The following is a 110,561-nucleotide window of genomic DNA, read 5'->3' on the forward strand; positions in this document are numbered from 1 at the left end:
AGCGATGCTGGCTGAAGGTCATCTCACTCCCTTTCCTGTTCCTGGCCTTAAAAGCCATGGTTATTTTTTTCACTTTTATCCACTCTTCCATGTTGACACTGGATCTCCCACCCAGTGCAGGTATGGGTGGACTAGATGCTACACTTAAACCACACACCGTAATTGCCCACTAAAGTTGTCCAAATCCTATGTCACAGAAAGAATTCTACAAAGGATGCAAATGAACAGATGGGTAGGCTTGCTTGGCATAGTTTTCTGCCCTGAGATCTTTTGATGAAGGGTGGATATGAATATAATAAATAAAAATAAAATAGTTTATTATGCAGAGCTCTTTGTCCCATAACTTACTCGCCCACAGAAGGTCCCACCTCCATATCCCTGAAATCGGTCTGTTCATATAGCTGCGACTTCTGAAACTTCACCAGACATTCCTCGCATAAATCTCTGGCTCTACACCTGTCTCCAAGCAGCGAGTGCGAGTGGCGCCATGCTTTCGCCAGCAATTGCATTTTTGGGGTGGGTGGGAGGAGACACGTGTACATCTGGCAGACACTAAGGATATGCATCTTTTGCTCGCGCTTTACAAACACCCAGGTAAATGCAGGGGGGACCACAGGTGTTTCTGGGTGCTATTGCTTGTGCTTTTGTGGCGTTTGCTGCCGGAAACAGCTATTGTGGCAAACGATTGTGTAAAGCATGGAGCTGCCGTTACCCTGTGAAAAACCACCACTCTCGAGTGGCAACTGTGTCCACGTTTAACAAGGTAACATCCGCTAATAATAAAAATAAAAATTAATTTATTATTTATACCCCACCCACCTGACTGGGTTTCCCCAGCCACTCTGGGCGGCTATTAACAAAAAAATACAACAAAGCATCAAACATTAAAAACTTCCCTAAACAGGACTGCCTTCAGATGTCTTCTAAAAGTCAGATGGTTGCTTATTGCCTTGACATCTGATGGGAGGGCGTTCCATAGGGCGGGCGCCACTACCGAGAAGGCCCTCTGCCTGGTTCCCTGTAGCTTCACTTCTTGCAGTGAGGGAACTGCCAGAAGGCCCTTGGCGCTGGACCTCAGTGTCCGGGCTGAAGTGCCTCTGCTGCATTAACCCAGGGGTCAAGGCAGTCTAGCATTCTGTCTGCTGAGAAGCTCACAAAGGAGAGCAAGAGAGGCAAACACAACAAAGTTAGTGTGTGGGACGCGGGTGGCGCTGTGGGTAAAACCTCAGTGCCTAGGACTTGCTGATCGTAAGGTCGGCGGTTTGAATCCCCGCGGCGGGGTGAGCTCCCGTCATTCGGTCCCAGCTCCTGCCCACCTAGCAGTTCGAAAGCACCCCTAAGTGCAAGTAGATAAATAGGTACCGCTTTATAGCGGGAAGGTAAATGGCATTTCTGTGTGCGGCACTGGTGCTGGCTCGCCAGTTGCAGCTTCGTCACGCTGGCCACGTGACCCAGAAGTGTCTTCGGACGGCACCGGCTCCCGGCCTCTTGAGCGAGATGAGCGCGCAACCCTAGAGTCAGTCACGACTGGCCCATATGGGCAGGGGTACCTTTACCTTTACCTTTACCTTTACCTTTAGTGTGTGCAGACTTTTTTGTGGTTGGATATTTACCTGCACTTAATTCAGTGACCTGGTTCTTGGGATTAAGCGTGAGGGTGCTGGTGTAGAGCCTTTCCCCCCCAACCAGCTCCTTAGCTTCTTATCTCCCCCTCCCCAAGTGCACCTTATTCCTCAAGCCTGCTGGAGCAAGTCCCCCCCCCCCCTCCATATCCTGTGAACTCCTTAATCCCTGCAGCATGGCAGAAGGATGGAGTTAGGATCAAAGGGAGCTGGAGAGTAAAAGCTGTCTCCATGCATGCCTTGTTTTCCAGCATCAAACGGCTTTCCCTCTGTCCTGCCGGCTTTCTAGCATGAATGGGATTTGATTTTGCAGAGATTGGATATGGGTGTAACAGAACAGGAGAAGACGAGCAAGACGAGTAACAAAAACAAGAAGGAACGTAGCTGGGGTTCCTCCTTCAGCTATGAAAAAATGCCAGATGATGCTATAATTATGATGCTAAACAAAGTTTTATTTATTCTCTTCCTTATGAACCAGACATGTAAACACCTTAAAAAAAAGTAAGATTTCAAGGTCAGATGAAAGTGACGAAAGTATACCACAATTTTGCTAGCACATAGAAAAATCAGTGTCATACAGGAGTGCAGAATTCGGCTTAATACCAATCTCTGCTTTGACATAACAGCAAGCTGCCAACTCTTACGACTGCAGAGATGTGTGTGAAATGAAATGTCAGGAGCCAGACAGGTGACTCAATGAGATTTCAAAGGGTTGAGGGAGGGGTGCCCCACATTCTTTCTTAATTCCTTTCCAGCAGTAGCAGAACCAGCAAATTAGTGTGGATGCAGAATAAATTGCAGAATAAATTAGGCGACATTTTTAAGAAGTTACCCACTTCTTAAAAGTGGGTAGGTCGTTAATGCTGCAACCCAGTTGAAGGTGGGTTAACTCTCCAAGCTGGGTTTAAAATCCACACTTAAATAATCTTCCTGTCCTTGATTAATTGCTGGGCTAGCCAACAAGTAAAACTGGGACTGTGCAAAAGTCCCAGCTCTCCAGTGTTTTACATTTGATTTGATTTTATTTTTTAAAAGGAATGGCTTTTTCTTTCACCTTGTATCCCAAGCCAGTGGATGATAGCTTCACCTTGAAAGGAAAAGTAAGGGTGACATGGGCACATATCAATGTGCACTGTAAATCAAGACTGGCTTGTCCTCCAGATGTTACTAGACTATTTTCCATTATCCCTCACCATTGCCTTTGCAAGCTGGGGCTGATGGGAATTGGCATTGTGGCAAACATCTGGAGAGCCACAGATGCCTCGTTCCAGCTGTGCATGAGGTTCTGGCTTGAAGCTGACCTCATGAACCAACTGGTGAGAGGAGATACCCCATTCCTAATGTCAAAGCAAGATTCAACTCCATCCTGAGCTGGTCCCGCTGCCTGGGAGTCCCACATCCACTGCCTTGCGTTTGGGTGAAGAGTGGCAGAATGTGAAAGTGCTGGTAATAAATATATTTGCACAATGTTCTGGTTTTGAATTAGCGGGGATGTACCTAGACTACCTTGCTAACCTGAATCTGCAATAGCATCCTCTAGCATTGTGCAGGACTGCAGCTCATTGCCTTGGCTGTTCTGTTCTGCACTGGCCTGTCAGTTAATACATTCTTCTCCTCACCTGGGAGACAGGACCTGTCAGTTCCTGTTAATCAGGCTACAGCAAGGCAGAGAAGGAGAACTATTCCTGGCAGAACGAGCAACATGTTGTTCTGGTAGAAATAAGGTGCTGTGGATGAGAAACATTAAAATGGTGCATGAATGCGATGCTGGAATTCATGGGCCCAGATAAAACTCCCCGGCTGCTTGTGTTCCGCGGCCGATAAGGTGGTTGGAAATTAAACTTGCAGGGAGATCCCCTGGGGAAATGAGCTTTCGCTCCCCAACTTGGGCACGTACTCATTCTCCGGGGGCCTGCAGGTGCTGCCACCCACCTGAAGCAAGCATAAGTGTATGTGTTCGCATCACCTTGTTCTCTTTCCCTAGGTGAAATGAAGCAGTTTCCATTCTGCCTGCCAAAACATTGTGAATAGTACAAACCTCTTGTACGCCTTCCTGCCCACAGTCAACTCTGGCAGGCCTAGTTAAAGCAGAATTTTTAAAAGCAGAGTTTTTGGTGCTTTCATGCAGCACTTGGCACACTGAGAAGTTTATCTCCAGAATATATTTTTCCCCTCCCTGGAACAGAGACCCTCTGTAGGGTGCTCAGGAGCAGGCAGAAGCAACGCCCAGGACCGTAGGTGTGCATAGCACATTTCATGTGCACCTAGGGATTCTAAGGTGAACATTTACTGAAGGCAAACTCATACTCTGTCATAAATGACAATATTTTTATTCATCCTCACCAGAATCCCTGGTTTTTTGGGACATTGGGGTGTATGTGGGCACACCCAGGGCATCCTGTTAGGTCATCTATGCCCAGGATGATGAATAAGAATTGAGACTGTCCAGAGAAGAGGGGGGCAGGAAGAGAAGATAGGGCAATAGCCTAGAGTTTTATCCTTCTAGTGATGGAAAGAGAGTGGCTCTCCAAAAGCATGTTTGGGTTAAAGCAGTGTCCCAGGCTTGAAAGATTACAACTGGCCCTTAGCCCAGTATATTACATACCTTCCAGCATCTGGGGGATCCAAATTGGAATGCTCGCTTTTTTGGTCCTGATATCTTGCGGGAGCCAGCTGACTCATGCCGGACCAAAAAATGGGACATTCCAGGATCCAGTCAGAAACCGGAGTGTCTTCTGTAATAATAATAATACTAATAATTTATTACTTATACCCTGCCCATCTGACTGTGCCTCCCCAGCCACTCTGAGCAGCTCCCAACAGATTATTAAAAACTCGATAAAACATCAAACATTAACAACTTCCCTAAACAAGGCTGCCTTCAGATATCTTCTAAAAGTCAGGTAGTTGTTTATCTCCTTGACATCTGATGGGAGAGCGTTCCACAGGGAGGGCACCACTACTGAGAAGGCTGGTTCCACGATGTCCTGCTTAAATCAGTACGGTTGAGCAATGTGAATTAAAATCAATCTCACTGCACAGCTATCACTCTCACATAAGCCCAGTTGAAAGTGAGCAGGCTTCCTCCTGAGCGACCTCAGGCAAACTGGTATTCTTCCCAGCTAAGAATAATTTTTAATAATAATTTTATTATTTATACCCTGCCCATCTGGCTGGGTTTCCCCAGGCACTCTGGGTAGCTTCCAGAACATATAAAATAATAATAAATCATCAAATATTAAAAACTTACTGATACAGAGCTGCCTTCAGATGCCTTCTAAAAGTTGTGTACAGTGGTACCCCGCAAGACGAACGCCTCGTGAGACGAAAAACTCGCAAAACGAAAGGTTTTTTCGTTTTCGAGTTGCCTCGCAAGACGAATTTCCCTATGGGCTTGCTTCGCAAAACGAAGCTTGCCCCAGGGACAGCGGGTCTTCTCTTTTGAAGCAAGGGGCTGCGAGGAGATCGCTTCTCCCCACCGCCCCTTGCTTCAAAAGAGGTCCGGGGACAGCGGGAAGAGCTTCCCGCTGCCCCGACCTCTTTTGCAGCAAGGGGCTGCAGGGAGATCTCCCGGTGCTCCGAAGCCGGGCGGGGGGCAGGGGACACCTCCCGCCGCCGCGGGGACACCTTTTGAAGGCAGGACCTCTTCTGAAGGCTGGCGGGGGGCAAAAGTCTTTGTCCCCCCTGCCTGCCTTCCCAGGGGCTTTTAAATCGCCCCGGACAGCGGAGAAGTCCTCCGCTGTCCGGGGCGATTTTAAAATGCCGCCCGCCAGCATTTTAAGATCGCCCGGACAGCGGAGAAGTCCTCCGCTGTCCCGGGGTTTTGTAAAATGCTGGGGGTGGGAAGAAAAGCCCTTGTCCCCCCCCCCCCAGCCTTCAGTCTGTCCCCGGACCTGGTCTGAAGGCGGTTTCCCTAGGAACGCATTAATTGATTTTCAATGCATTCCTATGGGAAACCGTGCATCGCAAGACGAAAAAACCGCAAGACGAAGAGACTTGCGGAACGAATTAATTTCGTCTTGCGAGGCACCACTGTAGTTCTTTATCTCCTTTACATCTGGTGGGAAGGTGTTCCACAGGGAGGGTGCCAATGCCGAGAAGGCCCTCTGCCTTGTTCCTTGTAACTTCACTTCTTGCAGTGAGGGAACCACTAGAAGACCCCCGGAGGTAGACCTCAGTGATGGGGGTGGAGACACTCCTTCAGGTATACTGGGCCAAGGCCGTTCAGAGCTTTAAAGGTCAGCACCAACAGTTTGAATTGTGCTCGGAAATATACTGGGAGCCAGTGAAGATCCTTTAGGACCGGTGTTATGTGGTCTCAGCGGCCACCCCCAGTCACCAGTCTAGCTGCCGCATTCTAGATTAGTTGTAGTTTCCGGGTCACCTTCAAAGGAAGCCCCACGTAGAGCACATTTCAGTAGTCCAACGGGAGATAACCAGAGCATGCACCACTCTGGCGAGACAGTCCGTGGGCAGGTAGGGCAGGGGTTTGCAAGGTTTACCTCTCCTGGGCCAGTTCACTCCCACAGAGATAACTCTGTGGGCCGGATTGTGTCTGCGCAGACGCGATTTCTGGCGCCACAAAAGCGAGTCCCCACTCTGCACTGCGCCAGTTTAGTGCAGCGGGTGGGGACTCACTGAGCGGGCGGCTCAGTTCGGAGGCAGCTTGTGGGCCGTTTAAACGACCCCCACGGGCCGCTTGTGGCCCATAGGCCACAGGTTGCAGACCCCTGAGGTAGGGTATCAGCCTGCGTACCAGGTGGAGCTGGTAGACAGCTGCCCTGGACACAGAATTGACCTGCGCCTCCATGGACAGCTGTGAGCCCAAAAGGACTCCCAGGCTGCGCACCTAGTCCTTCAGGGCACAGTTGCCCCATTCAGGACTAGGGAGTCCCCCCTGCACACCCTGCTCCTGTCCCCCCCCCCAAATAGTACTTCTGTCTTGTCAGGATTCAACCTCAATCCGTTAGCCACCATCCATCCTCCTACCGCCTCCAGACACTCAGCTTCACCCCTCTGTGTTATAATGGCGATAATAATACTAGTCACCTAAATGCAGAAGCAGTGTGCTCTCCGTTTAGCTTCTTCTATGGAATGGAACCCCCATCTTCAGAGATGGCATGGCCTTTCTGGCAGATGCCAGGAGACCAACAGCAGGAGGAAAAGGGCAGGCAAGGTTGAAGATGAAACAGAGGATGCCATTTTTCCTGCTTCTGTATTGTTCAGAACAAACAACAGGCGAGGAAGGAGCCCATTAGGCATTGTGCAAAATACATAATTTTGCGGTTAGATATTGAAGGTTCTTAAAAACACACAAGCTTGTAAAAAAAAAAAAAAGGAGAAATACAGTAAGTAATCTGCTGGGAAAAGAACGAGATCTGGGTTAAATGTTAACAAAAACTTCATTTGTGAAAGAGACATGCTCGCATGAAGGGGGGAGGAAAAACGAGAGACAGCATTTTCTTCCGATAATCTGGTTGAGGCAAAGCTTGCTGTTGCCACACAGTGGGTCCTTTGGAACACAGCAACTGAACTAATCAAATAAGTGCTTTCCTTTTGAGGGTTTTATAGTAAGGAAATAGCACAGGGCAGAGTTGGGGGGGGGGTTTGCTCTTCTTGGTATACTTTTTCCCTCCCCAACCCCAGGGCACCAGGAATCAACTTGAATACATGTACTTTATGCCACTTCCAGAAGATGTACAGCAGGAATGGGTACATCTGTTTGTTCAAGGGTATAAAGGAGAATTTCCTGGATGTCAAGATGAAGGTTTGGGGCAAGTGCTTTTTGGTGAGAGGAGCCCAGCAGAGATTAAAAATCACAAAATACGCAGCCAATTAAAGCCTGAAAATATAGGCTGTTAGACCTTTAAAATATGCCCTTCCAACTTCCTTCCAAAGTTTCCCACTTCCCCTAGCACAGAGGAAAAAAGACCACACATTTGGTAAGTTAAAAAATGGTTTACTTAAAAACTCTTCAAAGGTCAGGTTCATGAGCTTCAGAAAAATTGCACAGGCAGTAAAACCTGGTTTCGTTACAAAGTGGTGAAAGTTCAGGACAGAAGGCTATTTGGAAAGGGAGAAGGGTGTGACAGGGGTTTATAACATTATGAATGATTGGCTATACAGTGGTACCCCGCAAGACGAACGCCTCGCGAGACGAAAAACTCGCAAAACGAAAGGTTTTTTCGTTTTCGAGTTGCCTCGCAAGACGAATTTCCCTATGGGCTTGCTTCGCAAAACGAAGCTTGCCCCGGGGACAGCGGGTCTTCTCTTTTGAAGCAAGGGGCTGCGGGGAGATCGCTATCTCCCCGCAGCCCCTTGCTTCAAAAGAGGTCCGGGGGCAGCGGGAAGCGAAGCGCTTCTTCCCCGCTTCCCCCGGACGTCTTTTGCAGCAAGGGGCTGCGGGGAGATAGCTATCTCCCCGCAGCCCCTTGCTTCAAAAGAGGTCCGGGGGCAGCGGGAAGCGAAGCGCTTCTTCCCCGCTTCCCCCGGACGTCTTTTGCAGCAAGGGGCTGCAGGGAGATAGCGATCTCCCCGCAGCCCCTTGCTTCAAAAGAGGTCCGGGGGCAGCGGGGAAGAAGCGCTTCGCTTCCCGCTGCCCCCGGACCTCTTTTGAAGCAAGGGGCTGCGGGGAGATCGCTTCTCCCGGTGCTCCGAAGCCGGGCGGGGGGCAGGGGACACCTCCCGCCGCCGCAGGGACACCTTTTGAAGGCAGGCGGGGGGAGCAAAGACTTTCGCCCCCCCCCCCGCCCGCCTTCAGAAGAGGTCCAGGACCTCTTCTGAAGGCTGGCGGGGGGCAAAAGTCTTTGATCCCCCTGCCTGCCTTCCCAGGGGCTTTTAAATCGCCCCGGACAGCGGAGAAGTCCTCCGCTGTCCCGGGGTTTTTTAAAATGCTGGGGGTGGGAAGAAAAGCCCTTGCCCCCCCAGCCTTCAGAAGAGGTCCGGGGACAGACTGTCCCCGGACCTGGTCTGAAGGCGGTTTCCCTAGGAACGCATTAATTGATTTTCAATGCATTCCTATGGGAAACCGTGCATCGCAAGACGAAAAAAACGCAAGACGAAGAGACTTGCGGAACGAATTAATTTCGTCTTGCGAGGCACCACTGTATATTAGATTTTTGTGGGGACACCCACCATAATTGACTGTCAGGATGGACAAAATAAAGTAGTTCTTCACAAAGCATATAAATACCAACTTATGGAGTCGTCAAGTGTGTTGATAGTCACTAGCTTAGATGGCTTCGAAAATGGATTAGGCAAATTCACTGAGAGCAAGTCTATGGCGGGCTTTTGAAAATATTTGGCTTTTGCCAACTGTTTCAGTAGATTCCAGATATTATTGCATTCCTTGAAAGCATCAGAACTCCTTCATGCAGCAGGAAGTAAGGGCACTTCTAGACAACCTGTTAATCAAGGCTTCATCCCTGTCCATTTGAGGGGAGACTAGATGATTTCTCGTCAAAGCAATTGTTGTCCCACACTTTCTGCTGCATTTCCCTGTCACTTTCCTTATTGCAAAATCCTTTGGGGAATCTTGCACGAGACCTCTCCATCCACTGCAACTGACAGCCCTGAATCTGCCACTATGTAACTGAATAGTGACAGCCTGGACTTGCCCCAAGTCCTGCGAAACTCAGTTCAGAGTACAGTGGTACCTCGGGTTAAGAACTTAATTCGTTCAGGAGGTCCGTTCTTAACCTGAAACTGTTCTTAACCTGAAGCACCACTTTAGCTAATGGGGCCTCCTGCTGCTGCCGTGCTGCCGGAGCACGATTTCTGTTCTCATCCTGAAGCAAAGTTCTTAACCTGAGGTACTATTTCTGGGTTAGCGGAGTCTGTAACCTGAAGCGTATGTAACCTGAAGTGTATGTAACCCGAGGTACCACTGTTGTCACGCTGGGGCTGTGAGTTGCACTGCCCGACCCACAGACACCTTCTCTCAACCCCCAAAGGGATGTCCCCCCCCATAAGTCAGGTGATGCTTAAAATGTTGGAAGCAAAGAACTAGAAAAAATAGAATATGCAGCAGTAATAGATAATTACTTAGTGAATTGGTTGATTATGTGTATTGTATTTTCCCCCCTTTTAAATGTATTGCATTTTTTATTTCTCTGTTTATGTTTATTTTGGATAAATAAACAAATACCCAAAATGTTGGAAGCAAGCTTTCAGTTTTGACAACACTCAGGATAGGTGTGAATGCTCAAAAGTAAGAAAAAGCACAACACATTGCTACATGCACAAACCAGCAGCACTGAATATTCTTTAAAATAAATATTATAAATACAGATATGGGAAATACTGGAGGTGGGGAGTTTGTATTAAAAATAATAATATGAAAGCATTCCCCTGCTTGACAGGATCACAAACTCTGTCACTTACCTGACCCTCCCGCCCAGCAAAGCCAGATATGCACACGAACAAATCAGAGGTTGGGGAATAAGGTTCCAGCTAGGAACTATAAATAACCTCGTTTGCTCCCGTCTGGACTACAATTCCCAGCAGGCAGTGTGGCCAGCCCTCTCTGCCTTCGCACCTGCTGGAGGAGAGGCTTTGTTCACCAGGCTGGAGGAAAGAGAAAGGAGAGGCGAAAGTTTTCAGCAGTTCATTCTGGGCTGTATCTGGCGCACGGAGGAGGACGAGGAGAGCTTCGGGCACAAGAAGTAAGTCAAATTTGCTTACGCTGTGTTTTTTTTTATTTTTTGCTAAAGCAACTAACTTGCAAGAGAAGAAGGGAAGAAGAAAAGGGATGGGTGGGTTGGTGGGTGTTTTCATAACGGCAGGAAGAGGGATGTGCATTGCTGCACACTGAATTTGCAAGCATCCCAAGGGCCTCGCCTAAGTTTTAGGCTGGAGGTGTGTGTGTGTGTGTTCAAGTGGGACCCTCTGCCTTGTGCCGCTGCAGGACGGACAGGAATTCAACAGGTGCAGCTTCCCCATAACTCCCCATCGCCATGACAGGGGACAGCGGTCGAGGAGCTGTCTTTCATGTTGGCTGTGAAAAGCACGGGCAATCTTCTCGCACAGAAATAAAAGAGGATAAACCCTCAACTTTTTCACAGCCTCCCCCCTCCACACCTTAGGATCTCATCACTCGACAAAAGTTCTGCAAACTTGTATAGGGAACACATAGGATAGAAACTCGTGGAAAGTGAGGATCTGTGAGCTGTAAGAGATCAGCAATATTTGGGTTGTTCAGACGTCAGCGCTATAACATTCCCAGATCCTCGCAGCCACCCCTCTACCCCAAATGCACACAAAGAGGTTTTTGCCTTTTCTTTCCATTTGTGCAAAGCAGCAATAGAAAAGAAGATAGTGGGAAATGTCCTGTTCCCCTTGGCTATCTCCTTCCTGCGAATTAGAAATGCTTCTCCTAATTTTCATTAATCTGACTTAACTTTTTGAAAGGGAGAGAGAGAGAGAAAGCAAGAAAGAACAAGTTTGCTTCCCTTTCCCTCTTGGCTAAAAAGTTTGATTAGCCGGGACGTAGTTAATAGCTTTTCACGGTTCATTAGTAGCATTCATAATAAGGCCCCGGGTGAAATATGAATAGGCTTGCGTGCCAGAGGATGTTTCTCCAATGGCGGGAGGGGAGGTGGGGGTTCACATTGGATGACTTTGGTGGGTGCTCAGCCTTAGCCAGCAGAAGTGGCTGCTGTGTCCCAGACAGCCCAGAACTGTGTGGCAGAATCGATCCTTCTGGATCTTTAGGAATGTTTGGAAACTGCCTTAATATCGAGTCAGAGCATTGGTCCATCTGGCTCAGTGTTTCCTACACTGGCTGGCAGCAGCTCTCTTTCAGGGTCTCCCCACCTGGAGATAACTGAACTTGGGAACTTTTCAGTGCACAGCTGAGATTGCAGCAGCGCATAGCTAAAAAGATGCCTCAAGTCCTTTATCAGATTGCCGTCAGTTTATGCTTGGATTCTGCAGTCCTATTGCTGCTCTGTGCATGGATAGAATGTCTTATTTGTTGAAACACTCGGCGTGATAAGAATCTCTGCTTTCATTTAAAACCGTGTATATCAAGTTGCTAGTCATTAGGATTATGGGGATCGACATAGAAGTATGTAGACAGGGCACTGTGCAGTCTGCAAAATAAGAATGGGGCCACGCAGGAATTCCAGGTGTCAGTTGTAGGACTTCAGCATTCTGTACAACTCATTGTCCCTGTTCCCCATTTCTTGTAATGGCTCCTAAATCAAACTGGGGGTTTTTTGTGTGTAACAGGAGGTATTTTCCTTTTCTCCTTTCACCCCCCCCCCGACTCCTTGTTTAGACAATGGCCAGGCATTTTATTCTGGGTGCAGTCAGCTTGGAGCTATTAAGCAGTTGATCTTTTTTCTGGCTGGCAGGGAGACTGCTATTTGGCAACAGGTACATTGGCTTAAGGGCAAGAAGGGTGGCACCTGGGGATGGCTCCACGGGCTGAGCGCAAACTGCTATGTTGACACCAAGAGCGTCAAAGATGTCTATCGCTTTGAATGCTGCTAAAGAACTATGCAAGCTTTGCTGCCGCACAGAATTATTCAGCAGACAGAATGGAAAGGCGTCTGCATCTTAGCTGTAGAGAAAGCTGATCTTTCCATTGTTTTCATTGGGCAAAAATACACATACACATTAGGATAGAAAACAAAGAAATGCCAGGCTTTGTTGTTGTTTAGTCGTTTAGTCGTGTCCGACTCTTCATGACCCCATGGACCAGAGCACGCCAGGCACTTCTGTCTTCCACTGCAGTTTGGTCAAACTCATGCTGGTAGCTTCAAGAACACTGTCCAGCCATCTTGTCCTCTGTCGTCCCCTTCTCCTTGTGCCCTCCATCTTTCCCAAAATCAGGGTCTCTTCCAGGGAGTCTTCTCTTCTCATGAGGTGGCCAAAGTATTGGAGCCTCAGCTTCAGGATCTGTCCTTCCAGTGAGCACTCAGGACTAATTTCCTTAAGAATGGTGGGTTTGATCTTCTTGCAGTCCATGGGACTCTCAAGAGTCTCTCCTCCAGCACCATAATTCAAAAGCATCAATTCTTCGGCAATCAGCCTTCTTTATAGTCCAGCTCTCACTCCCATACATCACTACTGGGAAAACCATAGCTTTTACTATACGGACCTTTGTTGGCAAGGTGATATCTCTGCCAGGCTACATGGGGGCTATTCGGGATTTTTTTGCCCCAGGTGAAGCCTCCAGAGGAGCACCACTGAGGTTCCCAGCCTGTGTGTGCGTGCGCAAATGTTTGGGGAGTGTGTGTGCCAAACTGGGTCTTTAACCTGGGTGAAATAAAGCCTGGTTTTGCCCCTGGTGCCAGGACAGTTCAGTGTTCACAGTCCCAGTTAAACCACAGCATTGGAGTCTCCTTAGTCCTCAGTGAGCCTGACGTGGAAGTTATTCTAGAGTAACTCTGGCCTCCTGTTCTTCAGATGCTTTCTTACAGGCCTCTTTGCAGCAGGGATGCAGAATCTGCAACCATCTAGACATTGTTGGACCACAACTCTCACCAACCCTAGCCAGCATGGTTTTGATAAGGGCTTTTTTAAAAAAAAAAAAAAACAAAAAAAAAAAAACAAAAAAAACCAACAACAACAAATTGCTGTAGAAATGTGGAGAACTGAATTTAAGTTTGGAAAAATGAAAGAAACCAAAACCAACATATTCATCCTTAACAATGGCCACTGGTCAGCATTTAGCCAGATCAGTCACCAGCTCAGAAGAGTAAATAACCTGACCAGACTGTGCCACCATTTACCACCCTCCTCTCTGGTACCCCAGATAGATAGCAGTGGTTGGGCATCAATGCAGGTTTCGGCTCCCTTCCACCATGGCTGCCCGTCATTTTAATTTACCCCAAATGTAGTGCTTTGGCCCACAGATATGCAAAAGTTGGTGTTGCTGCTTCTGCTGAGGCAGAATAAATGGGGCCCATGGGCAGCCCTGGCTGAAGGCTCCCCAGGAGTCTGGTGCCAGCCCTGAACGACCACGCTGGTCAGCCTCTGCACATGGATTGGGGGGGGTACCATCTTGTCCCCTGCCTCAGGCAGCAAAATGTCTTGGGCTCTCCCTGCAGGCTGAGCGAACATGCCAACAGGAACCAGGCCAAGCAAAGCTGCAAAGCCACACAACGCTGGCAGCCAAGGAATCTGAGAGCTGACTCACAGAAGACACCACCTCATTCCCAGGGGGAGACAGACACCGGAGCCTGCAGAAGCACAAGGAGCAGCACGGTCTGTGCCCTTCCTTCTCCTTGAGCAGTTAAGATGGGGGAAAGGGAGGCTGGGAGGGAAGAATGGACGGGTAGGATGGACAGAAGCGAAGGAAGGAGACCGGGGAGAGAGGGAGGGGAAGCTCTCCTCCTCTCTAATAGCCTTTCCTAGCAGCAAAAACAACTCTGCAAAGTTACAGAGACAACCACAGCTCAGGGGGCCGTGCAGCTGGGTTGCTCGCTATAATTTGGAACATCCAGCATGGCGGCCAGTCGGTGGGGAACCTTCGGCACTCTAGACATTGTTGGACTACAACTCCCAGACCGTTGGCCATACTGGCAGGAGCTAATGGGTTTTAGAGTCCGACGACATCTGAAGGGTTGCAGGCTGTGCATACCCCTGAGGTGTGGAGTCCTGGCTTGTCCTGTTATCCCACCTGACAGCAAACGTCCCTCACCGAGAGGCTGGTTGGCTGCCAAGATTCCCATTCCTGAGACTGCACAGTTTTCTCTGCCCGTGCAGCCCGTTTGCAGACAGGAAGCTCAGGAAGACTCCTGCCGGCTTGCTGTTTCGCACCGTTGGACGGGCTTTGCTGCAGCGTGCCCAGATCACGTAGCTGTCATTTTGCCCTTGTAAGCGAAGTCGCTGTGTAGCTTTCTAGGCCGCAGTATGAGGTGGGTCGGGGCAGAGTGGGGTGAAATAATTGATTCTTAAAGAAAAAGAATTGGAGAGGGGGGAAATGTTTTATTTTAAAAGGGGGCAAATGGTATCTTTCCCCACATACAGGGTAGTGGTTAGAGTGTTCCATTAGGACAGAGCAGGAGAGAATCTTTTGCCTGTGGGTCAAATTAAGCCCGTTAGGACTCCCCTGTTGGCCAATGAGGTCATTAGGGTGAATAGGTAAAGGTAAAGGGATCCCTGACCATTAGGTCCAGTCGTGGATGACTCTGGGGTTGCGGCACTCATCTCACTTTTTTGGCCGAGGGAGCCAGTGTACAGCTTCCGGGTAATGTCGAACCAGAGCAGCGCACGGAAACGCCGTTTACCCCCCCCCCCCGCCGGAGCGGTACCTATTTATCTACTTGCACTTGATGTGCTTTCGAACTGCTAGGTTGGCAGGAGCAGGGACCAAACAACGGGAGCTCACCCCATTGCGGGGATTCGAACCGCTGACCTTCTGATCGGCAAGTCCTAGACTCTGTGGTTTAACCCACAGCGCCACCTGTGTCCCTTAGGGTGAATATATGACATCAAAGGTGGGACAGGTAAAGGCGGGGTTTTGGATGAAAGACGCTTTGCAGGCACTGGACCTCCCAGGAGTCCACCAGCAGCTCATTCTCAATGCCTGGGTAGCGCTGCACACAAGACTTCTCCCAGGGCTGATAACCTGTAGAAATTTGGTGCTAGGAAGTAGTGCCTGCCTGATTTTATTTCAGAGCACATGGGGACGAAACAGGCCAACTGATGCCATTGTGACATCAGGTGATTGGCAGCTGGGTGGCCCCACCCAGATGCCAAAGAGGGCCCTGCGGAGGTGTGTGGAGATCAGGATCTGGTCCAGGGCTGGCCCAAGATATTTGGCCACCTGAGGCAAACCACAAAATAGTGACTCCCTTTCCTGGACTGGGAAGAAGGCATAAGTGAAGATCTACATTGGGAACAAAGTGGGAAGTAAATCACCCTTCCCTGAAGTTTGAAGTGGGAATCCAAGGCCACTGTGGGGAGAAAAAGGGCCTGCTCTGAATCACACCAGGTGGGTGCAGACCCCAGGAGTCCCTAGAGGGCAGTTCCTGCCATTTGCTCCCTAGGGGTGGGAGGAAACCACCAGCACCTTCTCTTTCCCAAGAGTTCGCTGTAGGGTCAGCATTGTGGGGGCTTCCAAGGAAAAGGAAGATCCAGGCTCCAAGGAATTTGCCACAGCTGTTGCTGCTACTGCAGCAGTGGGCAGTTCATTCCTTGGAAGCCAGATCTGCTGTCCCTGTGGCTCCTGCCGCCCGAGGCAACCACCTCACCTTGACTCATGGGTGGGCCGGCCCTGATTGAGTCTGCCAGCCAGATCCAATTCCTCACTCCTCGGACTGAGACCTGGGAGACCACCACTCGACCATGAAGCTCCCTGGGTCAGTTGTCATCTCTCAGCCTAACCTACCTCACAGGATTGTTGTTGAAGATGCAGTGGGAAGGTACAGCTCCTGTGAGGAAAGGTGGGGTAGGAAAGTGATACCTAAAGGACGGCTGTACCGTGCCTGCTATTGTGGACTCGACACAGAGGGATATACTCCCAGTAAAAGCACAATATCCCACCCAAGTGTGGAAGGAAGCCCATTGCAAACCCACTTGGTTCTGATGACAAAAGAGCAATTATTCAGTTTGCTCTGGGACCCTGGAAGCACACCAGGACTGCGGACTTAACAGTGTTCAGAATCTGTTGTTTAAGAACCTCGGCTTAGCTGATGGGAAGGCCACCTCTGCAACTGCGAGGGATAAAGGAAGAAGAAGGAATTGAAATTCAGCCGAAGTTCTAAGCGGGAGACAGCTGTCTGAGAGCACCTGATAATAACCTACCCTGCTGATGATGCCTTGTGGCTCCAAACGGCAGTCACAAGGCAGACGAGGAAGAGGAGCGGCCGTTGGCTCGGATAATAAACAAACATGATGGGTTGAGGCCTTCGTGCCCTAGGAGAGAGTTTCTGTCAGGGAGTTGCCCTTGTCGTAAAAGGCTCCTTTATTGCACTTCTCCAAATAAAAACAGAACACGTGAGTTCAGTTGAGTTCTGAGGAGAAAAACTTGGGTTCCCCTTTTGGTTGGCTAGCGGATCTCTTTGCCAGGGGCTTCAAGCTTTGAAATTGGGCCCAGAGGCAAATTGGCAGCCTGTCCAGCTGCTTCGAGACAGGTGAAAACAAATGGAAAGAAGGCCAAACCCCGACCAGAGAAGAATGGCAGATTAAGTTGATGGATTATGCCAAAATGGCAAAAATGACTGGAAGAATCAGGAAGACCAAAATTTTAATAAGGAATGGGGAAAATTGATAATTCACCTTAAAAACCATTGTAAACAGTTAAAATCTTTGGTAGAATTGGAATAACACTTGTAGTTTAATGGTGAATTTTGGACATAATGGAGATGTAAAAGATTTGGATTATTATAAAATATGAAGGAGGAAATGATTAATAATAGGACCCACAAAGGGGAGGAGAGAAGTCCAGCAGATTCTGTGGAATCTTGTTTTTATGTTGTATGTTGGATATGTGATTGTAAAATTCTAATTTGAAAAACCAAATAAATAAATGTATTAAAAAAATAAAAAGATAGGTAGAAACAAAAGATGGGTCTGCGTCATCCGAGGCCCTTCTTTGTGTGTTTCCCCCCTTATGGGAGGTTTGGAGGGGTGGGCAACACAAGAGCCTTTTCAGTGGTGGCCCCCTGCTTGTGGAGTGCTCTCTCCAGGGAGGCGTGTCTGATGGCATCTTTATTTTTAGGCACCTTTACCTGGGATTCTGGGCCTTTAATTTGAAGGGTGGCCTTGTGGCCTTTTATCTGCATAGCTGTGCTTTTGTTTAACCTCGCAAGTAGTTTAGTCCTCAAATCTGCTTGCTCAAGACCCCAGCAAGGAGAGAATGAACGGAATTGGGGGGAGGAAGTGCTAAGGTATGATTTAACTCAGTAGCTGACACCCCCCTTTAGTTCCTTATTTTGATCTGTATTGTGATGCCTAGCTCTCTGGAGCCTCGTGACCTAGGGAGGAAAGTCCACCTTCCTTCAACCTTGCCACCTGGTACGTGATGTTTTACGCATCTGCAACAACCCTCACTCCCACGTCACACCCACAGCTATTTGTGCTATAAATCCAGCGCAAGACCAGCAATAAATCTCCAATGTTGTGCCAGTGTCCAAGCGGGCACGTCCTAGCCAGAAAAGCAACCTCAAACAGCTCATTTCGTTTTGTTCCTATATAAAGAACTGCCAACCTAGTAGTTCGAAAGCATGCCAGTGCAAGTAGATAAATAGGTACCACTGCAGCGGGAAGGTAAACAACATTTCCGTACGCTCTGGTTTCAGTCATGGTGTTCTGTTGTGCCAGAAGCGGCTCAGTCATGCTGGCCACATGACCCGGAAGCTGTCTGTGGACAAACGCCGGCTCCCTTGGCCTGAAAGTGAGATGAGCGCCACAACCCCATAGTTGCCTTTGACTGGACTTACCGGTAGAAGAAGAAGAGGAAGAGTTTGGATTTGATATCCCGCCTTTCACTCCCCTTCAGGAGTCTCAAAGCGGCTAACATTCTCCTTTCCCTTCCTCCCCCACAACAAACACTCTGTGAGGTGAGTGGGGCTGAGAGACTTCACAGAAGTGTGACTGGCCCAAGGTCACCCAGCAGCTGCATGTGGAGGAGCGGAGACACGAACCCGGTTTCCCAGATTACGTGACTACCGCTCTTAACCACTACACCACACTGGCTCTCCAGGAGTCCTTTGCCTTATTTATATGTATATATATAGAGAGAGAGAGAGAGAGAGAGAGATACCAGGAGCACATTGGAAGAGGAAGAGCAGGATGCCCTGCCTTTGGGGCCTTGAAAGTTTAACTTGATGAAATGACAGGGAACCAAGTTGATGTCAAGCTCCCGGTTTATTATTTTTGTCTGTCTGTCTGTCTGTCTGTTCGCCTGTCTTCCATTTAAGGCATTCATTCACTCAAGGGATTCCCCAGGGATCAGTTCCCCGCTTTGGAGGATTCTCCCTGAGCATTGGAGAGGTCACTTTATTTTGTCTTTGCTAACCACATCAATCAGAGGCTGCGTACAGTCACACCATATATACAGTGCACATTTTCTCCACTCACTTCAAGACTCCTGGGAACTGTAGTTTGTTCAGTGTGCTGGGAATTGTAGCTCTGTGAGAGGCAAACGATAAGGGCCAGGTAAAACCTTTCCTCTACAACTAGGCCTTTAACTACTTGTGGCCTTTTGGAAGTGAGTGGGATGTTTTTAATGTATTTATCCCTCCTCCCATTGGTTTTAAAGTATCTATGTGAATTTTTTTGTTTGTTTGTTAGCTTGCTTGCTTGGTTGTAAGTCACTTTGGGTTGTTCTGGGCAAGGTAAAATGACTAATAAATTTAATAAATAATAATACTAATAAAACAACTAGGCAGTTGGTGCAAGAGCGTGGTGCTGACAACACCAAGGTTGCAGGTTTGATCCCCTTTAAGGGACAGCTGCATATTCCTTCATTGCAGGGGGTTGGACTAGATGACCCTCAGGGCCCCCTTCTAACTCTACAATTCTTTAATCTCTAAAAAATCTATGAACTACAGTTTCCAGAATTCTTTGGTTGGGGAGGGAGAAATGTGTTTTAAATGTAGGGTTGTCACCTGTACTGCATAGTACAGGATTGTCCCGTATTTCAATGTAAAATGCTACGTTCTGTATTGCAGTTTTGTCCTGTATTTCAGGTCTTCCCTCTCTGTCTCTCTCTCTCTCAGGCAAGTCAGGGGTCTTCTCCAAATGCATCTCTTTGAAAGGGTGTGTGAAAGGTCATGCATTTAAGCTCTGGGTAGCCAAGCACAGACAGATTTGCAGATTCGTGTGCGTTCATGTGCATGTGTATGGGTGACAGATTCCTGAGGGGCCATCCTGTTAGGCTGCAATAGACTGCAATGGGTTGCTCTGAAGTCACTTCGGTACATCGCCACTCAGAACGAGTGCCGGCTCATCCTTCTTGCAGAGCTAAGCGGCGATGAAAATAGGGACATTCCGGGTTCAAATCAGAAGCTGGGATGATAGCTTTCATAATTCTGGGACTGTCCCTGCAAAAACAGGACACTCGGAGGGTATGCTAATGCTGCTTCTTTTCCTTTCCCCAGGTGTGGAGCAGAGGTAGAGTCCCGCACCATTCTCCCTTACCCACGCCTGGTACTGTGTGGCGCATGTGACAGCTACATCCTGCCCCCCACCCCCCGTGACACCAGCCAAACTGGACACATCAGCTTTGGAGCAGGCACAGCCAGGCCGGAGCCTTCCTGATAGTAACCAGCCCGTTTTCCTCCTCAGCGAAGCACCAGCAGCTTCTGCCTCAACCCCGGATGGGCGACGGAAGCAGCATGATGCAACCACCCTCACTGGTGGGTACTGCCAGGGGAGCACACCTGTATTTTGACAGCCAACCTCTCTTCACAGGGAACTCTGGGAATTGCAGTTCTGTGAGGGGAACAGGGGTCTCCTCACAACGCTTAGCCCCCTTAACAAACTACAGATCCCAGCATTCTTTGTGGGAAGCCATGACTGCTTAAAGTGCTATCAGAGAGTGCTTTTCTTTCCTTAGGGAATTCAGGGAAATATAGTTCTGGAAGGAGGGCGGCGCTAGAGATGTACAGTAAAAGATTCTTAGAAGCCTCCTGCAATTCTTGGGGTGTGTGTGTGTGTGTGTGTTGGAAGAAGCCTTAGCTGTTAAATGAGTATAAATTCAATATACAGTGGAACCTTGGTTCTCGAAGGGCTTAGTTGATGAACAAATCAGCTCCCAAATGGCAAAAACCTGGAAGTGCTCCGGTTTTCAAACGTCTTTCGGAAGCCAAACATCCAATGCGGCTTCTGATTGAGTGCAGGAAGCTCCTGCAGCCATTTGGAAGCCATGCCTTGGTTTTCAAACGGGTTTGGGAGTCGAACAGACTTCCGAAATGGATTATATTCAAGAATCAAGGTACTACTGTAAAGTTGTATATTCCCTTTAAAAAAGTTCTCAGAATAATTCCTATTTTCCTCAGAAGTAATTGAACTGGAATAGTTTATTTTGCATGTGTTCTTATTCAGCGCAATCTTATGCATGTCTACTCAGAAGTAAGTCTCCTTAGGGGTATTCATGTGAAATGTGTTAAGCCACTCCTGTTACATTTGGGGGGGGGGCATCCTGCTCATTCTTCTTAATGGGGCTCAGGACATTGCTGATGGTACCACTGCAGCCAGAAATATTATCTCACACATTATCTCACGCATAAAGAGGATGGTCCGTATTATTATCTTTGCATTGCAAGTTCAGGACTAAGGCTGAGATAACAGCAACTCACCTAAAGTTTATTCTCGGGGTGCAATTTGAGCCAGGGACTTCCTGGTTCACAGCTTGCCCACTTAAACTCTCCACTATTACACAAGCCCTCTTTGGGAATGGAAGGGCATTGCACTACCTTCAATTAAGGAAATGAAATGATGCTTTATGGAAATATGACCTTTCTGCCAACAGCAGAGACAGTCCCAAAGTTGGGGTCCTTATCCTATTTGGCCCATGCACCAACCCAGAAAACCTAGAATCTAACTTGATGCCCACTGGAGAGACCCGTTCCCCCATGGCAATTTCTATCCACTTGTAAATACGATGGCAACTAACTTAGAAAAAAGACCATCCTAGGCGGCTGCTTTGCCTTTTACAGTAGCTTTATTGACAGCAAGGATGGAGAACTGGAGGCACTCTGGATCCTGCTGGACTTTTGTCCAATGCTGACCGGCGTTCGTGCCAATTAGGGTTGATTGGAGTTCAACAAAACCTGTAGATGAACTTGCAACCTCCTCAACCCTGTTTTACAGCATGGAGATTGCATCATCGCCTTCTGCAGTTTGCAGATCATGACACAGGAGAAGTGGCTGGCTTAAAAGCAGCTGTAAAAAAAAAAAAGTTTGCAGCTGTAGATGTAATGCACCAGGATAGCAAAACAAGAACTGCAGCAAGCAAGAACTCCAGCTCTTATAAGCCACACCCATTTCATAGAATTGTAGAGTTGGAAGGGACCGTGAGCGTCATCTAGTCCTGCGATGCAGCAATCTTTTGCCCAGCATGGGGCTCAAACCCACAACCCTGAGATTAAGAGTCTTGTGCTCTGCTGACTGAGCCATCCCAGCTTTGAAAGGGACTTTAGAGTTGAGTAGGAATATGGCTTAGGACTGTTTGTAAGGGAGGCAGAATTTAGTGGATGCAACATTTCCCCTGCACAAAGTTGCAGCGATGGGAAGCCTGTTGAATTTCTACCCGTTGTGCAACTGTTAGAGATACAGGAACCTTCCTAGGGTGAAAAAAGAAAGTTGGCAGAGAGAGACAACCCTGCTTGTGGGCATGGGATTCACCAGAAAACTTTGCTCTGGTTCCAGCAGCTGTGGCCGTTCTCAATCTTTGCCACCTTAAAGAAGCCCTGAAGTTTCCTGTAGGGAAGGGAAACCAGATCCTGAGAACAGTCTTCACAAGTACAGGCCTGCAGTTCTCCAGGAGATCAGACTGCGCCACTCCCTGCCAACATAGCTGGTTTGGCTCCAATCATGCCTAAGTTGGCAACTTCTGATTAAAATGAAATCGAACCATCGTGCCTGGGTGGAGCCGATATGGAAAAAAGGATGTCTGTTTGCCATTGGGACTAGTGCTGGCAAGCACAATGGGCTGCGCTGAGTCTGTCTTTCAGTTCAAGCTGCCCTGCTTTCCTCAATGAATCATTCTCCACCGGCTGCCGCCTGTTACAATGAGGCTCCCAGGATATGGGACAACTGTGGATCTTCCTTCTGTGTGGATTTCTAAGGTCTCTGTGTAGCAGGAGGAGGTACATGTGGCCCTCCCGATGCTGATGGACTACTGCAGCTCTCATACCTGGGACCGGTTTGACCTACGAGATCGCCTTACCATCACGTGTGCCCACGCGACTGCTTCAATCAGCGGAATTGGCACTGCCACTGGTGCCGCATAATACCCGTGCTGCATTGGTAAGAACTTGATCATTTGGCATGGCAGCACCAGAAGTGTAGGTGGGTTCCCACGAGGCAAGACACAGTGATAACAGCAAGAACCTCTACTTGAACAGAACAGGACAACAGGGGCAAAGCAACTACTTATATACATTTCTGAAGGTCTGGGCTACTCCCACTCCCAACGTGATTGGCTGTCTAAACTTCCAAGCTGCGAATCATGACTCAGAGTTTAAGGGCCAATGGCAGATTCCCAAATCCTGAAATGTTCTGGGATTGGATATCATGTATCAAATCAGAACACAGGGGCTCAAATTCCTTAGTCCAGACACAAGCTCGGGCCACTGAATACATAAGAGCACCGACACTTTGGAACTCCCTGCCTATGGATATCAAGCAGGCATCTTCACTGCGTTCTTCTTAGCTGAAAGCATTCTTATTTAGACAAGTCTGCCTAAATGCTTAGAAAGCTGAGTCAATTTATAATCTGCTTTGCTATTTTAACTTTTGTATGTTTTACAGTGTTGTTGCAATTTTTAAAATTGAGTTTATTGTTTTTTTCTTTTTGCAAACCAATTTGAGGTTTTGTTTTGTTTTTGTTTTTTTGTTTTTGTTTTAACAATCAAGCAGTGTATAAATTTTATTAAATAAGTAAATGAGCCCTGAAGGTTGCTCATGCCAGCTAGGTTTGAACATTGGTTAAAATCCAATGGTTATTTGGCAGCACACGTGCCTGGTTCTGCCCAACTTTTTGTGGGCCTGCCGCAGCCTTGGGAAGGCCCAACAGGGCCCACTACAGCTGCAGAATATTGAGGGAGCTTGGCCCCCTCCTTGAATTTTTTGGGGGGACTCAGCCCCCCGCCTCCCCCCAATGGCACCCCTGTTTGGCAGGCCTCTGTGGTATAGCCACAGGCTCTTGTGGTCCTTCTGCCAAGTGTTAGAACATAGCTCTGCTTTCCGAAAACTGACGAGGAGTAAGGGCAAGGTACCATATATTTAAAGCGCTATGATACCATGGCTTCCCCCAAAGCATTCTGGGAGCTGTGGTTTGTTAAAGGGTCTGAGAGGGTTTTTTTGAGGGGAGATGCCTATTCCCCTCAGAGAGATACAATTCTCAGAGTGGTTTCACAGTCAATACGTCTTCTAAGGAAACTCTGGGAATTGTAGCTCTGAGGGGAATAGGGATCTTCTCACAGCCTCTCAGTACTCATAACAAGCTACACTTCCCAGGATGCTTTGGGGGAAGCCATGGCTGTTCAAAGTGGTATCATGGAGACATAACTCAGCAAGGCAATCCTGCTGTGTTTTACACCCACCCACACATCTATACCTGAATCCCATACTCCTTGAAGAAAGTTTGAAAACAGAGGCCACTGTTAATCAACTTTCTCTCATGAGCCGAGGAGCTTGGAGGCAGATAATGGCCTTTAAGGGAGCTGGAAGTTGTTCGAGAGAGGCTTGGCTTACCAGTGTGATCAGCAGCCTTCAACTGCGTGATGCCAAGCAGATGGAAGGCACCAGCTGGCATCTGTGGCGGCTGCTGCACAAGGCAGCCCTCTCATCCTGCTGCCTCTTGCTAAACCAGTTTTGCAGCTTTTCGGAACAGTTACAAAACCTTGCAGCTGCTGCTTGACTGAAAACAAGGCTGGATGAGTGTTCACACGCAGGAGCAGCAACTCCTCATTCAAACCAACTTCCGTCCCTCTGGAATAGTTGTTACCTGACTCCAGTTCTGTCCCTCTGAAAACCTCCAATTTCTTTCTCGCCACGTTATCTACCCACATCCGCCCACAAGGAGGCAGCAGTTCTCTTTCAGTAGGAGAGAAAGCAGCGGTTTATTGCTGGTTGAGGAGGCAAAGAAGAAGCAGAGCTGCTCTCTTTGCAATTGCTAGGCTTTAGACTCTCGAAAAAGGAGATCTGTGTGGCCCTTCTGCACACCCTCACGCTCCAGGTTTCGCAATTACAGAAAATGGGTCGGAATTAGTATTGTAGATTTATTACATTGCAGAAAATTTCCTATACCATGCTAATTATTCCAGATCTCGAGCACGTGAGTCAACTCACAAACTGCAAAGGAAGCCAGCTCCCCCACTCACAAACCCCCAAAAGTTCTTAAAAAGAAAAGACCTCCATATTTTTATGGAATGTATGTATGCATTGGGACGCGGGTGGTGCTGTGGGTTAAACCACAGAGCCTAGGGCTTGCCGATCAGAAGGTTGGCAGTTCGAATCCCCGTGACGGGGTGAGCTCCCGTTGCTCGGTCCCTGCTCCTGCCAACCTAGCAGTTCAAAAGCACATCAAAGTGCAAGTAGATCAATAGGTACCGCTCCAGCGGGAAGGTAAAAGGCGTTTCCGTGCACTGCTCTGGTTCACCAGAAGTGGCTTAGTCATGCTGGCCACGTGACCCGGAAGCTGTACGCCGGCTCCCTCGGCCAATAAAGCGAGATGAGCGCCGCAACCCCAGAGTCGGCCACGACTGGACCTAATGGTCAGGGGTCATGTATGCATTACGTTTATATCTCATCTTTCTTTTAAGGAGCTCAAAGTAGTATCTCTCTCCTTTCCCATTTTATCCTCTCACAACAACCCTGTGAGGTAGGTTAAGATAAGCACCTGTGACTGGCCCAAGGCCACCCAGGGAGTTGCACAGCTGAGCGGGGATTTGAACCCTGGTCACCCTAATCTGACACGCTAACCACACCACCACCACACTGGGCTAGATGATTCTGTGTGTTCCGCAGAGCCACGGGTGCCCCATACCTGCAGTATGGTGTTTCCCAGGTAGAATAGCCAGGTGACGGGGTTGGGTGGGGAAGGGCAGGGTTCCTGCACACCCCTTTATTTGTTGTGTAGAAAGGGGGGGTTAGCAAGTCCCCTTATCCTCTCCCCTCCATCCCTGGCTACCCTAATCCCAGGGCTGATATTTTAATGGAGATATGGGAGCAATCACTTTGGGAAGCAGCAGATTTTGTGGGGCCCTGTCTCATTCCTGCTCCTAATCTGCCTCTCTTTGTACTGGTGAGCTAGTCCAAAACAGGGGTGCATGTGGGAAACCTCACTTTGGGTGTGTAAACGCTTAAAGCTGGTACTGGGGCCACATATGGTGGTTCTATCTCTGGCAGTGGGAAACCTGTAGCTCTAGCATGTATCTTGACTACCATCACGCCTGTGACTGTTGGGATTGGGGAGACCAGCAGCATCTCAGAGAGTCAAAGGTTCTCCAGGCCTGATCTATCAGACTGGAGCTGATGAGAGTCAGAAACACCTGAACTGCACCAGGTTGGCAAAAGCTCAGAACCAAAGACCCCTTTTCTGTCCTTCCCAAATCCTTTTTAGCCGAAGCCATAATATTTCTTTACTCTTCCCCACAGAGCTCTGCAGTAGCACCAATGTCCCCGAGGTTGAAATCATCAGCCTCCTGGGAGAGCAGCTACCCCTGTACCAACTCCGGGCAGACACCGTGTTTGGGTACGACCACGGCGATTGGATTCACACGCCGCTCATCGCTCTCGACGCTGCCAGCAGCCTCACGCCGCAGCAGACTGAGGAGACCCTGGAGTATTTCTGTAAGTGACCTCCAGGCTATTTGTCAATCTAAGGCTCATTCTGCTGGAATGGCTATAATTTGTCTGGTGCTGAGAATGCCCTCACTGCCTCCATGTGTATGCAGAGTGCTTTCTCAGGTCACTTCCTGGTAGGGCAGACCTACTGGCTCTGCAGAGATGTGCCACTCTCCCTCACCATGTTTAACTTGTCTAAGAATCCAATAGGCAAAAGAGGAAGCAGGATGGTAACTTGGCCACCTCTGCAAAATACAGACATGGTATAGATATGAAGGTCTGTGTATACGTGCATTGAGGGGATAGGAACAGAGAACACGGTTGCACACTAGTCTGAAAACACACCTCCCCGTGTGTACAGACAACTCTTGAGAGCCTGTGTGATGCAGTGGTCAGAGGGTTGGACTAGGACATGGGTAGGCAAACTAAGGCTCGGGGACCAGATCCGGCCCAATCGCCTTCTAAATCTGGCCTGTGGACAGTCCGGGAATCAGCGTGCTTTTATATGAGTAGAATATGTGTTTTTATTTAAAATGCATCTCTGGGTTATTTGTGGGGCCTAGGAATGCTTTCATTGTTTTTCCCCCCCAAAAAATATAGTCTGGCCCGCCACAAGGTCTGAGGGACAGTGGACTGGCCCCCTGCTGAAATAGTTTGCTGACTAGGATCTGGGTAGGCCAGACTTCAAATCCCCACTTGGCTCAAAATTTGGAGAAATGTGCATTTCAAAAGATGGCTGCGTTTTGGTTTGCATATTCTTTTGGAAAACATGAATTTGGTTGGTTGGCCTTTAAATGTGAACTGAATCAAATTTCTCCCTGAGACACTTTTCAGTCTGGGTTTGGCACTGAAATGGCCTTGCTCACTCTGGCTGATTACCTTTACTGGGAGGGTGTGACCTTGTTGATTCTCCTTGATCCTTCTGTGGCTTAGGGTGCCATTGACCCATGACATCATCCTGGATCCACTCTGCCGGCTTCTACATATTTTCCACAGGCTTCCAGCTTGTGTCCAGGGCTTTTCGACATCTCTGTGTGTGCAGGCAGCTGTCATCCAGGGATATGGAGTTGAGCATTGGCAGTACGAAGATGATACCCAACCCTGTCTCTCAATTCCACCTGAGTTAGGAAAGGCCATTCAGATGCAGGACCAGTGTCTCAAGGCAGTCATGGGGGCCTGGAGACTGAATCCCAGTGGCTCCTGGATTCAGGAGTTGGGTAGGCAGCCTTCTGTGGATAGAGCTGCACTTCTCCTGAAGAGCAGGTGTGCAACTTGGGGGGGGGGGTTACTCCTTGAACAGGTTGGTGGTGAACCCCTTCTCAACCTGAGGGCCACATACCCTCATGGACAATCTTTTGGAGGCCACAAGCTAAAGGTAGGTGGGACCAGAGACAAGACTGGGCATGGCCAGATGAAAAAAACGAGCACAGCAATAGCTGTGGCTCTTAGCTTTGTACAGCAGGTGACATCCCAGCTATGAACAACTGAGAGGTTTCTCCCTCTACTTGCCAGCCCCTGCTTTGAGATCTGCAGGAGAGACACTGCTTGTAGTTCCACCAGTGGGAGCGATCCGTAGGGCGGTGGCACATGCCAGGGCCTTCTCTGTGGTGGCCCCTATATGTGGAACTCCCTCCCTGGGAAAGCCTGCTTCTTCCCTCTCCCTGATGGCTTTTCAGTGTCAATTAAAAGCATTGCAGTTTATTCAAGCCTCTGGCACGTAGTTTGAGGAATGCGAGTCTACCCAGGTCTGACTGCTAGATATTGTGCTTATGTTTACATGCAGTGGATTCTGCTATACAGTGGTACCTCAGGTTAAGTACTTAATTCGTTCCAGAGGTCCATTCTTAACCTGAAACTGTTCTTAACCTGAATCACCACTTTAGCTAATGGGGCCTCCTGCTGCTGCCGCACCGCCAGAGCACGATTTCTGTTCTCATCCTGAAGCAAAGTTCGTAACCCGAGGTACTATTTCTGGGTTAGCAGAGTCTGTAACCTGAAGCGTATGTAACCTGAGGTACCACTGTATAGGTTTTTAACTAATGCTTTATAGTTTTGTTGTGATGGCTGCTTAGGGGTGGGTGGGATAACTTTGTGGGTGGCTCTGAGTTTCCGCGGGAGGAGAGGTGAAAACAAGGAAGCCCAACAAATGAATGGATATTCAATAACATATGCCAGGTTAATTCCTGTAATTCCTTTGGCTGGCCTCTGGTTGGCAATTCTGAGAAGAGAACTCTGGGCTAAAATGTTGGTCCAGAAGGAGCTGTTCTTATGTCCTTGCCTGGGAAACTCGTTCTGAGGTGGAAGCGCCCCCTCCAGCTCAAATGAAAGCCAGCTGGACAGCTCTGCTGGTGGCCCTAAATCAGTATCCACCCTACTTACCCTCTGGACAAGGTCACCGAGAGCTAATCATGTCTTAACAAGGTTGGCCGGGGAGATTTCCGGACTCCTAGAACATCCCTGCTATTTCTGAGTCTGAGCTGCGGCATCTTCTTACTATCAGCTATTAAATACACACACCCCACCACCCTCCTGCTGCTCTGCCCTTCCTGATTCCACAAGGGACTAGGAAATTGCATTAAACGGGGGGGGGGGGGAGGTGCGCTCTGAAGGACAGTGAACAAGCAGTCCCCCCCTTCCCAGCTGTCTAAAGCACTCTCCCCATTCAACAAAGGTGGCCTTCCTTCCTATAAATGGAATCCCAGAAAAGCATATAACAGTAGGTGGGGTTTAGCAATGTGTGCCTGGACTCTGCCACTGTGCTCACATGAATTATAGAATTGAAGAGCTGGAAGGGACCTCAAGGGTCATCTAGCCCAACCCCCCTGCAATGCAGGAATCTCATTCAGTCATGTGAGCAGACTGAAGTGGCACAACCCAGGCATGGATACACACGGGACTCTGCTATACAGCTGCAAATAGAACGTTTTAAGTGTGTTTAAAGTGCATTATACAAATGTGACGCTAGATGGTCGATGGTGAGCTAATGGCAAATTCAATATAAATTTTAAAACTTTTTTTATTAAAAAAAAGCATTTTCACAGCGGGGGTTTTTTTGCATGTATCTAGATTCAGCCACCCCCCACCCCCCCAATCCCTGCACACAATAAAACAGTGTACCAGGGAAAAGGCTAGAACACTCTGCTACATTACTGTGTGTGAGGACTTTTTTGTATTAGAGGGTTTGTTTGGAGCATCCTTTTTTTGCTTTTGCTATGACATGACCTCCTACCGGCAGTCTGAAGTAGTACAGCTGATCCATTTTATATTGTGAACTGCCCTTATACCTGTGGGTATAAAGAAGGAGGGGGAGCATGAGGCAGAGGAGGAATGGCTTTGAATTGGCATTAGCTTCCCATGTAGGATCCATTGTCTAGAGTAAGTAGTTGCCTTCTTACCATTTGGGGGGGCTGTTCACGCAGCACTTTCCGCATCCGCATGAGCAGTTTGGGGGACTTGCTCCTTGGACGTAAACTTGTGGCGTGCGGGGAAAACGTGTTGTGTGAACAGCCCTCCACTTACAGGTATGGTCCAGCAGCATAATGAAGATCTGCTCCTTTCTCCAATTGCCGCAGTCACCAGAATTGTCACCGGCTGCCTCCGTTCTGGGAGGGTTCATGTTCTGCTCTTCAGCCGAAGATGTATTGCTACCCTAGACCCAAATTACCTTGTTCCTCTCTTTGTCTTATCTTTAGTATGCTATGTGTTCTTTTTCTGAGTGGGTGGGCGCATTTGAGGCTGCACATGTGTAGGATCGTATGCTCGAAAGCATGGCTTGCATTGTGACACCCACCCCCCGAAACTGAGCTCTCCAACTAATCTTCCTCTGCAAAGATCCCCCGGGTAGCTAAGCAGATTGCAGGGTAACCAAAACAGGACAGCTAATTATGGAGGGGGATTACCTGCCTCCTGTGCGCCACTTACCTCTGTCCATATTTGCTTCTATCTATAGCTGTCTCAGCCACACAGGGCCTTCTGCTTCCCTTCTGTGCAGTGCTGGGGAAGGGTTGTAGCTCAGCAGGAGAGCATATGCTTGGCATGCAGAAGGTCACAGGTTCAATCCCCGGGGAAGTTTATCTGGCACCTTCATTTTTGATCCCCTCGAAATCCAAACCTCCTTCTAAAATAGAGGGTGGCTAAGCCATGGCCCTGGATTCACATATTATGGGACTGCAGCTCACATCTGCCTTAACTAGCAGGGCCCAATGGTCAGGGATTATGGGAGTTGTAGTCTACCAGACACATGGAGAGCCACAGGTGAGCTGCCTCTTCTCTAAAATGCAAATCTTGGTGATGTTGCTGTCTTTCCTGCTGCCCTGTCATTCACCACAATCCTTGGCAAGAGCTCCCTTCCTCCTCCTTCCAGCAAAAATGTCTTCCATTATTAAAGCCCCTACGTAAATTATTCAGGACTCCCTCGAAACCTTTTCATGCTGCCTGAAACGCCATGTCTGATGGAAGCTCTGCAGCTGCCAAAACCCTGCACTATGCAATATGTAGGTGACCTGGACATAGGGGACTGGTATTGAGCCAACAGAACCATATAAAATGATAGCAGCAGTACTAGCAGTTCCCCAAGGGTGGGGGGAAACTGATCGTGATGGATTACTTTTATATAAAAAGGTGGGGGCACTTAAATAATTCCTAGCTAACTCCAAAGGCAGATCCTTGGTGAGAGTCTGCCCAGGGTTTGCACAATGGGCTGCAGCGAAGTTGCAGCAACAAGCACACCAGCTTGACATGAAGAGGCTCTTCCTAGAGACCCCCGTTTAACCACTTCTCAAATGCTTAACCTGATCACACTGGGATCCGCTTCAGTCTCCTGTAACTGTCCCTAAAATACATCGCAGGAAAGTCCCAGTCATGCCACACTGAGTTATTTCACTCCCCACAAAGTGCCTATGGAAATCTGATTGCTCTCTTTTTAGAAACTACCCTAGTCCCTCTAATGCAGATTGAAATCCTTCTCAAGAGGCGCTGCCCATACGCTGTACTGTTGTTAAGTACCACACCATGCATTCACACCAAAGTTAGGACCACCAACTTTTTGTTTTGTTTTGTTTTCTCTAGCTCCTTTGCCTTTAACAACAGCCCAAACTGCATGCAGTAGCAGGTGATAATGCTGATCAGTATTCCATTAAAAGATTCCTCCACATACAAGCCCAGGAAGGGCTCAGAGACTGGAAACTACTACTAGATCTCTAGTCCTTGACAGTTTCTAGTAAAGGCAGACTGCCAATACCTTATGTGTGTAAACATGCTTACATAAGTCCTTACACCCTTTCCAGCTTCCTTTGCTCAGAGGCATGTAACACTAAGACGATTAAATATGGCTATCTATCTATCTATCCTTCCCCTCCCCAATGCATTGTTATGCATGGGGTAAAGAGTCCGACTGATCTATGCTACTGAGTACAAAATCAGCATGTGGTGGTTAGTTTGGGTGAATTGATCCAGAGAGGATGAAAGCGTGTCCGTGGTGAAATAGCTGAAAGCACACCAACCCACACCCTCCCATTCAGAAAAAAATACTGCATAAAGATGGAGCTGGGAGTGGGATAGACCATTCTGCTGCATAACAACAGGGGGAGGCTGGCTGCTTCTCCCCCCCCCCGTCCCCCGCCCATTCCCCATTTTCCATTTGCAACTCTACTACCCAAGCCTTCGGTTCTCAGCTAGCAAGCTGCGCCCTCTGTGCTTTGCGCAGCTCTTTTGACGAGATGCTCTGAGCTGTGCGAATGGTCTATTTTCGCCCCTCCCTCCTGTAGACCCCCCCCCATTTGTTGAGGCGACAGTGGACTCTTCCCAAGCAGGTGGACAGCAGACTCTATAAATAAGGGTGGGTAAGGGCAAGTAGAGGCTGCATTGCAAAACAGCGCAGGAGGGGAGCGTGGGTTGTGTTTGCTCCGCTTATACACGCGTTTGCAGCCCCTCTGCTTGCTTTGCACAACTGTTTGGCCTCTTGCTGGGAGGAAGGGAAGAGGCGCGTGTCCTCCTGTTAGATTCATGTTGCCCACGGAGGTCGGGGAATTGCTGGTCTCGCAGGGGATGGAATTCTGGACCAGCCCTGCCTCTTACGACGAAGTCAACGGGAACACGGAGCTGGCTGATAACACGGACTTGATATCCCAGGAGCTGGAGGAGGGTAAGAAGGCAGGGGGATAAATGGGAGGTAGGGTTGGGAAGAGAGGGCAGCGCGGGTGCGAGGATTGATATTGCGGTCTCTGACCTTCAGTCTCCTTTGAGCTCCTGAAGATGTTTGTGAGCAGACGACCTGACCTGGTGGTGGTGGGGAGATTGGAAAGCATTGTCCAATCTGCTATAAGCATTGCCCAGATGCTATATGGTAGGGATAGACGATGGGTTTCTGGTGGGTGGGTGTATATATATATATATATATATATATATATATATAATCCTTTATCCACCTGTGTGCTGAGATGGAACAGAGTTGTTGAAAGGCTTGCCTATTATTATTTTACTTAATGGACTTACGCATCACTTTTTTTTCTCCCTTTACAAAATGTAAAGCGACTTATAATATAATGCAATGCAAAAATCAAAAGCGAGATGAAACCAAAACAAAAGGAAAACTAAAAACAGTGATATACGTTTAAAAAGCAGGCCAACAAATCCCAGCCACCCAGAGAGGCTGCAGTGTCTGGACCCTGCTCTACCTGACTGCAATAGATGCTGGGCAGGTGTGTGTCTGGGAGAAGCTGGCAGTTACTGCCTGTCACCCACTTTTCTTCCAGAAGGTTATCAAGGAAGTGTGCCTGTTCTTTTCCTCTTTCTGTAGGGCTGGCCTTCCCAACCCCACCCAGGCTCTGCCCCTGTGGCTTCAGCATCCACCTGACACACACTTCCAGGTGTGTGCTTTCTCCACCACTTCGTTGTCACGGCTGAAATAGCCTCCCTGGTTTTGTTCCTGCTTTTCAGGGATGCTCTTGAAGGCCCCAGGAGCGCAGCCAGTTTTAAGGGACAAAGCTGGCTCCCAGCTTGATGGTTTAAACCACTTTGTTGGAGCTTGCCTCTTCAGGCTGAGAAAAGAACCCAGAAGTCCCGACTGACTCTCACTTTACTCCTCTGAGTTCTTGTTTGTTTTATTTAGCATTGCACTTCCATCCCACTTTTCCCGCAAGAAGCGCAAGGTGGTCACGTAGCTCTCCCCCCCCCCCTGTTTTTAGCCTCGCAACCATCCTGTGAGGGAGATTGTGTAGAGAAACAAGGCCTGGCCGAAGGTCACCCAAGTGGCTGAGTCAGGATTCGAACTCTGGTACCCCAGGTACTGGTTGGACACTCTAACCTCTACACTGACACCTTCCTCAGTTGGGAGTAGGGAGAAATCTGGAGTCTGGGATCACCATTGTAGGTAGATGGTCTGTCCTGCCTTTCAACAGGTGAATTAGATCAAATGACCTTTGCAGGTTTTTCCATCTTAATTCCCACTTCTTTCTCTTCTTCACCCACCAAAGCGAAGCTGGAAGTGAAACTTCATGATATTTGGAGTTTAAGATCCCATGCAGACAGTTAAACAAAAATTATATGGGTGTGTAGCAATTCATTACTGTTTACTGGCATCTCATAGGGAGGAATGGGGCCAGGCCTGATAGTTTAAAGAGCCCTGGAAGTGTTTTTTTGGAGTGAGGGAGGAGGAGAATAGCTGTTTTCTTCCCCTCAGAGTTGTCTCTCTATTAAACTGACAAAGAAGTGTTCCTATTAGACCCTTGTTTAAATGTAATTAAGCATGGTGATTTTGAGGGGCTGGGTGGTCTCCCTTGTGTGAAAACAATGAAATGCTTGAGGTGAGCAGAGGGTTCCCTGATCTATAGAGAGAGAAGTTTTGTAAATAAGAGTTTTATCAACATTTCCTGTAGAAGAATGTTGGTCCTCTAAATGCAGGGCAATCAAGGACAACAGACTGCGAAAAGGGAGGCGCTCCGTTTTCTGTTAAAAAATAAATGAGGCGTCTGAGGATCTGCACAATCTCTGGGCCTCATATGTTCTTTCATACATGTTTGTATAGGAATAAGACCTGGCTTTGGGAGAAAAATGTATTATGCAGGATCACTTGCCAAGAGAACTGGGGACAGACTGCAGGTTCCTTTCGTTGTTGAATATATACATTGTTTTTCTGTGTTCATATACAAAATTGCCATGTGTGCAATGGGACGCTGGGAGTTCAATAGAGCTGAATTCACATATGCCTCTCTTGATGACTCACCATTAGATTTTCTGCACCTGCACTTATAGGAAAAGTTGTAGGAAAATAAATTATCTTGTGGTTGAAAGGATTGCAGGTGATGGGGGAGCACTGCCTTTGAGGTTTGAAATGCAATGGCTCGTTCCTACATGCAATGCCATGGTTGGGTTATGATCGAACCTTTGAACTTGCTTGTGTGAACTTGGCTCCATATTATTTTTTCCATGGGTTTTTTAATGAACTTGGAGGTGTGGGGTAGGAATGTCCACTCAATGATTCATAGGAATGCTCTGCAAAAAGTAGGTGTCCTAACCAATCGTGTGGTGGTCCCTGGGCAGGATAAGGTAGACCAGCCTTGCAAATAAGACAAGAAAACTCACTAGTTGAAGTCTTGGGTATTTTGTCTGAATATGCTGCATTGTTTGCTAGGTATTGTAGTATATCAGCCTTGGTGTGACCAAGGCCCCTTGCACCTCCAGTAGTTTAGCATCACTGTTAGGTTTTAATAGCTGGCTTCTTTCTTTCAATTGGTGCTGGCTGGTGTCCTTTGGGGACAGGTAGAGCAGAAGACAGGGAGAAGGTGGAGCTGGTGCCAATGGGGACTGGTAGGGTGGGAGGCAGGGAGATCAACAGTAGGGGGCGCCAGAGCTAATGCCACCACTCTCTGATTGGTTGCAAGAAAGAAGGCAGTCAGGTAGGGGCTGGCTGAGCCTGAGAGCAAACTCAGGTGGGTGGGGCAGGCTCTCATTCACTCTAATGCACCATCCTTCTCTGCTAATTTGATGGCATGCATGTGTAAGATTGGTTGCTCTTTTTGTGTGTGTGTAAGCTGCCTTACACAATTATTATTATTTTCTAAAGCTTCATTGGGGACAGTGTTCATGAGATCAGCCAATACGCTCATACCTATGTAGGGTGTGGAATATCCACCAATACTTAAACCAACATCCAAACAATTCTGTTCCCAGCTACCCGTTTCCTCCTTTTCCTTGGGGCTTTTGTGTCTCGAGTTGACCTGCTTCATGGGCCAAGATTTGGGTTGACCGTCTGGCTGCGAAAGGGATCAAGGATGCCTTCTGCCCGCATCCCATTTTGAAGTTTACCTCACGGTAGCTGCCCATTGTTTCATTTATCACTATTAAGCTCCTGGATTAAGGCCTAAATAAAGGCCTTAATCCGAAAGCTCAATAAAGATAAAATAAATACTGATCATTTATCTTCCTTCTGAAGTATTGAGGGGGTATTTTCTCTCCAAGGTATTTGAGGGCCGTTACAATGAGAGACAGGAGGACAATATTTCTGTTTTAGTGCTTATTGATTTATTTTATATAGAGAGAGAAAATGTCGGTTTTATTGCTGTGTCCTGCCCTGAGATCACTTGACAGTGAAGGGAGGGAAGGAAGTTTTGTAAATAAACTAATATAATGCTGAAACAGAAATTTATTTCCTTTCGGGGAGACCTAGTGGCTGTGTTTTGCTTGATGCTTAGTAATTCTAATTCTGCTTTATGTGGGGTGAGAGAGTCATTTTCCTTCCAGCACACTGACACTGGGTTTGGGGCTGTAGATTTTTCTTTCAGCTTGCTGTTCTTAAGCCTATTGAAAGTGTCCTGGCTTGTTTGAAATGTATGGTGTTATGTTATCTTGTGCTGTGTACTATATAGATTATTTGGTGTGACGTATGTGTGGGGGGGGGCGTGTGTGTAGGATTTAGCCTGGAGGCAAGACTTGAACTTGTTGATCTGAGCTCTGTGGACCCATTGGAAGCCATATTCCACTGTGGCTGCAAGGATTTCACTTGTTTAAAAGCCTTGATAAAGTGCTTAAAAAACAATGTTATTCATTAATCAATTAAACATGCCCTTCTTTCAGGCTTGGACAGTTTTCGAAATTCGCCAGGTGCATTTTGCAATTGCCATGGGTCCAAATGTGACCACATGAAAATCTCTGGATGCCTAGAGGACCTGAAATATTTTCCTTGAAGCTTGAACTAGTTTTATTCTGGATTGTTTTGTTTAATGTTTTAATGTGTTGTAACCACTTTGTTCTTTAAAATATAAAGAGGTATAGAAAGGAAATGAGCAATATTAAAGCCAGTGCAATTCTGGGCTGCATCAATAGGAGTATAGCATCTAGATCAAGGGGAGTAATAGTGCTACTGTATTCTGCTCTGGTCAGACCTCACCTGGAGTACTGTGTCCAGTTCTGGGCACCACAGTTCAAGAAGGACACTGACAAACTGGAACGTGTCCAGAGGAGGGCAACCAAAATGGTCAAAGGCCTGGAAACGATGCCTTATGAGGAACGGTTAAGGGAGCTGGGCATGTTTAGCCTGGAGAAGAGGAGGTTGAGGGGTGATATGATAGCCATGTTCAAATATATAAAAGGATGTCACATAGAGGAGGGAGAAAGGTTGTTTTCTGCTGCTCCAGAGAAGCAGACACGGAGCAATGGATCCAAACTACAAGAAAGAAGTTTCCACCTAAACATTAGGAAGAACTTCCTGACAGTAAGAGCTGTTCGACAGTGGAATTTGCTGCCAAGGAGTGTGGTGGAGTCTCCTACTTTGGAGGTCTTTAAGCAGAGGCTTGACAACCATATGTCAGGAGTGCTCTGATGGTGTTTCCTGCTTGGCAGGGGGTTGGACTCGATGGCCCTTGTGGTCTCTTCCAACTCGATTCTATGATCAATATTCATCCAGCGAGGAGGGGAATGGCACCTGGATGTTCCATTGTGGCGACTGTAACCTAGGTTTAAGGTACCATTTGGCGCCTAGCTTACATATCTGAGTTTCTAGCACTGCTACCCAGAGATGCCAGGGCTTGAACATTCCCGCATCCTCCTGCAGACTGAGTCATGATCTATGGATCACGTGTATTGCCAGCACCCTGGTCCTTGTTCATCAGGTCACTCTTATCTCCCCTGTGCACCAACCACAGCAGAAAGGGAGCGACTTGTAATAGCAAAATTGTCGGGAGCAGACATGTCTGAAAGCTGGGGGTGTACCAATGTTTAGAGTAAATAAGGGAAGCTGCCTGATATGTGTAATGAACCACCCTTTGACAACAGGGTGCTCTCAATGTGCAAGCTATAATGTGTAGACCAGCCTTTCCGATGACCCGCAAAAACCGGAAGTGGATAAAAGTGAAGCATATTAGCAACATGCCCCTAAAGACTTCAGTTTTGGAAATCCCACTAGCAACAGCGCTTCACATGCCTTGCACTTAGTGATCCTCACCACACCCCTGCAAAGTAGGTCAATACTGCTTACTTGAATGTTACGGCTTATAACAGGAGGCTGCCTGATGTGTTTTCAAAGGGGGCATATTTTGTAACGCTAGACCCGGAAAGACTGGAATGTCCGAATCCTTAAAATCTTGGACACTGACTTGTTTCCTATGTTTGTTGTACAAAAGCAAAGGAGATGGTAGAACGGCAAGTCCGTGCTGGCTATGCAGGGGAATAGCTAGGTGAACAAGGGCCACGGGCAACTGCGCAGCTGTCTTGTTTATCCCTGCTCTGCTGGAATTCATGCTCCAATTATTTCCAATTATGGCTCATATGGATGATGAGGTGCCAAAGGGAGGGGGGTCCCTGTATGGCACGAAGGGGGCTGGGCAGGCAGGCGGGCATGCGACTGCAGGACCATCATGGCGTCTCCCCGCTGTGCAGACATGCCACTAGGCACGCACGCAAGAAAGGAGGCGGGGTTAGCTGGCTGGCTTGCTTTAATGGCAGCCGGGCGGGGAAGGACTGGACTGGGTGAGGGAGTGGACAGGGATCATAACCGCTTTGACTGTGGCCCGACTCCATTGCGTAACAGCCTCATCCGAGAAGTGCATAATGGGATTTGATGTCGTCTCCGATAGTTCCAGCTAACCTACTTTCCTTGCGTCAGACGGCTGTGGCTGGGAACAGATAGGCTTAGCTCTGCAGGGCAATGATCTGCAGTTGCCTGAACCCAACAGCGTAAGGGTGAGAAGCCGAGGTGAGCAGGAGGGACTTATTTGGGACCGTGGCTCTGAGTGAAACCTTCAGAGCCTTCTGGATCTCTGGCATCCCCTTGCTTGGACATTTCTCTGCTCCCTTTATTTCAGACTACAGTGGTACCTCAGATTACATACTCTTCAGGTTACAGACTCTGCTAACCCAGAAATATTACCTCGGGTTAAGAACTTTGCTTTAGGATGAGAAGAGAAATCGTGCTCCGGCGGTGCGGCGGCAGCAGGAGGCCCCATTAGCTAAAGTGGTGCTTGCTTCAGTTTAAGAACAGTTTCAGGTTAAGAACGGACCTCCGGAACGAATTAAGTACTTAACCCGAGGTATCACTGTATTAGCACAGTGCATAACTCCTGTTGGAACGGTTGCAGGGGCAAAAGCCCCCAAGCAGGGCAACATGGTTCCTGGATCTTAGATCTCGATTAGATCCGGTGGAATGTGAAATATTCTTTCCCCTCACCTACAGCAGATTGTGCTTGAACAAAATGGAAATTTAGAGGCAACTGTTTACAGCTGATTTCCTAGTGGGACGGGTCGTATCTCTGAGGTGGATCACATGGTTTGCCTGAATAAGGTCCCAGGTTGAACCCAGGCAAGGCAGCGAATCACTCCTTGTCAGTCTGCATAGACAGGAGGTAGCCAATGTGTTTTCCTTCAGATGTGGTTGGACTCCAGCTGCCATAATCCCTAGCCGTTGGTCATGCTGGGAGTCAGGAGACCAACGTCGGCAGGACAACAGCTATCCTTGATATTGACAATATTGAGGTGGATGGATCAGTGGTTTAACTATGCATAAGGCAGCATCCAAATACAGCCTAGATCTAGGCCCTCGAGCTGCGGTTCCCCCATCAGCTTCATCCAACATGGCCGATGTTAAGTTGTGGGTTGACATAGCAGACGACACAGCGATTTCTCCAAAGCAGCTCTTTATTTGTAAGCTGGAACAGAACTAACTGAGGAGCTCAGTCAGCCTGCTTATATAGAGTTCCAGAACAATGTAACTGTTGCCATTTTCTAAAACTAGCCAATCACTGAATGTCACTTTCGATCCTTCATTTGCATACAAACTATCCAATCACTGAATGTCACTTTCGATCCTTCATTTGCATAACTATCTACAGTATCCCCCTGCTGGCCCAGGGTGAGAACTTCAGTACATAACAGCCGACATCCAAGAATAATGGAAGTTCTCCGCCGTTGTGGGGAAGGTTTCTCCAGAGTTCCCTAACTACCTACTTCACGCATGACCTTGAGTGCCTTTTAGAAACAAAACAGCTTACTATTGTGCTGAAAATTTTGGAGAACAGGTTGAATCACATTGAATGAAGCATGCATCTTAAAGGCACTTCAGCCCAACAGAGGCCATTGTGGAAACATTCTTTTTGTTTTCCTCTGACAAACGTATGTTGAATTCTTCCTGTCCCTCATTAACATACATCCACAGAGTGGATAAAAATCAATGATTTTCTAAAAAATAAAAAAGATTTTTTTTAATTTACATTGGATTTTTTTGATTTAAAATGGATTTTTAAAATAAAATGCTTTTGGAGGAAAAATCTTTCTAAAGCTAGTTTTCTATTTAAGTTACATTATACAGTAGTCCAAAGGCTATTCATCAGGGAATAAGGATTTGTTTTAAGTTTTTCATGTGTGCTAAAACTCAACAAACATTATACATTATACATTTGCTATAACGTTACTGTTTAAATTAAATAAACTGTTTTTAAATAAATTGTTTTTAAGGAAATGATTATTTTTCTCCTTCCAGTAAAGTACAGCAGAAAAGTTGTCCAAATATAAACAGTTAACTTATTAAACCTCACAATAATTTCATAATTATCTGTCAATGTACTTCTAATAGTATAACCAAATCAGCAATTCTTGATATAACTATAAAAACTACTCTGAAAATTTATTATTCCAAAAATGAAATTTTCATCTGGTTGTAAATATTAAGATTATACCAGCAAGAATGAGTCTTTTCAAAAGACAAAAAAAATAAAAAAAATGATTTATATCAAGTCTTACTGACTAGTGATTTAAATTGATTTGATTTCAATCAAACCCACCCTGTACATCCATAAGACGCCACACTTATAGATAACCATTTTGTAATTGACATCCTGTTGTCGGTCCCTTTCAGTGGCTCCGCTGCACAGTTCCTGGCTTTAAGAGGGGAGAGAGGTCACTTCCTTCAGTCTCTTGTATTTGGAGATGTCAGATTTTCCCTTGCAAAGAAAGGCCATGAAGCCAACCTTAGCTAAGGAGCCTTGGGCAAAAGGTGTGTGGGGGGAAGTGATGCAAATCTGATTGGAACTGACACTGCCCTTAGAGAGAGGCTAAATAGGGCAAGATTGACTCCGTAGAGGAGCTTGTTTGAGCACCGGAAATGTCTCCTTCAATCCCATCTTGGCCTGGCTGTTTTTCCTTTTTTTTCTCTTTTCCAGCTCGAGACAACCTGCATTTCGCTTAGCACCAACACGCTTCTGCTTCGGAACGGGATGTTACTTGTCCCTGCCAGGAACCAAATTTAGTAAATGCAATTTATACCATCTACTTGGCCCTTAGGCTAGAGTGGAGCATTTTCACACACTGCATTATAAAAACACTTTTGAAGCACTTCTTGCGTTCTATGTGAATATTGTTAACTGTGGGCTGGAAAGTGGGAAGAGAGCAGTTTATAAATGGAGCGAGTCTTCTGGCCTACGTAGCTGACATTGTTGTGTTACAGATGTGCGGGAATGAAAAAGGTAATTGTTACCTGGAAAAAGCTTAGGATCTGGAAAATCTGGGTTCAAATTCCAGTACAATGGTACCTCGGGTTACATATGCTTCAAGTTACATACGCTTCAGGTTACAGACTCTGCTAACCCAGAAATAGTGCTTCAGGTTAAGAACTTTGCTTCAGGATGAGAACAGAAATCGTGCAGTGGCAGCGCGGCGGCAGCAGGAGGCCTCATTAGCTAAAGTGGTGCTTCAAGTTAAGAACAGTTTCAGGTTAAGAACGGACCTCCGGAACGAATTAAGTACTTAACCCGAGGTACCACTGTAGTCTTGAGGGTTCACTGAGTGGTTTTAAGCAAACAGAGAAAGTGGGAGTGTCTGTGACTGTTACTCCTTGCAGAAAACCGGTTTCTGTAGTGCAAGGTTTTTACAGTTTTTTTAAGATGCATGATTTTGGCTAAAGAGATGGAAATGTGGTTTGGGGTGGGTGGGTGTGCTGTTATTGTTGTTAAAAAATAATTCAAAGGACAAAATCAACCTTCTAAGTTGAAACAAATGCGACAGCCAATGCAGCTGGCACAATACAGTACTGGCATAATGCTAGCAGAATGCTTGACTCCGTTGTTTTCACAATAAATTTGTGCGCTAAACTTTGGGGAGTGTTCCCTCCTCCTGGAATAAAATTATCTCATGGCTGGGTGTGTTCTATGCCAGCACCGAAAAACTACTGATGATGATGATGACTATTATTAACAACAGAATTCAGCATTCTGCAAATCTCCACTTTCATGATTTACCGTAGTTATAAGTCTCTGTCCATAATGGCTGAAAACATTTGCTTTGAATAGTATGGGAGGTGCCTGCTGAACAGGGATGGTGATGGTGCAAGGTTCTTAAAAAACTTGTGTCATCGCACAAATTTGCATTATATTTGCATCTGCTTCTTTGTAAGTGTGAATGCAGATTTGGGCTGGATTTCAGACTTGTGGGGGCAGAGGGAACCTCAAACTCTGGCTGTTGTTGTCAGGGCATAGGAGCCAACTCCTAGGGGCTAAGGGGGCTTTGCCCCCACCCAATAAAATATTTGAGGGGGCCGAACCCACCCTAAAGATGATGGGCATTGCCATTCAAATGGTATGTGTGTGTGTGTGTGTGTGTGTGTGTGTGTGCGCGTGTGTGCATCGCATCATGTGATCAATTATATGTGGCAGGGCTTACCTGCCCCCCCCAATATTTTATTCGAGTTGGCACCCTTGTGGCAGGGCTTTCTCTGATTAGCAATAACAGGCTTTTCTGAGCCCAGTGCATTGGATTTTTAGAGGGATTTTGGTTACTTAGTATTCCTTCCAGTTCAAATCCAAAAATCAAGTTAGTTTGTATCAGTTTTTCCTTGTTTTCGACAAAATATAGCCAAATTGTAACGAATATAACCAGCAGAGACAATAGAAAACCAACTTCTCTTTTCCCGTCTTGACAGCTAATTTGACAGCTGTCAAACTCTTCAATATCTCTTCAACAGGCTCTCTCGCGGATCACTCCCGGGTCTGCCAACCTAGCAGTTTGAAAGCACGTCAAAGTGCAAGTAGATGTATAGGTACCGCTCCGGCAGGAAGGTAAACGGCATTTCCGTGCGCTGCTTTGGTCGCCAGAAGCGGCTTAGTCCTGCTGGCCACATGACCCGGAAGCTGTACGCCGGCTCCCTCGGCCAATAAAGCGAGATGAGCGCCGCAACCCCAGACTCGGCCACGACTGGACCTAATGGTCTGGGGTCCCTTTACCTTTACCTTATCTCCAGGTAGGGTTAGGAGAGACCAACCTCTTGCCGAATATCCTGGAGAGGTGCTGCCAGCCAGTGTCCACAGTGCAGAGCTCGCTGGAACAATGGTCTGGTTCTGTATAAGGCAGCTTCAGGCTAGAGAATGAATTAAAGGTGCCTCAAGACTCACTTTTTTGCAGGAGGGATATAACTGCATTCCCAAACTTCAGGTTTGCACATTTGAAGTGGAATGATGAAGGACTCTATTGCCCTAGTGCAACAAACCCACTTTTAAAAAATGACCGGACTATTTGCTGCATGGAAATGCTGATGGTGTGTGTGTGTGTGTGTGTGTGTGAATGAACGATTGACTGAAAGACACACAAACACTCCATAAGCAAATTGGGACGAATGCAGGATGAATGTTCATTATCGTGTAACTGCCCTGTATGCATGCTCAGTAAAGGCTGGATATGGTCTGACCTCTCTGTAAGCTATGCACAAAAAACCAGGGTGCATGTTGAACAATCAGGCCATCTTGAGGGGCCCTAAGTTTTGCAAACTTAGGCGGATGCATGCGAAATATGTTTAATGTGCATAATCCATACAGTTCACAGAATTCAGATTTACTTTGTTTAGGATTTTGCTCTTTGATCTTGATGCTTTGTAGCACGAGGTACACTGCCCTAAGTTGGTCCTGCCTTAACAGGATTACTCATGTACAGATGTCAACTAACTCTTCCCCCCCCCCGCCCTCTGTTTTCCCACAGTGCTCTGTTCTGAGCGGGTTAGCAGGATCACTAAGACCTACCATGACATAGATGCCGTCACCAGCCTGCTAGAAGAGGTAACCTTCATTTGCTACTGACTATTTGAAGATCAAACACTGCGCCAAGTCCTGTTCCAGTCATATAGTGGGGTCGGAGAGTTGAAAGAAAAAAATGCATGCATGCATACGAAAATGATGTAAAGATAGTATTTAACTAAATTACCGTAGCTAAAATGTATAGAATGAGAAGAGGGACGCGGGTGGCGCTGTGGGTTAAACCACAGAGCCTAGGGCTTGCCGATCAGAAGGCCGGCGGTTCGAATCCCCGCGACGGGGTGAGCTCCCGTTGCTCGATCCCTTCTCCTACCAACCTAGCAGTTCAAAAGCACGTCAAAGTGCAAGTAGATAAATAGGTACCACTCCGGTGGGAAGGTAAATGGCGTTTCCGTGCACTGCTTTGGTTCGTCAGAAGCGGCTTACTCATGCTAGCCACATGACCTGGAAGCTGTACGCCGGCTCCCTCGGCCAGTAAAGCAAGATGAGCGCCACAACCCCAGAGTCGGCCACGACTGGACCTAATGGTCAGAGGTCCCTTTACCCTTTACTTTTATAGAATGAGAAATAAGAATTGTTGGGAAAGTAATGCTAAAGAAGGGGATTTTTACCATATGTGGTGGGCATGCGATAAAGCTGAACTATTTTGGGAAAATATAATGAGTTAAAAAAAATGTTGACGTATACCTTCCCAAAAAACCCTGAAGCATTTCTGTTGGGTATGACAGGAGAGGAAATACCAAAAGTCGACCAGAAATTGTTCATGTATGCCACTACGGCAGCTAGACCTTTATTAGCCCCAAAGTGAAAACAGCAAGAATTACCGACGGTTGAAGAATCGCAGATGAAGATGATGGACTATGCAGAATTGGTAAAGCTGACGGGGAAAATCCAAAACCAGAGTGACCAAGTGTTCCAGAGAGAGTGGAGTAAATTTATTCAGTATATAGACAATCATTGTAAACATATAAAGACACTAGCAGGATTGAGATAAACCTCACAATGTTTAATAGAAAGAACCTTCTACATGTGCTTGAAGACTAAAATAATTGTTATGTACTGAGTTGAATAGGATCCAAACTGCAGCAGTCTGATTGGTCCAATATTAAGGGGAAAAGCTAGAATTGAGATGATAACAAATGTGTGGAAATATGATGTAGGTATACAAAAACCAGATGACAGGATGGAAGGAAGTTGAGTGGCTCAGTAGAGCTAAAAAATTGTAAAAGGAAATAAGACGTTATATTAATGTTAAAAATGGAAAACCAATAAAATATATATAAAAAGAAAGAAATCACATCTGGCAGTCAATGTGCCCCTTTAGTTTCAGATAGCACATGGGTAGAGGAGTCTAAAAAGCCCAGGACACAAACTTTCATATGCCCCTCTAGCAGCTATGGTGGGTCATTTACCAGAAGTAATGTATTCAGCGTTTGCTCTGGAGGTGTATACTCAATTTTGACCAAACTAAGCCTTCTGATGTATATTTTAATCTAGGAGGCTTAGTGCTCTGACATAGCTCAGTTGGTAGAGCATGAGACTCTTAATCTCAGGGTCGTGGGTTCAAACCCCGTACTGGGCAAAATATTCCTGCATTGCAGGGGCTTGGACTACAGGGCCCTCTTGCTCCCTTCCAATGCTACGATTCTACAGCTCAGCCTACCCATGTACTATCTGAAACCCAAGGGGCGCGTTGGTTACTGGAGGTGAAATATATCTGCATTATGTTCAGCTCTCCTACCCCACTGATAGAAGTGATGGCAGTCCCCGATAGATGGATAAAGCCAGCTGGCTATTCAACAGTCAGGAAAAGTCCCCCAAGAAGGATCTTTGTTTGGAGTGGCATGGGCAAGAAGGGAATAATAATAATAATAATAATAATAATAATAATAATAATAATAATCATCTAATTTTTTATCTATATCCCGCCCATCTGGCTGGGCTTCCCCAGCAACTCTGGGCAGCTTCCAACCAAATATTAAAATACCGTAATGCATCAAACATTAAATGCTTCCCTAAACAGGGCTGTCTTCAGATGTCTTCTAAAAGTCTGGTAGTTGTTGTTCTCTTTGACATCTGGTGGGAGGGCGTTCCACAGGGCGGGCGCCACTACCGAGAAGGCCCTCTGCCTGGTTCCCTGTAACTTGGCTTCTCGCAGTGAGGAAACCGCCAGAAGGCCCTCAGCGCTGGACCTCAGTGTCCGGGTAGAACGATGGGGGTGGAGACGCTCCTTCAGATATTCTGGACCGAGGAGCTCTTGAGAAGTGGATGTTTCACAATCAAATTTCAGCAGGCAGCATGGAGCAGGGAAGGGAGAAGGAGGAGGCAAGAAGCCTGCTCTGTTATAACTGCTCCTGGGCTTTCCCCCTATCCCCACAGAAGGAGCATGACCTGGAGCTAGCCGCCCGCATCGGACAATCGCTGCTGAAGCAGAACCGGAGCTTGTCGGAACGCAATGAACTCTTGGAAGAACAGCTTGAATTGGCAAAGGAAGAGGTGAGGAAGCCCCTTCCGGTGCCCGGTGCTGACCAGGGAGGAAGCTGACACTACGTACGCGTACATGAAACACGGGGAGTTTGTTTGCCCCCCCTCACCACCCCACTCGGGTTGGATAGGAAGTGGAGAGATAAGCTGAGGGCTGGGAGAAAAAGTCAGCTGGTTGTGTGTATGGCAGTAAATGCAGGAAGGATGCGTGCAGGGAATATTTTTCTGTTGGGTGCATAGGGTACTTCTCAAGCTTGGGTCCCCAGCGGTTGTTGGGACTACAACTCCCATCATCCCTGACCACAGGCCCTGCCAGCTAAGGATGATGGGAGTTGTAGTCCAACAACAGCTGGAGACCCAAGTTTGAGAAAAGCCGGTCTGTGAGCTGCATCCAGCTGAAGTTTATTCAGAATAGGACCACTGAAATTAATGGAGTTAAGTTGGCCGTGTCAGTGGGTCTGCTGTTGAGTACAGCTAGCATTGGTTAACAATGCTGTAACTTACAGCAGGGGTGAGGAACCTCAGGCCTAGAGGCCACTCTCTCCAGCCCTTAGGACTCTCCCTAAGGGCCCGTCCCTCACCAACTCTACTTTGCACCCTCCTTGAGTGCTTTTGCTTGGCTGGAATGTGTCCTTCAACTGTAATAAGGCCTCTTTCTTGCCTGGATAGAGAGATGGGTGTCTGTGTATTAAAACTTCTGACTTTGCATGGCTGGAATGTAGCCTCCTCAATGAAGTTAGGATGTATAGCTCAGTCAGTAGAGCATTGGCTTCTTAATCTCAAGGTCAAGTTCCAAGCTGGGCAGAAGATTCCTGTATTAAACAGGTTTTGAACAGATGACCCTTTTAGTCCCCTCTGATTCTTTGCTGTGCTCAGTTTTGCCTCTGACACCACTGGTGTGCAGTCCCTGGAAAGTTGTCCACAAGGGAATGCAACCTTTTGGGCCTCAAAATGTCCCCCACCTCTGAGCGACTATAAGATCTGAAGTTAAGGGGTAGCAGGGCTTTCAGATTGGAAGGTTCAACTTCTGCTTTTTTCTTTCATGGGACCCATTGTGCCTCTTCTCTCTCCCCCTCCCCACTTCAAGATAGCTCAGCTTCGCCATGAGATATCAATGCGGGACGACCTTCTGCACCTGTACACCAACAGCACAGAGGAGAGCGAGCCGACCTCTGCCACCTCCACTCCGTGAGTATCTCAGGCTGGGGTGGAAGGGGGACCTTCTGCTGCCGTCCTCCTGCCAAACCTCTCCATGTAGCGAGACGAATCCAATGTGGGATGAGGAGAAAGAAACCCCACCTAGAGTCTTCGGAAATTCTGCAGTTCATGCCAGCAGATCTGAAAAATGGCTAGCATCTCCCCTGTGCTTTTCTCTAATTGCATTAAATGCAAAATTAAAACGGGAAGAGGAGCTGTTGTTCTTCATTTAACCACCAGGTGGTGTGAGAGACGCAATGGCCTTGCAGGCGAGGGGGGAGGCGGGAAGAAATACCGTATTTACTCAAATCTGAGGCTCACCTTTTTGGGCCAAATTACTTTGCGAAAACTAAGGTGCGCTTTAGATCCGATGGCACATTTACATTCGCCAGCAAATACTTTTTTTGGTTTCAAGGTTCTGAAAATGGAGGTGCACATGAGATTCGATGGCACATTAGACTCGAGTAAATACAGTACAGTGGTACCTCGGGTTACATACGCTTCAGGTTACAGACGCTTCAGGTTACACACTCTGCTAACCCAGAAATAGTATCTCGGGTTAAGAACTTTGCTTCAGGATGAGAACAGAAATCGTGCTCTGGCGGGAGCAGGAGGCCCCATTAGCTAAAGTGGTGCTTCAGGTTAAGAACAGACCTCCGGAACGAATTAAGTACTTAACCCGAGGTACCACTGTACTACAGTTCTCATGTTTGAACTTGAACTTGGGTGTTCCTCTCCCAACAATATCTCTTCTAGCTACATTGCCACTCACCTCAACTCCTGTGTTGTTGCTGTTATTATTATTATTATTATTATTATTATTATTATTATTATTATTATTATTATTATTATTTATACTGCCCTTTATCAAAAGTTCCCAGGGCAGTGTCCAACAATAAAATCACATTGCAAAGCACTAATAATAAAAAGCACAATAAGAGACAGCATAATAATAACAACAACAACAACAGCCACATACTCCCCCAAGCTTTAATAGGCCATAGATTATTTAATGGCTAAAGGCCTGGGTAAAGAGGAATCTTTTTGCCTGGTGCCTAAAGACATGCAGTGATGGCTCCAGGTACTCCAACCATCTGCAAAACGCCTCTTTCACTACTCCGTGATTGTATCCAGGCCAGCTCCAAGCTAGGAGTAGGCTAATGGAAGATTCTCTAGTCAGAAGGTCTGGCTCCTGGGCGAGATTGAGCCCTGCAGTACCGCTGCTTCTAGAAATGAAACATTAATTCCGGGAGCCGTCTCAGGCCACTGCTGTCTCCCCTCCCCTCTGCTCTTCTCATGACTACATCTCTGTCCCCCTCCTTCCCCACAGGTTGCGGAGGAATGAATCTGTCCTCTCTTTACAGCAGTGTTTTCAGTATGACACCCTACAGCAGAAGCTCAAAGGGCTGGAGGAGGAGAACCAGAAACTGCGGACAGAGGTGAGGTTCTGAGTTATGCTGGGCTGGGCTGCAGGTGTGTGTGATTTGTCTTCTCTATCACATTGTCCAGTCATCAAGGAAAGACACTCGGCACATGCTCAGGTGCTTTCGCTCAGTTGTATTACCAAGCTGAAATCCTAGAATCCCAATTGGAACGCAAGAATCATGCAGCGTCTAGCACAGGGTGTATTGCGATTGCTACGACAGGCAGGAAAATCATTAAGTGGTCTGCGAAGACCGCCGGCCATTTTGAAGTGGTTGATGGAGGGGGGCATAAAAAAAGCTTGGGGACCACTGCCTTAGAAAGTTTTAGGTGCATTATCTCCCAGAGCGCTGCTACCTTTTCACAACGTCTTGGTGTAACATAAAAATAACCCCTTAATGTGATATATGTCTGTCTCTTTGAACCCAGGTCACAAGCATTGCCACGGAAACCTCTCAATATGAGGAACAGGAGCAGAAGCTGATGATCGACTGCGTGGAGCAATTTTGTAGGTTCTTAGTTTTGGGCAGGGAGCTTGAAATTAAAGCCCTATTAATACCAATAGAAGGCTGCTTTCAGGCAATACCGTATTTTGCGCCCCTTGGGCGCTCCGGCCCATAGGACGCACCTAGTTTTTTGGGGGGGAAATAAAGAAAAAAAATTATTTCCCCCCCAGGTGCGGGGCTGGAAGAACCAGGTCGGGGAACAGTGGGAAGGCACGCTCTGCCTCCCCGCTGTCCCCCGAGCTTGTGGGGCTGGCGATGGGGAGAGGTGCGCTGATCCCGGGACTGCAGGCAGCTCTGCACCGCCATCCGGAGCGGGGCGGGACTTAGTGCCCCGCTCCGGATGGCCGCGCAGAGCTGTGCTGAGCCGGGGACTGCAGGCAGCTCTGCGCAACCCTCGGAGCCGGTCTCCCGAGGGTTGCGCAGAGCTTCCTGAAGCCTGGAGAGCGAGAGGGGTCGGTGCGCACCGACCCCTCTCGCTCTCCAGGCTTCAGCGAAAGCCTGCATTCGCCCCATAGGACGCACCCAGATTTCCCCTTCATTTTTGGAGGGGAAAAAGTGCGTCCTATGGGGCGAAAAATACGGTAATTCCAGGACTGGAGGGATGATATTTGGGGGGGGGGGTTCTGGTGGGGTGGGGAGGCAAAGAATAACCCAGTCCTCTGTATCTGCTCTGACCTGCCTCTGCTCTGGAATTAAGTTTTGAAACAGTCCTCTATTATTTTTCTGTGTGTGTGAGAAAGGAGGTGTGTGTGGGGGGCACATATTTACACATGTGTGTTGCCCTGCCCTCGGAGGGTTGGCAAAGAGGGAGCATGGCTCTTGGTGTAAACAAACAAAAAAAGGTTCCCCATCCCTGCTATACACACTTACCTGGGAGTAAGTCCCCTTGAGCTCAGTGGTCCTGCTTCTGAGTAAGATACACATAGGAGCACACAGCAAGAGCTTCCATTAAAACACATTCATGCATTTATGTCCCACCGTTTCTCAAAGGAGCACAAGGTGACACACACGACTCTCCCCCTCTTCACTGAATCCCCGCTGACAGGTAGGGACTGTCTCAGGGTCACATCCTGCAAGCTTTTATTCATGGCTGAGTGGGGATTTGAACCCTGGTCGCCGAGGTCCTAGTCTTAACTGCTGCACCACAAAGCATGTGTACAGACTCCAAAAGTGAGGTTCTGATCCCAACCACCTTCTGTGGAAGGAGACGATTCATACATGTTCCGCCTCTAGTACCATCATAACTAAAAAATACTTGAGGTGTGGGGCATATATGAAAGAAGGTGGCTTTTGACGTGGGAAAGGACGGCTTAAAATGACCTCTGATTACAGACGTTGCTGACTTTCATGGATGCTTAAGGAAGGTGGGGCACACTAACAACAACAACAACAACAACAACAACAACAACAACAACAACAATAATAAAATACCCCACCCACTGGCTGGGTTTTCCCAGCCACTCTGGGCGGCTCCCAACAGAATATTAAAAACACAATAAAACATCAAACATTAAAACTTCCCTAAACAGGGCTGCCTTCAGATGTCTTCTAAAAGTCAGATCGTTGTTTATCTCCTTGACATCTGATGGGAGGGCGTTCCACAGGGAGGGCACCACTACCGAGAAGGCCCTCTGCCTGGTTCCCTGTAACCTCCCAGTGAGGGAACCACCAGAAGAACCTCAGAGCTGGACCTCTGTGGGACAGAAAACATGTACGGGGGTGGTGGAGGGTGGGTGGAGTGGGCTGGGGTGGCAGAAAGCTTTGCCCCACTTTCTGGTCTGCTGGATCCTGCTGTGGGCATATTGGAAGCTGCGTCCTGGTGCGTTGCATGCTACTGGTGTCTCTTGAGTTGTAATGATCCTGTGTGTCTCTTCCCATAGCGGATGCTAGTCGAGAAGTGGTCCTGCTCTCCGAGGAGCTGGCCCGCAAGACGGAGGACACCGCACGGCAGCAGGAGGAGATCAGCCAGCTGCTGGCACAGATTGTGGAGCTGCAGCAGAAGTGCCGCGCGGTAAGCATAAAGCAAAGGGCCGGTTGGGGCCAGAATGGGCACCCAGAGTGCACCCAGAAACAAGGCTGCTCCTTTGTGAAGTCAAGGGTGCCTCAGGGAGGTGGGTGTGATACAAGGGAACATTCCTAGCATATCTAGGAAGTCAAGATGAGCAGCCCTGTGTTGTGGTGGATGTGTCAATGTGTTCAGCACTCCCTTTAATTAAAAAAACAACAACCAATTAAACTCTTGGATTATGCCGAAATGGCAAAAGTGACCAGGAAGCTCAGGAACCAAGAAGACCAAATGAATGAATGAATGAATTTTATTTGCGCCAGCCATCGGCGATGGCAATAAAACAACAATACAACAGACAAAGAATAGAAATGAAAAGTCAATTATATAAAATACATTTTAGGGTTTTGAATCAATAGTCAAATAGTGGATCTTATTCGGATTGCCCCAGCTAAAAACCTTGCAACCTTTGCTGTCAGCTTCTCATATTGATCTGCCAAGAGAAAGGACACTGTGGCAGTGGCTGTGCGACCCGGAATGGACAATAAAAGAGGGTTGATCTCATTCCTCAAGTCTTTATAAAGAGTGCAAGAATACCAAAACTTGTAACAAAGAGTGTGTGGGGAGAGTGGAATTATGGGAGGGTGTGGGGAGGGTTCCTCAGCTTGATTGGGTGTCAAATGTTCCGGCTCCTGAACGATCAAAAACCTGAAGTGAGTGTTCCGGTTTTTGAACATTTTTTTGGAAGCCGAACGTCCGACACGGCTTCTGATTGGCTGCATGAGCTTCCTGCAGCCAATCGGAAGCTGCGTCTTGGTTTCCGAACATTTTGGAAGTCGAACGGACGTCCGGAACGGATTCCGTCAGACTACCGAGGTACAACTGTACTATGGAGACAATGGAGTGTTACAAAATATGAACTGCTGAATAATATGCAGTTGAAAGGGTTGACAATAGGACCCATGGAGGGGAAGGTGGGAAGTCCAGATATTCGGAGGGATCTTTAAATATGAATGTGTATGATTGTATTGCCATATTCTTATAATTGTAAAATCATTAAAAAAAAAAAAAAACAAAGCCCCAAGGGCCCTGTGGATGTTCCTGGTGGCAATAACTCTTATCTTTCTTCCTCCAGTATGGTTCAGAAGTGGAGGAGCTACAGCAGCATCTTGCTGCTGCCAAGGAGGTTCAGCAGCAGCTACGAACAGAGGTTTGTATCTTTGGAGACGGGGTGGCAGGGGTGGTGTTGGTGGGTGATGGCTGGTTGCACCTGTCCAGTACAGAGAGGAATCTGAACAACAACAAGCAACACATCAGCTAATAATATACTGGCAATATTTTTATAATGCCATGCTGTTTCAATATTCATAAGCAGAAGACATATAATATGTGCCTGGAGTCACAAACTAACAGCAATCAAATAAATGTTCCGTGAACAGGAATGGTAGGATGGTTAAGTCACTGTCGAAGATCACAGAAACGGAGGCAGAATGCCTTTCCCACAGTCAATATCCTACAGACGTGAGATGATGGGTACTCTGAACGTCGCAATAGGGTGCTCCGAGCACAGCAGCACAGTACAGTTCTTCCAGGATAACGAACTGTTTCAATGATAAATCTTCACCAGCAAATTAATACAGTGGACGCTCGGGTTGCGAACGTGATCCGTGTGGGATGCACGTTCGCAACCCACAGCGCCACGTCTGCACACGCGCGGGTCGGCACTTCTGTGCATGCGCGAGTGCTGACGCCCGGAAGTAACCCGTTCCGGTACTTCCAGGTTTGGCGCGGTGCACAACCTGAAAACATACAACCTAAAGCCGGTATGACTATAGTCCCCAAAGGTACATCAAAGGGCGCCACTACCGAGAAAGCCATCTGCCTGGTTCCCTGTAGCCTTGCTTCTCGCAGTGAGGGAACCACCAGAAGGCCCTCAGCGCTGGACCTCAGTGTCCAGGTGATGCTCCTTCAGGTATACTGGGCCAGAGTTGTAGCAGAGTTATGCACTGCAAATCAATTCTAGAGTAAAACAAGCTGCACAGGGAGCCCCTAGTTTCTCCTCTCATTGTGGCTTGGCCTGATTAAGATGGGATGCCTCTCCTCTTTCACTTTCAGCTCCGAGACCTGCAGGAGAAATACGTGGAGTGTGGGGCAATGTTGCACGAAGCCCAGGAGGAGATGAAAAACCTCCGGAACCGCAGCCTCCCCAACAGCACCATCCACCGTCACAGCTCCCCTACTTTTTTGCCCCTGGTAAGTACAGCGCATCTTGGGGGAGGGGGGGGCTGCGTAAAGGAGGAGGTATTGGGGAAACAGAATTGGTTTGTAAAAGAGAGTACTCTTGATAGGAGGCAGAGCAGTGGGGATGGCAGAAGATGGTTATTTTAGGAGGAGACGAAGAGCATGTCTCCTTATTGGGAAGAGCAGCCAGGTTGCTTCTGTCACATTACAACAGGTGCATTTCAAGCTCCTAGTCCTCAGTGAGGGAGGAGGGGAAAGTGGAATAAAGAAGGGCATGCCTCGGGATTTCATTTTTTTGAAAAAAATATTTTATTTTTTACCAACCACCAAAACACAGTGAAACCCCCCAGGCGGCTGATACATTGGGTATACATATTCAATAATAACATATTCAAATCAACCATATGCACACTTCTATATATCTTAACACTCCTCCCTCCACAAGGTTTATTTAACTTTTAACATTTTAATTGCCCGCCTCGGGATTTCATTTGAGTCAGGACTGAATTATGGGGATTTGGTTTTTCCTCAATGGGTTCTGTTCCATGAACCATGCTAACAGTGCCTCTGAGCATGCACAGTCCGACCACCAAGCAGCTCCAGATTGTTTTCCTCACTTCCCCATTCCCCAGTCTGACATTCCTGTCTGGTTTGAACACAGGCACAGAAGCCCCCCCACGGTTATGGGTGAGGGTTTTAGCCAGCCCAGTCTGCCCTGCTCTCTGTTCCTACCTCCTGGGGAAGCACAAGTGGAGTAGAAGAAAAAGAAAATGATTCTGGGAATTCCCTGAGCATCTTTTACTAGTGAAAGACCACCTGCCCACTGTGACTTTTTGAATTGCAGGATTCCCTGGCTGCAGAGATCAAGGGCACGATGAGAAAGAGCGTGGACAGCTCTGGTTCCTCAGAGTGCAAGTAAGTGGGAAGGGCGCAAGATACCTGCTGTGTGTGTTCATGGGTGCAAGATAGACCCATAAAAATGAGTGGCGAGAGCAAGAAGCTCTCAGAGGATGGCGTTGTGAATGCAGCACAACCTCTGAAGCCAAACAGGGGAAAGAGGAGGAACCTTTGAATCAGCAGGTGAAATTCAGAATGATGGCGGGGGGGGGGGGGCGTGTTTTGTTAGCCCAAAAATTAGAAAACGAGTGAGGTCCCAACTAAAGGAGAATGGCAACTTAAGCTGGCGGAATATGCACAGCTTGCAGACTTAACATATAGAATAAGAGAACAAGAAGAACATAGGTTTAGAGAAGATTGGAAAATGTTGATTGAATATATGGGGGGAAATTGTGTACACCGGAAAACGTTGGCAGCATTAAGATAATGAATTCAACAGTGTAAGTAAGTTATGATGGATGCAAGAATGGAATGCTGAATGGTATAGTTTCTGTAAAATACGCAGGGATTTATGATATGTAAAATGAACCATGGAAAGAGAAGAAGGGAAGTCATTGATATTTTAAGGATGTAAAAAGGAGTACTTTAAATTGTAAAACAGAAAATTTAATAAAAATTTTATATACGGAATGATGGCAGGGGAGAACCTGTGTAGCTCTCCAGCTGTCCTTGGACTCCATTTCCCATCAGCCCCCGTCAGCAGGACCAGTGGCCAGGAATGATGGAGGCCGGGGACAGCAGCAGGTTTCCCCATCCCTGGTTTAAAAACTTGGGTTGGGGGCAGAGCTAGGGTTAGGAAAGGTAACTTTCAGGGACCAGAGGAGGAGGAACCAGTGCAAAATTTAGGGTGCTGCAGATGGTTCCCCAGCACAGGGCGCTGAGCTGAGGGGGCACAAAATAACAACAACATCAGGATTTCCCAATCTTGGGTCTCCAGCTGCTCTTGGACTACAACTCCCATCATCCCTAGCTAGCAGGACCAGTGGTCAGGGATGATGGGAGTTCTAGTCCAATGGGAAATCCTGGCCTATATTAGTACCACGAGAAGATCCATTTAAAAAAGCAACTGGACCAAAAGGAATTACTATGACAAATTAAGAAATATGGGAGGGGGAGGCATGCTAATTTTGTCCTTGCTCAGGGCGCCATATTGCCAGAGTCCTGCCCTGCCATGACCTCCCTTTCTTTCCCACTACTGACCCTGTCTCCGCCTTGTGTGTTGATCTCAGGGGTGTCCGTCGGGTCTTTGAGACGGTGAAGGCTGTGAACCAGGTGGCGAAAGCCAGATCGCGGGCAGAGTCTCCCCTGAGCCTCCCTGTGTACTCTCCCAAATTTTCCTCGCTGGGCTGCAGCCGCCTGAGCACCCCGCGCACCAGCTTCTATGGTTCAGACAGCCCCATTGCCGGAGGCCTGGAGGGGCAGGACGGCCATGCTTCTGAAGGGCCGGACGAAGCGCGGTGAGTCCTGCCAAGACACGGCATAGGCACCTTGCCACAACCTATTTTCAGATGGTAGTTTCCTCGGAGCAGAGACCTGTCTCCTGTACAACACCACAGGCCTTGCTGGTGGCAGTGATCAGCGTGGCTAATTCCACTCCCTGTTCTGTGGTTTCATTTAGCCGGCGTGAGGCTGGCACACCGGGCACACCTGGCCGGCACGACTTGGAAGCTGCCGTCCGGTGCTTGTCGGCCCGCCAGGAAAGCCACAGCACTGAGCGCTCGTTCTTCGAGATGGAGAGGGAAAGCAAGCTGAGGCGGCTGGCGAGAGACGCGGAGGACTCCAGCGGGTTCCTCACACCCAACGAAAGCATCACGTCCACCGGCACCAACTATTCGGGCAGCTCTGGCGGTTCCGGGTTCTCTCTGGGCTCCTTCTCTTGTTTCCCCGACAAGCTTCAAATCATCAAGCCTCTGGAAGGTCAGTGGGAGACGGCAGTCAAGATCTGGGGGGCAGGGATGCTCCCTTGGGGGGAGTGGGTGATCCGTGGGACACTTTGGGCTATATTTTGCTGAATTTATTCCGATGCGTCCGTCTGTTGAATTAGCTTGCAAGTGCATAGGGACTGGAAGCATGTGATTGTTCTTAAAAAGTCATTTGGCAGTATTCATTTATTTGTTTATACACTTTACATACCACTTCGGGTTTAAACAGATCTCTAAGCAGTTTTCAACACAAGCTGAAACATCTTAAATTAGTGGTGGCCCTCCAGCTGTTTTTGGACTAGAACTCCCATCATCCCTAGCTAACAGGACCAGTGGTCAAGGATGATGGGAAATGTGTGGGAGGGAGTGAAATCTAGTTAAAGAATCCCCATCTGGTGCGCCAAGGCGCTGAGGCAGTTCCCCTCCCATTATTTTTTTTAAGGGGCTGAGCCCCCCAATATTCAGGGGGTGTTTGGCTCGGCCTCCTGGCTCCTCATGACATTGTGCAATGTTGTGTGCATGATGTCATGCTCTTGCACAGTGTTGCACATGAGCCCCCTCAATCATATTAAGAAGGTGGCGCCTCTGAGCCCCATGATCCCTTGCCCTGGAAAAGAGGGAAAGTGAAAACTGGGGTTGCAAGGAAAAAGTGCCTGTCCATGGCTCTGGGATCTGCTTGAGGAAAACCCCCGTTTATGCAGCTTCTCAGTGCAAGAGTATTTCCAGCTTTAATGGGATGGATTGGGGCTTGGGGGAAGATCTGTACCCTCAGCATCAAAAGTGTCAGTACAACTGGCAATTAGTCAGGTCTATGTTTCTATGTTAGGGACGCAGGTGGCGCTGTGGGTTAAATCACAGAGCCTAGGACTTGCCGATCAGAAGGTCAGCGGTTTGAATCCCCGCGATGGGGTGATCTCCCGTTTCTCGGTCCCTGCTTCTGCCAACATAGCAGTTCGAAAGCACGTCAAAGTGCAAGTAGATAAATAGGTATCCCTCTGGCGGGAAGGTAAACGGCGTTTCCGTGCACTGCTCTGGTTTGCCAGAAGCGGCTTAGTCATGCTGGCCACATGACCCGGAAGCTGTATGCCGGCTCCCTCAGCCAATAAAGCGAGATGAGTGCCTCAACCCCAGAGTCGGTCACGACTGGACCTAATGGTCAGGGGTCCCTTTACCCTTCACCTTTATGTTTCTGGCTATTCTCTGGCTCTAAAGATATGGAGTACAAAACTTAACACTAAGGAGCTGGACCAGTCCTGTTGCAAGGTGTTTGATAATCTTGCTTCTGTCCAGCTTTGCTAACCTTGGCCAGTTGACTTTAAACGCAAGTTACTTGGCATCGCTTGCATTCCTGCCTTTGTCCCTTTCCCTCCCGGTCTCTCTTTAGGCTCCATGACCCTCCACCACTGGCAGCAGCTAGCCCGACCTCACCTGGCAGGGATCCTGGACCCTCGGCCAGGTGTGCTTACCAAAGATTTCCGGCAGCTTGACACAGACCTGGAGGAGGTCTACAACCTGAATGACCTGGAAGAAGACGATGTGGATGCAGGCTCCTTCCCGGCCCTTGCTACCTCGACACCTGCCAAGGCCAAGGAAAGGCCTAGTGGTGAGTCCGTTGGTTCATTTCTAAAGGTTGTATGCCAGTAGGAAAGCTTGGGGAGTTTCCCGGACAAGTTTCTGTCATATGGCATCCCCGTGGTGTGATAACCACAATCTGAGCATATGCGCCAGATCCTAGGGACTGAGGCACTTTTGGCCCCCACAAGGTCCTTTTTTTGAGGGGGGCATTGAGCCCCCCTCAGTGTTCAGAGGGCCTTTGGCTCCACCTCCCAGCTCCTCGCAACGTCAGGATGTTGCATCGGGCCCCCTCAATCATCTTGAGAAGTTGGCGTCCGTGTCCCCGAGTCACACTACTTTTGCTTGAAGTCCACTGGCAGCCATTTTGTGAACCAACTGTTGAGGTGCTCTGTAGCAAATTGGCAGCTGTTGTGTGTGTTTGTGTCTTGCCCTGAACTGCTAGGGGCTCGCAGGCTGGGGGGCTGCTGTTCTAGTGACCCCCAGTTCTGCCAGTCAGTCCCGTCTCCCTTGTCCGCTTGGGAGCAGGGATACCACAAACAAAACACCCATATTTTTTCCCCCTGTGAGGTATACCTAGGTGGTGGTTTGGCAGTCTCGTTTAAGAATAAGTTCCACCACCTCAGGTTTGTGTGTTTTAACGTGAAAGCTTCACGTTAAAACTTCAACTTCAAAGCTGACGGTTTGATTTCTCCTTGATTTCTCTCTGCTGACCACTCGCAAGCCATGAATTTATAACTCTTGAAGTTGCCCTTTCTAATTCGAAGGTGGGAGCAAAATAGTATTTGGGGGCACAGGTGGGGGGGGAGAGAAGAGGACAATTCAGGAAGGATGGGGGGAAATACCCTGCTTACATTGTCAAAAATCCCACTGTACTTGCAATTTCCTTTCATTTTTTTTAATACTTCACAATAACTAGCATAAACATGGGGCAAACAGCCATTGCTAAGACCTGACCTCTGCAAAAGCACCTAGACCTTTGGGTTTGTATTCAGCTTACGTCCCACTCCATTAAAATGGAGATATGAGGACCATTTATTTGAGGGGGGTCTGTCCTGAGTAAAACTTAAGTTGAACACAGCCCACACAGTCCACAAGTTGATTGTGAGGGAAGTCCTTTCCCACAGGTAAAGCATTTCCTGAAAATCACCTCGAACAACATGAAGGGGTTGGGGGCAGAGGGAGAGAGCTTCATCCCTGTTGGCATTTACGAAAAACGTCTTCCTCTATAGCTCCCCCTTAGATAACCTGGCATTTGTCTCTGTCTGTCTCCACGCCCCACCAACACCACCCTGCCCCACTCATTAACCCTCCGTTTTCCTGTCCGTTTCAGTATTTCACTCCGTTAACAATCTGCCCCAGACCCCGCCTACTTTCACCATCACCACCTGTTGCTTCTCGCACCCTAGCAACGAGGTTACCATGGTGACACCCAGGTAAGCATCCTCTGTGGTCCTCCCTTCCGCCAGCTTTCCATCGTCCTTTTGCTTCTGCTCCTCTGGCATCGCCGTATGGAGGATTTCCCTCTGTGTGTGTCTTGTCTGCCATTTTTAACCTGCAATCTCCCTCCCCACCATTTTGGATCCTAGGCACTGCTGACCCCGGTATGGGCATCTCCTGCAGCCCTTGGCGTATTGATGGGGTGGGCTCCGAAGTAAGAAACCTCTTCCCTGCCTCTTTTCTCTCTATCCTACCTGGGGAGAGCTGGGCAAGGAAACTTCCCTCACCCGTTCACTCTCCTTCTTGAGCAATGCTGGCTTGAGGACAAGGGATCCCAAGGCCCATCAGCTGATGCCTGCAGAGGAGGACCAAGGCCTTTATCTAGGAAAATGCAGGCACCCAAAAGTGGTCATGTGGCTCCTTCTCAGGTGCTGCGGCTCAAACCTGTCTGGAAAGTCCACCTGCGAGACCTTGAGGGTCCTGCCCTTTAATATAAGGCACTGGGGAGGGGGCGCTGATGTTCAGAAGGAAAGGCACTCTGCACATGGTCAGACGCACACTTGCTCCACATTTCCTGGAGCCCAAGCTGTGGCATCTTAAGAGCAGCTGGGGTTTGAAACCTTTTTGCTGTTGTTGTTGCTCTGATCCACATTAAGCCATAACCTGGAGGAGTCCCTGAACATCACGATGGCTTAAGAAGTCAGAGTGGGCTCCTCCCAGGTGATGTGGAGCCTTGCCTTGAACCAATGTCAAGTCTTGATGTGTCTGATAAAAATATTTCCACGGGACCCTTAGGTCAATCGGCAGCTGCTGCAGCAGCCTTCCTCCTCCACTTGTCTCTTGTTTTTATGAAGGAGAACGGGAAGTTTCCTGCCCAGGGTTCAGAGGAATCAGAGGTTGAATGAGCTGGCCCTCCCCACCCGAAGGGAATCCAAGCCTTCTTATGTGCTCTTTTAACGATAAAAAAACTCTTGCAGCAGGATTCATTCCCTGTCCCTAGAATTCAGGTTGGCTAATGGCAATAATTTTGAGCAATACGAGAATAACAGAAAGAAAGAAAAGTGGCAGCCTTATAAACGCCACCTTCAAATACACTCTATTCATATACTAGTTATAGAATCATAGAGTTGGAAGAGGGTCCCAAAGGATCATCTAGTCCAACCCCCTGAAATGCAGCAACCACATTGACCTGTATAACTGGAGAACCTTGTAAGTAACAGCCTTAAGGTTTGTTTGTTTTTTTATAATATTAAAGTCCACATATCATAATATACAATTCCCTTTTTTAAAAAAACAAGCTGTCCAAAATTAAAAGCCTTTTTAAAGTACCTGTTTAAGAAAATCTCCAGCTTTTTAAAAACCCTAATAATAAATATTATTATTATTATTATTATTATTATTATTATTATTATTTATATGCCTCCCATCTGACTGGGTTGCCCCAGCCACTCTGGGCGGCTCCCAACAAAATACTAAGAACGCAATAAAAACATTGACCATTAAAAACTTCCCTGTACAGAGCTGCCTTCAGACAACTTCTAAAAGTCATATAGTTCTGTATCTGTTTGATATCTTATGGGAGGGGCGGTCCACAGGCAGCCCTACTGACTTGTGAATCGACTTCCCAGCCCCAAACCATATGCTACAGGCCATTGATTACTTATTACCCTTTCTTTCAAGGGTAGTATCCATGCTCCTTCCTCCTCCCCATTTTATCCTTGCAACAGCCCCGTGAGGGTAGGAGAGGCTAAGAGGCAGTGACTGACCCAAGGCCACCCAGCAAGTTTGGTTTAGGACTCCTGTTCTCCCAGCCCAGCACTCTGACCACTGCACTGCACTGCCTTGCTTTGAAGAACACGAAAAGAAGAGGATTTGATGGTGGGGACAGGCAGCTACATTCAGCCACTGGGCGCAGCCACATCTATTAACCCACTAACCTTTCTCTCTAGCCTTAGCACTAACCCATCTGCTTTGCACAGGTTAAAGTGGCACTAATATTGCGGGGTCAGACTGAAAGGGCTGCCTCCCTTACTCCAATTTCCTTGAATGCACAGAGGAGTAGGGAGAAGGGGCCAGGAAGAGGAACAGACAACTGACTTGTGTGACTGGTTTATAACATGAACTTCTGATAACGAGAGCAATGAATGGCAGTGTTTGTGAGCAAAGAAGTTATGGCTCAGTGTGTCTCTGTCCTCGTGGCGTTTTCAACCAGCAGGAGGCAGTGTCGCTACCTGTGCCTGCCCTTTTCTCCGGTCCCCTAAAAACAGATTCACACATTCAGAATCTCTGGGTTAGTTCAGGCATGGCACCCAGCCTGTTAGCATCTGTAGATGTGCTACAGGGCCAGCTCAAGGGCAGCTGCCCGTATCCTGGCGCCTCCCAAGGTCATTGTGACTACAACTCCCATCATCCCTGGCCACTGGCCGTGCTGATGGGAGTTGGAGTCCAACAATGCCCGAAAAGGTCCAGGTTGGGGAAGGCTGACAATGGCAGTGCCCGGGCGAGGAAAATCCAGCCGGCACATTGCCTGCCCCGCCCCCCGCTGTGTCTCAGTAATGAGCAACGGGTCACAGTCCATCAGGGTGGGAAGAAGGTGCAGCCCCACTTGTGCCTTTATTGGCACTTCTGGGTTGTTTTGTCGTGCTGATGACCAGAACGAGGGCTATGGGGCTTTCCCCACAGAGATTACAAAGAGAGATTCCACTCTGCACCCAATAGAGAAACATGGCGCATAGTGGCTTTCCATTTTAACCCTGGCAGTTCCAAGCTATGTGGCATCTGCATCTCCCTCTCTGTGCCCTGAAGACAATCGGTGCAAATCCCTACTTGCTGCTGGATTGGGTCCCAATAGATAGATCAAATCCCTCTGGTTCTCAACCTGACCAGGCTTAATGGCAACCCCAAAGTCACAGCCCAAGGCAGTCACGTCATGGGGTAGCGTTCTGTTGTTCTGTGCCTTCAGTCCCCTTGCAGGATGGAACAGGAATAAATTCAGGAGTCAACTCAAAAGGATTTGCACCACAAACAGCTTGTGATTTTTAGCGAGAGAATGCTGCATTCAGATGGAAGTGGCTCCTCCGTTTATTTGATTTAGTTCTGGTCTCTTTTGTGCTCTGAATGGCAGCAAACTTGGGGGAAGCTGCCTGTTCTCTGTATGTGTTCTCTTAGCTCAGTCTCTTGGGTTGCCAACGTCCCACATATAGTAGGAGGTTCAGCATTTTCATGGCTCTGCTTGGGGATTTTCTAGTGAGCTGTAATGTCAGCCTGAGCCAACCTGCTTGGCCACCGATGCTGCACATTAAAGAATGCACCTACCGCTGCAGAAGGAAGCTGAACTTGTTCCTGAGCGTCCTATGCGTGCCTTTAGTGACTGCAGCTACTCCAGCCTCCAGTCCATGGAACTGAATTTCTCTCCTCTTTTTTTGGTTTTTTGTCTTTGTGTCCACCCCTTCCTTCTCCAGTCTTTATAATACAGTTGTGCCCTCTTGTGGGTCCGGCACGGGGCTGAGCCCCCCTCACCCTCCCCAGCTCCCCCTGCAGGAAGAGCCCAGCTGTGAAGAGCAGCAGCAGGAGGACCCCCCTCTTGGACTAGTGACTCTGCTGACGGAGCAAGGCATTTCTGCACAGAGAGGGGCGGGAGCAGCCTCAGCCTTGGCCCTCTTCCCCAGAGGCTCAGGCACCCTGTCTTGGCTGTCTCCTCCTTTGGGCTCCCTATGGCGCTGCCGCTGGGGCGGCCTAGGGGAGTGGGCCTTGGGATCACCTCACTTGCGGCAGAGGGAGGAGGAGGACAAGCCCAGCATCTTCAGCTTGAACCTGGTGGAGAAGCTGCAGCAGCTGGGGCTGGACAAGGTGGTGAGAAGAGGGGAGGCCTTGTACGCAGCTTCACACCTGCAGGGGCTTCATCGCAGGAAGAGGTGTCTGTCGTGAGGACTCTGCAATTTTGCGCTGCCCTCCGCTGGTGGGGCGTCTGTGAGACAGAGGGGGCTTCATGCGGACTGCCTCCTGGACAAAGCCCAACTGTGATCCTGAAGTTTGGGGTGTGGTTGTGGGGAGGGACCCTTGGCAGCAAACAGGGGGTCTGCCAACCACAGTGCCCTGTTGCCATTCTGTCCTCCACTTCCTGTGGATCAGGAAAGTTGGGGAATCATTGTTTCAATGTCTGATAAATCTTTTCACAGCTTCCTTCTGCCTCCATCCTAGGAACCCTGGGCATTGTGGTTCTGTGGGCCCTTTTTTCTGTGGGGGGCCCTTTTGCAAAACTGCAATCCCCAATGTACTTTCGCTATGAAGGCTATGGGGCATGGGTAAGAGGAATGAGCCCTGTGGAAAGAGCTGGCCCAAAGCCCAAAAAGCACACAGCTCCAAGTTATCTTCACGGACCATGACTCTCCCTGCTTCCTGCACTATAGTCACTGCCTTCACTGCTAATTCCCTTAAGAAATGCACACCTTCTCTGTCTCTCTCTGTGTGTAGTATGTAAAGGCAAGTAGTGGTATCGGCAGGACTTGTGGGAGTAATAGGTTGGGCTTTTTGCATGCATGATGGGCTTGAGAGGGGATGTTTCTGTCCTTTACCTCTCCTGCCAACTTCAATTTTCTTAGCCTCGGGCAAATGCAATAGTTGTGTCTATTTCTCATCTGGATCTGGTGAGGTTTTCTCCATTAAAAGACACTGTCTCAGATCAACGAGGAAAAGGGACAAAGAAAGCTGACCGGGATCCTCTTGTGCCCCCCCCCCCCCCGCAAAACGACACTCCCCTGTGGACCCATTTAGTGCCCCTTCCTTTGCCAACACTTAGCCACCCAGAGCTGGCTTTGTTCACCCCACACCCTGAGCTCCCCTTTTGGGGAGGCAAAGGTCTCCTCTCTTTCTTGTGTTGCTGAGAATTCTGCTGCACTTTACTCTCCCCCTCCCCCTCCCCCCCCTCCTCCTCCTCCTCTCACCACTGAAGTTTTTAATATTGCATTGCCCCTGCAACCACAGAATCTGCCTCGTGTCTGTTTTGTCCTTGCCGGAGCAAGGCAACTCTGTTTGTCTTCCTCCAAAGCGTCTTCTAACAACAGTTACAGTAATTCTCAGACTTGGGCAGCTGTATGGCTGGTTTCCACAGATTGCTCTGTTGTGGGTCTCCCCCCTTCAGTGGGCGTTCGTATTTTCCCATTTATAAATGTTAACTTAAAGTCCCACACCCATTCCTTGCACGCTCCTGTATGTGTGCTGCACACCACTTTGCATAGCCAGTCCCTCATTTTGACACATGCGTATTCCTGTTACGTTCCTGTGTCTCCTTTCGGTGAAATAAACATGGTGTTGCTGTTGCTCCTAAGCTCTGTCTCTTGTGGTGTTTGGCCGGCGTACAGTAGCTCTGCTGTTGCCCCTCTCTTTCCTTCTCGCCCACCTCTTCACGACAGCCTGAGCTTGGTTTTCGTAACCAGCTGACTCGCATGGCAAAGCTTCTTTAAAGACCTAAACTGCTACAGGCAATAGGGGTGAGTAAACAGGGTAGTCATCAAGGGAGCAGGGAATGAATGAAACTATAGCAACGTTTCCTGATGCCGAATGAAATTGAGGGGCACCAGTGCAAAGAATGAAGGTGGCACCACGCAGACACTGCGGGGAGCAATTCTGCTTCAAATACCATGGTGGTCAAATGGAAAGTAAGGTTATATCTAACTTTCCTAACTTGTGGCTGTTGGATCAATCCATCAACCTCTGATGGATGAGAAGGATTGGGTCCGGCATTACTTTGGCTGTGCATGTGTGCCAGTATCCATACTTGGCAGTGTCACATCTCAACACAGCTCCTTCCTTGGAAGCGTCTTGGAAGGGGTTGAAGGTACACACAGGAGGCGATAAACACTCATGGACGCCAAGTGTAGAGGTTTACTTGACAAGCATAAAAGCATATTGGTAGCAAATATATACAGACATTCCCCACTGGTCATGGTCAAGGCATGCTTAGAGTCCAACAAGAGTACAAGACACAATGCTTCTCTCACCGCAAGGTGCAAGCAAGAGATTCACAGAACCTTTGTTATCAGTACTTCCTGTCACACTGCGCATGTTCAAAGAACAGTTCCCACAGAAAACGTCCTTGCATAGACAAAACAATGTCAGCTGCTTCTTGAAACTTCTTCTCTGCTCTTCTGTGTTTCTGGAACAAATGGTTCTCTCACACACAGAGAGAATATCCAACAGTGGCCGTGTTTCTATGCAGCCCCCGCCACCTGCTTCAGCCGGTAGGTTTTGTTGACTTCCAACAGGTTTTGTGCTGCCTCTTCGCTTCCTCGTTTCATAACTATTTGGAGCAAGGGTGGGGACCCTGTGCTGCTTCAGGCATCGTGCTCCCTGTCATATATCCATCAGCTCCAGCCAGCCTGGCCAGTGTTGAGGAGTGATGGGGGATGTAGTCCAGCAACAACTGGAAGACCACAGGTCCCCAGTTGGTGGGGATAGCCATAAAATGTTGCATTAGGCTACCATCTCAGAGCTGGTAATCCTCATGGGGAAGCAAACCAAGTCATGTAGGTTTTTTGCAGTCTTATGTGTGCATCATACAGAAACAGGACTGGGCTGTGGTCTCGTACATGCACACCAACTGGTGGATAAATCCTGCAGCTTTGGTCCATTTCTGCTAGAGGAGTGTTTCTCAACCTTGGGTCTCTTGCTGTTGTTGGACTACAACTCCCACCATCCCTTAGCTAGCAGGACAGGGATGATGGACTACAACTCCCACCATCCCTTAGCTAGCAGGACAGGGATGATGGACTACAACTCCCACCATCCCTTAGCTAGCAGGTCAGGGATGATGGGAATTGCAGTCCAAAGACAGCTTTGGGAAACTGCTAGAGGCTGAGTGTCAAGGTGTTTAGGGCTATTCCTGGCCTAGAGGCAGTGGGATAAGGGGCTGCAGTTACATGGTTTTTCCACTAGAGGTAGGAATGTAAAGGTAAAGGTACCCCTGCCCGTACGGGCTAGTCGTGTCCGACTCTAGGGTTGCGTGCCCAGCTGGGGCCCAGCGCTGTCCGGAGACACTTCCGGGTCACGTGGCCAGCGTGACGAAGTTGCTCTGGCGAGCCGGCACTAGCGCAGCACACGGAAACGCCGTTTACCTTCCCGCTAGAAAGTGGTACCTATTTATCTACTTGCACTTTTTAGGGTGCTTTCGAACTGCTAGGTGGGCAGGAGCTGGGACCGCAGACGGGAGCTCACCCCGCCGCGGGGATTCGAACCGCTGACCAAGCGATCGGCAAGCCCTAGGCGCTGAGAATTTACCCACAGCGCCACCCGCGTCCCTTTTGAGGTCGGAATGAACAAGTGGGAAAAGCTGAAAAGCAAGCAAAAGGGGGAAATGGGAAGTGAAATGGCTTCATTTGACCACCAGGTGGCTGCAGAGATTTGTGGCAAGCGCTGCCTGTTTCTTCCTTACTCAGTGGTACATGAATGTCCAGTCCAAACACCCAGAAGCCCCCTTGTTGGATCCCACTTCATGCATTCCAGGTTGAGGTGTGTGTGTTTTAAAATAACTGGTTCTGGAATTCAGCCCTGGGAAGCATTGATTGCACAAATTAGTACACCTCTGTACATGCACAAGTCATTTGAGGATCAAGCCAGCCTTCATGCTCTGAGCCACTTGAAATTGGTTTGTAGTAGATGCATGTTAACCCAACTTGAATGCTGCTTGATGCCCTGCGGCTGAGCATGGGCACAGACTGCCCTGAGAAGAGTCGGGTCCTGGAAGTTCTGTCCGTGGTGCTGGATCTGTGATGGTGCATTCACAGTCAAGACATTTCCTTCGCGTGGTTGATTAAAATACGTACGCATATATTGCCTTTCGGCTCTCATGTCTGTTCAGGGTGTTACCTGTGAAGCTGCCTGTTACTGCTCCACAGGGCATGGGAGCGGCCCACACAGACTTACCATATCATGGTGGCAAGTTGTCAGGTGTTAAGTAGGGGCTCAAGACATTTTGCTGGCTGAGCAAAGTGGTTGCTGCCTCCGACTCCATTCCATCTACTGAACAAGATGGGCAATTGACTCTTTGGTGATGAGGTACTGCCCTCCATTACAAGGGTGCATGTAGGACCCATTGCTGTGTACGCCAGCAGAGGGTAGGAGCTCAGGAGATGGCCATTTCTGCCTGCCCCCTCAGGATCCACTGCCCGAAGCAGGTACCTCATTCCGCCTGATGGTAGGGCTGGCCCTTCCCCACTGCCTGTTGTGCTACAGCAAGGGTGGGCATCTTGGCCGACCCATGCCCACCTGCCAATCACCTAACATTATGTGTTACATATGGGGCGGGCCAAACTGCGGGAGGCAGTGGAAGACAGGAGAGCCTGGCATGCTCTGGTCCATGGGGTCACAAAGAGTCAGACACGACTAAACAACAGCAATGGAGCAGGCAGCTACAAAAGCATCTGCCCTGGAGTGGCTGGCTGATAGGTGGGTTGCCCTGCTGTCCACAGGAAAGGAATTACTGGCATGGAGTGCTGCAGACAAATAAACAACAACCCTGTATCACACCACCTGTCTATTGATGGGGACATCTGGAGAAGGGTATTAGGAGATGAGCTGAATACCTGAGTGGCCTGAAATGGGAGCAGGCATCCCTTTATGTACCTGTGTTCCAAATGTTTAGTGTTTTATAGGTAAGGAGACTCTGCCCAGGAGATATTGTAGATGTCCTATCAGCCAAAGCTCTTAAAAAGCACGCTAAGCCACCAAATCTGCTTGGGCCTCAATGACAAAACTAGATCTAGGAGCAGACTCAAGCTGCACAGCATCCCCTTTCTGGGGAACTTCACCTGGAATTAGGGAATCGCTCACCCCATGAACCACCGTCTTGTCAGGATTTAATTTGTTGACTGGGCCTCATCCAGGCCATTACTTAAAAAAAATGTTTTATTGATTTGCACATAAGCCCAAAGTTTAGAAAAGCAAAATAAATAAATATTAATACTTTACTGATAACCCCAAAGAACAGCAAACACCAAAATGACAGGTTGGACTTTGGCAAACTTAACCGGATTGACAGTCCTGGAGAGGGGGAAGTGGGTCTTTTTTGTAATTGTTATATATTGGAAATCAGTAAAACTGTATTTTTTGGGGGGGGGGGGGAGAAATCTTCCAAAGTATAATACAACATATAACAATATAACAAAAAAGGTCATAAGTATATTGTATGGTTTTTATAACTGTCAAGGGAGTCAACAAACATTAATAAATAACAGCGTCCCCAGGTGTTTTGAAAAGAATCACATAGTCTAGTCTGTAACTGATTTGGAGGGACCATTCAGCCCATCCACTGCCTTGCTTGACTTACAGTGTCATGCTATAAATACCTCCTCAGAAATGGGGCCTAATCCCAGATAAGCAGGAGTGGGTAACAAGGAGAGACAAAGCTGGCTTGTCAGCATTCTGGTGACACATCACATCTGGACCTAGTTTGTAGTGTCTACCTGGCCCCTACTGAATTGGCCAGGCATGTCTTTTGATGGAAATCAGGCTGGTATTTGTAATTATCTTCCTTTATGTAAAGGGGGGGGGGACCCAAAAAACATTTGTACCTTGAAACGTGCTTTAGGAAGGGCAAATAAGGGTGTTTCAGAGGCAATTTTTACCTCAAAATTCATTTCAGTGCAGTTTCCCAGCATACCTGCCTGCCTCTTGGTATAGCACACCCTCTGTGCTTGTGGTTGCAAAGACTCAATTCTAGTGCCTATTCACACACCCACTTTGCTTTTTCAAGCACAATCTCGTCAGAGTGATAATTTCATGGCTTGCCAGGGGTCACAAGCCCCTCTCCATTCTGCCTGAGTTAATTAGCGGACCCCATGGCAGAAAGTGGCAAAATCCATCAGGTGACCTTGGCAAACGGAGGCAGTCGAAAGTTAATGTTCCTGGCACTCCCCTGAGAATTTTAATGAAGGTGGCCCCAAGTGGAGAAATGGAGGGGATCCGGTTATAATTGCCTCTGGCCGCATTGGAACAGGCCAATCCAAAGGTGTGAGGCCTTATTGATTACCAGTGGAGGGATTTTCATCTTGGGGTTCAACAGAAAGGACAGCACGTCCAAGAAGGAAACAATTTAGTCCTGTACAGAGTTTTTGCTCCCTCAGTCCGCTTCTGGCCTTGTCTGGAAGTTTCTTAAGCTAGGCCGGCCCTACCATTTGGCGGGTGGTGCAGGTGCAGAGCAGCGACACCAGTGTCAGAAAATGGAACTGTCTTTGCTGTTCAGTGTGCCCTGCACCCCCTTAACTTTGACCCTTGCTTCTCATTTGCCTCATACCCACAATGCTTTGCGCTTTTTTGGTGTTCTTTGTTTTTATTATAACCAGTCTCTTTAGTAATGTTGAGGTGGCCAAGAGGCTCTGGAATTTGGGTTCTCCTTTCTCTCCGCTCAGCGTTTCTTTCCTTTGCCCCGGGACCTGGCATCTCGGCTCTTGCTCCTCTTCCGCCTCCCCCAGGAGCAGGATCTGATGAGGGAGATAATCTTGCTGGGCCTCCGGCTTGAACCTGCGGAGGAAACAGGAAAAGGAAGTAGACACATGACTCCCTGGAGCACAAGGGCCTGCTCATGGACACAGCGTGCAGGCAAGCAAGGAAGTGGGAGAGATGGAAAGATCAGGCAGGCAGGGTTAGGAGCCTGAGTTGAAAAAGAGAGACCCATTAACTTAAACTGGGTTAATAGCCATTTCCTCCTCTTAGAGAAATATGGGAATTGTAGTTCTGTGATGGAGAGGAGGGATAGTGTAGGCCTAATCCAGGGATGGGAAGCTTGCAGCCTTCCAGATGATGTTGGTCTCCAGCACCCATCATCTCAAGCCAGCATGGCCTAGTGGGTAGAGAAGTCAGGAGTTGGGGGCCACCAACAGCCTCAGCATGTGAGAAGGTCTGAGCTGGTTGCTCCAAGCTCAGACCACATGGCTTTAACAAACCATTCTTGTGTTCCTATACCACTTGGCTTCTGTAACTAAGCCAGGCTTTCCTGCCTTTGCAACATTTTCTGAATGCTGTGTGGAAGAGCACATGAACCTGACCTTCAGAGAGTTTGTAAGTAAACCATTTTAATGTAGTATTTTTCTATGCTGGGGGAAGAGGAGACTATTTTGTAACCCACAAGGGCATATATTAAAGGTTCAACAGTCTATATTTCCACGTTTTCCTAGCTGCATATTTTGTGATTTTAAATCTCTGCTGGGGTTCTCCCACCAAATAATAATTGCCCCAAGCCGAGATCTAGGCAGCCATTGAATTCTCCTTTTATACCTATCCCCCTTGTCACCAACAGGTAGGGCGTAAGGCAGGAGGCCAACAGTAGGGGGAGCTAGAGTCAATGATGGGCAGAGCCAACTAATTCTGGTTTTGCCTCCATCTTCATCCCTGCTGATGTCTATAAGGACAGCACTGAAACTAAGGAGGAGGAAGTGGATAGGAAACTGGTTGTAAGTAAGAAGGCAAACAGTCACTGAAGACAGACTGAACATTTAGCCTAAAGGATCAGCCTTCACTGTGGGGCTTTATAGTGGCCTTTGAAGGGCTGCATGGCCCTGGTCTGGCTTAAAGAAGAAACCTAAGAACAGAGACTTGATGTTGCCCATCAGCAGTGGACACCCTGGGCAGCAGACTGAACCAGGGGCACTGGTCACACTATGGCGGGATGCATTTCTCTTTAAGCAACCATAATGACAAAACTGTGGCGTGTTTTATCCTCATTTTTGGCAATGCAAGAAGTGGCCATCCTAAAGAGACCAGTTCAGAACCTAAGCAGGGCTGGTTATCAGCTAGAGTAGGAAGGTGATTGATAGGAGCCACCAAAGGGCAGAACTGTCAGAACATTTAGCATCTCTTACTTCTCCGGGGAGACTTCCTTCTGCTACTTCTGCTCTTACTGGATTTCCTGAAACGAGAACAGCCCGTCAAGACCACTCCATCCAATGGCATCTCATAATTCCCTATGGCCACCATGGGAAATTTTCCCAGCTTTGGATCCCTGGGAAAATTTAGTTACCTTGCAACCTTATTTTTTAGGATGCAAGCAGGCTTGCCTTCAATACCCGCCCCCTCTGGTCTCCTGGTTTCTTAACCCACTAGATGCACGCCCACAACCAGGAACATATGTATACTGGAGGTGAAAGCTACCTAAAGGTTGTCCAGACTTCCTTTCACACCATGTTTCCAGGCACAGATCCAAGCTTTAAAGCTCTGTGATGGAAACAGGTGTTCTTCCGCCCTATCCCTTTCCCCAGGAAAAACCACATTTTACCAATGAGTTGGAGCAAATGGCAATCAGGTTTTCTGCCATTTGCTCCAATTCAGCATTAAAATGTGGGTTCTCAGGGCCTGGATAGCTCAGTTGGTGAGAGCATGCATGGTGCTGATAACACCAAAGTTGCAGGTTTGGCTCAGCTGCATATTCCTGTATTGCAGGGGGTTGGACTAGATGGCCCTCAGGGTACCTTCCAACTCTATGATTCTATGATTCCATGAAAGCGCCGTGATAACAACTGCTTGGACAGGGAGCTTTAAAGTGCAGGCCTGGGCCTGGAAAGCATGGCACAAAAAGAAGTCCAGATGAACCCTAAGTCCGAAAATCAGTTTCAACATTTGATGTGTTTCAATTTGGGGTGGTTGCAACTCAGCTTTCAGGGGGCCACAAAACAAACAACCCAACTCTGAAATCTGTTTTCCAAATTGCAGAGCTATAACGCTGTTTGTCAAATCCAATACTGAATAGTAATCCTGTTCTAAAAGTTGTGTTTTAGGTGTTAAGACACCCTGGGATCTGTATGTGGAAGGTTGGGATAAAGAAATAATAATATGAAAATAAAAATAAGCAATAAAATACATTTCACTGTTTGATTAAATAACCAATAGATACTGGTTTGCTAATCCCCAATTGTAGGGACGTGGGTGGCGCTGTGGGTTAAAACACAGAGCCTAGGACTTGATGATCAGAAGTTTGGCGCTTCATATCCCCATGACGGGGTGAGCTCCCATTGCTCAGTCCCAGCTCCTGCCGACCTAGCAGTTTGAAAGCACCTCAAAGTGCAAGTAGATAAATAGGTACCACCCTGGCTGGAAGGTAAATGGCGTTTCCGTGTGCTGCTCTGGTTCGCCAGAAGCTGCTTAGTCATGCAGGCCACATGACCCGGAAGCTGTACGCTGGCTCCCTCGGCCAATAAAGCGAGATGAGCGCCGCAACCCCAGAGTCGGCCAAGACTGGACCTAATGGTCAGGGGTCCCTTTACCTTTTTAATCCCCAATCATTCCTAGTCCAACAACATCTCAGAGGCTTACAGGTACCACCCTTCCCCGTTTACAGGCTGAAATGACTTGCATCTTCCAGGTTCCTAAAGGGTTTGGTTGACTACCAAGTGATGGTGGTGGCTCTCTGTGGTATCCCCTGCAATCTTTTCAGCAACTTTATGGCTGCGTACAAACAGCATTCATTTAAAGCATGTGGCTTTCCCTCAAAGAACCCTGGGAGCTGTAGTTTGTGAGGGGTGCTGGGAATTGTAGCTCTGTGAGAGGTAAGTTGCCATTCCCATTCCCTAGGCATGCGTGCCTAGGGAAATGCGCTTCCAATGTCTGCTATGTACGCAGCCTCTGTATGGTGCCTGGCCCCAGGGCACTCAAATCAGCTTCACGGTCGAGTGGGGATTTGAAGCCAGGTCTCCCACTGTCCTGGTCTGTTGCTCTGACCACTACACCCCACTGCCTCCCAGTAGTTGCTTGCTCTCTCTTTCTCCTGCTTTTCAAAACATTGTGTTTGAGCTGGAGTGCTGCAAATTTCAGCTCCCTTAACACTCCTCCCCTCTCCCAAACAAGCCCTAACCCAGTACCTGCTCATCCTAGGGCTCCTCTCAGGCCTCTCGGGCTGACTGCCCTGACTCCTGGTGCTGGGCGGGCGCTCCAATGGCTCTGGCACCCCCAGGTCCTCAAACTCAGTTGTCCTTCCTTCGCTTTCAAATGGAGAAGGGCTGGGGGCTCTGGAGCTGGGCTGGCTCCCCATTGAGAAAACCAGGCTGCGCCTGCTCCTGACGTCCTCTTGGGCAGGGCTGCGAACTTCAGCGGGTGAATAGATACTACGGATGCTCACGGTTTCTTCTAGGTTTAAGGATCTCAGGCTCTGGGGCAGAGAGATGGATCAGGACTGTTGAACGCACCACCAAATAATTCTAACCCTTATCTTCACAATAACCCTGCCAGGTAGGTTCGGCTGAGAACCAGTGGCTGGCTCAAGGGAACCCAGCAAGCTTCGTGGCTTTGGGACTGGCACCCAGGTCTCCCAGGTGCTAGTCCAACACTCTGACCAGTACACCACACTGCCGGGGTCTGGAGTGGGCTGTAGTCTTGGAAGCAAGGTTCAGATGCAACATTTCTGTGTGCGCAATTGGCACATGAGGGCCCACACACTCCTGTCTCTTCCCTCACCATACCTATGGCTATTCCATCACTTGCCATCTACACCAATGGGTGGAGCAGCACAGAAAATATCCCAGGGGTGTGTGTGTGTGTGTGTGTGTGTGTGTGTGTGTGTGTGTGCGCGCGCGCGCTTTGTGTGTGTGTCCCTTTCCACCAACCATCCCCTCCACCCTCCACCCAGCTTACAGAATCAATCTGCTGTTTGCTCTTTCTTTAAAAAAGCAGAAATGTTCATACAAATCTGATTTAACAGACTCCTGCAAGAGCTGTAAGAGAAGCAACCTGCTTTGGGGGCTGCTTCGTGTTCTTCGTGATATGTGAGTGCATGTACCAAGCTGTTTGTAAATTAAAAGATAACTCCTCTCTCTCTCTCTCTCTCTCTCTCTCTCTCTCTCTCTCTCTCTCTCTCTCTCTCTCTGCCTTCTCTCCAACGGATGTCCAACCAGCTTAAAGCATCCAAGGATCGAATTGTGTTGCTAAGAGGTGGGAGGGGAATCAAATCAGTTCTGAGTGTCTTCTTACTGCTTCTCCCTGTTTTTCCCACCCCAGACCTCTCCCATGAGCTTCCTGCAGCATCGGAGATATTTGTATGGGGCAGCAAGGGGTGCATGAAGAAGGCAGAAGACAGCAAGGGTAAGGTTACCAGATGTCCCCGTTTTCCAGGGACAGTCCCCAGATTTACAAATCAGCCCCCTGGCAAAATTCATCTATTTAGTAGTGTCCCCGGATTCATTGGAAAAAATCTGGTAACCTTAAGCAAGGGGGCATGGAGACATGGGGAAGGGCTGTAGCCGAGTAGCAGAGCATCTGAAGACGGTTCCAGGTTTGATCTGTGGCATCTTCCTGGAGGCCTGGGAGAAACCCCTCTCAGGAATCCTGGATAGCTGCTGCCAGTCAGTGTAGGCTAGATAGACCCATTTCCTGTGCTCTTGTTGCCCTGCAAAGTGTCTTGTATAGCGATTACGCTATATAAACAGAAGGAGTTGCACACCTGTGCCCTATCGGTCATGGCCTCCCCAGACCCCCCAGGGTCTTCGCTCTTGCTGTGCAATAGGGGCCCTTGGTCTGAGGGTGGCCGCAGCATGTTGACCACCTTGACCCACAGTTTGAAGACATCCTCTTTCGCGCCAGGCTGGGGGCAGAGCTGCAAGTAGAAGGTGCGGCCGCTCGCCAGCTTGAATCGCAGCTGCTTCTTCTCTGCGTTGTGGAGCGAGATCTTGACAAAATGAAGAGGGATAAGCCTGTAGGCAGTGGAAAGGAAGAATTAGGGGCATGATTCAGTTTGGGCGCGGATTCAGCAAGTACAAAAACAGCCCCGATTTGGTCCAAACAGCTTCAGAAAGACATGAAGTTTTTGTGCCTCCCAGTTCACTATTAGTGAGGAAAATGAAGAGATGGTTTTAGCCTCTCTCTTGTTCTCTGTTTGGCAGAACTGGATGAACTTTGCAAGCATAGCCTGGATGGATAAATCCCGCCAAATTCTAGACAAATAGGTCCAGGGTTCTTCATCTATTTAAAAAACCAACAAATATTTCTGCACTGTCAGGCTGCTCTCTGCAATCCCTTTCAAGCAGGTGAGGCTTGTCTAGTAGCCGGTAGCCAACAACCATCAAGACCACTGAGTAAACACCTAGCAAATGATACAAAACCCTCCAGAAATGGTCACGGTGCACATTCAAAGCAGGTGCTTGTAACAATACAAAATTGCCTCTGTTTTTCCTCCCTTTACCATACAAAACTGACAACACACACACACACACACACACACACACACACACACAGAGGCACAGCTCCACCTGCCACCTTCCATTCCTAGATGACCTTGGTTGCTCATTAATCAGCATTCATTGTTAGTAGCCAGCCCACCAAGAAGGATTGCAAACCCTTCCAGGAAAAGTTGGCCAAGAGGGGTGGGAAACAGAGAGCCTCTGCCAATCAGTGTAGACAGTCCTGGGCTAGACGGACTAATGGTCTAACTCAGCATGGCAGTTTGCTGTGGACTTGGGGACTGAGGAATCCAAATAGGACAGGAAGCAGAGCTGAATCGAAGCCACGCTCAGTCACGGAAGCTGTCAGCGGTGCCAAAGCTACTAGTCTCCTACCTGCCAATAGCTGCCTGTCTGCCCACGGTCCTTGCCTGCCTTTGGATCTGAGTATTAAATGGGAGCTGTTAAATTAAATCAGTGCTGTTCACCCCACTTCTCCAAGCAGCGAGGATGTTCCAGAGATGCAGTGCTTCCCTGGGTTCAGTTTCCTTTGTAAGGAGGTCACTTGTTGCATTTTTTATTATTATAAATGTACAGGTTGGGCATAGGTGGAGGAGGAACAGACAGCCAAAACTGTCCTCCTCCAGTAAGGCAGTTAGCACCCCAAAGTGCTCCCAGAGTTTTCAGCTCAATTCTCTTTCCCTCACCCCATTCTGTCTCATTCAAAATTTCAGTCTGTTGCCCAAAATGCTTGTCTTGTTCTCCACTCACACATAGCATACCTGCTACCTTTGACTGGAGGGGGGATGGATAAGGATAACACAACTTCTCCAAGCATCACCTAATCACCTAGGACAAGTTTCCCTGTCCAAAAGATGAGCCTGACAACTTTGCTGCAGTACACAGAACCATAGAATTATAGAGTGGGGCGGGACCATGAGGGGCATCTAGCCCAGGGGTCAGCAAACTTTTCCAGCAGGGGCCAGTCCACTGTCCCTCAGACCTTGTGGGGGGCCGGACTATATTTTGGGGAAGAAGAAAAAAAAGAACAAATTCCTATGCCCCACAAATAACCCAGAGATGCATTTTAAATAAAAGGACACATTCTACTCATGTAAAAACATGCTGATTCCCGGACCGTCCGGATTTAGAAGGCGATTGGGCTGGATCCGGCCCCTGGGCCTTAGTTTGCCTCCCCATGATCTAGTCCAACCCCCTGCAATGCAACAATCTTTTGCCCAATGTGGGGCTCAAACCCACAAATCTCATTAAGAGATGGCTGAGCCATGAGCCATGATAAAGGACACCACCATCATAATGAGTACTGTACTTTTCCATGTACAGTGGTACTTCGGGTTAAGAACTTAATTTGTTCCGGAGATCCGTTCTTAACCTGAAACTGTTCTTAACCTGAAGCATCACTTTAGCTAATGGGGCCTCCTGCTGCTGCTGCTGCCGCACCACCGGAGCACGATTTCTGTTCTCATCCTGAAGCAAAGTTCTTAACCCGAGGTACTATTTCTGGGTTAGCAGAGTCTGTAACCTGAAGCGTATGTAACCTGAAGTGTATGTAGCCTGAAGTACCACTGTATAGGACTAGGTTTTTTTATTTTAAAATTATGCTAAAAAGTGGGGGGTTGCCTTATACATGGATAGTGCATAGGTTCCTTCCGCGGCTGTCAGTGGCTATTGGGCGTGTTACTGGTTGCTGCGTCAATAGCTGGTGTTGATTGGCTGACACTGCGGCAATTGGGTGGGCGATTGGCAGCTTCTGCTGGTGAGGGGACAGACGAGAGGCAGATTTTGCAATGCGTGCGGGTGAGTGATTTTTGGCATCCCCCCCCAAAAAAACAACTCTGTGCCATCTTCCCTCGTTTTCTTAAATTGGAGTCCCCCAAAATACATGGGGGACTCTTATACATGGGGGGCGTCTTATACATGGAAAAATACAGGTGGAAAACCCAGCAGGTCCCAGGGCACCTGACAACAATTTAAAGTTCAGGATTAAAAACAGTTAAAACAAAATTCAGAAGTCATAGTGTGGTCATTTGGGTTCTACAACCCTATCCTGTCCACCCCTACCCCAAACTCACCCTTGTAAGATTGCCAACCTTTTAAAAAAAGGATTGCGAGAGTCTTCAGTCCAGGAAAAGCTGTGGCGTAACAGGCAGAAATGAACAGGTGAAGCCTTTTTTTTACAGCCTAGAGATACCATGAACACCTCACCTATGAGTTTGCCCTGTTCAAGTTGCAGCATCTCCATCCATTAAAAATGGTGGCCTGTCTTACATTACGAAGCCTTGAAAGGCATTGCAGCATCTGCAGGATTTTCTGTATGGAGCTGGGAGCTGGGCTTACCTGGTGAGCTCTAATCCTAGCGACGAGGAAGACTGGCGGAGCAAGGTTTTAAGCTTCTGGGGCGTCTCTTCGGGAGGGCAGGTGGGGCGAGCCAGAAGCAGCACGTTGGGGACCGTCATGCTGGAGGAGGTGCAAGCAACCCCGACAGTCACGGTCTGGACTTGGTTGTGCACGTCAATCACCTCTCCTCGTTTGTTAATCTGCAGAGAACAGGAAAGGGCAGTGGCAGATATACAGGGCCTCATTCAACAGAATGAGCAGGCAATGATGGTGTATCACATCATAAGTCTTTCATAAGACCATCTCAAGAAGGGCAGTGCCTGAGACCTCACTGTGCCACTCAGAATGCTGTTGGCATCAACAGAGCATAAAAGTAAATTCCTGGAATGTTTTGTTTCCTCAGTTTTCTGACAGGCCAACTCAAACAAACTTTATGAAAGCTGCTCAGCCTAAGCAGCCACACCCCAGTTGTTCTGGGTTCTTCTTGTTTAAATACTGTGTGGAAACCACCATCAATTAACTGAATCTTTGGTGGCCACCAGTGTTTTAAGAAGTCTAGCTTATGGCTGGGATCCAAAGGATTGCTTCAGATATGACCAAAAGACTGGCAATTATGCCCAGTGAAGTTGACCTCTTTTAAGCAAGTTGGTGCTTCTCCCATATTACAAACTTTATGAGGAATGGTTGAGGGAGTTGGGTGTGTTTAGCCTGGAAAATAGGAAAATGAGAGGAGATATGATAGTCATCTTCAAATATCTTAAGGATGGAAGATGGAGCAAGCTTGTTTTCTCCTGCTCTGGAGAGTAGGATTTAAACCAATGAATTCAAGTTACAAAAAAGGAGATTCCGCCTAAACATCAGGAAGAACTGTATTGACAATAAGACTCCCATGAGAGGGGGTGGAGTCGCCTTCACTGGAGGTTTTAAAGCAGTGGTCGGGTGGCCATCTGTCACAGATGCTTTAGCTGAGATTCCTACATAGGTTCACCATTAGTTTCTGGGGGGTGGAAGATGTCAGATTGATTGTGTCATTTATGTTTGTCATTTATGTTTTAAGTAACCTTAACATTCAGTATGGCAAGTTCCATTAAAAAAGCGATAGAGGAAAGAAAAACAGCTTTGGACACACTGCTTACTATTGGCATTCTTCAGCAGATATTTGCTGAACAAATAAAATCTTACAGATCGGAGACGGATGAAATGAGGAATGAAATTGAGCCAGAGATGAATGAAATGGGAAAGGGGATCAGAAATGATATAGAGGCTCTAGACAACGAAGAACTGGCAGGACAGAGAGATGAAACCATGGCAAAACTAGAAGGAGCAACTGATGAAATGGAAGAACCCACTATACAAGTGTATGGAGAAATGAAGCAACCAAACGATAAAGCTGAGATTTTGGGAAACAAAAATAAAGTTATAAATGGAGATATGCGGAGTTATCTGGATAATCTGACACCAATGGAATTGAGAGAGAAAGAGTTCTACCTATGACTTGGAGTGATCCCAGGGGATAAAGCAATTTTTCATTTATTTGTTTTTTGGAAAAAGAATGGAAGAAACACAAGTGGAAGAATCAATACTAAATAAGTCTGGAAGAATATAGCAAATGCAACATGAAGTGGAAACTGAAGATACAGAACTGGGTATGGACCAATGGATAATAAGAAAAGGGTTATGGAATATTATCTCAATATATGATCACAACGGAGAGACTTTTACATGAGCAAATAGGGAAAAGTTTGTCATTAGTTAATAAGGAGTCATGGTTGCTGAAATTTTTGGAGGCAAAGTTGATATGTCTTTCCTACAGAGGAAACCAAAGAGTGCTGCATTCTCAAACCTATTTAGGCCTCTCTTGTAGGCAGGTTTTCAATTAAAGTCTCCACCTGCTTAACAACATATGGAGTGGTCTTAATTTGGAAGCTCTCTTTCCACAAGGAGGATCGGGACAAATTTCAGTGAGTCCTGCCTTCCATTTAATTAATTAATTAATTAATTAAATGTGCTTGAGAAAGAGAGGGGAGCTTCTGAATGTAACAACAAGCCGAAGCTGATATGCTTAAAAAGAAGAAGAATCAGAATAAGGAAATCTAAGCTGTTTTGCAGAAACATAACACAAATTACTCTTGTCCTGCCTGTCAGGCACTCGCTCTGAAGTCTGAAATTGCTGCATAGGATAATAAGGGCCTATAATGACTGCCAGTTAACTGCTTTCACATCTCCGTAAGAACGGGGAAGATAATTTAAGGGATGTGAGTAACGTGCCACCCTACATTTCACAAATGAAAGCAGGGACACACTTGGAGGAGGAGGACGGCTGTCGCTGAGTGGGTAGAGCACCTGCTTGGCATGCAGAAGGTCCCAGGTTCAATCCTTGGCATTTCCACATAGGCCTGGGAAAGGCTCCCTGTCTGTTACCTCAGAGAGCTGCTGCTAGTTACTATAAATAATAACTACGCGGATGGACCAGTGGTCCGATTTGGTCTATTATTTGATTGATTGATTACCTGCCCTTTACCCTAAGCTCCCAGGGCAAGTTACGGCATAAAAACACAATATAGAAACAATTCAAAACAACTAGCAACCATAAAAATAAGTTGGGTCTTATTTTGACGCCTCAAGTATCAAAAGCTGAGGTAAAAAGGCACGGCCTTAGCTGTATATAATGACAGTGACGCACCTTTCACACACATTTCTCTGATGAAAATAGAGACATCCTATTCCATCATGATAATTTTACTATTTATACCCTGCCCATCTGACTGGGTTGCCCCAGCCATTCTGGGCGACTTCTAACATATATGAAAGCATACTAAAACATTAAGCATCACAAAGATTCCCTATACCCTATGCCTTCAGGTGGCTCAGGGGTCGGGTAACTCCATACCCTCCAACATTTCTCTGATGAAAATAGGAACATCCCAAGGAAAAGTGGAATATTCTGGGATCAAATCAGAAACCAGGACAGCTTCTGTAAATCCAGGACTGCCCCTGGAAAATAAGGTAAAAGGTATAGGATCACTGGACAGTTAAGTCCAGTCAAAGGCGACTATGGGGTTGCGGCGCTCATCTTGCTTTCAGGTCGAGGGAGCCGGCGTTTGTCCACAGACAGCTTTCTGTGTCATGTGACCAGCATGACTAAACCGCTTCTGGTGCAACGGGACACCGTGACAGAAACCAGAGCGCACGGAAATGCCATTTACCTTCCCGCCGCAGCGGTACCTATTTATCTACTTGTAGTGGTGTGCTTTCAAGCTGCTAGGTTTGAAGATTTTTGAACCTATTTCCCCTGGAAAATAAGGATAGTTTGAGGGTCTGACCTCTGTGGGGAGGGAGTTCCACAATTTGGGGCCGCAGAGAATATCTTCTCCCAAGCTGCCACTCTCTCCCCACCCCAAGCAACAGAACTACTAATAGGGCCCCCTCCACCAGTCTCAGCACCCAAGAAGGTCTATAGGGAATGAAAGCCGGAGCTCCCAAAGCAGCTTTGTATCTATAAATTTGCAGCTGCCATATTCCCACACAGAAAGTACCTGAGGTATTGCCACAGCTCTCAACTCTGCATTGGTTTTTCTTTTTCATTTTAAACCCAGCTATATTCAATAACTCTGCAACAGCTGGTTCTACACTAGCTTCTAAAGCAGGGCTTGTTAGTAAATTGATCAAAGCAGTGTCCCTTAAACAAACAAACAAGAACATTTAATCTCCCATGGATCTGGCCGTGTTAATTGCAGAAGAAATTACAGTCAAACTCATTCAGCGGCAATCTGACAGGTGGTTTTGTGTGTGGCACCGGGGGCAAGCGGTAGCATTTTGTATCCAGGAAGAACCGACTTTGTCATAGCCTGGATCTAAGTCCTATCGTATGATTTAATATTAAAATCACAAAGATGTTGCACTAAGGGGAAAACATCTCATAATTGCTGTTTGTGATAAATGGCTGTGTTTTGTTGTTCAAAACAGGCATCCTCTTTCCTTTTCTGAGCCACAGTTCAAAATGAATTGCATCAAATGCAAAGTGTGAAGTGGGAGACAGTGCGCTCGATGTTGCCTTGGTGTTTGTGAATGTGCGTCTGCAGGCAAGTGCGATAGGGATATGACTTCTAGAGCTGTGGGGAGGGAGTTTCATAGCTTGGGGGCCACCCCAGAGAATGTCTGGTCCTCTGTATATCACACACACCATCCTTCACATCCTGGTTGTGTTGTTCAGCAGGGATGCTGGCAGCGCCAGGAAGCAGGAGGGTGGGATTAGGGGCTGCCCTGAGGAAGCATAGTCCACAGGCAGATGAGGCTGGTCCATTTGGGTATATGGGGCACTGCCCCCCACCAACCTCAGTCTGGCCAGACACCAGCTGTGTATCAGTTTCTTTCTCCTTAGTCTCAGTGCCGCTACTTGTGGAAGGGTGGAAGAGGGGCAAATATATAATTATATAATTAGTTGATTCAGCCTCTCATTGGTTCTGGCTCATTAGCGCCACCTACTGTTGGTCTCCCTGCCTTCCAACCTATTGGTACCAATGGGCATCAGCCATTGCAGGCTGTGGGTTCTCCACCTAAATTCTAGTGGTTTGTCATTCAGGAACAGCAGAAGGTAAAGGCAGGAATAAAAGAGGAACAATGGTTTGCATGGGAAGGATGTCAGACTAGGAACCATCCCTAGGATTTAAGAGTCATTTGAGCATCTGTAGTATCAGCTCCTCTGCTGTAGACCACCCCTTCCGTGAAATATGTATGATTTACTGGGGGGTGGTCTTGGGCTACAGGGTGGCAGTTTCAAAAGCTCGGGTTAAGAACTTAATTCGTTCTGGAGGTCCGTTCTTAACCTGAAACTGTTCTTAACCTGAGGAATCACTTTAGCTAATGGGGCCTCCCGCTGCTGCTGCTGCCATGCCACCATGGCACAATTTCTGTTCTCATCCTGAAGCAAAGTTCTTAACCCAAGGTACTATTTCTGGGTTAGCAGAGTCTGTAGCCTGAAGCGTCTGTAAACCAAGGTAGCACTGTATAAGAGCTTGCACACCTTTGTTCTGGGTTCCTCCTCCCTCCTGCATGTGGTGAGTGAGGACCCTGTTGCAACAGTTCAAGAAAGATCAGACTTACTAGCTGCTTTGCTTCTCAGTGTTCTCTGGTTGCCCTCTGTTATTTTCTCCTACCGATAGGGAACCCACTTAAGGACGCTATACAGTGGTACCTCTGGTTAAGAACTTAATTCGTTCTGGAGGTCCGTTCTTAACCTGAAACTGTTCTTAACCTGAGGTACCACTTTAGCTAATGGGGCCTCCCGCTGCCACCGCAGCACATTTTCTGTTCTCATCCTGAAGCAAAGTTCTTAACCCGAGGTACTATTTCTGGGTTAGCAGAGTCTGTAACCTGAAGCATCTGTAACCTGAAGTGTCTGTAACCCGAGGTACCACTGTATGGGCTCTTGGGTACCCCATAAGGGAGAAGGAGCAGATTTTGTTTACATCATTGTTAAGACTGCCAACTTTCAAACCTCTTGTAAACTATGTTTAAAAGTCAATTACCCTACAATAGGTAATCATGCTTACCATCTCCAAGTCTTAAAAAGATTCCCTGGCCATTTTCTTAAAGTCACGCCTGTGCTAAAAGCTCAGAAGTTGTCCTAGATGTTTGCTTACATTTTAAAAACTGGTCATTGGGCGAGCCTATTTATTTTCCTGTCAGTTCTCCGTGCAACGGCAGAAATTCAACCAGTGAAGCCTGGAGAGGCAACAACGAGAGAGACTTCATCCATTCAGGTTCTGCCTGCCCAGCAGCTATTGAAGGCACAGGGGCTGCTGCTTCTGTTGTTTTTAAAGGTGCAGCCTTAGAGAATAAGGAAGGGCTGATAACACTTGCTAAATGATAAATGCCTAATAAAGAACAACCATTTCACGCAGCCTTGAGCCCCAGAATTTCTCCCTTGGAAGATGAGAAGCTGCCTTATAATGAGTCAGACCATTGGTCCATCTTGGTCAGTATGGTCTACTGGGACTGGCAGAAGCTCTCCAGGGCTAAAGACAAGGGTCTCTCTCAGCCGTCCCTGTCAGGGGCTGAACCTGGCACCTTCTGCATGCCAAGCATGTGCTTCACCACGGAGCTTCATCCCTTCCCCTATTACCTGAGAGATTAAGTCATCAGGAGAGATGGGAAGGGGGGCGGGCCTAGAGTGGCCATCTTCTTCCTCTTCTTTTAACTTGCTCTGTCCCTGTGCTTTTAGGAGCAGCCTGCCAGGAAGGAAATGAAGCAGCTTCGGTTCTTCCTGTCCTTTTTAATCTCAGCGCTCAAGATATGGCTGCATCTGCTACAATTCTGGGCACAGAAACACCTCACACATTTCCAGGGCAGGCCTGAAGGGCAAAATGGCGCACGCAAGCCCCTTTCCACATACAGAAGCCAAACAGACAAGCAATTTAATACTGAATAATAATAATAATCAGAGCCAGATTAGGACCTTTAGAGCCCTAAGCACTTAAAAGATTTTAGTGCCCCCATATATATCCAACTCAAAGTATAAATAAAATTTAAAAATATTTTTCAAAATGGAAAAAAACCCTACAGTAAGATGGGAAATGATTTTTTTAAATATGTATGTATACTTCCACTTTATCTATGTTTGAATTTTTTTTCTCCTACTTTTTCCTAATTGCAAATTCTTTGATCGGCTCCTCAAAACTAATCTCACATAACTCATCTGCTTCTATACTCAGTAGAGATAAGGCTAGCTGGCCAGCCTTGTCGCATAGTGGTTCTGCTGGGATTTTTTAATAGGCTTCAGTTGAGAAAATGAATGCTCAGCTGAGCAATCTGTGGCCATTCATGTTAAAAATCCAGCCATGGAAAATATCTGTGGCAACCCCCTTCCCTTGTTTCCTTAAACTTGTGCTTATTTTGCCAACCCTAATACTGTATTGGCCCTTATATAAGCTGCACTCAAATATAAGCCACACCTTGAAAATTGGAGGGGGGGAGAAGAAAAAAGATAAAACACCCGAAAATAAGCCCCTCCATCCCTCGCTGCTCCTGGCTGCATACTGGGGGGGGGGGCTGCACTGTATTGCCGGCAGCCTTTCTCCTTCCTCACTTTCTCCCTTCCTGGTCTTGGGGGAGAGGACAGGGGACTACGCACAGGGTGGGCGCCACTTTGCCACACTGCTGGCGCTGTTTGCCCCGTGCTCCTGGCTGCATACTGTAAGGTCGCAAATATAAGCCGCACTTTAACTTTTCATGGTGGGAATTTGGGGAAAATGTGAGGCTTATATTCAGGCCAATATGGTAATAATAATAATAATAATAATAATAATAATAATAATAATAATAATTCTTCTGGTTGGTTTATTACCTGTCCTTCACCCTCCCTGTGAGGGAGGCTTGCGACAATTTAAAATGCAACTTTAAAAACAGTGTTACCCAGATTACAACCGCAAGTGTAGGGTGGGTCTTAAAACATACATTGCAGGGGTCAGAGGCAAGGGCGGAAGCAAAGACACTTGATTCAGGCAGTGGATCTGAGACTCCCCCCTCCCCTCTCTTTGTACTGTTGCTGTGTTGTGGCCGCAGCCAGCACAGCCACAGGTGTGGTGATGGGGCTGGCAGCAGTGCCGGGGCAGGAACAGGGTGGGGACCTGGATCTGGGGGGTGCGGTGGGTGTTGTGGGGTGGAGATGGCAGCACTGGGGAGGGGATGGTGTTGGGGCCTTTTGCCTACAGCAGCAAAATGTCTCAGGCCGGCCCCGGTCAAAGGCCGGGATGAAGAGGTGCATCTTCAGAATTTGCCGGAAACTTCTATTGAGAGCCAGCGTGGTGTAGTGGTTAAGAGCAGTAGACTCGTAATCTGGTGAACCGGGTTTGATTCCCTGCTCCTCCACATGCAGCTGCTGGGTGACCTTGGGCTAGTCACACTTCTTTGAAGTCTCTCAGCCCCACTCCCCTCACAGAGTGTTGTGGGGGAGGAAGGGAAAGGAGAATGTTAGCCACTTTGAGACTCCTTCAGGTAGTGATAAAGTGGGATATCAAATCCAAACTCTTATTCTCTGCCACCCTCCTATGCCCCACCACTGCTTCTTGCTGCCTTGTATCCTTCAACTGACTCAGGCGTCTCACTTGGCAACAGCAGGGCCCGCTTTCTAGGGAAGAGGTGCCCTTGGGGAAAGGGTGACGAGAACAAAATTCACCTGGCAACCAGAAGGGTTATTTGATCTTGCTGCAAGTTACCTGCACAAAGTCACTTTCCAACATGGGAGCAAGCCTGAGTAAGGCGTATTCCCCTTGACTAAGCTGGCTCTGCAATGGTCCCATCTCCCTGTTGAAAAGTCCTTTGCCGTAGTCACCTCCCGCTGAGACGCTGGGCAGCTGGGATCTCAGCGTCTTCCCTCGTCCTGAACCCACAACGGCATGCAGTTGGGGGAGAAACAGGGAGGAAGAACCTCTGTGAGTTAGACATGCTAGGTAGGCCAATGACCAGCAGGCGAGACAACTGTGAGCCAGTGTGGTGTAGTGGTTAAGGGACTGGAGTGGGGACCTGCGAGACCAGGGTTCAAATCTCCACTCAGCCATGAAGCTCACTGGGTGACCTGGGCCAGTCACAGCCTAGCCTACCTCATGGTTTGGGTTGTGAGGATAAAATGGAGAGGGTGAGGAACTTAGATTTCAGTTTCACGTGCTTGGCTCAGGAAAAAAAATGGGGTTGGGAGAGTGAGGGAAAGCCATCAGCAATCTTACCCACTATTGAACTCAATCTGGGAGAGTGTTTGGGTACAACTGGACACCATTTTGAATCAAGATGGCAGGCGGAATCTTTCAAAACTGCACTGATTTACCACTGATTCCATAAGTGCCCAGATTTCTTTTTTAATTCCTGAGGAACATATGGCACTATAATTCCTGAAGGTCATAAAAAATAACTAAGTTCTATTTCTGCCAGAGAGCCCATCTCCAGCTTTCCCAGAAAGAGCTGGTTGATTTCTGGAATGTACTACTGCAGATGACAGGGGAGGTGCTATCTATGATCCAGCCTGCTAAAAACACCCCCTGCATTCTGTAAATGCAGGTGTAGAGTAACGGCTAAGAGACTGAGCTACCAATAATGAATTTCCCTATTTGATCCCTTCCAATTCTACAATTATATGATTCTATGAACTCACCAGGAGGCCTTAGGAAAGCCATTCTCTCGCTTTGTTTCTTCCAGAGTCCCTTCATCTGCAGTATAGGGAAATAATACTACTTCTTTATCACACAGGGGCGTTATAAGGATTACAATGAGGAAATTCATGTGCTTTGAACAGCACTATACAAATACTAAGTACATGAGGTTGAAGACTCAGTTGTAGTAGCACCCCCCCCTTGCTTATGGAATGCTCCCCCAAGGAGACCTGCCTGGCTCCAACCTTGTGATGGTTTTGCATTTTCATTTTTCTGGGCAGCAATTAATGATTTGGGATTGTTATCATTGTATTTTTCTTTTTTTTACTGGCTTATAGCCTGCTTTGGGACTTCTTAAAAAGGTAAAGGGACCCCTGACCATTAGGTCCAGTCGTGGCCGACTGGGGTTGTGGCGCTCATCTCGCTTTATTGGCCGAGGGAGCCGGCGTACAGCTTCCGGGTCATGTGGCCAGCATGACTAAGCCGCTTCTGGCAAACCAGAGCAATGCATGGAAATGCCGTTTACCTTCCCGCCGGAGCAGTAGCTATTTATCTACTTGCACTTTGACATGCTTTTGAACTGCTAGGTTGGCAGGAGCAGGGACCTAACAATGGGAGCTCACCCTATCACAGGGATTCAAACCGCTGACCTTCTGATCAGTGGCGTAGCATGGGGGTGCAGGGGGGGCCGGCCGCACCGGGCGCAACATCTGGGGGTTAGGGTTAGGGGGCGCAAATCCACGGGTTAGGGGGCGCAAATCCACGGGTTAGGGGGCGCAAATTACTTGCCTTGCCCTGGGTGCTGACAACACACGCTACGCCACTGTTTCTGATCGGCAAGTCCTAGGCTCTGTGGTTTAACCCACAGTGCCACCCGCATCCCTTGGGACTTCTTAGTGAGAAGCTATATACAAATTTAATAAACCTAAACCTAATAATGAGGGAGATGGGGAGCTTTCAAAAATATGACCTCTTCTCCTGAAGCCCAGAATTCTGACATCTCATTGTGAGCTCAGTCATTCTCACCCAGGCTCAGTTTCCCTTTGATAAAATAGACTGAAATGATGCACACTGCTTTGAGCTTTTTGGGGGAAATGCAGGATACAGGAGTATTGTTTGGGCCCCCCCCCAGTAGGCTCTAGAATTTCTGCTCCACCCCCTTTTAAAAATGTAAAATATACTTTGCTTACAGGGCAGATTTCCCTCTGAAACTTTGCCTAAATTCGCATCTAAACTTATAAAGGAGCATATGCAAATTGCATGCACAAATTTGGCCCATAGGCCTGTGTCTTGATTTGTTTAAGGATCTTGCAATGCTCCTGGCAGGATAAACTACTGTTAGTACTGCTAATTGTATAATTTGCATCGATAATAATGCCATCAGCTTCTCAGTTCTAGGTGTTTTGATCACATGACCAAAAGGGGATCATCCCCTTTCTATGAACAGTACACATACACATGTCTGTCACTCACTGAGTGCAGCATCCGAGTGGCGATGTGAATGATCAAATACTTTTGCCCCACCTCCCATAACTTCAGACGCAATGAAGTTTTCAATGGAGTTGGTTTGTGCAGGTTCAGCTCTGCTTCATGAAGGATTGTATAATCAAGTGCACACATCAAGTGCACACATACACACCCATGTGAAGGCCCCCCCCCCCGGGAAACTGAAACAAGCAGTGAGTTCTAATATCCTCAACGGCATGCTGGGAAATGCTCTCTGGTAAGAGAACAAATGTTTGTGCTTGGGATGTCTGTTGACTATTTCAGTAGCCTAGCACCTGTTTTCCCCCATCTCCTGCAACTGTGTACGCACCATACATTTAAAACATATGAGCCTCCCCCCTAAAAAAAAGAAAACAATAATCATGGGAACTGTAGTTTTTTGGACGTACTATGAAGGGGTAACCTACAGTTCCCACGATTCTTTGAAGAAGTAATGTGCTTTAAATGAGTGGTGTGTATGCAGCCTCAGAGAGAAAAGCCTATCCTTGCCGTTTATTTGTCTCTAGGGAATAGTCACCATTCCTAGGACTTTACAGCCTCCCTTATTAGAAGACCATCTCAGGCAACTGCTTGTAGTAGCCTTGGTTATCACCCTCCCTGCCTCTCTCCCAGAATCCCGCCAAAAATCTCTAGGTCTAGGAGTCACTGACCGTCTTTTTGTAGCTTGTAACATAAGGTCTTCAATGTTAACTCCCCACAGCTGCTGCCTCTGTGCTTCCCCCTCCCTTGGCTTGGGGGATGAATGTTGTGATGTCATCATTGCCTCTATGACCTTTTTAGCCCAGGCCTTAATGGGTGGCTGGGGTAAGGAGGAAGGGGTTAGCGGCGAGGAGTCCGTCTCCACTCCCTGGACTGGTAGGTTCAGGATCTGGGCTGGTTCTCTTCATGACACATGGTGCGTATGAACTTAGGAAGTGGCCTTATTGGAGTCAAACCACTTGTCCATCTAGCTCAATATTGTCAACACGGACTGGCAGCAACTCTCTGGGGTTCCAGGCACGGGTATCTCACCACCCCACTTGGAGATGGCAAGGATTGAACCGGGGACCGTCTGCACGCAAGGCAGGTGGCTGAGCCTTGGTGGTGCCTTTCCCTCCAACGAAGGCTAGAGTCAAAAAAAGGTAAACAGACTGTGCTGCTGGAAAGCTGCAGCCAACGTGTGGTTTCCCCCTTCCCTCCTGGAACCCCAAACTTCCTCAGCTTTGTAGTCCAACCTCCTTCTCTCCCCAGATCCCTTTCCTGCTATGGTGGTGATCAGGTGTGATGGAGGAAGACAGAGCCCCTGTAGCTATGGCTAGACAAAGGGATGAAAACAGGTGCAGCCTTTATCCCCTCCCATTAGGCAGAATGAGGTCATAGAGTCATAGTCAAAGAATCATAGAGTTGGAAGGGACTACAAGAACCATCTGGTCCAGCCCCCTGCAATGCAGGAATCTTTTGCCCAACAAGATTAAGAGCCTTGTGCTCTACTGACTGATCTGACTGCTTCAGGCAAATTAGGACCATAGGAAATTACCTGACACTGAGGCTGACCATTGGTCTATCTAGCTGAGTATTCTCTATACCAGGGGTCAGCAAACTTACCGCACCTTGGGCGGTGTCTCCAGCGCTGATCGCGCGGTGGGCCGGAGGGCAGGGGAGCGTGTGCCCATACGCATGTGCACACGCTATTTCTGGCGCACTTCTGGGTCAGAGGAGCAGTGGAAATAGCTTGTGCATATGTGCATGGGCCTCCTCGGACCTGGATGTGCACCGGAAATAACGCGCATGCTCAAATAACGTATGCGCACAAGCTATTTCCAGTGCTCCTCCGACCCAGAAGTGGGTAGCCGTGCAGCACAGCGCCGGTAAAAGCGGGTGGCGGCAGTGGGCGTCGTCATGGACCGGATAAACGAGTCCCTCGGGTGTTATCTGGCCCGCGGGCCTTAGTTTGGGGACCCCTGCTCTATACCAATGAGCAGAGGCTCTTCAGATTTGAGTCTTTCCAGGCCTTCCTGGAAATGCCACAGATCACACCTGGACCTCCTGTATGAAAAGCAAATGGTTTGCCACAGAGGTACAGCCCTTCCTGAAAATGATCTGCGTGATCCTTGCATGTTTGTTTTCCAGCGATGGGCAGAGGAGGGCTTTTCTGTCCAAGGTACTGAAATAACTTGGCCAGCCTTGCTGTTCTGCCTCAGGCAGCACCTTGGGGCCACCCTGTGAACCTACCCAAATGGCCTTGGAATACCTATAGATATAGAAACCTGTGCACAACGGGAGATATTGCAAATGGTCTCTGAGAGCACCCGCTGCCCTAAGCCAGATGATGCTAAGGAGATCTGAGGAAAGACGGCCTGGGAACTCACAGCCTTGAGGTCCACGAAGGAAGCAAGATAAGATAGAGAATTACTAAGTAGAATAATCCTGCTGAAGTTATTTCCTCTTCCTTTAATGTGTGTTCAGATTCCTGAAGTTGAACCACACCAAGAGCAACTTCAGCTGAAATGCAGCATCAGTTCCAATTGCAAATCGCTGCCCCTACCAAATTTCAAGGTGAGTGAAAAGCAACCTGGGTCAACAAATAGGCAGCAGATTAACTAAGGCTGAGCCAAAACCACTCCTCTTCACTTTTCCAAAAATATACACCCCTTGCAAAAATGGTAACTGATTTTCTGCTCCTTTGGGGGTTTGGGAGGATCAATTTATCTCACTTGGGGTGGGTGTGTTGCCACTTAACTTACTGAGGGCTTACCCACACTTCATTTTGTCCCACTGTTTCCCTCCACCCATCCAAGGGTGGGGTAAACCACTCTTTAGCACTCAATCGGAGCAGCAATATGGGTTCTTACCCAGGTTGATGTTTTCTCTGTTTTAGAGCCAGAACTAAAGAGTGGGTCTTCCTTTGGAAAGGAACCAGGCAAGGGGGACAACTGCTCAGAAGCATGCCTAGAAAGAGCAGTTCAAGTGGGAAACTGCTCAGACTCATGCTTTCTAGGCAGAGGATAAGCAGAAGTGTGGACGGGCCCCTAGTCTCTTGTCCGTAAGTTCAGCAGATGGAAAGATGGAGAGGGAGTCTCACATGTGGCTTCACTTCCCAGAATGCCTTGGGAGTGATGGGATGAGACATGGCAGCGCTTCCTAAGCCTTCCAGGAACTGCACCCCGTGGGAAGCAACAAAGAGTGTCTTTTGCTGCTGTTCCCAGCTATGGACATTTTTTTTTTAAGTTGAAACAAGCAAGGAAAAAATTGATCATGGACTATCTTGGTGTTTTGTTTTGTTTTTTGGCTAAATAATTTTTATTTACCGGTACTTTTACATTTATATCATAGTAATATCCAATAACATAACGTACATTTTCTAAATCTCCCCCACGACTTCCCTCAACTTCCTCTTCTGTTTTTTTTAACATATAAATTTCCCTGCTTATTTTGTTAACTCTTGAAATTAAACTTAACTTACATGTTATTATCCTCTTACCATTCTAACATTAATTTATATTTTCTATATCTATATTGATTTTGTCCATTGTAAGTGTTTACTCAAAACCTGAGTAAACCTGAGTGAGTCCAGTTCTTTACATTGTTTCTGTAATTACAATATGAATGGTTCCCATTCTTTTAAAAAAGTCTCTATTGTCTTTGTCTCTTAATCCTTCGGTTAGCTTTGCCATTTCCATGTATTCTGCCAGTTTTTCTTGCCATTCTTCTTTAGCTGGTATTTCATCGCTTTTCCATCTTTGGGCCAGTAATATTCTAGCCGCTGTTGTCGCATACATGAAAAGTTTCTTCTGATCATGGACTACCTTGTAAAGCTGAGGAAGGTAAGTGAACATTTCAGAAAAATCCCCTCTCCTGATTTTTCAGGAGGGTTTAATTTCTCCCCAATCACCTAATGAATAGTTGAAAACGTCGGTCTTGGAATTTTCAGCACAGCTCTAGTATTAACTATACTCATCACAGCAGAGCTTCCGCCATGTCCGGTACCGTGATTGAACTATTATTTCTGGATAGCAAAAGTCACCTTTCCTGGCCACGAAAATGATTTCAAGTCCCCTCTCCTCAATATGCCTTTGCTTCCCCCACACCTCCTCCTCCTTGCTGGAGTGAGCATCTCATTCTCAGCAGCTAATGAAGAAGAAGAAAAATGCCTTGATAGGAAAATAGTGGAGAGAGAGAGATTGGCAGGCAGAATCTCGAGGAGAGATGTAATTGACCTAGAATTGAAAAGGATGAGCACTGTCTAGGCAAGGCAATGGGGTGGAGGGAGGCAGATGTGGCTGGTCTGAAAATTATGATACTACAGAAGGCAACAGGGATGCTCCGAAACTTTTTTTCGAATCAGCCAGGGACAAACAATACTGAAGAGGTGTTACGTGACTCTGCAAAGAGATTGCCACTCTTCTCCCCCCCCCTAAAAAAAACCCCCCACAATGTCTTTGTGGCTTGGCAGGTGCATGACAGGCCGGAATTCAACAGGCAGCACACCAATCACTGCAGCTGGGAAATCAATGCCTGGGAAAGCATTGCCTGTTGAATTTCAGCCTGTCACAGAGCTTTTAAATATAACAGATCTTCCATCTGTGTCGGAGAGGGCCAATTCTAATCAATCTGGCTGGTGTGTGGGTGTGTGTTTTGGAGGATATTGGGTGTCTGGTGTTTTTCCTATAACAGGAAATAGAAAAAGGTGGGGTGGAGGTGGGGGGGAAGGAACCATTTACCTCCCAACATCTATAAGTGGCAGATTTTGTTTATTGTAAGTTAGTTATCACCCTACTTCCTTTTGCTATCTGAAAATGGCACTTATATTGACGCTTTCCCAGCATGCAGATGTATTTAAAAGTAATCAGTTGGTGAAAAAGACAAATTAGTTGACTGAAATTCTTCTTAGTTGGCTGGAAACCCGGTACATATGAAAGGCAGGTGAGCATCCTGTGGTCCGTATGCTGGCAGGAACCCCTCGCTTCAATAAGTAGGAGGGTGCAGGGATGGTTAGGAGGGAGCCTTTGACTGCAAAGAAGCGGAGGTGTTTCGAAACGGCAGTTTGACGCAGTCTGCTGCGGCTCCATCCCTGGTGCACGACCAAGGACGCCTTTCAAGCTGATCCACCTGACACCATGTCAAGCAAAGCAATAGGCAGGAGAGACAGATGAAAGCTAAGGAAGATGTGGGTTGACAGGATGCAATCGACAATTATTAAGCCCCGCTGGAAGATTCCGGGGGGAAACAGGCACAAAGTTGCTGAGAGCTGAGGAGGCCGCTTACCTGTCTCATCTTTCTGTAAAACGGCACATTTGTACCGTCCCCGTCGCTTTTCGCTCTGCAGCCCAGTTGGTTATATCAATTGTGCCAGAAATGTAGTAAATGCTTCAGCTGAAAGGCAGCATTCTTTTCTACGGAACCTTCCGGGGACTTCTGAGGCAACAGTAAGCTGAGCAATGGCTGCTATGCTTACTTTTCTACTCTTCTAGCTACACAAAAGTTAGAAGTTTCTGTACACACACACACACACACACACACACACACACACAACCCTAACCTCCAGCCATGCAAGCAAGAGATATTGCCATTGTTCAAGGGCACATTCCAGCCAGGCAAAATCACTTGAGGAATGGGCAAAGCAGGGCCTGTCAGAGGAGCGGCCTGCGGAAAATGGGATGCAAAGAGGTTGAGGGAACATTCTTTCACATGTAGTAGACTTGTAAAAGGGTAAAAGAGTATTGGGAAATAATCCATAATGAATTGAAAAAAATGTTTAAAAGTACTCCCCCCAGAAATAAAACCCCAGAGACCTATTTGTTGAGGATAATTCATACTGAAATTCCCAGGTGTCAAAAAAGGTTATTTATGTATGCCACTACTGCGGCCCGTGTTTTGTTAGCCCCCAAAAGGAAAATGAGTGAGAAAAAGAAAATGATTCTGGGAATCCCCTGAGCATCTTTTACTAGTGAAAGACCACCTGCCCACTGTGACTTTTTGAATTGCAGGATTCCCTGGCTGCAGAGATCAAGGGCACAATGAGAAAGAGCGTGGACACCTCTTTCCTCAGAGTGCAAGTAAGTGGGAAGGGCGCAAGATACCTGCTGTGTGTGTTCATGGGTGCAAGATAGACCCATAAAACTGAATGGCGAGAGCATGAAGCTCTCAGAGAATGGCATCATGAATGCAGCACAATCCCTGAAGCCAAACAGGGGAAGAAGGATCAGGAGGTGAAATTCAGAATGATGGCAGGGGGAGTGGCTTGTGTTTTGTTAGCCCCGAAAATGGAAAACTAGTGAGGTCCCAACTAAAGAAGAATGGCAACTTAAGCTGACAGAATATGCGCAGCTTGCAGATTTAACATACTGTATAGAATAAGAGAACAAGAAGAGGCCAAGGATTGAATCTGGGACCTTCTGCATGCAAAACAGATGTTCTCTTCCTGAGCTGCGGCCACCCCTCCCTTGAGTGGGGCCCAAGAAGAGGTTTGCATCACAGTCCCCTGCTAAAACTGAGTCGTCCTTCCCCCCCATCCCCTCATCGTTTTACCTGCACAGGACCTGTTGCTCAAACAATGCCTCCATCGTAACAGGGGTTCCATGCAAACTCCTTCCTGAAACAGAAAGAGATGAACATTGACATCTCTTACTAAAATGGATTTCTGTCCATTCTTTTAGCTGGGGATTCAATGGAAGCCTGCATGGAAACCCCTGCCGAAACATTGGGAGAAAAGTCTTTCACGGCGACTTTGATGCACACCCCTCCCTGAACCAGTTTGAATCCTGCTCAGTTTGATTGCAGGCTCCTGTTCCTCCCACCCCTCCTGTTCATACTGCCCACCTCACACCAACAAGACCATTTCGGCCTCAGCGGCAGTGGAAGGCAAGGAGGAGGCAGGTGGTGATAGAGCAAAACAGCTAGGGAGCTGCAAAGCCTGTCCTTACAGTTCCTCCATCACTTGGGCCTCTGTCTCTGTCTACGTCTCCCTCCACTCTCTCCCTTCTCATCAGTGTGCAATGTGGCTGCAGTGGCGAAGCAGCGCTAGGAAATCTGTGGTGATACTGTGGTGGTAAAGTGAACTGCAGTGTGACAACAGTCTTACAGGGCCTCTCCTCCTCCCAGAGGGGAGGGCTTGTGAGCGGGAACAGCTTCCTGCTGGGGCAGGGAGGCGTGCTTGCCTGGAATATGTGTGCTGTGTTGGAGGATTGGGTATGCACCATCATCTACCCCTCCTCTTTTGGGTCTTCTGTTAAAGGAATCCGGCGGTCGTGGATCCTGTCTGATGCCCTGCTGGTGGCAAGGGCCATGGCACGACCCCTGGTGACATCATGGGGGAGCTTCCAGTTGTATTTGCATCAACAAGCTCCTCCCATTGGTTGTTAACCCTGATATGACTCCTGGCTGTGTGGGGTGGAGTCTGGTATTGCTGTTTCATCCAACGCCTAAGCCAATACTACTCACATGCTGTAACCAATAAAAGTTGTGGCCTAATTTTGCCCATTAACCTAAAATAATACGTCTTTGTGTCTTACTGTACTCCTATGCAGGGACGTGGGTGGCGCTGTGGGTTAAACCATAGAGCCTAGGACTTGCTGATCAGAAGGTCGGCGGTTTGAATCCCTGCGACGGGGTGAGCTCCTGTTGCTTGGTCCCTGCTCCTGCCAACCTAGCAGTTCGAAAGCACGTCAAAGTACAAGTAGATAAGTAGGTACCATTCTGGCAGGAAGGTAAACGGCGTTTCAGTGCGCTGCTCTGGTTCTCCAGAAGCGGCTTTGTCATGCTGGCTACATGATCCGGAAGCTGTATGCTGGCTCTCTCGGCCAGTAAAGTGAGATGAGCGCTGCAACCCCAGAGTCGGTCACGACTGGACTAAATGGTCAGGGGTCCCTTTACCTTTAATTTTATACTCCTATGCGGGTGGTGGTTCCTTGACTCAGAGAGAGAGAGAGAGAGAGAGAGAGAGAGAGAGAGAATCATTTCCTATGAGAACTCTCTAAACCATTTACTAGATTTAGATTTTTGCACACACAGAGAGAGAGAGAGAGAGAAGCTTTCTGGTAAGCCTGTCTCCATGCATACCATTTCAGCTGCTCATTGCTGGGGAAGGTCTGATGGGCAAGAGGGCAACCTCCAAGAGAATACTGCCCTGGTGCGATTGCCTGCGTTTCCTCTTGGCATCGCATGCTATGCTGCTTCTGAGGTTCCAGTGATACCCTCTGGAGCTGCAAATCAGCAAAAGAGTTGACTTCAGCTTCTGTCCCACAAGATTTAGTGCAGGAGAGTCACTCTATATTTGTAGGAACAATAACCGTGATATTTATAGGACAAGCCCAGCCAAAATGCTTTGGTTTCTCTTTTTCTCTCTCCCTCCCCTTGGTTGGCAGAACTGGAGAATCTCATCTCTCTCCTCATTCCCACGATTCCACCATCAGCTGCTGCAGCTGGCAAAATTTACAACTCCTGGGGAAGTGCAAGCAGCAAGGGGAAGATGAACGGTGTCTTACCTGCCAAGCAAGCTAGCCAAAGGGCTCCATGATTGACTGCCACAGTCGGCTGCCTCTCCCAACTTTGCTCCTTTTCTCAACAGCATCCACAAGTAATGCTCCATCCTAAACATCTGCTGTTGAGCAGTGGGAATCAAAGGCACCCGGCCAAGATTCTGTGCTTCTGATCATGTGCAGAGTGCATTTCCCTCATTGCTCGGGAATCACAGCTTTTAATCTATTTTATTGTTTAGCAACAATCTATCCTTTTATTTATTTTTTTAAAACCAATGTCCCAAGTGTTTTTCAGAAGCAATTCACGGTGGCTAACAGTCAAAGCCAACGGTCATAAAAGAATCCATATTTCAAGCAAACTGCATGTTGGAACAGTAAATCAAAAACCATTTTTGCGATGATAATCGCAATTTAAGAGGCCCAACTGGAGGCGACGCTGAGAGACTTTGTGAGCTCCTTGTGGGATCAGCTCAGATCTCCATAGCCCAATCTGCCCAGATCATATCTCCATATTTCTGGAGCTCTACATATTTTTTTGCCTCAGACGTTTCAGGCAGGTAGCTGCTAGCAAATTGTCAGTCAGAGGAAGGGCTCCTCCGGCTGCATAATCCCGAGACTGCTTTGCCTGGGTTAATTAAAACTAAATATAGACCCTGCCGGCTGGGCAAATTGCAAGGGGAGTTTCAAAGTGTCTGAGTATTTCTTCCACCTACTTTCACCTGGAGCAGAGCTCTTTGGGATGCCGTTCAAAAGTGTGAGGGGAGAGAGAGGAAGCAGGGAGAGATTATTCTGGGATGCCTCTGCTCTAAAGCAGGGTGGAGGAGAGGAGGGCGGATGCAGAGCCCTGTAGGAATGAAATTATGTTGAGTGGAGAGAACTTCTTGCTGCCTTCATTGGCTAGTCTTTGGCTGGGCAAAATCCAATCCCCTGAGGAATGATGACTGGCTGGCCTACTGAGGGCAAGGCCTTTCCAGCAATTGCAATTCCCCCAAGTTACATTGCTTACTCTCTTTTAGCCCTTAAGAAGGAGGCAAAATCCATGGCTGATTTACTTGCTTGCTTTAGATTTAGATTTGCTCACTCTGCCATTTTGTATAAGCTTGACTTTGATTCAGTTTTAATTAGCACTGTTATTTCATTGTGATATATATATTTATCTAATCTTTTAGGACAATTTTATTGCCTTGTGGACCCAGTTTGGGATACAAAAGCATGATAGGAATGTATTTCAGATTAATTGGCCAATATTGGCGTGCTGTTCGTATCATCAGGTCGTAGATAGCTATGCATCTGATTACTGCATTTTTTGGCAGGGAATGTGCCTCCCGCCATCAATTGCTTATTGGAGAAGCCTCTTCAATCTTATTTTTAATGCTCAGTGTTTTATGGTGTTTTTATATATGCTGGATGCTGCCCAGAGTGGCTGGCGCAACCCAATCAGATGGGCAGCATATTATTTATTATTTTTATTATTATTATTATTATTATTATTATTAGGTTTTGAGTCTCTTCAAGGTATGCAGTGATTTTTGTAGTTACTATCTTTTAAACAAGTTCCTAATCTCTTTTTTCTTGCATTTCATGTCTTTCTTTAATAAAAAAAATATTTTTAGAAAATGTCTAGAGCTAGAAAGTAGCAAAAGGCCATCTATTCGAAAGGACTACTTGTCCGAAGTGTGAGAAATGGGGGTGAGCACCCACCCTTAGCCCCACACAACCTTCAGAAACTGGGCAACAGTGTGTCTTGCCAGCACCCAGTGATCAGTAATCTCTGGGCTGGTTGCAGTCATTCAGCAGTGCCGGAAGAATCATTCTGTACCTGTTCAGGCGTAGTCAATATGATGAAGTGGACCCTAGTCCACGAAAGCTTGTTCTATAATAAATCCATCTGTCTTTAAGGTTTCCCCAAGGCTCTTGCTTGTTTTTCCTGTGAAATACTAACAGTGCTGCTCCTCTGGAAATATCACAAGGTTCAGGGCTAAAACTGGCATTATAAACAAACAGATTCTGGACCTGAACACCTGAGCAAATAGAACCCATTCCTTCATCAAAGTTTTCACAGCATGGTTAGAGTTTTCTAAGCTTGATGCTGACCTTTCAGTGATACCGTGGTTGATTTTTTAAAAATTTAATTTAATTTAATTTAATTTAATTTAAAATTTTATTTTATTTTATTTTATTTTATTTTATTTTATTTTATTTTATTTTATTGCAAGGGAGTTGGACTAGATGGACTTCAGTGTTCTTTCTAACTGCACAATTATAAATCCTGCTTTTTGCCCTGTAGACTTTCTTGTGGCATGATCAGCTGTCCTGCCATGTCCTGGAAAGCATGCCTACAGGTGCGGCACCGTGGACAGCTCCGAGTGAGCAACTTGCTCCAGCAAACCCTGGGCCTGGATGGAGGCCTTTTATGCCTCTAGTTAGCCTCTCCCAGACTCCGCCCCTTTCTTGATGAATGGAGATCCTTAAAGTGGCAGGCTGGGGCGTAACACATCTCCCAGAAAACACCTTCCAAATTTGTGGCCTGCATTGACAGGCCTACTTGGAGGTGGTTCCCTTGTGTAGAGGGGATTGCTTCCTCAAGAGATTCATATTCTGAGCGTCCAGGTTCTGAAGATCCCAATTTAGGGGTCCATGGTGCAAGGACCACCAAACCACAAGGTTCTAGAGCTTAGGCCCAGTTGTGATGATGAGCCCATGTTGGTTTCTAGCGCCTCTGCCTCCACTATCCTTGGGCTGCTGGATTTGGCTGAATCAGTCAAACCAATCCAGTTTATTGAAATGAACTTGACAGCTATTGAATGCCCTCAGCTAGCTGGCCGACAGTTCAAGGATCTGTTGGAGTTAGTGCTATGAGCTGTTCATCTTATGCTCAGTTGGTACAGGTGTGCAAATAAACCATGTGCCACTCTGACAGCATTCTCCTTTTAGAAAAAGGAGGAGGGAAATGATCTCAAATTTGCTCACTCTCTTTCAGTTGTTTCTTGAGCCACACCTGAGAGTTGGCATCTGGGTATTAGCTACTGGCACGGATGGTTTTAAAGAGTGCTTGTTGCACTTCATGCAGAAATAGGCAGAGACTTTGCCTATGCTTTAGGCATCTTATATTTATTTTGTATTTTCACTGGTTCATTTGCACCATTTTTAATCCTGCTGGAAAACTCCCAGAAAGCAGTTTGCATGAGATAATGAGCACATAGTAAAATCCCTGCCCTCAGGCTTACAGGCAAAAAGGTGTGGCACAAAATGAACAAGGGGTGAAGAGGGAAGAGGAAGACAAGCAAACTCAAGCACCGGTTCTTAAATGTACAAAACTGTTCTGAGCACCACCAAGGATGGAAAACCGTTCAGGTAGGTAAGGTAAAAAGGTAAAGGACCCCTGGATGGTTAAGTCCAGTCAAACATGACTTTGGGGTTGTGGTGCTCATCTCGCTTCAGGCCAAGGGAGCCGGCTTTTGTCCACAGACAGCTTTCCAGGTTACGTGGCCAGCATGACTAAACAGCTTCTGGCACAATGGAACACTGCGATGGAAACCAGAGCACACAGAAACACTGTTTACCTTCCCACCACAGCAGTACCTATTTATCTACTTGCACTGATGTGCTTTTGAGCTACTAGGTTGGCAGGAGCTGGAACAGAGCAACGGGAGCTCACCCCATGGTGGGGATTCAAACCGCCGACCTTCTGATCGGCAAGCCCAAGAGGCTCAGTGGTTTAAACCACAGCGCCACCCGCATCCCAGTTCAGGTAGAAGAGAAGCCAAATGGAGCAGTTCTTTCAGCAGAACTTGACGGTGTGCTCCAGTGCCAAATGACAGCAACACACTACAGAACAAATCAGAGACTGTGTGTGTGTCAACCCCAAGTTGCATTTTAAGACTTCCACTCGTTCACACCAGATGCTGCTCTGGAAACAAAATCCCCTTTTAAAAATGAGTTCCTATAAGCAGAGGAAAGAAACCCAGGACGCTATTTAAGTAGCACGACCGGGAGCTGAACAATACGACACAGTGTAAATTTTCATTATTCTGCTCTGTGTGCAGAATTCATTTGCCTCCCCTGCCTTGCTTGCTGCTGGCGGAGGAACAAAAGGAAGGCTTGTAAAAGGAGGCCTCTGTGGCAGGTTTAGCAAAGCTTAATTTAATCCTTTGGTAAGTCAAGGTGGCCTAAGGCTTTGTGTGACAACAGCACAATTAGGGGCGGGGGGAGTCAGATGTCAACCCTGGAGTGGCAAGCATGGAGAGATCAGCCTGAAAAAGATTTGCCTGGTCTGGGGCTTCCTCCTCCTCCTCCTTCTCCTCCGCCTCCTCACTGGAGATCTGCGGCCAAGAGTTCCACTGCTCACAGAGGCAGAGATGCAGGCCAAGGTGATGGATGGAAGCATCCATTCTCCTAGCCTGGCGAGGCAGGCTTTTCCTCTCAAGGGGACGCCTTGGTAATTAGCACTGAATCCTAAGCACTTTTAATTAAACACTAAAGTTCCCTGAGCCATCTGCTTTCGCCACAAATTTGCTCACTAGTCAAGTCGCTGGTAGCAGGGGAGGGATTTGTATTCTTATATATTTTTTCTTTAGACAGCGAAATCGAGCTTTCTAATTCTCTCCGTGTTGAATTGCAGCCAGGAGGACTCGCCAGGTCTGGCTTAGACTTGAATATCCAAACGTTAGAGTTTGCTGCTAAAAGAAATGAAATCGAGGAGAGCAGAAATGAGCATGTGCAGAGTGTACCTTCCCTATCAGGTCTGGATTCACAACCAGACACTTAGACACTCTGGGCTTAGAGGCAAGAGATACTGAGGTGGGGTTCCAGGCAGGCTGAACAACAGTATTATTGTGGATCTGAGATATATATATATATATATGCTTTCGTAGATTTTCACGGGTACAGGAATGCAGGTTTTGGTGTCTTCGGGTGTCTTCCCGTGTAAGAGTTGGGGTGTCTAGGCGACGTTTCGACGAGGTCTCACTCGTCATCTTCAGGCTGGTGCTTTCGGCTTCTTGTTACTGGAACAGACCCTCTGTTCCAGTAACAAGAAGCCGAAAGCACCAGCCTGAAGATGACGAGTGAGACCTCGTCGAAACGTCGCCTAGACACCCCAACTCTTACACGGGAAGACACCCGAAGACACCAAAACCTGCATATATATATATATATATATATATATATATGCAGGTTTTGGTGTCCTCGGGTGTCTTCCCGTGTAAAAGTTGGGGTGTCTAGGCGACGTTTCGACGAGGTCTCACTCGTCATCTTCAGGCTGGTGCTTTCGGCTTCTTGTTACTGGAACAGAGCGGGATCTCAGTGTTTGAGTTCCTATAAATACTGTAGAGGGGTGTGGTGTATTGCCTCAAAAGTTCTGGGCAGAGGGGAAGTTCCCAGGCTAGTGTTCTTTTCTTCTTTTGTTCCTTAATTACTTGAGGGATATCTTGAGTGATTTCTTGAGTGATATTCTGAGTACCACTTAGGTGGGTCATTAGGTGTGGATTAGTTGCTAAAGCCTTCGTGTCTTGACCTCTTGAATTTGTGGAGAGTTTTTCTGGGAAGATGGCTGTACTGCACTTAGTTGTGCTTTGGCTTGGCTTCGTGTATAGGGGCGAGCTGTGGTTTTGTGCCCTGTGCCAGCCAGATCTGTGTAGGGATTGCAGGGGGGTGCAGCATCCGGAGTTGCCACTATGGTTTGGTTACTGGATGGTGTCTGTAATTTATCTGTGGAGAGGGTCTGGGTTTGGGTCTGGTGTGGTTGATTGGTGGTGGCGTTCTGTGTGCCTCTGGATCTGGTGTCGGTTTTTGTGGGGAGGGCTAATTTCCAGATGTCTGGCAGGCGGGACGTGTCGTCACGCTTGTTCATGTTGTGAGGGTGTTTCTCTATCTCGATGGCTTCCATGATTATTCTCTTGTGGTGATGTTCCATGTTAAAGAGCAATTTGGAATCTGCAAAATTAATTTCGTGTCCTGTTTCTTTCATGTGTTGGAAAAGAGAGGAAGATTTTTCTTCTTTTTTGACGGCATTCTTGTGTTCTGCGATACGTGCATTTATTCGTCTGTTTGTTTGTCCAATGTACGTGGCTGGGCAGACTTTGCAGGGTATTTCATAGACCCCTTGGTTTTCCAACTGGATTTTATCTTTGGGGTTTCTGAGGATATTGGCTATTTTTTGGTTGGTGCAAAAGGCTGTTTTGATATTGTGTTTATGGAGGATTTTGCTAATTTTATCTGTAGTGCCCTTGATATAAGGAAGGAGGGCCATGCCATTGTTTTCTTCCGTGTCTTGGTTTTTGGGGGGTGTTTCTTTTTGGATTAGCTTCTTAACCCTGTTTTGCTGGTATCCATTGGCGATTAACACATTTGAGAGATTCTGTAACTCAGTTGTCAAGTGGTCTTTGTCAGCCAGGCGTTTGGTTCTGGAGATGAGGGTCTTGGCTACGGAGTTTATTTGTGCAGGGTGGTGGTGTGATTGAGCATGTAAGTAGCGGTTGGTGTGTGTTTTTTTCCGGTAGATAGTGTGTCCTAGGGAGCCATCAGGTTTTTTGTAGATTAGGACGTCAAGGAAGGGAAGCTGGTTGTTGGCTTCTATTTCCATAGTGAATTGTATTTTGGGGTGTAGGCTGTTGAGATGTGTGAGGAAGCTATCTAGTTTTTCTTTCCCGTGTGGCCAAATTACAAAGGTGTCGTCAACATATCTGAGCCAAAGTTTGGGTTTGTGTTCTGACTTGTCTAAAGCATTGGTTTCAAAGTGTTCCATGTACAGATTTGCGATGACCGGTGAGAGGGGTGATCCCATAGGTGCTCCTTCTATCTGTTTGTATCTTTGTCCATTGTGGATGAAGTACGTGTTGGTTAGGCAGTGGTTGGTCAGGTCCAGGATGTATTCGGGGGGATTGTATTTGTTTTGAATGGCTGTCAAGGCTTCATTAATGGGCACTTGTGTGAAGAGAGATACAACATCGAAGCTCACAAGTAGGTCATCGGGATGTAGGTTTTGCTTCTTTATTGTTTCTATGAACTGGAAGGAGTTTGTAACGTGTGAAGAGATGGATTCTGCATAGGGCTGAAGTTGCTTAGCGAGAAATTTAGCGAGATTTTGTAGAGGTGAGCCACCCTCCACAACAACCCATGAAACAAACAGTACATAACATATCAGACAGGATCCTCACCTCAACTGAAACCAAAGTACTCTCCAAAGGTTTCAACTTTGCAGTTACCCCGAGACGCATCCCCACGGAAAACATCATATGCGGAGTCGAAGCTAGCCTAACCAAAATCAACCCAGATGAAGCCAATAAAATCAGACTTGAAGTCACCAACATCCTCTGCTCCAGCAAACCACCCAGAAGCAATTTACACAAAGAAGAACAGAAAGCACTCACCAACCTGAGGAAAGACAACAACATAATCATTCTCCCAGCAGACAAAGGTAATGCCACTGTTGTGATGAACACATCGGACTACCAAGCAAAACTATCAAATCTACTCCAAGACCCTACCTACCAACCTATAAAAACAGATCCCACCACCTATCTGGAAAAAACCACCAAATCCAAAATAAAAGCCTCTCCTATCAGTGAAGAAATCCAGCTAAGAATCATCCCCAGAGAAAAATCATCCAGATGCCCCAAACTCTACGGCCTCCCCAAGATACACAAAGAAGGAACACCACTCAGACCAATAGTCAGCTCCATAGGCTCACCTCTACAAAATCTCGCTAAATTTCTCGCTAAGCAACTTCAGCCCTATGCAGAATCCATCTCTTCACACGTTACAAACTCCTTCCAGTTCATAGAAACAATAAAGAAGCAAAACCTACATCCCGATGACCTACTTGTGAGCTTCGATGTTGTATCTCTCTTCACACAAGTGCCCATTAATGAAGCCTTGACAGCCATTCAAAACAAATACAATCCCCCCGAATACATCCTGGACCTGACCAACCACTGCCTAACCAACACGTACTTCATCCACAATGGACAAAGATACAAACAGATAGAAGGAGCACCTATGGGATCACCCCTCTCACCGGTCATCGCAAATCTGTACATGGAACACTTTGAAACCAATGCTTTAGACAAGTCAGAACACAAACCCAAACTTTGGCTCAGATATGTTGACGACACCTTTGTAATTTGGCCACACGGGAAAGAAAAACTAGATAGCTTCCTCACACATCTCAACAGCCTACACCCCAAAATACAATTCACTATGGAAATAGAAGCCAACAACCAGCTTCCCTTCCTTGACGTCCTAATCTACAAAAAACCTGATGGCTCCCTAGGACACACTATCTACCGGAAAAAAACACACACCAACCGCTACTTACATGCTCAATCACACCACCACCCTGCACAAATAAACTCCGTAGCCAAGACCCTCATCTCCAGAACCAAACGCCTGGCTGACAAAGACCACTTGACAACTGAGTTACAGAATCTCTCAAATGTGTTAATCGCCAATGGATACCAGCAAAACAGGGTTAAGAAGCTAATCCAAAAAGAAACACCCCCCAAAAACCAAGACACGGAAGAAAACAATGGCATGGCCCTCCTTCCTTATATCAAGGGCACTACAGATAAAATTAGCAAAATCCTCCATAAACACAATATCAAAACAGCCTTTTGCACCAACCAAAAAATAGCCAATATCCTCAGAAACCCCAAAGATAAAATCCAGTTGGAAAACCAAGGGGTCTATGAAATACCCTGCAAAGTCTGCCCAGCCACGTACATTGGACAAACAAACAGACGAATAAATGCACGTATCGCAGAACACAAGAATGCCGTCAAAAAAGAAGAAAAATCTTCCTCTCTTTTCCAACACATGAAAGAAACAGGACACGAAATTAATTTTGCAGATTCCAAATTGCTCTTTAACATGGAACATCACCACAAGAGAATAATCATGGAAGCCATCGAGATAGAGAAACACCCTCACAACATGAACAAGCGTGACGACACGTCCCGCCTGCCAGACATCTGGAAATTAGCCCTCCCCACAAAAACCGACACCAGATCCAGAGGCACACAGAACGCCACCACCAATCAACCACACCAGACCCAAACCCAGACCCTCTCCACAGATAAATTACAGACACCATCCAGTAACCAAACCATAGTGGCAACTCCGGATGCTGCACCCCCCTGCAATCCCTACACAGATCTGGCTGGCACAGGGCACAAAACCACAGCTCGCCCCTATACACGAAGCCAAGCCAAAGCACAACTAAGTGCAGTACAGCCATCTTCCCAGAAAAACTCTCCACAAATTCAAGAGGTCAAGACACGAAGGCTTTAGCAACTAATCCACACCTAATGACCCACCTAAGTGGTACTCAGAATATCACTCAAGAAATCACTCAAGATATCCCTCAAGTAATTAAGGAACAAAAGAAGAAAAGAACACTAGCCTGGGAACTTCCCCTCTGCCCAGAACTTTTGAGGCAATACACCACACCCCTCTACAGTATTTATAGGAACTCAAACACTGAGATCCCGCTCTGTTCCAGTAACAAGAAGCCGAAAGCACCAGCCTGAAGATGACGAGTGAGACCTCGTCGAAACGTCGCCTAGACACCCCAACTTTTACACGGGAAGACACCCGAGGACACCAAAACCTGCATTCCTGTACCCGTGAAAATCTACGAAAACATATATATATATATATATATAAAATAAAATTGGGGTTGACTTTTACAGCCCAACTGTCAGTCAAGGGACTCAGTATCCCCTAAGTCCATCATAGGTCAGAGAAGAATGAACGGAGCCAGGAATCAGTAAGGCAAATCTTTATTTTTCTGTTGCAACAGAGCCACACTCCCTTCCCCCAACCCAGGGGTCAGCAAACGTTTTCAGCAGGGGGCTGGTCCACTGTCCCTCAGACCTTGTGGGGGGCAGACTACATTTTTGGGGGGGAATGAACGAATTCCTATGCCCCACAAATAACCCAGAGACACATTATAAATAAAAGCACACATTCTACTCATGTAAAAACACCAGGCAGGCCCCACAAATGACCCAGAGATGCATTTTAAATAAAAGGACACATTCTACTCATGTAAAAACACACTGATTCCCGGACCGTCCAGGGGCAGGATTTAGAAGGAGACTGGACCAGATCTGGCCCCCAGGCCTTAGTTTGCCTACCCATGCCCCAACAGCCTTACAAGGAGGTGGGGACCCAGAACAAAGCTGTGTAACAACTTTTAAAGGCTTTAGAAACTGCCCAACCCCTTAGCCACAGACCACCCGGAAGCATCCTACAAACATCGCAGAAATGGGTTGCACATGTAAATCAGGCAAAGCTCAGAGCTCGGGTTTCTGCAACATACTTACAAGTTTGTCGCTCAGAGATTTGAACAATACGATCTCATTGCTTTCCTGGGCTTGCCAGATCATCCTACTGAAATGCTGAATACACAGGTACAGAATCTATTCCCATTGGCTCCCATTCCTACCAAAATGTTTAAGTTTTAACAGGGCTTGAGACATTAGCCATTGTAAAGTCTGCTGACTGTGGAGGAATGATTATAGCAAGAACTTCCTTCTATCTGTTTGAAAGGAGGTCTTCACAGTTCAACTGCCTTCTTCTTCTTTGGCAATCACTCGTAGCCGAGTAAGATTGTCTTCCATAAAGGCTGTTCTCCAACTGGAGCGCACACAGGACAGTGTTTCCCAGTTGTCGGTGTTTATACTACATTTTAAAAGATTTGCCTTGAGGGAGTCTTTAAACCTATTTTGTTGACCACCAGCATTACACTTTCCATTTTAAAGTTTGGAATAGAGTAGTTGCTTTAGGCTAAAGATGGCCTTACTTTTGCTCTGTGAACTGTCTTAGAGCCAGTGTGGTGTAGTGGTTAAGAGCGGTAGTCACGTAATCTGGGAAACCGGGTTCGTGTCTCCGCTCCTCCACATGCAGCTGCTGGGTGACCTTGGGCCAGTCACACTTCTGTGAAGTCTCTCAGCCCCACTCACCTCACAGAGTGTTTGTTGTGGGGGAGGAAGGGAAAGGAGATTGTTAGCCGCTTTGAGACTCCTGAAGGGGAGTGAAAGGCGGGATATCAAATCCAAACTCTTCTTCTTCTTAAGTGTGTCTTTTTCCAGATAATACCCCCCAAATTGTTGAAGGATCGGCTTTCGGGGGGGTGCTCGGTATGTGGGCGTAAATTGCAAATTGCTGCAAAATGTGGAGAGCTGAATTAAAGTTTGGGAAAACGAGAAACAGAGAGAACCGAAATGGACAGTTCCTTCCATCCCTACTCACGAGTGTTCGAATCCTCCTTTCTGTGGGATCCACCTGAAAGTGGGGGCAGGTGGGTGTATGGAAGGCACATGTCTAATGTGACACCATCATGAATGTTGTGAGTTTCCTTGCCCCCGGAACCGTTTCATTGGCTGCCACTTGCAGAAGCGGGTGGGTGGGGCAGGTCTCATTGCAGTGATGTCATGACAACACCTCACTAGTCATTAGGTGGGTGAGAATGAGGAGATGTGGGGCAATGGCTTCCTGCAGTGACCGAGAATATGTAAACTACTGAGGTGGCAGGGATGGGGGCCACAGCTGTCAACTTTTCCCTTTTCTTGCGAGGAATCCTATTCGGAATAAGGGAATTTCCCTTAAAAAAAGGGGAACGTTGACAGCTATGATGGGGGCCATGAAGCCCTTCGTGCCTCATCTACATATTGAACTAGCTCCCTTGACGCACAACAAAGAGAACATGGCCTCTGCTCCTTCCCAGATATGAGAATATAGAGATAATAGTTGTTTGCTTTGTGTTGTCTTTAGTATTCTAGCCCTTCCTCTCTCTCTCTCACTTTCCCTCTCCTGGCTTCTGTTTTCTCTGCCTTGCCCTGGGAGCTGATCTCTCCAACAATGGGAAGCTGCCCTTGTCTGGCTCCACCAGACAGCATTGTCACTGTGCTAACACCTTCCGGCGTGACCTTTGCATTCTATATTTTTATCAGGATGCGTCTTCATTATCGTGGAAGACGAAAATTGCTATGGTAACTCCTCCAGTGAGCGAAATTTCAGGCACACCCTCCAAGAACACCAGAGCCCTGGCGGATCAGACCGAGGAAGTCTTGTCTAGCCCAGATTCCTGTTTCCAACTCATGGCCGGCCAAATGGGCTCTTCAGACATTAGGTATGGAATGGGGGGAGAGATCTGCCTGTCAAATTTCTCCTCTTTTGCTTATCAACATTAGAGCAAAATAATTTGCTTTCCTGGATCAGACAAAGGGCCGCCGTCTCATGAACAATTTGGGGAGATTCTGATTCCCATCAGCCCCAGCCAACATGGCCCAATGGTCAGTGGTGATGGGAGTTGTAGTCCAGAAGCCTCTGGTGAGCCACAAGTTAGTCACCCTCATTTTAAAGTTTGTTTGATTTGAAATAAACAAGGGCAGCCCTTGGTGTGACAAAACGCATCCTTCCGGCTGAAAGTAAGCATCGTGCCTATTCCAGGCCCCAATACACCCACATTTCTCTCTCTCTCTTTTCTGCCTTAGTTTCACAGCTGCACCTGCTTTAACAATGCTCTATTTTTAATCCATGCGCAACTTCAAATGATAAGCTGTGGAACATGGGAGATAGTACCAGTAAGCTTTGGCTCCATTTCCGCCTGGATATTCTTACGAATATTATGAATATTATGCAAATCAGCACATTGACGTATTGTGCATATCATGCAAATATTATTCGCGTGCCGCCGACATGACATTTACGCAAACTGTTCTGACATCTAAATAGCATTTGACTTTAAATCACCTTATGCTAATGTATAAGATTAAATGCTTACCTTGAAAAGTGTACAGTATTGGTGTGTGTACCACACAAGCTTTAACAAAACAGAGAGAGGAAAGCAAACGTAATAATCTATAAAGTTAAGTTTGCTATGGTGCCATTCACATTCACCACTAATTTTACGGATGCTACCAGTGGCATAGTGTGGGGGGCACAGGGGCGGTTGCTCCGGGCGCAAAATTGTTAGGGCCACAAAATTTCAACACCCAATGCTGCCTCAGTACAGCCTCATTGCTTCCATCTGTGGGCTCCGTTGAAAACGGCTTCTCATTGTGAACCAGGAAGTGACCTTTTCACACAATTGAAGGACTCTCCTCATCTCTGCGGATGCAATTTCCCGGGTGACGCAGATGCCGTTAGGCAGTCGAATGCACATGCGTACTCCATCTGTTTCCCTACCTCACACACACCCCTTCTGTGCCGCCCCAGGCACTGGCAACCCACGCTACACCACTGGTTGTTGCTTGTCAATTCTAGGAACATGGGACCATACGAAGCTGAGTTATACTGAGTCAGATCATTGGTCCGTCTAGATCATTATTGTCTATTTCAGGCAGGGTCTCTCCCAGACCTACCTGGAGATGCCAGGGATTGAACCCGATACCTTCTGCATGCAAAACAGTTGGCCCACCACCATGCTGCAGCCAGCCTTCCCATGCCAACTGCAAAGCAAAGAGCACATGAGCAGAGTCCATTGCATGAGTCCTTCCCACCTGATCATCATTTGGTTGGGTGAATGCGTAGGATGCATCCAGCACCCACATGGATGAATTGGCCCATGTGGTTCCTGTATTCAGAGCTGCCACAGAGAAGCAACACCTCTGCTGCTAGTCATAACTGGAAGTGAATCCTTTGACTTGACAACAACGCTCTTGCGTGACTGTGATTTCTTT

At 47.5% G+C, this 110,561-nt stretch overlaps 2 protein-coding genes and 1 long non-coding RNA gene across 13 annotated transcripts; 2 read left to right on the forward strand and 1 right to left on the reverse strand.

The window, feature by feature from the left end:
• The first annotated feature begins 10,155 nt into the window (after positions 1-10,155).
• Positions 10,156-64,604, forward strand: LOC310690536 (trafficking kinesin-binding protein 1-like). Of its 9 annotated transcripts, XM_083469655.1 has the most exons (18): positions 10,176-10,285; positions 13,679-13,835; positions 19,679-19,936; positions 25,905-26,099; positions 43,542-43,618; positions 45,974-46,090; positions 47,166-47,266; positions 48,606-48,714; positions 49,127-49,205; positions 51,084-51,214; positions 52,344-52,418; positions 53,324-53,461; positions 54,294-54,364; positions 55,576-55,803; positions 55,965-56,263; positions 57,653-57,871; positions 59,174-59,276; positions 62,742-64,604. In XM_083469655.1, exons 7-18 carry the CDS (start codon positions 47,193-47,195, stop codon positions 63,205-63,207), a joined length of 1,992 nt encoding a protein of 663 aa, XP_083325781.1. In that variant the 5' UTR covers positions 10,176-10,285; positions 13,679-13,835; positions 19,679-19,936; positions 25,905-26,099; positions 43,542-43,618; positions 45,974-46,090; positions 47,166-47,192; the 3' UTR covers positions 63,208-64,604. The 9 variants fall into 9 exon arrangements, 5 of the variants coding, with proteins under 5 accessions (XP_083325780.1, XP_083325781.1, XP_083325782.1 ...); XM_083469654.1 differs by lacking the exon at positions 13,679-13,835 and having other exon boundaries at positions 10,156-10,285; XM_083469656.1 differs by lacking the exons at positions 10,176-10,285; positions 13,679-13,835 and adding an exon at positions 15,332-15,567.
• Positions 64,605-69,584: 4,980 nt separating this feature from the next.
• On the reverse strand, positions 69,585-89,158 carry LOC310690679 (Golgi-associated RAB2 interactor protein 4-like). Its single transcript, XM_083470138.1, has 8 exons — positions 89,071-89,158; positions 86,917-86,971; positions 85,988-86,151; positions 77,772-77,971; positions 74,699-74,948; positions 73,125-73,411; positions 71,133-71,179; positions 69,585-69,795 (listed from the first exon to the last, which is right to left on the reverse strand). Exons 2-8 carry the CDS (start codon positions 86,969-86,971, stop codon positions 69,680-69,682), a joined length of 1,119 nt encoding a protein of 372 aa, XP_083326264.1. The 5' UTR covers positions 89,071-89,158; the 3' UTR covers positions 69,585-69,679.
• Positions 89,159-89,249: 91 nt separating this feature from the next.
• Positions 89,250-92,104, forward strand: LOC310690852. Of its 3 annotated transcripts, XR_014518209.1 has the most exons (4): positions 89,250-89,315; positions 89,417-89,541; positions 90,866-90,955; positions 91,501-92,104. It is a non-coding gene; the product is annotated as an uncharacterized lncRNA (long non-coding RNA). The 3 variants fall into 3 exon arrangements; XR_014518210.1 differs by lacking the exon at positions 89,250-89,315 and having other exon boundaries at positions 89,335-89,541; positions 91,278-92,104; XR_014518211.1 differs by lacking the exon at positions 89,250-89,315 and having other exon boundaries at positions 89,335-89,541.
• Positions 92,105-110,561: the final 18,457 nt, after the last annotated feature.

The sequence above is a fragment of the Podarcis liolepis genome (genome assembly GCF_965112155.1).
Source record: "Podarcis liolepis genome assembly, chromosome: 13".
In the NCBI taxonomy this organism is placed as follows: Eukaryota; Metazoa; Chordata; class Lepidosauria; order Squamata; family Lacertidae; genus Podarcis; species Podarcis liolepis.

Bases quoted from the DNA above. Each gene is read 5' to 3' on its own strand.
- LOC310690536 (XM_083469653.1), top strand. From the start codon at position 32,097: ATGTTGCCCACGGAGGTCGGGGAATTGCTGGTCTCGCAGGGGATGGAA. The intron at 49,206-51,083 runs GTAGGTTCTTAG...CTCTTCCCATAG, and splicing joins CGACTGCGTGGAGCAATTTT to CGGATGCTAGTCGAGAAGTG. The intron at 55,804-55,964 runs GTGAGTCCTGCC...GGTTTCATTTAG, and splicing joins GAAGGGCCGGACGAAGCGCG to CCGGCGTGAGGCTGGCACAC.
- LOC310690679 (XM_083470138.1), bottom strand. From the start codon at position 86,971: ATGAAGGGACTCTGGAAGAAACAAAGCGAGAGAATGGCTTTCCTAAGG. The intron at 77,972-85,987 runs GTAACTTGCAGC...TGTTCTCTGCAG, and splicing joins TGGAAAGTGACTTTGTGCAG to ATTAACAAACGAGGAGAGGT. The intron at 73,412-74,698 runs GTGTGCAACTCC...TCTCTGCCCCAG, and splicing joins CCATGACCGATAGGGCACAG to AGCCTGAGATCCTTAAACCT.